The sequence below is a fragment of the Neopsephotus bourkii genome, unplaced genomic scaffold (assembly GCF_033783945.1).
Source record: "Neopsephotus bourkii isolate Nb327-2 ecotype Australia unplaced genomic scaffold, CSIRO-AGI_Nbou_v1 NB_196, whole genome shotgun sequence".
Classification (NCBI taxonomy): Eukaryota; Metazoa; Chordata; class Aves; order Psittaciformes; family Psittacidae; genus Neopsephotus; species Neopsephotus bourkii.
In genome coordinates, this window is record NW_026900709.1 from 862,439 (window position 1) to 995,467 (window position 133,029).

Sequence of the window (133,029 nt, forward strand, 5' to 3'; positions counted from 1 at the left end):
AAAGTGTTCTTTATCCATGGAGTGTATTACACAATACTACTGACAAATCTTCTTTGTACCTACAGGGGTGAATCCGTGCGACTACATTTTCAAGTCAGTACCCTAATACTGCTCTTATTTTGTGACAGTGAAGGAAATTACTGATTTCAAATTTTCGGAACGTTTATCTGTCTTTAACACTAACATTTTGGTAGCTCCTATTAAAGAGGTATACCACTTACCCTAATGCTACAAGGTCTGATACATGCAACAAAGCTCATCGTTTCAACTTGCCACATTTCAATTTCCACACAGGAATAAGTAATTATTAATAATAATAATTCCAATTCCCATAGGGGGATATCATGGTAATAATGTAACTGGGCACAACCAATAGAGGCATTTTTCTAGGAAAACCTCTAGTTCAAAGAGGAATCAGGGAAAATCCTTGTGAATGAGCACAGCATCCTTCCAAAGATGGATTATCACACAAGCACATCCTAAATACATATAACAAGAAGCAATGTTGTATAAAATACTCAACTGTTGTACTTTTCAAGACTAAAACCAGATTATTATGCCTAATGTTTTCACCTAAAGGTTGCTGCTACAGAAGGCAGTCATCTCCAATTCAGTATGGCAAAAGATGACTGGGAAGGTAAATCATTTGCTTTCCATTGCTCAGCAAGTCAATACACAAAACTGCTGCATCACCAGTGGTAGTCCTGAGTTGTAAGAGCACAACTTCACTTTCAGCTGTTGTGCCTTAAGTTATATCTGTGACTGGTAAATTAAAAATCAGTTCAATAAAGACAGGGCTATATGGTCACAGAAAGGCTTTACTATACTTGTTGCTTGATTTCTCCTCAATATTATTTGTGCTTCATGACTGTTTCCATCCCATCACTATGGAAAACCTTCATCTACCAGATCCATGCTAAATATTGCATAGCAAGATACCCAGAAACTCAGTAAACAGAACAAATCATTTTTTATGTAAATTTATTCATCAGCTTTAACAATAGTAATACATAAATCAATGCTATGTCCAGCATAAGGTTGTATAATAAAATACGCTATTTTGTAAGATTGATTTCTAGTGCGTACATTTTAAGGGCAGTTTTCATCCAAATTGGACACATTTAAAAAAAATAAATAAATACAAGGCCAAAAATGCTTCCTCAGTGAAAGTCCTGCTAAGTAAGAATTCAGGCTCCACATTGTTTCGAAGTACTGATCAGTACAGGTGTCTGTGTACATCACATTTACACAAATGGGGTGGGCTCAAGCAGCAAACATTTTTTGACATCTGACTCAGACCAATAGATTCAAGATTTCAATTTAGACCTTATTATTCCTCTAAAAGCTAGCATCCACCTTCTTTCTCTTTTAGGATTATCTTGCCTTCCAGGTGTGTACATGAATCCTAGCAACATCATGTGTGCAAAATACAAAGGTCCAGTCCCCTCCCAATACTACTTTTCTTGGCTTGAGATCCAGACTGCACTACCTAGTGGAACTATTCATGAAACAAACTGCTACACAACTCAAATAAGACTACATTGCTCTCGGTGGGAAAAAAAAAAAAAGAAAAAAGAAAAAAAAAGGACAAACTTTGGAAACAGATGGGAACACAGTATGCTCCCAGCTCTATTTGTTATGTTTTTGGAGCTCTACAGACTTCAGAAATACATTCTCTCTGGATGCCTGGTGCTCAGTGATTGCTACAGCATAAAACTTTAGGCATACTGGGTTCTGTAGGTTATAAACAGCCCACAAGAAGCTGCATTTTCAGGTTTGTTTCCCTGATGGCCAGTGAGTCTAACAAGTACAATGGCATTCGGATATTCAAAGTGCAGTATGGAGGCATTCACTGACATTTGGGCTACCTTTATTTATATTCAGCAATACTAAAATCTGGTCCCAGTTCAAATTAGATACATGTGAGAAAACATATTTGGCAAATCAGAGGTATTTTATTTACTTGTGTTCCCTTTTCCTTAAGAACTTACACTCAGGACTGAGTCACAAGTGTTTACAACTATTCTAATTTACATATTTTACTTTATTAAAAACCTAAAGCGTGGTCAAAGTATAAACACTCATAAAGCTAGTGAAAACATCCCTGAGACACTTCCAGTAACATAGTGGTAACAGGTAGCTTTGGTCCATTAGAGGAGAACTGTTACATCCAGTTATTGAATACTGAGGGCTACAAGTACATTTGCTGTACATTCACTTCCACTCCTCTTACAAACTACTGTATCCAAAAGAAAACCCACATTCTGTTTAGTTTGATACATAATGTAATCATTAAAAATTTTATGATGAATGGCCTAGATTCAGCCCTGGTGTAACGCCTTTAATGTCAATGGAGCTCACACACATTCCAGGGTTGAAGTCTGGCAACAGAGATGACTGTGAAGGCCAGTACCTAAAATACAAAATGGCTTAAGAGTTGCAGAGCACACCCTTCACAAGTTGCTGGTGTATGTTTTTGCATACCAATTATTTTGCAAACATACATTTTTACAAAGATTTAAGTTTAGAAGTCATACTGTCATGCCATAGGAAAATTCAGATCACCACCCGGTTCAACTCTACTGTGAGAGCAAAGTGTGTAGTTTCCACAAAAGTGCACATACGGTTACTGACTATGGAAGTACTGTGTTAGTAGACATGCAGGGTAAAAAAAAAAATAAAAATGCAAGAACTTCCTGAAAAATCAGAGGGATATATCACTCTTCATTGCTCCGAAATTGCTTTAGAGGGCCACAGAGTCCAACATCTCACTGTCTTAGCGGTATTTCAGACCAAAATGAGTCAAAATTCACATACACGTAAAACAGGTACACGCAAGTAATCCACTTTTTGACTTCTTTTGCCTGGAATACTAATAATATACCAATACATCAGACTTTAGTAGGGTTTCTGAAAACAACAGCAAAAATAACTAAAGCTGCTTGCAAAAACTAAGTTAGCCCTAGACGTTATCTTCCTGTACCTTAGCACTTTCTGCTACATTAAACCTGAGCAGACCTGTCATTTGCAATTAAAAAAAGCCATGCTTTCTAATGTTACATCAACAGCTTCTGCTAAGATGAGGCTATGTTTTACTTTATCAAGTGCAACAAAAGTGTAATACAATATCTTTTACCTAGCACTCATCTAATTTGTACGAAAACATGCAAAAAAACCTACAAAGGTGTTTCTGTAAAGTTAAACCAAAACAGCATAATAAAAATGTATTTTGGTAAAACATCGGAACTCAAGAGTCCACTTCAGGAATCCAAGAATGATGCTTACACCATTGCTCATGGTAAGGTGGAAAACCGAGGAAAAACTCCACAAAAATCAAATACTATAGATCAAGTTATTCTGAAGCAACTAAAAAAAACCCACCTTGTTTTGCTCAATAGACACAAAAATTGTTCAGACTTCATGAACAAATTGAGCTAGTATAACCACTAAAAAGTATCACTGTAGGGGGGTCAGCAACAGGAAGTCAACATAACTTTTGAGATCAAGTACTAGATGTAGGGATCCTTTGAAACACCAGCTGTCAAGATCCAATTAGGTTGTCCTCTACCAAACATGAAACACTTTCACAGGGTCACTGTAAGATGACTTTTAGCTCTCTTTGAACAGCTTCCTCAAACAGCTAAGTTATGCTGTTCGACTCTAGAGAAACACCTTAGGGTCACAAAAAGCAGTATATGTGTTTAACCACTATATTTGTGTAGCAAGCTAGTAAGAGAAGTGGATCCTCTCAGACAGTAGATGTGTTACCAGTTGGTGAACTGTCAGACACTTTGGGATCAGGAGTGCGGCATGAAAAAAGTTGTTTTCCCAAGGTTTTCTGCGCAAATCTGAAGTACATTATGTGGCCCATGGCAACAAAAGACACAGAAATAAGCACCAATAAGCCAAAAGCTTCAGGATTTGGGGCCAAGATGACCATGATGAAGTGCAGCAAATCAAGAAGATAATTCATGGAGTTTTGGACACCATTTATGATGCCTCTTTCAGATTCTACCACATTTTCTTGGAGCAATTGTGTGACAGTCAAATCAAAGGACCAAAGGCCTATGGAGAGAAAACACAGTTATCAGTACAACTGGACTTCTTATGGTGAACTTTCATTGCTAGCAAAATTCAATTCATGCTTTCAAATTTTCCACTTTTGCCAAAAATGCACAGGACAAGGCTAGCTTCCTGTCAACCTGGAATGGATTTCACACTGACAGTCAAGGAATTTACTTACCCTTTACTAATATATCCTGAAATAATACATACAGCTTGACATATGAACTTGTCTGTAACATCTTGCTTCAACAAATCTACCAAGTTAACAATGTTTTGTTCATCTGCTCCCTATTTAAACAGCTGGTTTACAGCTATTTACAGTGTATTCACACTAGCTACAATTGCTAAGTTTTGCATTAAATGTTTGCAATGAAAAAAAAATCAAGTACATTTTAAACTATGCAGAATACATAATTTACACCTAGTCTTCCATACTATTTTAGTCCATTAATGGTTCAGTTTTAAGTTTATCTTGCAAACAAACTTAATACACGTGAATCAATTATTTTATTCCTCAGAATTCTACAGATGAAAATTGCTGTTCATTACATTTATGCATTTGATTGCCTCTTCTTTTGGCAGATACTAATACAACACTAACCAGCAATGCCTCAATAAATTAAGTATCACACAAATAAAAGTTTGTTCTAAAGCTTCTTTGCTGGTCAAAAGTTTAAAGGGTAGACAATTTATTTAATGAATGGATTAATTTACTGAACTCCTAAGTTCGAAGGTTTTCTTAGCAGATGTGTTTTGTATTGTTTCCAGTTAATGAACGGTTCTATATGGTAGTGAAGGAAGATATCTAGAAATGAGCAAAGAAACAAGTCACATTCACCTCCAAATGCTGTAACTTCTCTGCTACTAGTGACATATGATATGCAAGAAATTAGTATTGCAGTCTCTGCACTGGCAATACTATTGCAAGCTGATTTCACTTTTATGCAAATTGTAATGAGTTAGCCTTAAAAATATGATACAATGCTTCAAATGTAGCCTATAGGTATAAACTCAAATCTGTATTTAGTTGATAGGCACTGTACTTTTATAATTAAAAGCAGTCAATAGACCACATTTTAATAGAAATATAATACTTACCAACTCTAGCAGCAATGACTCCTGCAAACAGGAGACTAACAGAGAGCAAAGGCACAGGCTCAGGACTCATCTCTGGGTCGCTGTTAGCCGGAGTAGTAGACCCATTTAACAAGTTGGACATTTCAGTTGCAAAAACCACTTGAGGCTTATCTTCTGGAGATGCTATAGCAGGTAATGGTTCACTTTCAAACAGCCTAGCACTGATGTCAGCAAATGGGGAGACAGTCAAATCCATAGGACTTCCAGGCATAAACACAGAGACAGCACATAAGACCAGGCAAGCAAATTGAGCAACTCCAGAAATGAGGCCCGTGCGAACCAGGCCACATTTGCGACGAAGCCAAGTGAAAGCTACTGTTCCCATGATTCCAGTGACTGCTGAGGCACCCATCAGGAGACTTAGCACTGAGCCACTCAAACCCTGAGTGTAGGCATAGCCTGTAGTAATACAATCAAAGCCCAGAACAGTCATATACAGAAAGGCAAGACCCATGCCTGCAAGAAACACTGGCTGGTTGTAGTACGCAACCCATCCATCACGGAATGTGATGAAAGGCTCAGCAATCCGGGCACCGCAGCTCATCTCCTTCTCCTGTTGGGGCTCAAAGCCAGTTACATCTTTTTCAACAATTAACTGCACTCCTTCAGCAGGTTTCACATCACTCTCTGTAAACAGAAATGTAACTGTTAGATATATTCTTGCCTGGAATGTGCAGAGTGCAAACTAAGACAATTGTTTGTACTTAGGAAGTTCACTGCTGCAGAAATGCATCAGTTAAATTTTGCAATCAACCTCTGATTATTTAACTGTTTTAAAGTGTCCTTAAATCCCATCTGTCTAGTACGATCAAGTAAAGCTTATCCCTATCAACTTAAACTCCTACTTATTTAATTAAATTGTGGTAGGAGAAAGCATGGCTTGCATCTTCTCAGTAGACTTGACATTGTATGTTCTATTTCCATGAAGAAATCATTCGCTTAATGAATGCTAATGTTAGTTGGCATTTTAGCATAACTTTCTGTTTAGATGCACTAACCACAGAGAGAAGGAAATACGTAAACATCTGTCAATATCTCATGATATGGTAGAAGAACCAAGACAAAAATCCTTGCTGAAGCCTACCAAAGCCAAGAGCTTTCAAAACCTGCCTTAAAAAAAAAAAACAAAAAAAAAACAACCTAAATCTCAGATCGTGCTTTTCCACAATTCCATTTTAACTCCAATACAGAAGAATGGCACACTGATGACAAACAATAATAAAAAAAACCCACAGCAGTTTTTAGATTAGCAGAGTAGATAAAAATGATATAAATGTTCAGATGCCTGAGCAGTGTTTTTACACTGTCAAGTTTGAAACAAACTCCACATACAGCAAGTGAGACATGAAGCTTTTTGGCAGCTTTTAAAAATGCAAGTCCTCTGGTGAAATCAGAAATACTGCAATGGCAGCCTTTTTGTTACATACTGACATCAGCTAAATGCTTCATTTTTCAGGAGCCAGCTTCAAATCTATAGAGCCTTCTATGCTCTTTATCTTGCTTCCCTATCCCAGGCCGAGATCAGCCTAGTCCAATAGTTCACTGGACCAGCTATTACCACAGTGGATCTGCTGGTTATACTGGGCAAAGAACAGATTGCTTACTAGCTCTTAAAAAAAAAAGTGAAAAATTCTTCATATTTGTTTTAAAAAAATAAAGCCCACAGCATGCTGTAGTTGGGAGCCCATAGCATGAGCTTTCAGCAGTATTCATGTACTGCTACCTTAAAAATGGGAAAATGCTTGTTTTGTATTCCAGTACCTGATGTTTCCAATACTTCATAATAAACAGTCTGCTTCTAAAGCAATTTTAATTTGCAACATGAAAACTATCTAAAGAAATGTTAATACCAATTTTAAGGTTGCTTACAGTCATAGCCATATAAATTGCAGATCACAGTTGCTCATGTTGGCCAAGGAAGCATAGTGAAAGGCTCAAGTACATTATTTTTTTTCTCCACCATCTCTTGCAGCATGTGGAACTCACTGAAGCATGCTAGACTAGAAATATTACTACCTACTCCATAACCTCCTGAATGCTTGTTAGTACTGAGTTAGCAAGAAAGAGCCCTACCTACACAGGCTACAGGCACTGCAGAGCAAAGGGTCCAGTTTATTAGTTATGGTATAGATGGATAAAAGCATTTCTTGCAATCAGCCCTAAGTAACAGAGCAGACTTACACTAAAAAATTAATTTAGAAAGGACAGAATTCATTGTTTGGCTGCATTTTAAGGAATTCCTCAAATGGTTGTAAATGTACTGCTACTTAAGAGTCTCTGTATCCACAGCCTGAAAACTCCAAGCTATGAGTAAAAAGCTGTACAGGCCTCAAGGCAGTGTCTGAAGAAGACAAGAGTCAACGCTTTAAGATCGACTGATTCAGTGAGTATACTGTGAATTTGAACAGTTACTTTTGTGCTTTCAGTACCTTTCTTTACATTCAGATCGACTGATTCAGTGAGTATACTGTGAGTTTGAACAGTTACTTCTGTGCTTTCAGTACCTTTCTTTACATTCAGCTGTTTCAGTTCTGATTCTTCAACTTTTGCAGATTTGAGAGCCAGAGTAGGGGTTTTCTGATAAACCTTCCAGAGCAGCAGATATTCCACACACATCGACATCAGGTTCCAACCAGAAATGAATCCACAGCCAATCATTGGGGAGCCAAATGTCATTATCTGACCAACTGCCACTGGAGCCAAGATATTGGTCAACTGATCAATTCTTCTTATTGTGGCATTCATATCTGTCAAAAATCAGTTAATGATATGAAGCAATTGCTGAACACTTACAATGAAATACTGACAAATGTAATTGAGGATTGCACATGTATACACATCACACTAAGAAGTCTTACCCCAAGAAAAGTAAGTGGTTTCAGCAGGAGTTAGACTGCTGACCAGAGATACCTTTAAAGTATATTAATGTTTAATTTTACTGCAACCAACCTGTTTGTAAGCCAAAACCCTCTTCCCACCAGTTTTGCCTGTGTGAGGTCTACCAGGTTTAGCATGCTGGATTCACAGTGGAAGTATACTACTGCAGGTAAAACTGTTAGTGATGGGATAAGATTACTCTTACGTCCTAGTGACATTATGGACACTTAAGCCTATTTCTGTAACATTCAAACCCTGCATGTACAACTCCGGACATTAAAAGGTACCTCATATGGCAGAATTCTTTCCTATAAAGATTATTTTAGCAACTACTATCTCCCAATATTGGACCATATATTTCTTAATCTCCTCCATTCACTTTTAATAAATGGTGACCACAGTTCCCACCACGATAGCAGCAGACCTTTGAAATGGCTTTAAATTTCCTTATCGAGTCACACTGGTTGATGGAAGTTGTAGGTATTTTCAGAACTTAGTGAGCAAAGTCCTCACTCCTTTCTGTTCTGCACTTTGATGTTTACAGTCAAAACAAGCAGTCCATTCTTAGCATGAATGCATCTTCCATTTGCTGGTAGGGGATGTCTCACCCTCCCCAATCTTATCCACTGGAGTGGCATTACACCCTCTGGGCTCCTGTAAGCTTCCAATTAGTGGTGCCATCATTCTATACCTAGAAGTTGCCAGATGCTCAGTGGTTCTGCACATCATGGCTTCAGGCTGCTTAGAAGTACATCTCAAACCCATTTTAGAATCCTATTATGAAATTGGAGATTTTGAAAGGCAAGTGAAATTGTAAGTATGAAGCTGCTTTTCTGAATCTACAGAGAATTAATCCTTGCCATTTAAAGAAATGTTTAGATTATTCTATTTAGAATTCAAAGCTAATTCAATGTTAATTATTTGACCGATGGTTAACTGAGTAAGCTAAATACTTGCATAACGTTTGGCTTTAGAAATTTCAAGAACTAAGCTTTGGGTTCTGAGTTATTTGAGGAAAGCTAATATTTCCAGAAAGGAAAGAAACAAAGTAAGAGTCAATGGAAAAATTAAATCAAGGACAAAAAGAAGGGCAACTGTTTATTTCCCTAGTCCACTAAGCTACCTTTCCTCAAAGAGGAGCCTTAGTTAACAGTGCAAAGAGGTACAACAGTATTTGCAAACATGTCAATACTGGCGTTTGGTTTTTTATGTTAAGAAATTTCAACAGTCTCCAAATTACATTACGATTAAACACATAACAACCCTATTCAGACTGGAAAAGATCCTTTAGATAGATTAATTGAACTCAGGTGCTTGGTTCAAGGGATTTTCTTGTTTTTAAATTAAGTTGCATGAGCATTTAGAGTAACCTTTTGCCTGATTTTTCAGTACAGAGTGTAAGTGGTCATAGAATTCTGTCTGACATGAAGTAGCACAGAGGCAGGACTGCCTCCCATGCAGGTGTGGTCTGTACTTTATCTCATGTGTAGTAAGTAGTACAGGGACTGGGGAGACAATTTGCTGAATAAGATCTGACACAAGAAGAAAGGTTAATGAGAACCACTAGGACTTTAAGGCTTTTATGGAGAGATAACTTTTCTACTCATGATTCACATGCATAAAGAAGTTAACCTGCACCACTGCTCTACAAAAGGAATAACCTAGAAAGGCACTGCAAGGTCAAAAATAAAAGGCTATGGCCAAATAAGTGTATACTGGGAAACAAAAGCAAGACACTGCATGCATCTAATTGAAAACTAGCCTCTCCTGGATGAGATGTGCAAGTAAGATTCCTTCACTGGAGATAAACATCAAGAATAAATCTACAATATAGAATTCAAACCCCTAAAAGGACTCTGGCATATAAACCGAACTCTGGGCAATTTAGGCAACTTCAAACAAACTTAAAGAGTCCAGAAACTGAAATGCTGTCTAGTCCTGGAGGTATCTAAACTCTGCTTAAAGTTTTAAGTCAGGCTTAAAACTTCAGTCACAGAGTTACTTTAATGAGCTATTAATGACTTGGCAATTTAGGCTGTTCTGTGCCTTGTTTGCACTTCCTCTTTCTGGGGAGGCTTAAGTTCCCTTATAGGAATGATTCAGAGCCCTAACCCCTAACCTGCCCAAGTTCATTGCAAAACAAACAAACAAACAAACAAAAAAAACGCTGCTTCTCATACACTGTTACAATCAAAGCAGCAGCACAGCTAAGATCAATCATACATCCTTGGTTTGAATGGCCTTGGGACCAGCAAAAGTGAGTCAGGTTTAACACTTCCTTGGAGAGGACCCGAAACAGTCTCATTCAAACAGTGTCATAATGTCAAGCTGCAGTAAAATTTGAATGGAAACTCACTCTCTCTCCCAAAAAGAGAAAAGAAAGGGGGGAAAGGAGGAAAAATATTTGCTAGGCAAAAAATAAGATGAAGTCTGTAGTCTAATACCAAAGGTATCAGATGTCAGAGGAACACAGAGCTTTCAGCTCCAACTGAAGAAGAGCGTTCACAGCTCTGAGTTAAGACCTCTAATGCTACAGAAGTGCAAGATTTTAAATAGATCTGCATGAACAGCATTTCCTACTGACAGTTTCCTGATCTGTCTCCTTTACTGTTCTGGACTTCATTCTCATGTACCTCTTTCTTTGATCCCTGTGTGAGGAACCCAGTTACGCAACAGTTTTGTGTTTCATTCCACAGTCCTAAAAATAAAGTGTTGCAACACTTGGCTTTAAACGCCTGAAGTTAAATAGCTTTTCTATTAAACACTGGTTATTTGATTTAAGTATGGTGTGTGTTTATTTGTCTGGCAAGAATAAAGTTCTCCTGACAAAGCTGCAGTAGGACTAAAAGGAGGACAAAACATGTTTAGGGATGCCTAACTGAATTATGGTCACAACAGTAATTTCCAATCTCAGCAAATGTAATCCAAAGCAGGAAAGAGGAAAATAAATGCTGCCCTTTTTACCTGCTGTTTTCTCATAATATAGGGAACGCAAAGATGTGCTGACCTCTGTAAAACTCCAGTCCAAAAAACAGGCTTGGAAAGTAACACATTGAAGGCATTAAAAAGGCAACGTATTTCACCTGCCAGTTTGCTTCTGTCTTCCCCTGCAATCACAACAATCCAGTCCCTCTGAATTGTGATTGCTGTGGCAGTGCTGGCCAAATTGGCAATATTTGCTATTGTGATAACCAGGATATAGCACATCGTCTAGAGAAATGAGGGAGAAAGAGTTAAAATGTGAGAAAATTGATGGAGATCTCCACTCGTACCCTGTAAAACCAGAAAAGACACTTTTGCAGTTGAATTCATACATTTCAGTGTTATTCTTCAGACAGAATAAGACCAAGTCTACTTTACAATTCCTGAAAGAAAACCACCACCTCTGTTTACTCAACCAGCTCAAAGTTCCCTTTTCCAGCTTTAGCTCCCAGGAATGTCTGTCAGAGTAGAGGAAAAAAAAAAAAAAAAAATCATGTCTCCCATGCTCCCCTAAATTTATTTGTAAGTTAATTCCTTATTAACAAGTTCAAGCACTCACAAGAAGCCATCCATGGTATAAAGTCAAAAGCTGTGTCTTAAACAAGAAGATAATCATCAGGATAATACCACACAGGATGACGGATGCATTCTGTACAACCAGGGATGTCTGGGCCACTGTTTTAAATCAAAGCAGAAAGCAACAGTTATGATCAGAAGAATGAGCTTACTATAAGTAACATGCACAGATTCTTTAAAACTTTTTATTTTCCCATTTCCCCCCTAAAATATAAGTGGTAAAACTGTACTTTGTTTCAAATGTTGAATCTTCCACTGTGTTAGAGAAACAAGTATCTGTCATAACTTCACAGCTCTGAACAATTCATTGCTCTTAATTTCCAGTCCAAGTAGTTATTTTCTCAATCAGAATCCAAACTGCACCTATTTAAATGCTGACACTATTTTTAAGTGGGTAAAAACAAAACTCGATGCTCTAAAATTCTTCTTCAGCGTACCACGGAACGATAAGATGAACTTTTGGAAAATAAATATGTGTAAGAAAAACTTGATGCCATGTTATTAATAAATGACTACAGACTACACCAACAAGTAATTCAAGTGTATGTTAGTATTAGATGGTAAAGGATTTGCTCTGTAGCCCTTGCAGTTTTGTGCTTTTCACCTTTTGCATTTCTGTGCATCTCTGTTTAGCCTGAGTAGCAGACCTAGCACGATGTAAACTGTTTTGCTCCTGTCCTTAACACTACCTCTGTAACCATTACCACTCTGAAAAACTACCCTTCTGAAAAAGAAACCTGTGCAAGCCCCACTCTCATATTTGACTCGAAGAGTTAACTCTATTAGCCTTATCTTTTACCATTAATTTGATAACCTGCTCTGGGCATCTAACCTTTGAGCCTGGAGTTCTTGTCCACCCAGTCTCCAATAATGGCTCCCAGGAGAAGAACTGATCCCGCCACAACCAGTCCATAGACTGCAGTCAGGAGTAAGCTGTTTCCATAAAGTTCAACCAGGAATACAGACACAGCAAAATGCCACATACGATCTCCCTTTAAGAGTAACAGAGAGTACATACACAGCATTACAATTTGTACTTTCCAAGCACATGGGTTGACTATTTTATTAATGCCCTGATGAAAATCTGTATGAAAATAAAGGTTTGCTACACATCCACTGGTGTGCGGGGGGGGAGGGGGGGGGGTGTTTGTTGGGGGAGATGGGTTTTTTGGTTGGATTTTTTTTGATGACTGCATCCCACCACCATTGTTTTTATCCCACTATCATCTGTTCTAATCAAGTGCAACATAACCACTTGCAACACCACATTAAAAACCCCAGCTATTTTCCATTATAATATTAAAGGACAAAGTCTGTTAGCAGCCACATGCAACAAATCCCAGAAAGCTTACATAGATTCTTCAGCACAGATCAAGTATTACCAAAAAGATTTATTGATTACTGTTATTACTTATATAACTTTTCAAGATTGCAGCTTGATCTCAGATGATCGAAACTTAAAATGCTGCTTTAAAACATAAGAGCACCACAAGCCAAAGCTTGCTTATAATTCAGGATAGCCATGGTAAATCAAGAAAGGTGTTGTCCTAAATGTTAGCTAAAGTTTCTGAAGTCAATGGCTTAAGCTCTTTTTAATAATGTTAATAGGATACTACCAAGAGACAGAATTTAATCTATGCAAACTCATTGCTAGTTCAACCTACTTAGCCTATTGCTGTTTACCTACAAGATTTTCATGTTGTGATACCACTTACTACAGATAAAAAAAGAAGCCCAAAATCCTGAACATATTTAAGCAATTTTCATACTATACACAATATTTTTAGGTTTGCTACCTAAAGTCCTGTATCTTCCTAATGTAGACATCAAGGTTTTTCTGCTGTCACATGATGGGAGTCACATCTCATTTTGCTTTTAAACATACTGCAAGAAATGCCCTACAGAAAATGCTTTATCTAATCAATAACAAAAGCAGATTAATAGAAACAACTCGTACTATTCTAGGGCACAGAGTATGTTTACTAAGGGTCCCTAATGTTAGTCTTTTATAAACCAGTCATTCTTCTGCTGCCTTAAATAAGCAATTGCTATGTGATACAGCACCAGTATATTTCGTAGGACCTCCAGTATTCTACAGGACTGGGGGAGGTGTAACATAAAAGCACTTCTAAAAAGCAAAGTCTGCCAAATCTAACATACCATGCAACACAGCAATCGAGATACATAAAAAGCATACTATTTGGAGGGTCAAAGTTATTGTGAAGTTTGATTAAAGTCTTCAGTGTAGCATAAACAAAGAGAATTTGCCTTTTAATGTTACTGAAGTTGTCTAAACGAGGTTTCTTCAAACACTGTAATGTGTAAGCATTCATATTTGCTTCCTTAACCACTGGCAGAAAAAAATTTACAACCCAATCATGTGGGAAAAATAAATTTACCTGTTCAAGGAAAAACTCTGGGGGTTTTCTGTAATTTTATTTTTTATTTAGATTGATTAAAAAAAAGGCAAATATAAGCATACCCAGAATATTTTGAACAGGCCAATCCACACAGATAATTCTGAGGTAACTGAAGCTGTACCAATGTGGAAGAATGAGTTTCTTTCAAGAATTCAAAATAAAAGCAAACAAACCAAACAAAACCAAAACATAAAGAGAGAGCAGAGATAAGTTAGTGTTACAGAAGAATAATATTAGCAAATTGCAGGGGTTTGAAGCAGTATGTAATTTCAAGCTAGGATCTACTGAAATTTAAATAATAAATACTGCCTTAAGAAATCGGCAAACCATTGATTACATATCCTTAATCCCACTTTAAGATGTCTCAAATGTGGATATTTCAACACTTCAAAATAAATAACTACAGCTGTTTAGCCTTACCAGCCTTTTAAAGATGGTTCCTTCTCTTCTGTCATTATAATTACCCTTATAATCATCTCAGACTGAATGTATACACTGTACACTGAGGCCAACATGTGAAGCAGCACAAGCTACTACCCACTGACAGGCCTCCCAAGGCCGGAGCAGCAGAGATAAGGCTGGGAAGTTGCACCTCACTTCCTGGAAATCATTAGGTCTGGTACCAGCAAGGCAAAACCAGTTTCATTCTGTTCTTTCCTTACTGACGAGTGATAGACAGCAGTGAACTAAAAACATACAGGCAACAGCGTCAGGTCTGAGACTGCAGTTCAGCAGCACAGTCCAGCCTATTAAGATCAAGACCAAGGACACATTCAAATGCTTTACTGAACAAGAGCCTAAGACATAGTCTAGGCTTTGTTAAAGTCTGAACACATGTGGAGATGTGACATGTGTAATGATTTACAGCTCTTGGTATTTGGGAATGGCTTAGTAGCACAGAAACAAAATTAGCTCTCAATTCCAGCAAAACCATATTTATAGTCGGTTTTGTAATGCAGATATGGCCATTTTAGAACAAGATGATCCATTTCTTAGAGTTCTGAAGATTCAGGTGCTTGTTTATTACTCCTGTTAGCAAAACCACTCAGACTACAGGACCATGACAGCTTAGGAAATATAAAAGTTGCAGTGCTGTGCCCAGTTTTGTGAAAGTAAGTTGTATTTCTGTTGCTTCAGCAGGTTTGGTTGATTTGAGTCAAGATATCCAGCACAAAAGAAAGCACGCTGGAACAAGGAGTACACTATTAATACAGCTAAGCAGCTGAACTGACATCTTGCAGCCTAATGTTTGTTATGGTGTGTGACACTGTTTTCAAACTCTGCTTTGTCAGCTTTACTCATGAGCTCAGAGAGGAGTAAGCAGGGCTGGCCAAATTGCCAGGTACAGGCACTGTGGGCATGGATGACAAACTGCTGCAGGGAACAACCTGGCCTCCGAACAGCAGCGAGACAAACATCACCTCTCAGCTACCATTAATAATAGATAAAACATTGCACTTGTTTAAACAAGTCTGATACCACCCTAAGCCTCCTTCCATTAACAGAAACATCAATATGACCTTTCAGGTTAGTGAAAGTGAGGAGCTGCCAGAGTTCGCAGTGCAATGTTGTAACAACTGTACCAGCCATTTGTTCAATGCTATACAAAGCACACATTAAACCAATCCAGATCCAGGACTATAGACAAAATAGGGACTTATCAGGGAGAAAACTTTCCACTTCTTTTGAATCAAGACATTGGATGGAGACTTGAGATTGTATTACAAGATACCAATATTCTTCATTGTATTATATGGAATAGAAGCATGTAATCTATTTTTAGTGCACATTTTTAAGATTGTTAGTATCTTTCAAGTGAGTAAAAACTGGTGCAGCAAGTTACTTTAGTAAAGAAGGAAGGCGTTCCAGAAGACAAGCATTTTGCCAGAGAAAGAGATGACATCTGGCACTCTCAACAGATTTGCTAATGACTAGCTAATGGGTCCATCCAAAACACTGTATTTCCAACTAGTAAGTGCGCGTAAGCATACAGGTCCTTCAGATACATGTTGCCATGGACCATCTTTCATTCTGCTATAGACTACGCTTAATCTCTTTCACTTAGAACTTTATAAAGAATCTCACGGGTTCTGTAGTTACATAAAACCATAAAAAGGTACAGAACCAGGCCTTCAGGAAACCTGAGTACTGCACTACTGAAAACTGGATCTAGTGCAGCATCATATGATGCAAAGATGATGAAGGTCTTTAACAGCTAGGTGTTGTACCAAGAACTCTGTCTCCGTGGTAGTGCCCTATTTTATGAATATCTATTTTGAAAGTACCAATAATGTCCACTGGTAGATTAACAAAATCCTACTTCCACCAGGCCAGTATTTTACTTACCCAAGTGGACAGTGCATGCCCAAGGTAAAGGAGAAACTTTGCCGAAGTAAAATAGGCAACCACAGATCCTAAACGAGAAACGAGAAACAAGAAACAAATGCTAACGGCGATTCGGGCACACGCGCCGAACCGCTGGAGGAACCCAACGCCGCCTTCAGCGCCCAGCCGCCTGCGTCGGAGCCCCCCGTGCCGGCCCCACCACCGCCGCCCGACGAGCGGCCCCGGCCGCCGCCTCCCCGGCCGCGCACTGACCGCAGCGCCGCCGCTCGCCCGCCGGCTCCGCTCCCCGCGCCATGCTGGCCCGCTCAGCCGTCAAGAGGCGGGGGGACGCGCGGCTTCGCTCCGTGTTGCCTTCCCCGACTTAGCTAGCACTGTAGCTGAAGTCGGAAAGCCTTTGCCTTATGCGGCGCCGGCGGCCGGGGACGCTCCGCCGCGGAGGGGCCGAGCGCCGTGGGACGCTCGGCGCGGCTCTAACTACCACACCTTCCCGACGCGCAGGCCCTCCGACTTGTAAAGGGGGCCGCCGCGCACCGCCCTTTGTAGGCCGCGGAGGGACCGCCCCACACGGACCGCCCCAGGGGCGGCCCCGGCCCTCCATCAGCCCTGCTCCGGCACGCCGGAGGGAGGATACGACGACCGGGAACCGTCGGGGGTAACCCGGCCGTGTTTGCGTGCCCGGCGGCTTCCTCTGCGATGGACCCCGAGACCAGCTCCAAAAGTGTCACAGTGTGCTTTCTGAAAGCACGGGAGGGCCGCCAGTGCTCTTTGCTGGGGTTTGCCCTTTCTTGCTGGCTTTCTCTTTTCTGACATTTTAAAACCTGTGAAATTCTTGACTATTCAAATGCATCTAGAAGCTGGGTTGTAAGACAGGTGTCAAATATCACAAGGCTGCAGCTGAAACACCTGGAAATGACAGCTCTCCCAGTTCATACCTTTCAAAAGAACCCCCAACAAACTAACAAGGTACCAAAATTTAAGCTGTTTAACTGAAATAACCTGTTCTCGAGAAGATGATGCAGAATTCACTCATTTGATTCTGGCTCAGAGTCTGCTTCAGATGAAGTATCCTGGTTCCTACCATAAACACTGTGGGTTTTTTTTGCGTGACCTACTTTTGGTACGGACCACCAACCAGCAAAACCTGCATCTCCACAGAAAGTACAAACTCAAAATGTTCAGCAGGCTAGGTTTTTTTCCAGATACTATAAAAACAACTAAGAACTATGTCCTCATGCTTCAGAAAACATGATTGCTCCTGACTGCCAGAGCTCACTTTTTTTCACTGTGTAAGACTGCAAAGATCCCTCCTATATGTGTAAACTTGCTTTTGGTTTGGTTTGTTTTCTGGTGGTTTAGTTTTTTTCCCCGAAGAATATAGGCCATCCCAGAAGCAAATGTCTGATGTAACAGACCAATAAGATGTTCCAGTTTTGCCACTCCTGTGATCTTGTTCAAAGTATTTCTTGTATTAATTAGATGGCTTTCTATGCATGAATCACAGTTTACCCTTTGCATACAGAGAACTATACATGGGGAGAAATGATACAGAAATAAAAATCCATATAAACATAGGAAGCCTGAAATTACTATTTGGTTATCCTTAGAAAATGCACAAAATCTTTTTCCCAGATTGGAATCAAAAGTAGGGGAAATTTTCTTGATGGCTCATCTTATAAAGCCTCACTGCTTAAACTGTGTTCTTCTTTCCTAACAGACTAAAAGAGAATGATTTTTCCTAAAGCTGAACATTTTTAGTATTATTAGCCTGTATTAAATAAATGACCTACAGTTTAGGTTTGGATGGACAAGGAGCTGTTGAGCAAACTCAGAATGAAAAAATATGCTGACAAAAGGTGGAAGCAACGGCAGATGGCCTGGGGGGAATATAAGGACATTGTCTGGGAAGCTAAGAGAAAAGCTAAGGCCTAGCTAGAATTCAGTCTAGCCAGAGATGTCAAGGATAACAAGAAGGGCTTCTATAGGTATGTTGCCAGCAAAAGAAGCACTAAGGATAGTGTGGGCCCTTTCCAAAAGGAAACAGGAAAACTGACTACCTTGGATTTGGAAAAGGCTGAGGTTCTCAATGACTTCTTTGCCTCAGTCTTCACTGGCAAATGCTCTGACTGTGCAGCTCAAGTAATGAAAGACATATGCAGGGACTACAAGAATGAAAACCTTTTAAGCACACTGTAGGAGAGGATCAGGTTCAAGATCATCTTAGGAACCTGAACATGCACAAACCCATGAAACCTGAAGGAGCTGGCAAATGAAGTTGCTAAGCCACTGTCCATCATATTTGAAAAATCACGGCAGTCAGGTGAAGTTCCTGACGACTGGAAAAAGGGAAATAGAACCCCCATTTTCAAGAAGGGGAAAATGGATGACCCAGGGAATTACAGACCAGTCAGTCTCACCTCTGTGCCTGGCAAAATCTTGGAGCAGATTCTCCTGGAAAGCATGCTAAGGCAAAACTGAGCTGAGGTGACAGCCAGCACAGCTTCACTAACGGCAAATCCTGCCTGACCAATTTGGTGGCCTTCTATGATGGGGCTACAGAACTGATGGACAGGGATAGAGCAGTTGATGTCATCTACCTGGACTCGTGCAAAGTGTTCAACACTGTCCCACACGACATCCTTGTCTCTAAATTGGAGAGACATCAATTTGATGGATGGACCATTCGGTAGATAAAGAACTGTCTGGATGGCCGCACACAAAGAGTTGTGGTCAATGGCTCAATGTCCAGCTGTTGACCAGTAACGAGTGGTGTCCTTCAGGGATCGGTGTTGGGACCGGTCTTGTTCAACATCTTCGTCGCTGACATGGACAGTGGGATTGAGTGTGCCCTCAGCAAGTTTGCCGATGACACCAAGCTGTGTGGTTTGGTCTATACACCTGGGGAAAGTGATGCCATCCAGAAGGATCTTGACACACTTGTGAGGTGGGCTGATGCCAACCTCATGAAGTGCACGGTCCTGCACCTGGGTCAGGGCAATCCCAGGCACAGCTACAGGTTGGGCAGTGAAGTGATTCAGAGCACCCTTGTGGAGAAGGACTTAGGGGTGTTAGTCAATGAGAAACTGAACATGAGCCACTTTCAGTGCACACTTGCAGCCTAGAAAGCCAAACATATCCTGAGCTGCACCAAAAGGAGTGTGACCAGCAGGTCGAAGGAGGTGATCCTGCCACTTTACTCTGCTCTCGTGAGACCTCACTTGGAGTATTGTGTGCAGTTCTGGTGTCCTCAACATAAAAAGGACATGGAACTGTTGGAACAAGTCCAGAGGAGGGCCACGAGGATGATCAGGGGACTGGAGCACCTCCTGTATGAAGATAGGCTGAGAAAGTTGGGGCTGTTCAGCCTGGAGAAGAGAAGGCTGCGTGGAGACCTCATTAATATCTGAAGGGGGTCTACAAGGATGCCAGAGAGCAACTTTTCATCAGAGACTGTAGTGACAGGACAAGGGGCAAGGCTTGATATAAGGAAGAAGTTCTTTATTGAGAGGGCGGTGAGGCACTGGAATGGGTTGCCCAAAGAAGTTGTGAGCGTTCCATTCCTGGCAGTATGCAAGGCCAGGTTGGACAGAGCCTTGGGTGACATGGTTTAGTGTGAGGTGTCCCTGCCCATGGCAGGGGGGTTGGAACTAGATGATCTTAAGGTCCTTTCCAACCCTGACTATTCTATGATTCTGTATCACAATCAACTTAAGCTTGATTGGTTGAAAATCTATTAACTATCAGTGCTTTCACCTTTACTGATAATCTTGCTGTAGTCCAAAAGTACTAAATTAACTCAGGTTTCTTTTGAAATGAGGCCCTGATTGGTGTCTGAGTTACCAGTACCTTAGGCACGAAGGCAACACACAACCTGGAGGAACACTGTGGGATACCTGTGGTGGGCCCTACAGACCAATACGTTTGACCTGTGTCTTTTCAAACCCTGTCTCTGCTGGTACTTCAGGCCACTGGCACATTTGATTACTGGACTAGATGGATCCAGTGCCTGATCTGGTCTGTCAGGTACTACATGCAATATAGCAGCAGAACTGGATCCTAAAGAGATAGATTCTCCATACAGTAAGACTAGGTATTTTTTGTTACTAGAGAACAATTTGGATGAATTAAGAGTTTAAATAAACATTTCTCATTGAATGCTCATTGTACTTTATATATGTTCATTGGATTATATAGGTGAAATCATAGAATCATAGAATAGTTAGGGTTGGAAAGGACCCTAAAGCTCATCTAGCTCCAACCCCCCTGCCATGGGCAGGGACACCTTCCACGAGACCAGGTTGCTCAAGGCTCCATCCAGCCTGACCTTGAACACTGCCAGGGATGGAGCATTCACAACTTCCTTGGACAACCCATTCCAGTGTCTCACCACCCTTACAGTAAAGAACTTCCTCCTTACATCCAATCTAAACTTCCCCTGTTTAAGTTTGAGCCCATTACCCCTTGTCTTATCATTATCATCTTCATTATATTTTCCTACTGGGTAAAGTATCTTTTCTTTTTTCTTTTTTCTTTCTTTTGTGGTACTTAATGCATGAGAAAAGGCCGAGAAAACACAACTACCGTCCTTTTATGCCTCATCCCTGGCAGTGTTAAAAGCCAGGCTGGATGGAGCCTTGAGCAACCTGGTCTCGTGGAAGGTGTCCCTGCCCATGGCAGGGGGGTTGGAGCTAGATGAGCTTTAGGGTCCTTTCCAACCCAAACCATTCTGTGATTCTATAATCCTTTGCAATTTAAAAAGGATTGGCTCCTATACCTCTCTGTGATTTCTCGTGCAGAAGTATGTATAGTCTGTCCAGTATGTACCCACTGAATCCACTGTGACTATGAAATACTGACTGTACTGGATGTTGGTGAAAATTTGTATTCTTCCTTGCATCCAAGCAACCTAGAGTTGGTCCGCACACAGTGAAGTCAGTCTGTCCACAGTGTACAATGTGTGATGTATAGATTTACATAGTGCAAACAAACAGTGCAGTTCACACAGAGGTCACACATGTCCCAGACACATCAGAGTCACTGCACATGGGACACAGGGTACCTACCGCCAATAGGTCTCCTAGGTATCATCCATAATTTGTTGCAACTGAAGGCAGTAACAGCACCTTTTATAACAATTTGCCTGTCCAGAGGTCCTAGACACATAATACAGCTAAAAGGCCATAGCTGCTTTATGAAGCATGTGTCTGCTTTCAAAAGCAGTGGAGCTGGCAGGTAGGGGAAATCCATCGTTTTCTCCTGAATTTGCCACCACTTTGCTGCATGATCTTTCGTCAGATGCTTACTGAAAGAAGTCTGTGGTTAGGTTTCTTTCCCTGTCAAACAGGGAATAACAGAACATCCCTTACAAGATTGATGTTAATCCTAACACAGCTTGAGCACTCTGATTTTTAAATCTAAGATGCTGCTAGGAAATTCCCAAATATTCTTCTTAATACTCCAGTAAATCCAGATTTTATGAGATTGCTTTGTGAAGCCCTTCTGAATATTTTTAAAGCTGCAACTCTTGTTTCAGGTTGGCTGCTCACCGGAGTCTTTTCACCACAATATGTACAGATTCCTGATGTACTTAGGGAGGTGTTTAATAGCTGGAAGCCGTACGAGAGGAGTTACCAGTTTTACTTGGTATAGACCTGACCCAGCAGTCTTACAGCAATTATTTACCTAATGAGACAACATGCCAGCTGGGGATTTGATCCCAGGTCTGACTAATTGTTACTGGCAGAGTGGAAGTGGATAGAAAAAAGTGTGATTTTGGAGACACAAGGTATTTCTTTTGTCTGAACACAGGCGCGAGAAGATGTCTTTAGAGATTCCTTTACAATAAGGGCAATCAGTGTGTCAGAAGCCTTGGATTATGTTAGCAAGAGTTGAGCAAAACAGTAAGACAACCTTGCTATGCAGATAATCCTGGCTTTCCACCACTCTTTTGAATATACATGGTTGTGGGCAGTCCTATGGCCCCTTCTATTGCAAGGCAAGAACTGGCATTCAACTAGTGGTGTTTCCTATTTGTACCTACATCTCTGCTGTTCCTATAGAAAGGCTTAATAGTTTCTTTCATTACTACTTTTCCAGATTATTAGATAGCACAGTTTATCTTTGTTTTGTTTATTTTCACATGAGGAAAACCTTTTCAGACTGTATATTTACTGCTTTTTGTAGCTGTCACAAAAGCATTTTTTTCCCAATAATCTCTTAATCCTTTACAGCCCATCACTAGAGATGCACAGGAATTAACAAAACATGTATTTATGTTACCATCTTCCTAGCTAAAGTTTTTCAGTGGATTAATTACTTATGCCTTAAGAAAAATGTATGACTGACGTCATTTCTCTAGTTAATGAGTGAAGAGATGTAACTAGTAGATTAAATTTTAGTACTTGTTTCATATTAGTATATAAAAGTAATTTAATTCAAAAGCCAGAAACGTTCTTCCAGCTGTTTCTAATGAGACAACAGATGAGAATGGAGAAAAGTTACAGTGTCTTTAACTTGTCTGGCAACAATACAACTAAAAGATGTAAACAACTTAGAATGTTTTCGTTATTGGTAAGCACATAACTATGATGCCAAGAATATTCAAAGATACACTTTCAAGAAAGACGTGTCCTGAAAAATAAGAGAGGATACATTTTGGCTTTAAACAACTGCCCACATCAGTGGCGGCTTCTTTATGCACTGTGCTTGTAATACAGCTCCTGAATCTAGAGCAGTAGCAATTTTGCTAAATAATACCCACAAATGTCATCATGGTTTCACCAAAGAGGCATGAATAATAGTGAGAGACCTCATGTATACTCAGATCTTACACTTAGCTGAGAGGTTTCATGATGTTTAATTATCATGACCTTACCATCCTTCATTAAGCTGCCCCTCTTGGTGTGCAAAGTATTTTTTTACTCATTTAGCTTACACAAGGCCCAGCAAAACTTTAAAATACATATGCAAGCTGTGTCTTTTGAAGGTGAAGTGCAGAAGCCTTTACTGAACTGGCCACTGCTGTGATTTAGGCATGGAAAGCTGTGGCTCTTTTGCTTATAACCCCACATATCCAACCTCAAAAAAACTGTTTTTCACTGAGTTTGTAATGCACTTGCAGAAGGAAACACAGAAACACAGCTTTTTCAGGATTCCAGCTTCCATTCAAAAGAGATACTTTTTACTCCAAAACTGTGAATTTCACTTACATGTAAAGTAATCTGAATATCTATACTTATTAATCTTTATTAAGTAAATGTCCACTCCTTTCCACTTCCTCTGAGATCCAGAGTGTGATGCTTCTCTTGGATTTGTTTTTCTCAGACTTCAAAGTGGTAGCTCCTGTCTGTTAGGGCTAGGTGACAGACCACCTTCATTTTAACCCAAAACAATCATCATTTCCATGACCAGAGGTAGACTCCTGTGACAAACTGTTGTGGAAAAACCATCCAGAAGCTCTAGCAAATTCATGATTTAGAAGCTGATTTGGAGAGGCTAGAACTAATCTAGCTTATAGAAAACTCCAGCTCAGAGACTTGAACCATCTCAGTGCCCACATGCTCAAACTAAGATGCTTGTGATTGAAAAGTGATAATCTAACTTGTAATCAAAAGAACTTCCTTAAAATCCTACATTATATGTAATAAATTGTTTCAGTAAGACTTCTTTTGCCCAATCCTTCAGTCATGAGAAAACACTCTACACAAAATACAAAAAAAGAACACAGCTTGTACTGAATGAGAAAAAAGTAATTAAAAGAAAGGAAGACACCACATCTATGAGGAATAAGTGGATGTTTCACATCTAAATGTCAGTAGCAGCATTTTTGCAGCCCCCCAATATCATACTGAAGATTCACTCTCAAGGGTTGGAATTAGTGACTTGAATTGGAACACTGTGTTCAGGAAGAGACTGAAATGAGTCTGGAGGGGAAGATAACAACCTATCGGTGAGTTAAGCTCATTTTGTTTGTTTCTTCATTAGAACTTACTGCAGTTTGTCTCCTACAGGGTGTCATTGTTCTGTTACTAGACAATACAACAACACTTCATAAGCACTATTTTGTTTCCTGTTTGTGTTTTAGAATGCTATATGAAAATATTGGGATTTGTTATTTTCCCCACAGCCTTCTAATACCTATGATTTTTGCCTTTATTTATTAATTCAGTGTTCCAGAGTTTTGATACATACAATAAAATCAAATGTGAAAGCAAGTCACACAGGATTTATATCCCTTATAAAATGAAACCCTGTTATAAGTAGAGAGCTTACATCTCTTGAACAACTCCCATTGAAGATTATGGTTGACCTCTTTAAGACAGATTTTGACATCCCTGCTCACCTTTCTGCAATATTTTATTCTGATTCTATGCCAAGAAAATATGACACATTTTTACCTTCAGGCACATGTTTAGTTTCCATGGATTTCAATAAAATTAAAAAAAAATAATAATCATAAATGTAAGACTTTTAGGAAAAGAAGTGAACCAGGAAACTTTCTTGTGATCTGCCATTAGTTTGAGCTTAACAATCTGTAGCATCAGTGATCCCACAGCAGGAAAAAGGAGATCCCTCAGAAGAGCTTCAGTTGCATTATCAGCTTCTCTTCCTGGGTGTCTCCCAGAACCGTCTTTATGAAAACGTTTGTCTTTGGAGACCAGTATTACCTTATGTTCAAATTAGCCACAATTTAAAAGTAAATTTTTGGAAGGTAAAGCATGAAGTAGAAGTGCTTAGAATTACATAACTAAGTAACTATGTATCAGCAAATAAAATCATTAATTTAACTGTTCTGCAATTATACAAATAACATCCTCCTCACATCAGTTTTGCAGGTGAGTGAATATGCGTGGAGCCTTTTGCCCATATATGGCACCTTATGTGACCAGGGCTTTGCACTGGGGCATAAGACTTTGCCAGATAAATCTTTAGCAAAACCTGCACAGATCAGTCTGGCATGCATTTATAGGAATGAGAAGAACCTCATGCTACCATCTGACTGTACCTGATGCTAGACAGTGATTAAGTTGCCATATCTTACTAACAATTGATAAGATAGTCTTTTCCCCTTTTGCAACACCATTAATATAATCCTTTGGTGTTCACGCTGTATTGATTATTCATAATAACCCATGTAGTAATTAGCCATCATTCTACAATTACTTACCCTTCAATTCTCATAAATTCTAGCTTTAGCTTTCAAAGTTTACCCATCAGTCCCGACCTGATACCTTCTTGTCACTGGTGTATGACTTCACTAACACTAGTAAACATCAACTAACTCCTGGTTCAGTCAGGTAAAGCTGTTCCCATAGAAAGTTTTGTCCACCTTCAGGCTTTTTTCTTAAAAGGTCTTCAGCATTAATAAATGATTAAAAAATCAAAAAGAAAAACTGAAAAAATAACTTTCCTCTAAAATTTCTTTTAAAGTAGCTTTAACAAGAGTATTCATATTGTTACTTTCATTTTCTATTTATCTGAAGTGAAAGTTAATGTAATACCAAGGGAAGGACTCCTATCTGTTCCATTAATGATACCTGTGTCCTGACTCATACTGCAGAGGTACTGCTGGGTAGACCCCCACCCCAATATCCAGTATGATATGTCGAATCTGCTGGCATCAGTATATTTATGTAGCTGTGCTCAGGAACAATATACAAACCCCTCTCCCTCAGAGTGTTTTTGAAAGAGATAGTCTTTGGCCACAATGGTGGTCTTAGCCCTCACTTTCAGCTTTGTGCAAGCATTGCCCTATCAGAGCTGAAAATGTGGCTTACAGTATCTGCAGAGCGCTTTTTTTTTTTCAGTATCTTAAGCACAAATCTACTTCTTAGCTTAAACGAAGCTAACAAGAAAGAACAAATATGACTGATAGCTTGCTGTTATCTTGCTATAATACTTCTCCACCCTATTATTATGGCTAGCACTCCCAAGTGGATGGAAGGACGTGTTATTCTCACCCAGATAACTGGCTAAAGTACAATTTTTCATGGAACATTTATGCCCAATAGCCCAAACTGTGATACATTTAAATAAGGGAAATAAAATCTCTAAATGAATGCTCATTGAAAATTTGAAAAACAAGTGTGGTCAACATTTCAATAGAAGGTTCATCAGAAGCAAATGCAAGGTCTTATACCTGGGATGAAATAACTCCATTCAAGAGTACAGGCCAGGGAACAACTGTATAAGAAGCAGCTTTGAAGAAATGGATGGGGGAGGCCTGGTGGATAAGTGGAACATGAATTGGCTGAACATGAAGCAGTGTGTCCTTTCAGCAAAGAAAGAAGACCAACTGTATTTTGAGCTGGTTTGACAACAGTGTAGTCAGCAGGAGCAGGGAATTCATCCTTTCCCCTGTTTGGCACTTGTCAGGCTGCATCTGGAGCACTGCAACCAGTTTTTGGTTCCTCTGGACAATAAGGACATTGACATATCGGGGTGAGTTCAGCAAGAACTGGAGCACACCACATAAGAGCAGAGGCTGAGGGAGTAGAGTCCGTCACAGTAGAGAAGACTGAAGGCACATCTATGGTCAGAAGATACAGAGAAGATGGAGCCAGACTCATCTCCAAGGTGCACAGTAATAGTACAAAAGGCAACAGATACAAGTTGGAACATGAGGAATTCCAACGGCTACAATAATATTTTTTTACTGCAGAAGTGGTCAGATACTGGAATGGAGTACCCAGAAAGGCTAGGGAATTCCCATCCTGGGGGTGTCCAGAACACAAGTGAACAAGTCCCTGAGTAATATGCTCTGGGACCTACTATGAACAGGGTATTGGCCTAGAATTCCAGAGGTTGCTTCCAATCTAAATGATTCTATGACCATGGCAACTTTAGCACCTTCAGGACTCAACTTCTCAAACTGTGGGCTGTGGAACTCTCTTTTAGAGGAACTGTAAATAAAGCCCATTACAGATCCACCAAGTAGTCAGTGTATGTGAAGAAGAAATAATCCAAACCTGAGTCAATTCAATTTAAATCAATTATTTAAATTAATATAAGAAACACAGTCATCATCATCATCATGGCTTGACTTCGCGAACGAAGATTTGGGAAGGGCTTTTACCCACGCTTACTACAAGCGCGCTGATGACTAAGAAGGCCAATGTGGGATAGGCAAATCCGGCTACAACAAGCACAGCAGAAGGTCTCCTTGGGTGGAACAGGTGGGGCGCGATTCTTCCTGCGTTGTCTTTTCTCCTCGAGACTAGTTCTTCGTGAACTCTCAAAGGAGTCAGCGGCATTATGTATGGTGTGCCTCCAAGTCTCCCGATTGGAGGCCAAGGTGGACCACTGATGGTAGTCAGTATGGCCAAGGCTAAGGTATTGTTTCAGGGAGTCCTTATATCTCTTCTTTGGGGCACCTCTCTTGCGGCTACCGGTGGCAAGTTCACCATAAAACACAATCTTGGGGAGGCGGTGATCCTTCATTCTAGAGACATGCCCTGCCCAGCGCAGCTGCAATTTCAGCAATATGGCCTCGATGCTGGTGACCCCTGCCTGTTCAAGGACAGTGACATTAGACACATAGTCAGTCCAATGGATGTTTAGAATTGTACGGAGGCAGCGCTGATGAAAGCGTTCCAGGAGTCACAGGTGATGACGGTAGATGACCCATGATTCAGACCCATATAAAAGAGTAGACAATACAATGGCTCTGTAGACACTGACCTCTGTACTTTTCTTCAGGTGTTTATTACACCAGACTCTTTTATGGAGTTTTCCAAAGGCTCTGTATGCCTTTGCTATTCTGTTGTCTATCTCTTTGTCGATCATGGCATCCAAGGAAATGATGCTTCCCAGATAGCTGAACTGCTGAACTGTCTTAAGGTCTGACTCGCCGATGCTAATATGGGGATGGTGATGATCTTCTTGGGGTGCAGGTTGGTAGAGGACTACTGTCTTATTCAAGCTGACTTCCAGCCCAAAAACCTCAGCCGCCTCCGCAAAGCAAGATGTTAAACGCTGCAGAGCTGCTTCTGTGTGGGCAACAAGGGCGGCATCATCAGCAAAGAGCAGTTCATGGACAAGATGGTTTAGGGTCTTAGTGTGGGCCTTCAGTCGCCTTAGATTCAATAGGCTACCATCGGTATGATATCGAATATAAATGCCGTCTTGTTCGTCGAGGTCTGCCGTAGCCCTTTGGAGCATCATGCTAAAGAAGATTGTGAATAAGGTCGGTGCGAGAACGCAACCCTCTTTCACACTATTGGTTATTGAGAAAGGCTCAGAGAGTGCATCGCCATATCTGACTTGGCCTTGCTGATCCTCATGTAACAGAATAATCATTTTGAGGAACTTGGGGGGACAACCTAATCGTTCTAAGATCAGCCACAAGCCTTTCCTGCTCACAGTGTCAAAAGCTTTGGTGAGGTCAACGAAAGTTATGTATAACCCCTTATTCTGTTCTCTACACTTTTCTTGCAGTTGTCTGAGAACAAATACCATGTCTGTGGTACTTCTATTAGCCCTGAAACCACACTGACTTTCAGGTAGAAGTTCTTCTGCGATAGCAGGTACTAGTCTGTTCAATAGTATTCTTGCAAGAATTTTACCAGCAATGGAGAGCAGAGTTATACCATGGTAGCTTGAGCAGTCTGACTTGGCACCTTTTTTCTTGTACAGAGTGATGATGATTGCGTCACGAAAGTCTGACGGTATTTTGCCTTGTTCCCAACAGCACACAACTAGGTCATGAAATTTAGCGTGAAGTGCTTGGCCTCCATGCTTCCAGATTTCAGGTGGGACTCCGTCAACCCCAGCTGCCTTGCCAGTTTTCACCTGCTGTATGGCCTTAAGAGTCTCTCCCATGGTAGGGGCTAAATCCAATTCATTTTTCACTGGATGTTGCAGAATGTGCTGGATTCCTTCGCCTTGGACTACACGATTTGCACTAAAGAGGGTTTGAAAATGTTCAGACCAACGATTCAGGATGGAGATTTTATCTGTAAGAAGCGTTTGGCCATCTGCACCAAGTAAGGGGCTTTGAACCTGGAATGTGGGTCCATACACTGCCTTCAGAGCCTCATAGAATCCTCTGTGGTCACCCAAATCTGCACATAGTTGAGTCTTTTCTGCTAGGTTGAGCCACCACTTGTTCTGGATGTCTCTAAGTTTCTGTTGGAGTTTGCTACATGCAAGACGAAAGGCTGCTTTTCTTACATGGCAGAGTGGCTGAGCGAGGTGTGCTTGATGAGCAGATCTCTTTTTTGTCAGCAATTCCTGGACCTCCTGGTTGCTATCGTCAAACCAGTCTTTCTTTTTCTTTGAGGAGAACCCAATGGATTCTACGGAGGACTGCAGGATGCTGTTTTTGATATGTTGCCAAAGCGCTTCAGGAGAAGAATCTATACGTTGGTCTTCAAGCCTAGTTTGAAGGTTAGCCTGAAAGCTGTCCCTCACTGCAGCTATTTGAAGATTATCAACATTGAGCCTCCTCCTTGGAATGCCGCCCCTCTTAGGTTTGGGCTTGAAGTGGAAATTAAGTTTGCAACGCACAAGGCGGTGGTCTGTTTGGCATTCTGCACTAGGCATCACTCTGGTCTGGCAGACATCATGAATATCTCTCTGGCGCACTAAAACATACTCAATAAGGTGCCAATGTTTAGATCGAGGATGCATCCAGGTTGTCTTCCAGCTGTCTTTCTGCTGGAAGATAGTGTTGGTGATGGTAAGCTGTTGCTCTGCACAGAACTCTAGTAAGAGATGACCGATATCATTGCAGCTGCCAACACCGTGCTTGCCTCCTTTCCTTTTTTGCTTGTACTCCTTTCCAGGCTTCAAAGTTCTTTCCTACTCAGGCGTTGAAATCACCAAGGATTATGATCTTATCTTCTATGGGAACTTTCTGAGTGAGGTGACGCAGGTCGGAGTAGAATTTTTCTTTTTCTGCAGGGTCAGCTTGCAGATTTGGAGCATACATGCTGAAAAGAACAGCGTGTTGCTTATTGTGTAGTGGAAGACGTAAGGAGATAATATGGTCGGAATGACCTATCGGCAAATTTTCAAGTTTAGAGATGATGGAGTTTTTAATCATGAAGCCGACTCCAGAAAGATGACTTTCAGTTTTGGGTTTGCCTGACCAGTAGAGTGTATAGCCAGCACCATGTTCTTTAAGGCTACCTTCCTCATGAAGGCGAACTTCACTGAGTGCAGCGATATCGATGTTAAGTCGTGACAATTCATGGGCAATTAGCGCAGAACGGCGCTCAGGACGCCCACTGTTCACTGTATCAAGCATGGTTCTGATGTTCCAACATGCGAGTGTCAATCTGGACACACCTTTGGAGGCAGGTGTATGCCTTTGTCTCTTTGTCTTTAATTGACTGCAATAGAAGACGCCCGTTGGCCGCGGCTAGCCAACCAGGTGGAGGGGGAGATGAGCTTTGGTTAGGCCACCTTTTCTAGGCCTCTCTCCATATGGAGCAAGCAGTGCTGTCCTTGAAAAAGGCTGCTTGGTCATTCAGGATGCTGCTGAACAAGACTGTCATCTCCTGGGTCAGACTTGAGCGACCAATGTCCTGAACCGCCTGCATGCAGGGTTGGGTCTGCGACTTCCAGTGCACCTTATCACCTGCCGTTTCGTCCCTCGCCTGTCGCTGCAGGGCTTTGCAAGTGTGGGTAAACCCTTTGGGCCTGCGCAGTGGATTTATTTTAGGTGAGGCACAGCGTACGCAGAACTGGCCTCACCCTTTACACCTGAGGTTTATCTGCCAGGGCCTAGCGAGCTTGGACGGTGACAGCAAAGTCCTCAGGTCGTAGGTTTAATTAGAGTATCCTTCTCTTAGATGGATGGCCTTACAGGGCTACACGAGCTCCATCTGCCCGGGTTTGAAGTTGGAGTTGTCCTTCTCCTAGGATGGTTGCCTGAAGGCTAGTGAGCCCATCCTGCCCATGGACACACTTTGTCTGACCCTTCATTTGAGAGCTGACTGGCATGGGAGACCCTACCAGAAGCATAAGCCACCACCACCATAACTCCCAACTTCACAAGGGCACGCAAGCTCTTTCCCCACGACAAGGGGGTGTCCGTGAAAGAAACACAATCAGATGTTTGAGATTTTGCACATCTAACAACCATTATCAAACATTAATAAATGGAAAGTTACCAATATCATGGGGGTACTGATCATACGAAACCTAGCATGTAAGTCAAACAAGAGTTAGCAAGAATCCTTTCCTGCCGTATCAGTGTCAGGAAAAAGAGCAAATATTTTCAAACTGTGACAGAAGAAAAAAAATCTAACCAAGTGTATTACTGGTACTGCGAAGAACAGAGGTATGTTAGCTATATTCTCAAACTACATTGAATGGGTTCACACATGGAAAAAGTAAAGATAGCAGATTGTCTCTCAATACAGTATATTGCTATTTTTTCCCTGGCCTCAACCTGGGCTGAGGCAGAGCTCTTGCTTCACTGCAAAGGAGATTGACTTAAGTTGCTTTTCAAGGTAAGTTTCAAGTAAGTAACTTTTAAATCTATGAGCTGCTCACTAATTATGTCTTCAGTCCTATAAAAACACATAATTGCTCATTAAAGTATTCAGTAGAAATGGCCAGATATTTATTATGCACATGCTTCCAGGTGTTTTCAGGATGAGAGTCCATGCCGAAGTCAATTAAGTACAGGGTCCCAAAGTGGTTGGGAAATTATGTAGGATAAACAGGCAGAGGATATTTCTTAAGTGAAGGTGCAATTGATTGTCTGGATGTCAGACATGGTCAGTGTCCTGCATTGTTGTGATGCACTTAACCTTGCAAACAAACAGAAGAGTTGTTGTAACATACAATTATTAAAGAAAACATTGACACGATTAAATCTCCAACTAATGCCTATTTACACAGTATTCCATCCTGAGAAGCATGGGTTTTTCATCTGTGAATTCCTTTATTCTAGTCTTTCTGTTTTGACCACATCCTTATTGTCAGCAATTGACTTTGTACTTCCCATTGCAAAACAGGTATTTTGTTTATGTTGTTGTGCATAACAAGTTTCAAAGGAGTCATTAATTTAGCTGAAAAACTGCACTGTGACCACCTGCTACATAGGGCTAAAATAATCTGCCTAAACATGAGCATCTTGCTTGAGAGACCCCTGTGTATCGGAAACACACAAACAGCAAATACAACATAGGTCCTGCAAGATTGCTGTGCTCTCCTGGTGTATTAACTGAGTGGCAGACAGGAAGGACTCTGTCATCTCAGATGATAATAGGTGTCTAAATTCAGAAAACTAGATCAAATTCTTACTCTCTAAAAACCTTACTGAGGCCGCTGGAGAAACACCATATCTTTAGGACAGCATGTGTTTATTAATATGGCAAGTTTTAGGTTTCTATGTTATACTCGGAGTACTTTGTCAATATTTCTATGTTGAGACACAGCCAGCAGTTCTGCACTAGGTATTACAACTACATTGCAGAAGAACTGAGGTTCAGGGAGATGAAGAGCCACATTCTGTTTTCTCAAATTGTCCAGCATTTTCTGCTGGAAAAGCCTATAGCCAATCATCTGAAACACAATCACTTAGCTGCAATTTGGATGGCATGAGTTGGGCATTACTTAACTTCCTTCAGAATGATCTCTTGGAGCCATCAGAAACCTTGAATGGAATCTTAAGGGGGGACTTGTCCTAACTGATGTTTAGAACACAGCCTGAAAGGAGAAAATGAGGACTGTACCCGAGCTTCTGTTGTTGGGTGGAACAGTAGGTTGTAGTAACTGAGGAAGGTAGTCACTAAGAATGTGGGAATCATTCCGTATTGTCTGGGGAAACATGTCTGTCTTCACATTTATTATTTCTTAGGTAACTAAATACCCGGAAATTGTCTGTGGGCATCACTGTTCAGAATAAATTGGTTCACTTCCTTAACACTTTGTATAGATGTCTAGACTTGGAGATTTAAAGGAAGCTCTCAAAAGAATAGTAGAATTGTAGAATAGTAAGGAAGTATTTCATTAACTAATTCAAGACATGAGATTTATTCTTATGATTCAGCTTTGTTACATACAGCTGTTTAATTGGTAAAAATAATTAATAATGCACTGATACATTGAATTAACAATGCAAGATACATTCAATTCAAGGTTTATTACTTTCTCTAAAATGTACAGGCCAAAGATGGGACCTAAGAGAACAAAAAGGCTGAACATTTACTTAAGTAGGAAGGAGTAGGGGAAGAAAGAAAATTCAGAACTACCTGCCAGCATGGACATGATCTGATCTCCAATGGGGCCTGTGGGAAGTAGAAGGCAAATGGGAAGAAAGCAAGGAAATTTAAAAAAAAAAAAACAGCTTTGGCACACGGGAAAACACACAACTGAAAAAGAGACTAAATCCAGTAACTGACCAACAGGCACTTCTGGATTCTGATCTTAGATTCATTGCTGACTCACCATGTGGCCACAAATTACTCCACCTTTATGTTTCAGTTTTCCATAAGCAGGGTGATATTTATCTACTACTCTCATGGAATGTTGTAAAGATAATTAATAAATGGAAAGTACTTTGAAGATGAAAGGCCAAATTCACAGTAATGGAGTAATGGCTAGGAGGGCATAAAACTGACTTACTAATTTCTTTTCCACAAAAACTGTCTATACATACAGAAAGCACGCAAAAAATCACCAACATGATTTCTCACTGCTGTCTACTCTCTCCCCTATTTTCACCTCTGCTTGCACTCAGTATTTAGCTAATCTTTGATTCAAGCAAATCATATAGATTGTAGAGCTATTCATCAGCTCATCATGTGCCTAACTGATAGTCAGATTAGATTCCAGGATTAAATGGTGTGTAGAGGGCTGTCTTATATATCTACAGAAACAGCTGATAAACACTTTTTCAAATACAGCTAATCATAGCTGGTAAGTTATAAAAGGGTGACAAATACATTTAGGATTGGTCATCAGCTCTATGAAGTCAGGACCATTTTTTGTGCACTAGCATTGAAGTATACTATTGATGGCAGGTTTTGATTAGAATTTTATATTATTAAAATATATTTTAAAAAATCACCACACACTATAGGGTACATTTATTATTTCATGTAATGTGAAAAGCTTACTACATCTTAGGCAGCACTGTATTTGTCTGGTCACAATCAGACCAGAAGCAGACTGGCATTCTGGACTGGTAGAATTCTGGTTACTTAACGATTCCTTGGCTCAAGGCTGAGGTCTTCCAGAGAGGCAAAACAGCCTTAGCTGTTATGCCATTAGTGTCTTATGGGTGCCTCAAGTCAACTGTAATTTCTACCCAACTTAATATGCCTGACTTTCCTATGAATCTATTTAAGGTTTTGTGTGTCAGGCTTTATACATGCAACTATCTACGAACTCACAACAACTTGACCTAATTTGGTAATGTTGAGAAAGTTCACTAGCCAGCCCTAAGTAAAGTTTGTTTATAAACTATTCAAATAAGTATAATTAAATATTTTTAAATGAGATATATAGGTTTTTGCCAATTATGATTTGCTGTGCTTGGGACAGGTACTATGGCTGACTTAAGTAAATTATCATGATCTAATATGGCAATAGAAAAGACCGCTATCCAGTGTGAAATAGTACATGAAATACTAGACATGATATAGAATCAAGTGGTTAGTCCACTTCTGCTTCTCCTGTACCTAACCAGTGAGTAAGCCAATCTTCTTGTTCAATCCAAGAAGAACAAGAAAACCTGCTGAAAGATTGAAGTATTATTAAATGCTGAGTCAAAACTTCCTTTATTGCCTAATGCATTTTTAGTTTTGGGCAACCCAATGAAAAATAATGTATCTTGTCTGCAATATAGGGGGTCTGTACTTTATTTGACAAACAAAAAGAAAACTGGGTTGTTTAGCCCATTCTTAAATGTGAACATAATCAAGCACAAACATAGGTTTTGTAAAAAAAGATAGCAAGTTGTAATTATTTAGCAAACAAATCAGTTAAAAAAAACCCACACGCTATATCTCCAAACCATAGCACACAATCACTAGTTTTCAAGAATACCACATAAAACATCACTTGAGAAGTTGCAGAAAGTGACATTACACCTAAATAGCCACATCTGAATATGAAAGAAAAACAGTATTTTTGTGGCTTAAGTGACTTAACTGACAATTGGGTGGAACTCCTGATAACTCACTGCTTGCTTTTTCCCTACTGATACAAAAACAAAATTGTATGGCAGCTTGCTAATCAGTAATCTTGGATTCATTGTGTCTTGGGCTTTGTCACTGATGCAGGGTGCAGTCTCTAATACCAATCTAGTTATGGCAGCACTAAGCTGAGCAGAGGATACTTGGTCTGTCTAGGTTATGGGGTATGTGCTCAGACAGTCCATGTCAAGCTTTATGCTGCATACCTATTGGTCCTGATACCGAACTAATACCACACATGTACTAACTCCAGGAAAAACATATCAATAGTGCGTCACAATTTCCTTTATGCTTTATTAGCAGCTTGATAGCAGTAGAGAGACAGTCTAGCCTAGATGGGGGTCAGAGTCTAATTTGGTTCTGTCACAGCTCTTTTATGTATTCCTAAACAAGTGCATAATTTTAGTTTCCTGTTCTTAAAAAGAGATATTTTCTAAAGTCTTTCTTTTAAAATTTGTGGATGAATAGTGCCCTGCAGAGTAAATTCAGAGTGCTGTCATATGCAGTCATGTCTAGTTTTATATCCTTCAATTCTCTCACCTATAGAATGAGGATTATTTTGTGTGTTATAATTACTAAGAGGTCAAATTCATGTATGTCAGTCAAGCATTGTGAAAACCTGCAAACGGAAGCAGCATTCAAAGAATATTATTATTAGTTTCACCACATGCATATTACATAAAGCTCTGCAGAGAGGCCAGGGAGCGAGAGACAGGGAACAGCGATGTTACTGTGCCCAGACTGATATTAGAACAATGACCACTATAAGCTGATGATACTTTATCAACCAAATAGAACAATGGCCAAGGCTTAGCACCTAGTACTCTATTAGTTGTGACATTATAAATCAGAGAGATGACAAAAACGAGGTCAGTTCTCTGGGCTAATTGTGTTTGGCTATTTGTTGAGAACTGTTTGTATAGGAAAAAATGTGTACTTAAATTTACATACCTACTGTACCGAAAAAATAGGAAACTCAAAAGAGCTAAAACTCAGCTGAGCTCCTCCCCTGGTGGTACCATTCAGGCTCCTGTGTGGCAAAGATGCCAGTGACTTTAAAAAAATCCCAGTGGAATGTGTGTAGTTTGCAGGATTCACAGGTCTTGATTTGTTCTTTGTGAGGAAAAGTCACATTGTTAACGCCTAAAACATATGTTTATACACTGCCTACAGTACTGGTGTTCCTCAGGGAACAAAGCAGCTGGAAAAAGCTAAGTGTTGGGGCTACCACTATATTTTTCCTCACTCAGTTGGTTACTAGATACTTATATATCTAATACACTATGTTTGGTTAATTAAGGTTGGACCAGATGATCCTTGAGAGACAGATGATCCAACCTGTATCCTATGATTCTATGAATTTGACCACCGCTATTTGTATAAATATAGCTAACGGCACTGGCCTTGTTACACTGAAAACTACTGACCAGCTAATACCCAGTATATCTAACCTTACAGTTCTCCCAAGGAAATAAAATCCTTACGTAGTCAGTGAAGAGGTACCGAAGTTCAGACAGATATCACCTTCCTTGAAGGTCTTCAGAGCACTCTTACCACTGCATGCCTTCGCACTGTTTCCCATGTGCTTTCTGATATGAAACAGCTTTTTGGTGACCTGCATAGGAATTGTGGGATGAAGTACAACCATTACAACAGTAACTGTACAGCAGCACAGCAAGGAATGTAGCTGTGGGAGGAAAAAATGCTTATCTGTTGAACAGAGGGGACAAGAGGGGGTGTGGAATAAGTAAAGGTCAAATCTGAAATGCAAGATGGGGTTCATTTTTTTAGGTGTTACAAAAACTATGGGAATTAGAGAACAACTGGAAAAAAAGGATGAAAGTGGCTTGACTTGTCAGGTCAAAGCTTTTATTTTACTGCAACCAGTGTGATAAAAGCATGAAAGGTAGGAAAACCAGGAAAATTGTTCATATACAGTACTATTATTGGCATGAAAGCTGTAAGGAATGAACCTCAGTAATTGAGTACCCAAAAGAAAATAAGACTTCCTGCAAATATAATTAATTTAGTACATACTGTTCCTGTCCTCCCCTCTCTCCAGTACAATTTCATGGAAGTTAAACTGAAATTTTGTTGCAGCCTTGGGAACAGCTGATTAGTACAATCCTTGCACCGGAGTCTGAGACACATCAGTGGATATGGGAAATGAGGCATAGGGAGCAGTAGGAGAAGCAAACAGCTTCACTGGAAAGAAGGGGAATCAATTAAAGCAGGATGTCGCAGGTAAACATCAAGCCAGACTGTGGCAGGTTTTATAGTCCTTGTGAGATGCTGGACACCTTTAAGATTTTCTTGATCTCAAAGACTTGAATAATAACATAGTTCAGGGTGGAAAGGACCTCAGAATGGTTCTAATCTGATCTCTGGTTCCAAGAAAGGTCAGATACGAGATCAGGTTACTCAAAGCTTTATCTAGTTTGGTCTTGAAAACCTCCAAGTCTGGGGACTGAAAAACCTCCCTGGACAACTTGTTCCACTGCTTCACTGTCCTCATCTGCACCTTTTATCTCATCTGAGAAATTAATTAATGCTTCCAGCTGCCAAGTATCTCCTGTATCTGTTCGTGCTTCATCCTCATTGACATTGGCACCCTGGAAGTGCTCTTATTCTGCTATAGGGGCCTAACTACCTAAATTTATGTTCTTATTTTTTACAGAGTTCATATTGTATGAGCTGTGGGTATGTGATGAGAATAAAATAGAAGGGAGATGGTGCTGTGCTATAAACTTAAAACCTTTGTCAGGCTATTTTAAAGCATTAACAGAGGGCACTGCGAGTTATGAACAGTCTCACAGCTGGTCTAAATTCTGTAAGTTAAAATGCTCTAGTGTAGAGATTTTAGGAGCTCAGTATGAGCTGAAACATTCTCAACAGTCACGAGAACAAGCATTTAAGTCCCCACGGATGTCTTATGAAAGAAGAGAAGCAGCTGTGCAAGCATTCTGGCCAAAATTATCAACAAAACAGTAACTGACAGTAACTGGAGTAAGTGGCTGTATATTTTGCACCCCAAGAACTGCAGGGAGTAAAAGTGAGAGCAACAGCTGTGAAAGTAATAGTTAGGGAAATAGAAAAGGGCAGCAAGATATTCCAAAATACAGGGCTTTATTCATTCCGAGGTATGCATTTGTGCCTTCTGAGATAGGGGCCAGGGTGCTCACCACCTCAGAAAATTAAAAATCAGCAATGTCATTTGTGTCCCAGACAAAGCAATGATAAATGTTTTTCCCACACCTATGTACAGAGGTGTGGCACTTTGGTCTTTCATCAGATCTCTGCTTGCAGGAAAGCAGCTTGCTAGATAAAGCTCCTGCATAGTAAGAGGCTTTCATAATGCACATGCTAAACACGGCTGGTTTCCCCAGGAGATTTCCTCCAATTAATAATCCTTCCTGTTTGAAGATGGCTTTTCTGGATAAATCTGTAGAGACCACAGTGTGCTCAAGGGCAGAGTGTTGGCACAATCACACCACCCAATAACCCCCCGACAGAATGCAGGACTTTGAGTCAGGATGTTGCAGCTGTTTCAGCACAGAGGTGCTATGCAATGATCTCGGCCAGGAAACGGAGATTGCTTCATCCTAATGCAGAGCTGGGGATGATTTTCAAAAGTACTCAGAGGTGAAGTTTTATTTCACAATAAAACAATAAGTAAATAAACAGATGAAGCAATGGCACCAAAATCAAGCAGGAAGCCTGCTTAATAACTTTTGAGTATAAAGGACTAAAAGTACAGTAAAATAAAATGACGGTAACACATGGAATGAATAAAAATATCCTCAACCTCATCACCTCAACTGCTGAGTTTACCAAAAATATTGAGCCTGCTATTGGATCATGCAGAATGAGGCTGCTCCATAGGCAGTAAGAACTATTTGATCCAAGCACACACTACACTGATGAGAAACAAATAATTAAGAATTAAATAATTAAATGCTGCTAAATCATTTTTCTATATGTGAGGTCATTATTACTTGAAAAAAACCAACCATCTATTCTGCTAATCAGAAACTGACAGAATCTGATAAACCCTTACAAAAAGACCTTCTTACTCCCTAAAGCTATATTATAGACTTACTTTTAAAAATGAATTAGAACAATAATTAAAAGTTAATCATTTTAATGCCTAAGCAGATTCCCCAGAATTTCTCAGTAAAAGCCATTGCAGAAGCAGACTTAAAAGCTTAAACCAATTCCTTTCTGACACCTGCTTATATACACTGAAGCATGAGATTTGGTTCTCCTTGCTCTACCGTACACTATGACTAAAAATATCATTAGTTCCAATAAAATTAATCTACTTAAAACAAAAAGCATTTTAAACTAGGAATTTCTGTGTCATTACCTTTTACTGACAATCTGTGTGCAACATGAGTATTTTCAGTTCCAAATATATTACAACCCCACCACCCATCAGGGCTTGTCTGTTGTAAAATTAAGTTAAAAAGAGGCAACAATCCCTACTATTTGGATACATAATTCAACCATTTATCCACTTCTACCTAATACAATTGTAAATAAATTCTCTCACATGTCAACCATATAGTACCAGTGAAATGTCAGATCATAAAGAGAGTTAATGTCACCACTATTAGCAATCATGCTGCCAATCATCTAGCAAGTATTTCCTGCAGGGCCAGGTACGTAGGCAGAATAGATGGCACAACCTCTCTTTGGACGCTCTACTGGGAAGAAGCTGAATACTACAATGCTTCTCTTTCACCACATCCCCAAATCACTTCCTCATCTACATATTAGAACAGAAAATCTTTACCATCAATATCCTCAGCTTTGACCTCAGCATCAGAATGAGACACACAATTTTGCAATGGCTAGAAACTGATTTGTCTGGTAACCAGAGTCAAATCTTCAGCTTTCTTCATCAACCCTGTGTATGATGCAGCCTTGTCTAGCAAAAATACCTTCAGTTTTGAAAATCTAAAAGCAGCTTGAATAAGAATAAATATCTTTTCAAGATAAAGTGTTGAGGTATATATATTGAAACCCAAATATGTTTATCAAAGTAAATACTAAAACATTCTGTATAGTTTTGGAAGACAGCAGTGTCTGAAAGAAAATAGTAAACTGCAGTGATCTTAGATACATATTTAGGTATGATTCATTACGTGGTTTTTATGTCTGATTCATTACATGCTCCCTTTGCTGCATTTTAATTCACCTGAGTTTAGGTTTTAATGACTTCTCTAAACTCAAGAAAAATATTAGTTGAGTTACCCATGATGATTTATGAATCATTTTCAAAACAGCATCTGGCACTCTTCATCAGGGACTGTAGCGATAGGACAAGGGGCAATGGATTTAAACTTACACAGGGAAGGTTCAGTTTAGGTACAAGGAAGAAGTTCTTTACAGTGAGAGTAGCGAGGCACTGGAAAAGGTTACCCAGAGAAGTGGTAAACGTTCCATCCCCGGCAATGTTCAAGGCCAGATTGGACAGAGCCTTGGGCAACATTGCCTAGTGTGAAGCTCCCAGCCCATGGCAGGGAGGTGGAACCAGATGGTCTTAAGGCCCTTTCCAATGCAAACCATCCTATGATTCTCAGAGGTCATCAAGCCTACAAAAAAAAATTTTATTGGTAGACTGCTATTCTTGTCCTTTAAGGGTGAGTTTATGCCCTAGGATAAGTCTGGCCTTGACCACTACATAGAGCACCAATGATTCTCACATATTCCAGTATCCATAAAACATTTTCCAAATAGTTTCTAGTAGTTTGGCTTTTTATACGTAACGTAGCAACAGAATCTGATCAAATTCAAACTTAATTCAGAACTAGCACAGGTTTCAAAACAAGAGCTTGTTGAAACTTGTGGGCACTTTTCTACAGATTCCTTGTGATTTATATCTGGACTTAATTGAAAATTCACAAAAGCCTAGAACTATTTAAGTAGGGAAGCTTGGTTTACAAACCAAATCAGCATTTTATTGCACCATCATCTCTGCTTTGCTACCTAAAGAGTCTCATCGTCTCTTCTTAGTGTACATTTTAATGCACAGTTCTCAACTTCCAAACTCTTTTCTCCAAGATGCTTCAGCCCTTGCCAATTTTTCCACATTCTTATTTTCTGATTTTCACTAACAATTTCTTAAGCTTTTCTGTCTAAACTTCCAATGACACTAACTTGGAATTTTATTTTTTTTAGAGTTTATCTACAAACTCCTTGTTTCATACCATGCATACATATGAATCACAGATTTCTGAAATTTAAAGAAATGCTACTAACAACATATATTAAATTAAAACATATAGGAAGAATATTTAATACAGCATGCTTATGTACATATACATAAACTTGCACACACTTAAATTTATACAAATGAGACATGAAGTTCCATTAAAGCTAATGAAAACCCTCCAGCAGCATTTTCAAGACCGTGTTGCTTTACTTTCCCTACGGAAAGAATGCAGTCACCCAGATAGTTCTTTATCAGCTAAATCTTGTTCATCTTGCTTTGTAATCAACATTCATTCAATTCAAATTACCTAAAAGAGGAAGGCAGCAGACTTTGGCTTTGCAGGCTGCTATTCATTCACACAAGTAAGATGAAGATCCCAAGTTCATGTTCTTATATATAATGAGATAATGACTTTTACTTCAGTTAAAAATAGCAAGTGTGATTGCAAACTAAAAATAATCAATTTTCTAATTATTACTTAGAACAAGAGATGCTTTTTATTTCCCAGTATCATGTATGAACAAAATTTTCCAATTTTTCAGTCATACAAACATGTATTTTATTCTCCAAGTTGTTAGCTGTTAGCTCCTTTATGAAAAAAATACGGGTACAGCACTAAAGGAGGTAGATTACAGTCTGCAGAAGTCTATTTTAGTGCATGATTGAAAATAAGCATGGCAAAGTCTCCTGGCAACACTTTGTGTAAAGACACAGTAAGCAACCAAGTCTAAGTTACATGCACAGTAACTGAATGCTCAGGCTTTCATTTCTTAACCAACAGTATTTTCCATGGTGCTATGTACTCTTAAGGAGCTGTTGCACTCATTTCAGTAGCAGATAATCCATGTAAGACTGTAATTAGTGAATTTATTTAATAGAAGATTAGAAGTCATTTAAATACTTCAGATAAAAAGTAAAATGCAAAAAGAAGGACTAATGATCATATTCCAGTCATCTTCCTCTGATCTTTGAAAAGATCATGACCTCCTAGTTAATATAATTTTTAGTCAGAGATCTTAACGTCATTTCTGCAGTAGCTGTTTAACTAATAAAGTAAACCTGATAGTTGCAAGGACTGGCTATGAGCAGGTATTTGGCAAATCTGTCTCTACGGCTTTGATTGTGCTGAAAACTGTATAAATACAGTTGTGACAAACTGATCACTTATTCAACAGAGGATTATCACAAAGTTACCACAAACTCTGCTCACCAATAAACCAGGCACAGCCCATGACACTACTGCTCAGGAGCTTGGGAGTGGGTTTATTTTTCCCCACTGTGACAGACACCTCAAGAAGCCTTGCAGTCCAACTGTCAGCATCCTAACTATACTCTTTATGCCTAAGGATTGCTTTAAATTTTGAATTGCCTTCTGAGTTTTGAACACCATTCATAAGAGGATTTTGACCACAGTTACAGACCACAAAATATGAAGTCTGAACACTTCCTCAAGAAGAAGCAGCAGTCTTGTGCATTCTACATACCAATAAACCAGGGACTAAATTATAATCCTGACATTGACATAAACAGCAAGAACTGAGCAGATCGATTTACCACTGTCCCCTATTTAACCTATGTATGGTTCCAACAGCCAGTTTGGGGATTAATTATATGCTATATAATTAATATAATAATTATAACGTGCTATAAACACACGTTATTACTGTAATGTAACTTCTTTTGGAGATTGTTACTGAAAGAAAATGTGGCTTGCTTTTCCTTCTTACCGTGCAGTTGTGCTAGAAAACTCTAGCTCTCCTAGTCTAGTAAGTGAAAAAGCAAAGAAACAATTCCACCTCTAACAACTGAGAAACAAGTTCCAAAGAGATATTGTTACACACTGCACTTTCTCTACTCTAAGGGGGTACACACCCAACTCCTTGACCAGCAAACAATAAGAGACCAATCCAGCTCATTGTGTTAAATACATTGAGCATGATTTCATACGAACAAAAGAAATTCTTCCACATACCTTTCTTAATGTAATAAGCATTTGAAACAAACTGTTTTTTCTTGTTTCTGCTTCTTTGCATGTTCTTTCCTGTGCTTTATTTATCAAATATAGATGGAGATAGCTCCTAGAGCTAGAGGGACCTTTGATCTGACTTCATGCAGCCACTTGTGTTATTTTATATTCTAACCTACTTTTTACACACACACACACACACACACACACACACACGCACACACAGAGTGCCATGTATCAGAACAGAATATTCATTGTACCAATTTGGTCCTGTAATTCAGATATAAGTATACTGACACAGTTTTGTAACTGAGATAACATTATTGACCATTTTTGGTGCACTACAAGGAAAAGCCATATCCATATACACATAGACCACACTAGAAAAATCTACCATATTCCTCAAGTACATATTCTCAGCTTCCATACCAATGACTGAAATTCATCATCTCCCTGATAATCACTTTTCAACTTTTCTTTGAGGATGGAAATCAGCTAAGAAGTCTAAGATGACACAAAAAGTGGAAAAACAGTTGCCAGAGAGAACTTTCATCCTTTTGGACTAGAACAATTCTAGATTTGTATGTTCCTTCATTACAATTCATTGTCATGCCTCTTTTTTCATTCTGCGCTGGATACAATCAAATGTAGTCACATCTTGCTCACATTACTTTCAATTCTACAAGAAAGTAGCTCCACAGTTTAATTTCCTATGCTACTACTGCTAGGCCACTATAAATTTTCCTCCTTTATGCCCATGTAAACTGATATCGATATCACTGTCACCTTCTACCTACTGAGACTGTAAGCAAAATTTGGCAAAGATACATTCTAAATTCACTATGCTTATTTCTGACTCCCCACTGCTAACCAAGATTACTACTACTTCCATCTGCCAAGTTCCACTGATACTTTCTTAGAGTTTTTAAAAGACTTTAAATAAGATGACATCCATAGTCATGCACAGGATGCAACAACTTGCAACTAACAAATTTTGTCTTTCTTCAGGTGTTATGTCAAAATGACAAATGGGAGATGCTTTTGTCCTGTGATATTCCAAAACATACATGTCAGGAGATCTATTCTGCTGCCCTATGTGAATTTGATCAGAGTATTTTCCTTTCAGTTACTGAGATGAAGTGTCTTACCTGCCAAGCAAGCATGATGGTTTAAAAGTTAACATAAAAACTGTGAAAAAAATAAAATAGATAAAAATTCACCATTCAATGAAGGAATTTATTTTTTTTATACAGACTAGTTTTCTGACTGTGACTTCATAAAGCAAAAATAGCTTTATTTTAAATACGGAAATAGTCATTTAAACATGGAAGTAGCAATGCTCATGGGTAGAACACATGAAGAAAAACCAGGACCTCAAAGTTCTGTTCATCACTCTGCCAACTCACACAATTTTGACTTAAATATTCTCTCTGTATTTACCCATCCGCGTAAGGTATTTTGACTTCTACAGACCCTTAAAGCATTCAGAGCATTCAGTATCATAGTCATCATAAAATGATGGTGAACAAGTACACTTCAAGACTGAAAGCTCTAGTAATTTTTCAGTTATTTTGGTCCCAGGTTGTTTTGCAGTGTGTGCAGAGCTTCTAGCAGAGAGGAAAAAAGAAGAGGGAACAAAAAAAAAAAAAGCTAGAGACAATGGATAAATGGGAAGCCCTTAGTATAGCCTAAGATAAAAAAGAGCAAGTATAAAAATATGTGAAGCTAAGCAAACTGTGATAACATGGCCTCTGGCACAGTACAATTTGAAAACTTCTCATGCAACTCAAAACTTGGAAAACCTGTATTTTCTCTCCTCACTGTCCCAGCAGCTAAATTTGCCCACTAGTAAGCAGTAATCCCAAATATCTGTAACAGTGAGAAAGAAGGGACAAAAAGCACTTGAGAGCAACACTCTTACAAAACAATTTAGGTAAGATCCTAATCCAGCTGGGCATCTTAGGACAAACAGCCTTACCTTTACTCTTGCCTCAGAATACTCCAAAGGCTTCAGGCATTTCCCCCTTTCTCCAACCTACTCAGACATGTTCTGGCCTGCACAAGCTCACACTTGGGCAGGTCCATTTTGTGCTGATGGGAAGATGCTTTATGGGACTGTAACCTATCTCAGCTGAAATGACCAAGTCCCTGATTCTAGGAGACTTGTATTAGAGTAACACAAGCAGGCTGCTACTTCCATATCTGCAGCCCATCCTGCTCAGGCCTGCCTAATCCTTCAAAGCAATCTGATCTCTGTGTTTTATCTCCAAGAAAATATTAGTTGTATATAATCTTAAACACAGTACTTACTGTCAGAGGTACTCCCAATAAGAAATAGAAGCAAGCACCTAATTATCCTTCTACCCTTCTCCAGGCTTCCCAGCTTAGCTCACAAAAAGCAGCCTTGCTGGGTAGGCTGACTTCAAATGTACTTGGTGCAGTTCTCTTCTACTTTTCTCACCAAACAGAAATATTAGCACTGATTTTGCATCAAGATGCCCTGATCCAAGGTAACACAAATAAGGCATAGGTGCTTCTGTGTTCACAAGCAGTTCTAAGCCATGCATAGTTCGGCTCCTTAGCAGCATCAATGGAAGAGCTTCCAGTATCTGGCCACCAGGCTTCAGCTTCATACTACAAAACAAAATATTTGTGGCTGTAAGACAAAGCACTTGATTTTTAAGATCCCTGAATATTCACTGCTGAAAATGTATATCTGGAAATCTGATCCCCTATTCAAATTAGACTGTTACTATAGTAAACCTGTGTGTTGGTTACTCAAAGCATATAAGGAACTGTTGTGCCTAGCTATGAACTCTCTGTAAGAAACTACATAAACAAGAGACAAAACCAAATATTTTAGTTCTAGCTTTCTAAGTCAAACTGCCACTCACATGAACTTCTCAACTCTCTTTAAACTCCAGCAAAGTGCGTAACAAGGTATTCTGCATGAAGAAGGAAAGATTATGAGAATTAAAGGTCAGAATGTGTAACAGCCTGGAGAAACAGGCTGTCGCAACAGAACACCTGGAGAAAGGACCTTGTATTCATTACTTTAGTTTTACACTAAAGAGCACAGGTTGGACTTGTAAAAGTCAATTTTAGATCCTTTTTTTATTTAAATCATCAGACGAAAGAGTACACTGGGTGTATTTTACAAACAAGCTGCTTAGTCCAGCACTTTTAGCTTTCAGGAATGCACTCAGATTGTAAAAACTAATGATAGACTGATGCAATGGACATTTTCAGCTATTTATTTTCATAACAGCCTTAAAATCTGAAAATGATGAAACTGTTTTTAATTAGAAAATTAAGATTTTTATGCATCTGACCTATGCAGAAGTTTTGTACAAAGGAGTTCTCAGATTGCTTTACCAGTTTATCAAAGGTAAATACTGAAAAAAATGACTGTCCTTCAAGTCTATAAAGGTACTCACAGACTTCTTGTTTTGTTTGTAGTAATGGGACGTTTAAAGTAGAATGATTAGAGGGTTTTCAAGGTTTCTTGTGCAATTGATAATCTAGATACTTAACCTAAGAAAACAAACCATTACTTTACCTAGATTCTGGTACATAGATCCAGATCCCCGGTTGTGTAAACTCGCTTTACTTCTTTCAAATCCTAATGTCTCAATCAAATTGCAGAAGAATTACCATTGAAAAAAACAAACAACCAACCAAACAAACAAAAAAAAACCTAAAACCAACAAAAAAACCCCACTAACTTCAACAACTCAAATTTTCTTAGACCAGTATAAGTCACTAAAATAAAGGTTCAACTGAGGAGTTAATGTAGAGATTGTTACACCTCAGAATTTACTCACATGGATTCTGATGTTATATCCGAATACAAAATAATTCAGAATCAGAACTGAAAATGTTCCAAAAAAGCCCCACCAAAACCAAAAAGCCTTTGACCATGTTCTCCCCTTCTAGAGACCTCATCTACCTGTCTTATACCCCAGGCTCCACTTTAACTAGCTCTGAATTTACCTAACAGCACAGTTTCAGCTTGCTCTCTTGTGGCCAACATGAGAGCTACAATTCTCCCAGCACTGATGTTCCATGGACCATCATGAGTGGTTCTTCTAAAGCATTAGAAGCTTCCTCAGCTAACAGACACAGCTGAACCTACTAAATGACTCAAGTTTCAACTCATAATCAAGTTATTGTGGCTTACCAACGACGACGTTACCAAGCATCAGCTTAGCTACAGAACTGAGGACATGCAGATTTCTAGCCCCCAGCAAAGCATGGTAACTTGGCACATTTGGGCCATAAACACATTATCAATATACTTCTCACATCTGTAAAATGACACATTTTACAAATGTAAAATGTACTGCCAACATCTTGAAAAGAGGTTTTCAGAAGGACGGCCTAACATTTCCAGCATGCTTTTCTTTCTGTCAGATCTTGGGCTTGGTTATTGAGGATATTGGTTTGGTCTTGTGTCTGCAAACAGCTGATGGCAACTTCAAATATTTTCCAGCATCAATATCTACTTGCCCGGTTTGTAACTGTTCACATTGTTTGTTGGATATTGTGTTATTTTGTGTATTTTTAAAGACCACAGATGCTGAAATATTCTTTGCTACTTTATTAACATTGTGTCAGGCATTATTAACCTCCCATAGCGTTACCCTAGAAACAGTTCAGGTTGACCAGAGATGTATCACTAAACTACATCGCCCACTCAGTGCCAGATGAGCTCCTGAGTCACCTCACCACTTCTCATGAAGAACAGTGCAAGCACATGGCAAACAACAGAACTACAGAAGCCCTGAAATAAGGTTGAATTAAGATGCCACAGCTCTGCACAGGCAGATAAACGGTGTGGGCCTTTTCCTTTGTAGAGTTTTAAACACAGGAATGACTATAATTTCAGCAGTAATCACATTGCAGGAATCCATTCATTTTAATATGACTTATCAAAAAGCACATTACATATCAGTAGAAGAATCAGCAATTCACGGTAAGACTAGAAGCTGAACACATTCCACATTTGCTACTATGCCTCAAGACCATTATTATAACTCTTATGAATCAACAGATGAAACATTCTCAGGAGCAGGGTGATGAATTAAACATTAACTGCATTTATTACTGAACATGGAAAGGATCATCAGTAAAGAAATTATTCTCTGAGTACTGGGTTACTCTATCTGCAACCTTTGTAACATAGCGGCAGCAGATAAAACACCCAGGCAGCAGAAGGTTGGAAGGTACTCAGATTAGATAAATTACTCTGCAGAACAAGAGTGTGAAACTAGAAAGCACCCTGAGCAGTAGCATCAGAACTCTTGTATGTAATGCTGGCATGTCTATTTCTAACAGAATTGGAAGACAAGTTCCAGAGCCTTTCCAACCCCTACAGTTGATCAACTTCAGCTGATCTGCTTTGGGACTGCCAGAAGCACATCTGGAAGTGAAGCACACTGGTATACTGGAGAAAGCTGGGTCAACCACCTAACCAGTTCCACCACACAATTCCACAGGCAGCCAAGGCAATGCAAGGGTGGAAGCAGCAGCGTGTGGTCAAAGGTGGAGGGAAGAACAAGACTGACCTTTTATGAAACTGGAGCCTCAGTTTCTCTTTGTTTTATCTTCTAAAGGCAAAGAAGCATAATATCTGCAGGTTATCTGTATTATTAAATATCCTTATAGCCAAATTGTCTTTTTTTTTTTTTTTAATGTTTCTACTAGGAGCCAAATCCCTCATCCTCCCTATACCCTGTGCCAAAAATTCCAATTAACAACATGGACATTCCAATCAAGCTCATGTATTCCACAAAAACAAGGTGTAACCTTACTCACAAGCTCTGTGTACCTAACACATATGATGATGGGAGCCACAAATCACAAAGCATCAAAGGACAACACACCCACTTCACTTATTAAAGCAGCAAATACTTGAAACAATTCATGAAGATTTGCACAATATTTGCAGTGAAGTCAGTAGCACACGGACCTGTAGCATTTTGAAATTTTTATCCCAACTGAGCTACTGGTAGCAGCCTGTAAGTTTGGAATGACTCTTGAGTCTTTAAAGTATTACATAATATTTAAAAACCTCACTTGGAGTATTGTATGCAGTTCTGGTGTCCTCAACATAAAAAGGACATGGAACTGTTGGAACAAGTCCAGAGGAGGGCCACGAGGATGATCAGGAGACTAAGGCACCTCCCACATGAAGACAGGCAGAGAAAGTTGGGGCTGTTCAGCCTGGAGAAGAGAAGGCTGTGTGGAGACCTCATAGCAGCCTTCCAGTATCTGAAGGGGGGCTACAGGGATGCTGGGGAGGGACTCTTCATTAGGGACTGCAGTGACAGGACAAGGGGTAACAGGTTAAAACTTAAACAGGGGAAGTTTAGATTGGATATAAGGAAGAAATTCTTTACCGTGAGGGTGGTGAGACACTGGAATGGGTTGCCCAGGGAAGCTGTGAATGCTCCATCCCCGGTGGTGGTCAGGGCCAGGTTGGACAGAGCCTTGGGTGACACGGCTTAGTGTGAGGTGTCCCTGCCCATGGCAGGGGGGTTGGAACTTGATGATCTTAAGGTCCTTTCCAACCCTAAATATTCTACAATTCTAAGAGGGATTCCTACATCAGTCTTAATGAAACTCCCCACTCATACTCACTAATAAATACGTGGTATCTTCTCCATTAGTATCAGCAAGCTTTCAGAGGTAGACTGTACATTCACCCATTAACTCAGTGATCAGAAAATGCAACTGCTTTCATAACTAAATCAAACTCTTAATATTTTGTTCTTCATTGGTGCTACTGGGAAGCATCTTCAAAACCTAAATATCACAGTACCTGGCTCTAGCATTTATCAGCCTAAATTTATGTATGATACCAAATGAGGGTAATGTCATTTGTCCTTCTGCTATCATCACCCTCCTGACACTTAGCCAACTTCTTCGTTATGTATTTATGAAGGCAGGTGCATTGCTGCAATTACCTATAGTAGAACGAAAGAGATGGCAATATTAAGACCATCCTATGAAAGAGGAAAACTTATCATCTGTAAATATATACCTTGTATCTCCTCCAGATTACCACTAAGGATACTGCTTAGACCTATTTCAGAACAAGCGGACTCTAGTCCATTGTCTCCCCCACACCAAGCAACTCCAAAGCAAAACCCTTCCTTTTTCCTTTACATTTTTCCTCGTCACGCCCTACAGGGCCCAGTCTCCAGCCCTCATTCCGAACAGCTTTTTCACCTTGGCCTTGCCAAGGCCCCCTCACAGGCTATGCGACAGCTCGCTGTGTGCGTTCGGCTTCCCGAAAACCCTTTGATGGGACCAGATCGGCAGCTACCACCCGTGCGGACAACAGCCATGGGCCAACAGGACGGCACTCTCAGGCCTTACCACCACAACACCCACTGGGGGGGGGAAGGGGGGGACACGGATAACCCCGCCCCCCCCAGCGCATGCGTGCTGAGTAGCGCCCACTGATTGGCTCTCCTCCTGGGACGGCCGTACGCATGCGCGCCGCTGTCTGCGCATGCTCTGTGGGTGGTGGGAGGTGGGGTGGTTCCGGAGGCCGTCTGTGTATGTGAGGGTTGTGGCGGTCCGCGAGATGCGGTGCGAGGAGAGAGAGGAGGGCGCGAGGCTGCGCCACAAAGAGGAGCTGAGCCGGAAGGTGAGCAGGGGCGGCGGGTGTAGGCCGCGGCCCCTCGTCTTCCCCGCGGTGCTCTCGGGGCTAAGGCACGTCCAGGGCTGTGCTGCCGCGGGAACCCAGTGAAGCCTGTAACTTAAGGCGGGATCAGTGAAGATGAGGGCGAGTGCTGTGAGGAATCGGGGGTCCTGTGGCACTGAGTTTTCATTGTAGGGCTCCTTGTTCTTGTCGGCGTCGCTGTTGGCTCTCTGGGCAGATTTGGAGATCTTTTGTTTATTACCGCTCCAAGTGGAGCTTGAGATGTCAGTAAGGCTTTTCTTTGCAGCATCTAATTGAGCTGTATCTACTCAAAAAGTGCCAGGGGTTTTTCTGTTACAGAGGGTGGCACTCATAAATCTGCTCTTATTTCCCGTGGTACCAATACGTTTGTTTAGTATGAAATCTGTGAAGTCCTACTGAACTGCTTTGTTGCATAAAGTCAGTGGGCGTTTTGATTGGCTGGGAGGCTGTAAAGCTACGGCATGTATTTCATGTTGTCATTCCTCCTATGCTTAAGTGGCTGGTTTAGCCTGTAGCAAAAGATGACACTGTCCATTGGAATTACAAGATACTGATACAGCTGCTGGAAAATTTGTCTTTTCTGTATGCCATGGTCAGTTTGGCTAACCTAGCAGTTTTCTGCGTTGCACCCATTCCAGGAGACACAAAGGAAGAACAAATTAAAACATGTTGCTTGTTTCTAGTGAAAAAAAAAAGGCATTAAGTGCTCTCCAACAAGATCCTGTAATTTTTATGGCTTTATGACAGTTCTCCTGATTGCTCTTTACCTTTCACAGATGTTATTGTAAAAGAAAATGGGAATACCTGCCACCTCTGCCAGTGCAGTTGAACTGAGTGGTAAATCCTTCTAAGGAAATTCGTGCAAAACTCCAGAAGCAAAGCCTTCTGTTGCTATTAATAACATTTTAAGAGTTTTGACTGTTTGCTGGTTTCATTTTTAATCTGGAGGATACCTGTGATTATAGAGCATAATGTAGATACTATGCTAAATTTTGGGTTAAAATTGTTTGATGTTTAATTAGTTGTTTGCATGTTTTCTTTACTTCTGAGGGAAAAGAAATAGCTAGAGGTCCTCTGGCTTCTGAATAGTGATTGCTTTTGAGAGTAGGAGAAATATTAATCCCTGCAAGATAACCTGTTTGTACACTTTTTGTATCTACTACTCTGTCTTCAGTGGTCCATTTGGAGAACAGCAACTATATATGCATGTAGCTGTCTTAAAAGAAATCAGTAAGTGTATTCACTAGCAGGATTATAATACAGTGGTTTACGGTTTACTTTTAATAATTAAATCAAAGTGCATCTTTTGCCTTTCAGATTAAAGAGCAGAAGGTTGTAGTTGATGAGCTGTCAAATTTGAAGAAGAACCGGGTAAGTATTTACAAATTCGCTTTTGACTGTTTCATTTTAGCATCAGATAAATAAATATAGAGACAAGAGGGGAAACAAAATTGGAGCACACTGTCTTTAATTTGTTTTAATACAGATTTTAATGCAGATGTGGTCTGATGTTGGCAGAATAATTTGTCCTTCACTTGTACCATAACACAGTATGTTGTTGGATTTTTTGTCTGTCTTATCTGAGTTCTTTAATTAAGATGTTTGAGTTGATCAGAAAACTTCATGAAGTATTTTTACTTCTCATGTGCATGTGTTTTAAAATAAAATGGTAGCCCTCATGTATGAGGAAAAGCAAAATGCTGACTAGTCATAGATAGATCATGAAATGTTTTTGATGATATAACATTAGAACGCTGGCATTCTCAGGGCAGAAATTGTCCTTCTGGGATAAAAATGAAGGGGTATATAAGTGGATCTGCATCAGTTTCTCTTGCAGGATGGTTGCCAGAGTTTCTTGCTCTGATCTAATGCAGTGTTAGTTTTGTTTTACAGAAAGTTTATAAGCAGCAACCCAATAGCAACATATTCTTCCTTGTAGACAGAACAGAAACGCTATCTCAATGCAAAAGTAAGTTTGCATTCTAAATGTTGTTCAAATAGTTAACTATTTAAAAGCTGTATTTATGCTGTTAATGATTGCAAAAGTGTGTTAAAATGAAAAGCTGGCAACTGTGTATCAAATACAGAGTAGACTTAAGACATGCTTGTTTTTCTGGATTGGATAAATGTGAAAGTGTTGTTATGTAGGAAGAGGAAGAATGTCTATCCCACAGAGGAACTGCTACTCTCAGTGCCCTTTGGGAAGCTGTATACTGGTTTGTCCCTTAAATAAAAATAAAAAAGCCTAAAAATTGCATGGAATGAGTAGGAAGAAAATAATATTAGTTTAACTGGAGGTTAAGTTAGAAATCTTCAGGTATTTGAAAGAACAGATCTGTGAAATTATGAAGATAGTAGATGGATGATAAAGAGAATTGATGGTTGAACAAATGTTAGAAATATGTAACTTTAGATGTATGAATTTGTTTTCTGGAATGCACAGTTTCTACTTCAGTTTTCTTTCCCTGTCAATTCACTACTTATCAGTTTATGAAACTGATTATTCATGTATTTCTTACACAGATACATTAGATGAATTAAAGAAGGCACATCAGGAGATGGAAAATTCAGAAAAGACTAAAATCAAGAAATAGCTCATCTGAATTCGAAGTCACCATGTGTGGTATTTGTTGCATTGTTACCTTGTGTAGGCAGCATGCTATTCATGATTTCTTTAACAAAGACATACTCTGCCATCTTAGAAGAAGAGGACCAGATAGTAGCCAGCAGTTGATAAAAACTGTGCCTGATCTCCCTTACGAGTGCCTGTTTTCTGGTCACGTACTTCACTTGAGAGGACTGTTGACTCCTCAGCCTCTGCAGAATGCCAATAGCGATATTTTCCTTTGGAATGGAGAAATTTTCAATGGAGTGCATGTAGGAGATCTAGAGAATGACACTGAAGTTATGTTTCATCATCTTGCATTATGCAGTAGTGAAGAGGACATGTTATCACTATTTTCATCAGTTCGGGGCCCATGGTCTTTTATTTATTATCAAGCATCTAGACACACTTTATGGTTTGGTAGAGATTATTTTGGTCGCCGTAGTTTGCTTTGGCAGTGCAGTAATGAGGTCGACAGCGCTTTCTGTCTTACATCTGTAAGTGCTTATTCTGAATCAGGACACCAATGGCAAGAAGTCCCAGCATCTGGAATTTTCAAAATCGATCTCAAAGCTTGCACAGCAACTAAATCTTGGTCTTTAACATTGTTTCCATGGAAGTACAGCTGCACAGAGAAAGCAGTAGAAGAAATATTCATTAATGTTCTGGACCAAGTTTCAAAAGACTTACCAAACCACATGCGTGTTGTGATGAATGAATCAAAACTGTGTCTCAGAGCACCAGTTATACCCTTAAATAAAACAATTTCTGAAGCTTCAGGTCAATGTCCAAGCACTAATATTAGCAACATTACTCATACAGTTTCTGTAGAAACCCTTCAAGGATTTCTTGCAGAGGAGCACAAGAAAAAGTTAATTTGTCAGTTTATTGATGTTTTAAATGAAGCCATAAAGAGACGGGTTTTATCTCTCCTTAGAGCTGAAGATCAGGAAACAAGAGAAGTTCCAAGCATGTCTAACAGGAAAGCACATACTGCAGTGCTCTTTTCTGGTGGCATTGATTCCATGGTTATTGCAGCCCTTGCTGATAAACATGTACCTTTGGAGGAACCAATAGATCTTCTCAATGTAGCTTTCATGCTGAAAGAACAAGCTAAGCAAAGGGGTACCTCTAAAAACCATACCAACGGGGAGGTACAGCTTGATCTGCCGTGTCCTCAAGACAGTTGTCAAGACTGTGATGCTAAAACTCGTGCTTGTTTCTCTTGCTTTGATGTTCCTGACAGAATCACTGGTAGGGCAGGACTGAAAGAATTAGAAGCCATTAACCCTTCAAGAACCTGGAACTTTGTGGAGATCAATGTTACACCAGAAGAGTTGAAAAAAATGCGACAACAACGCATTAATCACTTAATTTATCCATTGAATACAGTCTTGGATGACAGCATTGGCTGTGCGATTTGGTTTGCTTCCAGAGGGGAGGGTTTTATTAGTAACCAAGGACAGCTGAAACCATATAGAAGTCCTGCAAAGGTACTGATTTTTTTGTTGTTTTCTGCCTTGTGCTTGACCTGTGAATGTAAAACTAGTTCTGTTGTTTCACAAGTCAGCAAGTGTCTTTAATATTCACAAGGCTTCTGAAATTCAGTGGCAGAATGTACAGTAGTTCAGTAATGACAATCTCTAATTCTGGAGTTAAAAACTACATTCAGTTATTTTATGATGTAATGTGAATGGCTTTTAATTGAGCTTGAATAAGCAGCAGTGTGATTAGGAAAATAACCATCATCTGTCATCTTTGGTGTTTCAGCCCCAGTAGTGGGTAAGAGTTGTTCAGTCCAAATTGAGCAGTTGAACAAATTCAGAGTTATATGTTAATGAATTATTAAATAATTGTGTTTTGTGCCAGCATTCCAGCCCTTGTAAAATCATTACCTTCTTTAGGTGTGCTATTTTTGTGACAAAATAGCAAAGAGTAGTGGCAGAAAAGATCACTATTTGGAAGTGTTTGTAATTAGTGTCTGATCGAATGGCAGAACTACAAAAAAGTAGCTCTTTCCCTTTTGTAACTTATTTTCATGTGGTTAGTATTAAGTATGTTTGCATAGGGAAGAATAAAGTGATTAATTTCAGGAATTTGCAGTCCACTGCTGAGACTCCTGTTACTTTCCTACTAATTGCTAGACTCTAAAACCACAAACCCCCCCCCAACCAACAGCATTCAGTCCCCCAACAAATGCAGTAGTTTGCTTAAAAACTACTACAGAACACAGCTGATTTAGTTCACTGATCTACTTCATGATATGTGTTCATCTCAGATTTGCAAAACATACAAATTCATCTTATGTTTTATTAACTCATGACCTATTTCAACATATCCTAAACCTAAAGCGAAAATGTCATTTTCCCCATCAGTTACCTACTGCTACATACAGGTAAAAAAGCAGTTGACCACTGGCTGGTGTCAGATGAGTAAAACACACTTGATGTCCACTGTCATAGTTAAGTGCTGTTGAAGGCGTAGCAGTGGATCAGCTATAGTAGTTTTTTTTCCCTTCATAACATTTTATGTAGTTGCTGAGTAGACAACGATTGTAAGACATTTTTACATTGTGTAATGCAGTTACTAACCCGGTATTGCAAATATTAATCTGGGTGTAACTACTTAGAACATATGATATACTACATAATCTCCAGCAGCATTCTTTTTTATAAAGGCTGGTGTTTCGCAAATGCTCTTCGTTGTAATAGAAAATAACAAAGGCATTTTTCAAAGATAACTGGTGTATTTGTGATGGATAGAACATTATTTTGTGTGTTTTTCCTTGCATCAGTAGAAATATGTTTGTGTACTTTTAGACCTGATTGTGAACCTATTTCAAGTTCCAGTGAATTTGTTTGGAACTTTTTCACGCTCTGTAAATGTGCAAAGCACGTCCCATCAGGATATGTGATATTTAGAATCATAGAGTAGTTAGGGTTGGAAAGGACCTTAAGATCATAAAGTCCAACCCCCCTGCCATGGGCAGGGACACCTCGCACTAAACTATGTCACCCAAGGCCTCGTCCAACATGGCCTTGAACACTGCGAGGGATGGAGCATTCACAACCTCCCTGGGCAACCTATTCCAGTGCCTCACCACTCTAACAGTAAAGAATTTCCTCCTTATATCCAATCTAAACTTCCCCTGTTTTAAGTTTTAACCCATTACCCCTTGTCCTATCACTACAGTCCCTAATGAAGAGTCCATCCCCAGCATCCCTATAGGCCCCCTTCAGATACTGGAAGGCTGCTATGAGGTCTCCAGGCAGCCTTCTCCCGGCTGAACAGTCCCAACTTTCTCAGCCTATCTTCATATGGGACATGCTCCAGTCCCCTGATCATCCTCATGACCCTCCTCTGGACTTGTTCCAACAGTTCCATGTCCTTTTTATGTTGGACTCCAGAACTGCACACAATACTCCAAGTGAGGTCTCACAAGAGCAGAATAAAGGAGCAGGATCACCTCCTTCAACCTGCTGGTCACACTCCTTTTGATGCAGCCCAGGATACGGTTGGCTTTCTGGGCTGCAAGCACACACTGCAGCCGGATCATGTTCATTTTCTCATCGACCAGCACCCCCAAGTCCTTCTCTGCAGGGCTGCTCTGAATCTCTTCTCTGCCCAGCCTGTAGCTGTGCCTGGAATTGCTCCAACCCAGGTGTAGGACCTTGCACTTGGCTTGGTTAAACTTAATGAGGTTGGCATCAGCCCACCTCACAAGCGTGTCAAGGTCCCTTGTATATTGAAGTTACTCTCTTTAAGATATAGTTCAACATTTAAGATGTTACATATTATTTACCTGCATAGATACTAAGAAATATTTATTTTATTCTGGTTACTTAGGTTGTGCTTACAGGCATTGGAGCAGATGAACAGCTTGCTGGCTATTCTCGACACCGTGTTTGCTTCAAAAAGTATGGCTTCAAGGGTCTGAATGAAGAAGTGGAAATGGAGTTAGGTCGCATTTCTTCCAGAAATCTTGGTAGAGATGACAGGATTATTGGTGACCACGGAAAAGAAGCCAGGTATTACTGTTGTAACTTGAAGCAAAACTGGTTTTGCTGGTTAGATTCTGCTTTAACACTAGCAGCAGAGAGTTTAATTGAAACTTCTCTACATTTTGTTGTCTCAAATTTGTTGCAGTTTTGTTAATGTATTGTGTTGTGGGTGTTTGTTTTTGTTTTTTAAAAGAAGTGATCTCTAGTACTATCAAAGAGTTACCTAAGGAAATGCAGCAATGTGGGTTTCCATCTAGAACTTTTAAAAAGCACCAACACATGCTGAAATAGGCAAAATGAAGTTGATTTTATTGTTTTCGGATAAACAGTCTTTCTGCATACCTTTGAAGCGTCCTGGGGTGGTCATCTGGGGACTCTGAGACTCTGGAGACTGACAACATAATGTAGAAGCCACATATTCCTGTCCATGCAGTAAAGGCATCATCAGTATCTATTGTATTTCCTGGTTGCTAAGTCAGAATAGTTAAAACAGCATTTTTTTTTTTTTTGGTTACTTCCTTCATGGTACCACTTGCTACTTGCAAAAAATTCCTTGGGTATAGCCCAGTAGCATAGGCCATTCAGGTGCATGAAAGGTCTTTTTGCATGATCTCTGTGCCAGTGTTTTTCCAAATCAGTTCTTGGTTGCACATTTTCAGCTTAGCAAAACAAAACCATTGGAGTGGAGAACAGGCAGTGCTGTTAATCATGCATGTGGCTAGATCTGAATGCCTGGAGTTCAGGATGTTGTCAGAATTTGTTGTGTAAATATTTTTGTGTCAAAGTTAAGTCTCGCTTCCTACAACATATGGTAATACTTAGAAATGACCTTGAAGTGTTACATTTATATTTGTCTTGCTCTGCCAATGTTTTTTTTTCTGATTTTCTCTATAGTTTTTGTTTTGTATAAACCCAGTATTTCTGATGCTTGTTTTTTCTTTGCTTCACTTTTGAAAACTTCCAGACTTCTGAATTTAAACATGATAAATATTACATGTGCTTTCTCCAAGACAGTGTAACTGTTTTGGTCATGTGCCTCATTACTGGGACACTAACATTAATGGTACATCTATAGTTAAGAATTGACACAGATTCTGAAGTCTTTGCATGTGGTAAAGGGGAAAACCAAAACTGTTACACATGGGGAAAAACCTTTTAAGTATGTCTTATCTTTCCTTCAGGTTTCCTTTTCTTGATGAAGATGTTGTTTCATTCCTCAATTCTCTGCCCATCTTGGAAAAAGCTGACTTGACTTTACCTCGAGGAATTGGTGAGAAGTTGCTTCTTCGTCTTGCAGCCAAGGAGTTTGGCCTCACAGCCTCAGCCATTTTGCCAAAAAGAGCTGTACAGTTTGGATCTCGGATTGCAAAGCTAGAAAGCAACAGTGAGAAAGCATCTGACACATGCAGCAGACTGAAGTAATTTTAAGTAGATGAACTATAAAGCTACATCTTGAGACGTTGCATTTATTCTGTATGCAATTTCAGTAAATCTTCTGGAGGTTTCTTAAAATGTTTGGTCTATTTTTTTACATACTTAGGCATTATTATTAAGCATCAAAGTAATGCACATAGATGTGAACTAGAGACTTACTGTGAACGCATTCACGGAGGGGAAGAGAGGATAGCCAGAGGCTGGCTTTCCCACCCTTCCTAACTGATGTCAGTGGTGCAAAAAGCATGGATCTCTCTGGTCTGTCATATATACTGAATTCAGTAAGGGACATCTTCTGTTGTAGAACAGGGCTGGTCCTGCAGCTGTGCTTTAGGAGGGGGTTTAGGCTGTAGTTTTAGAAGGGAAGGTGCAGTAAGGAGCTGGCCTGAGATGCCAGAGCCAAAAAGAGCTGAGTGTCTTAAGCCTTGTTGCCTCTTAGGAGATCTGTGCTTTAAGCATCATGCTTGGAACATACCCCCCTGGGTGCTTTGGGGCATCCTGTGCAGCTCTGCAGTCCTTGGCCAGTTCTGCAGGGCTGCCTTGGTTGGTAGTCCACAGGGGTCCCTCTGCTCTTGGAGAAACTGGGAAGTTCCCTCCAAACTGTTCATTGTCCCTCCTTGGCTCCCTAGCTTGCTACCTGTTCAGTCAACTTTAGCTTGGCTACTTGTAAAGTTGCAAAGCATCCATTGTGTACTTCAATCAATATATTAATGGGCTTCCTCTGAAGAAAAGCATGAGTTAGCTTGTCTTCCTAAATGTGTGTGGAAGGATTGCAAAGCTAATATAAGAAAGACTGGATATGGGCTCTCCAGTGGTTTTTTTAAGTTTGGAGTTTATTACTTAACATGCTGCCTTACAGTTCTAGTTTTTGTGTTTGTCCAAGCAAACAGAGAAAGGAACTATACCAGGAAAAAAAAAAAAGGCTGGGATCGTTACTTGTAAAACATACAGATTATTGGCTCTCATGCAAAATTGTAAGATGACAGGAAATACTGTAGATGAACGCATTTCCAAAAGAGCTCATCTTCCACTGTGGTATTGAAGTGGTGGGTCAGATTTTCAAAAGTCCACTGTACTTGTAAGCTCCCTCTAAAGATAACAAGAGCTGCATTGTTTTAGCCAACCTCTTCCTGCAGCAAAGAAACCCAACCCCATTTCTTTTTTCTTATGTGTTATGCCTGTAATAAAGACCAAATGTAGGCCTCTCTTACGTTATTGATTCTTATTAGATTTGATTCCATTACAGTTGTACAAATCTACCTCATTGAGTACAGATTTTCGGACTGATCTGTTTCCTTTGATGTAATGAGGTAGGCCAGGAAATTGGTATGACAGAATTTCTAAGTCCTTGGTACAAGACATCTCCTAGATTTAAAGAAGTCTTTGACATAATTACTTGGGGCATTGTTCCCATGTATGTGTTTCGGAACAGCTTTAAGTATTTTTCTAATTAAGAAAATAGTTATTGCTGTGTAAACTCTTAGTTGAGATACATGTAACAGTGATCCATTAACTGTATTTACAGTATCACACAAGAAAGTGTGGTGTTAGAATCAAGCTCTGGTTCCAACAACAGTAGTTTTGGTAGGCTTGAGACACACTGGAATCACTCCATCTCCAGAAGGCTGCGTCCTTCATGGGAAATCTGAATTGCATTTTATCAGTATTTATTGTCTCACAAAACAGCTTTTTAGGGATTTCTTCTTCCTCATTGTTCAGAAATTTTGGAATCAGGGAGACTTCTGAGCAGCAAGACTGAATGGCTTGTTGAGCCCAAGGAAGGTACAACCAGCACGAAAAGCTGGGCCGAGAGATTATGTGTAATATGGAGAGGAAAAGGGTTTGCTCACTGATTGTTTCAGTGTCATCTATGTTGAAATCAGTGAGCCACATGTATAAACATACTGCTGGACAGGGCCTATGAAATGTGGCAGTGTTGAAGGCCAGGTTGGACAGAGTCTTGGGTGACATGGTTTAATGTGTGGTCTCCCTGCCCATGGCAGGGGATTGGAGCTAGATGATCTTAAGGTCCTTTCCAACTCTACCTATTCTGTGAGTCTATGATTAAATGATGTATTGCTATGCCAAGAAGATAAACTACTTAACACTACAGATAAAAAACTTTACCAAAAGGTAAATTACTTGTAGTTGAATCCCATGAAAACACCACTCCAGAAATGCTACATAACAAAATGTAGATACTACGTACTCTTCCAATGCTTTTTTTCTCCCAGAAATTAAGTATTGGAGAAAAAATAATGCATGTTCTTGATTTGTTACATCTTGCCTTCAAATTAAATATAATAATAAAAAAAAATAAAAATACAAAACCCAGGCAAGTCTGGCTGTTCATAACTGTCCCACAAATCCCAGTTACTTGTCTGTATTTAAATAAAGGCAGTTTTCAACAAAAGCATTATCAATTAGGAAACTCTTAATGAAGAGGTACTTACTTAAAGTATTTATTCCAGTAAATACCACTGCCATGAATAAATCTCATGATTATCAAAAGGCAAGGTCAAATAACCTGTTACTCACATCAGAACTGAGAACTTGCATCTTAACAGCTGACCTACACTGTGATCAGCTTTACTGAGCAATTTATAAAAAAAGGAGAAAATTAGAAGGCACAGATCCCATACCCCCAAAGGATTATTTTGTATAAACAAAAACAGGCTTCTCACATGACCAACAGAAAATGAGGTATTGCTGAAACTCAGTTGTACTGGCACAGCTAGTACACACTGAGATCTTCAAAATCTGTGCTCTCTCACGTTGACTTTTTGTAACTTTTCAGTTGTAGAAGGTATGATTTTTTAATACGTAGTGTAAATTACAAACCTTACATAAACTATGTATCATATTGTTAAATTACAAACCTCACATTAATTATATATTGCATTGTTAAATTTTAGAATATAGTAGGTATTATATAAAGCTTAATAAGTTACAAAGTGTAAACAATGGAGATTTTTTCATTTGTGTAAGTTTATATTTATTAAAAAGTACACTTAATTTTTAGTTGTGTTAATCTCTAGAACTCTTAGACATCTATGGAACAGTAACTGGAATCACTTTGGTGACACCACACAGCATTTATTTCTCTGACAGGTGATTTTCAACATTTGTAAACCAACTGCTGTCAGTAAATGTAACATCATTGAAAAAGTTTTTAGTGAACAATTTATAGTTGCATTTACTTTACCAAGCTACTTTTTAAGATGCCAGCTGTAGTATCTCTTTTAGTCTTGGCACCTTGATGGAATCTTCTGCAACTCTTTTTGAAATATCAATTCCAAGGGGAGCTCTGGAAAACAACAGAATTACTGCTAAAAATAAATAACATTATTGCTGCATCGCACAGATGTGCACAGTCACAGACTTTTATACGAGCACAGGAATCACAGTATTTTTGCAGACTGCCTTCACTGTAAGACTGTGTGACCATTAATATGGTCAATCTGAAGCTGCACCTAGAAACATCTTTACATTAAGGACACGTTTGCATCTGTAGTCATTCCAGACTCAGGAGAAGAGACAGTTGTGATTTCAAAGCTGTTTTGGGGGATGACTTTTTTAGACTCTGATTTTAATTGATAATTCAGTTTGCATCTCACTGATGAATGCAAGATACACTAGACGTTCACAAGTATCTTCTGTTATAATCTTAAACAACATATACAGCAAATAAAACTTAGTAATTTATTCACTGAGATAGATAAAACGAATTATTTTTCAGGAAGAGTATTTTACCAATTTTTCATCTGAAAATTACAAAACAAGGGATTTTTTTTTTTTTGTTAAACAGATCCAAGGTTGTTTTCCTGGAAATGAAAGGAGTAAAAAAAAAATAATTCAAATTTAAGGCCAGCTGGTACTTTGAAATACTAGTGTTTTGTTTGGCCTTAAGCCTAGATCTACTTCAATCCATAGAACAAGCCTTAACTAACAAGTTAGCAAAATAATCAGTATTATCAGCTAAAAAAAAAAAAAAGTATGATCAGATGCTGTATGCTATTTTTTTTAATTGATTCATCATTATAAATACCGAGTTTGACTTGGAGCACCTTGATTTATGTCTACAGTGACTGAAAAGCTTAACTTGCTCCAGTTTTCCCAGCCCACAATAGTAATGGGAAGACACATGGAACTGATACAATGGTAACTGACATTTCTGAGCCAAAACACACAAATGCCAGACACCATCATTTTCATTTCATATATTGAAAAGGGAGTGCTGGTAACTTTTAAAGCTTACCTGCACTGCAAAGACACTTCTCATCAACCTCTGCTACTCTTTATAGTCTCCACCTCCTTCCACTTTCATTGGCCATAGTAAGCGAAGAAACAGGCTGTTGAACAAATTGAGTCACTTACTTTGGTTCATAGCGGATGCCTTCAGTACTGTGTAAAACACCGAGTCCTGCACGTAACCTTTCAATGCCATTCCTAAGCAAGAAAACAATTACGTAAAAATGTTATGTCATAAATATACATACATTGTTCAGTCACCATGAACACAAGTTCTTGCCTCTGTCAGCTTTTAAAGAGCATTAGAGAAATACACATAAAGAGAAACAACTCTTACCATGCAATCATAACACCGTTATCAGTGCACAGCCTTGGAGGAGGACACAGAAAAGCAAAACCATTTACATGTGCCAAAGTCCGTAGACCTTTTCGGATATACTGGTTACTTGCAACTCCTCCTGATACAACCTGAGAGCAGTTGCAAAAAGAAAGAAGTCATTAACTCAAAAGTACTGATTGGTCACTCTCAACATCCTATTTAAATAAATTGTTATCAGATGAAGTTCTGAAGACAGCAATAAATGTTTGAAGATTAAAACGCATCTTTGGAAATGAAAACATATCAGAAAGGGTATGATAACTGAGCTTTACTATACTAAGATTAACAGAATCACAGAATAGTCAGGGTTGGAAAGGACCTTAACATCATCTAGTTCCAACCCCCACTGCCTTGGGCAGGGACACTAGACCACGTCACCCAAGGCTCTGTCCAACCTGGCCTTGAACACTGCCAGGGATGGAGCATTTATCACTTCCTTGGGCAACCTGTGCCAGTGCCTCACCACCCTCACAGTAAAAAGCTTCTTCCTTATATTTAACTTTCCCCTGTCTAAGTTTGAAACCATTACATCTTGTCCTATTACTACAATAATATGAATAACATGAATAAATGAATAAAACCGTAAGTAGAACAGCTATCAAGTACTGGAGAAGACTAGGTCAAATTACATAACCTAAATTATTATGAAAGGTCAAATCAGAGATTTTTTTTTACTGTCTATCTCAAAACCAAACCATGGAAGACTTTACTGTAAATATTTATATGACTGTTACTTTAACCCTGGTATTTTGTCAGTACATACTGACACCTTCCTCACTTGTCAAGGGAGAAAGTACAGCAATGCATGTCCATCTTCAAATGATGTTATACAGCCACATATAAAAAGGGGGGGGGGGGGGGGAATGTATACCCACCAAAGTTGCATTTTTTGATGACAATATGCTATTTTTCATGCAGAACAGCATGGCTCGGTATGTCCGCTGCATAATATGCACAGCCACTGTGTGCTGCACAGCAGCAGCAATATCCTTGACACAGGAAAGGATCTCACCTTCTTGAATACCTACGGAAATGCATGATCAAATGGGTTTTCCTGAGTATGTATCATCAAAAACATGGTTTACATCTGACTTTGTTTAAAAATACCTTCTTCTTTTTCTTTTTGTGTAATGGTGTTATTGACAATGTTCTGAAGTCCAGAGAAGGAAAAGTCACAGTTACGATACTGTTGCATGGGAAGTCTTAACATGATCTGCTGCTGGTTTCCAGTCTGAGCCAAGTGCTCTATTGCCTTGCCCCCAGCCATGCTGTGGCACTCAGGGTGCTTTTTTAGGGAGAGTCTTCTAGCTACCTAGGGAGATAATAAACAACAGACTTGGAACAGAGCAGTACATCAACTCCTCCTGTAACTGCATCACTGTATTGTAGTGTGTGGGATAAAATTTGCAACCACAAAACCAATCAGCATGCAATTACAAACAGGGTGTGATAAGGATGAGGCATACACCAGCTGGATTTTAATTAGAAATGCAATTCTAGAACAATTTGGGCAGACATGAGGTCAACAAATTTTGCAGGAAACATTAATTACCTAATTTTTATGCTACAGGAAACACACATGGACTGTCATATTGTGTTACCAGATAAACAGGAACAAAGTTGGTTTCAACCTTCAACAACCCCCTCTCTGATCTACTTGCTCCCTCACTTTTTCAATTAATACAGACAACTACTGTTTAGCAACTCTGCTTCTGTTGGGTCACTTTTAGGTTTGTTCTCAATTTTACAGATGGTACCCAAGACCCAGCAACCTTTGATACTGAAAGCCAAAACAGGCTTTTCAAACTGTACAAGAAACCCAGTAAGAATTGTTTAATATGTATTGCTTTCCACCTGACAGCATTCTTTAAAACACCTCTATCCATCTTCTCAAATTCATAATAATCCTTTGTATAATGGGTGTCCATGAAGCTTCCAACACCAGTTTTGGTGACGTTGTCTATTTGCTAAAAATCAATTTGCATATGTTACAATTGATGTTGTATGTAGATTTTTAAGAGCTTGTTGTGTATTAAATGTATGGCATTTCAAAATAGGAAAAAAAAACAAAACCAAAAACCTTATACTGCACTGTATTTCTGTGCATGCGCTGATGACAGTATTACTATATTCTAGTGTAAAGGCAATTAAAAAAAAAAGCTAGATTTGCTTACGTAAAGAAGTACTACCTTATCCAGCATGTCCCCTGGTGCTATATCTATGGACTGTCCGAGCAGAAGGAAATCTGAAACTCCCTGTGCTACTGCCAAGAGACAGTGGCCTCCGGAGAGCAAAAGCACCAGGAAGGGAAACTCCAGGTGACAGGTCAGCCTGACGGTCAGGGCGTGAGCCTCCATGTGATGGATGGGTATGAACGGCTTCTGGTACTTGTTCACTAAGCCCAGGCTGTACTGCAGCCCCACACCAAGGCTCAGCGCAAGTCCTGGCTTGACTGTGGTGGCGACAGCGGTGAGGTCAGGTATGGAAACGCCACTGGTACCAAGCGCCTCTTTTACCACTCGCTCAATGTTTTCTCTGTGAAGCTGCTGTGCCACCACAGGAATTATTCCACCTGTTCTGGTAAAAACAAAGAACTACCATATATTTGTATTTCCTAACAGACAGGATGGCACAAAACCAGATTTCAAACACCTCTAAACCTCACCAAACCTTGCCTGTCTCCTCAGTACATTCTCAATTGCCTTGTTTAGTGTCAAGGGCATCTCTGCACTGAAGAGAACGTAGTTATCTCTGGGAGATCAGAAAAGTCTGTAACTTGCCCTTTTTGGGCACACATAACTCTTAAGCAGATCTCAGTACTGTTCCAAAACAATGTCTGCTCAATATTCACAGCCCCTCACTTGTCAGTCCAAGTACTTAGCCACCAATGCCTATATTGGATTCATTTTCCCTTTAGAAAATTGAGACATTTGGTGGTTTTACCAGTAATAATGATTTTGCCTTCGATTCAAGCTATATCAGTCTCTTTTTGAAAGAAAATACTGGAGTAAACTTGTTAAATGCACTGCATTTCTTTCCTTACCCACAGCAGTATCTCTGCCAGGATGTGTTTTGGCCCAAGGTAGTCTTTACACCTACTCATTTACTGGGTTTTCTGCAGAAGACTTTTATAAGGAAGATACTGGAAGTAAGAATGACAACAAAATCATTAATAAGGGGAAAGCCCCAAGAGAAGTATGTTCTTACTGTAAGTGGACTTCCTTCTGGCAGTGCAGCGCCTCCCCCAGAACGCAGCCGGCATCGTCCACCACTGCAGCGCCGGTGTCATCGCAACTCGTCTCGATTCCCAGAACCAGCTTCCGAGGATGCCGTTTTCCAGAGGGATCAGATCTGCTTCTCAACCACGCAGCTCGGCCGTGTTTAGCCGACTTCAGAAGGCTTTTGGCAATGCTGTTCATTGGTGGTGGTTATGTCTAAAAAGGAACTGAGCAGTTTATTATCGCTGGAGGGTTTTCAAGCATGTGCTCCAATTTCCTGAAGAGGTGGTACTGCTTTTCACGTTCTGAACGATCGCACACGATATTTAAGACCCCACAAAAAGTTCTGCGCTACCGTCTTTATCTCAACCACGCTTCAGGAGGAGCTCTTCGCCCACATCTGCAGTGCACGGTGCTCCTGCAGCCCTGAGGCAGGGCACCAACCACAGCGTTAACCCCAGCCCCCCGCAGTCCTCGATGCCCAGCTCTCTGCAAATTGACCTCCAAGGCTCCTCTTTCCTGCCCCACCTTCAAGCACTCATTTCCACCCGCAGCGGGCCGGCGGCACAGGTAGCGGGTACAGGCGGCAGGTGCGGTCCTGCTCTGCCCGCCGTTCCGCCAGGGCAACGCATCCCTCCTGCCCCACCGCGCACCCACTCCGTACCCTTCTGTCGCGATAAACCTCCACCTCGAGCCCTCCCTCTTCCCAGCGGCACGCTTCCGGTGCACCGCCAGGTCACGGGGCGGTGCCCGTGGCGCTGCCGCCTCCCACGGGGCCGAGCGGCACGGCAGCCGGCGCGGCCGGGCGCGTCAGCTCCGCACGTCGAGAGCCTCCTACAGCCTCGAAACGGCAGGGCCGTGCCCCATACCGGGGCCCCATAGCCGCTCAACGCCCGTCATCACCGCCCGGTGGCGGCAAACCTCCGTCAGTGCTTCAGAGCCCCGGCACTGACACACTGAACAGGGACTGTCAAAGGGCTGACACTGCCTCTCCAGGGTCAGTATGCACGAATTAGACAGGTATCACTGTACATACAACCACCACACAGAATTAATTACTTCCAAATCATCACCTTTTTTTTTTAACAGCATCTTTATCAAGAAAGTAAATAGCCAGCAAATTATCCTTGCAAGAACAGAAGTATGCCACTGTGGGCTTTATTTTAACTTTTTTCCAGCTCACTGGCTTTATTTTAACTTTTTTCCAGCTGTCACTGCAACCCAAATGTAAATGAAGTCTTAAATAGAGCCCTCTGTCAAACCTGAGCTGGTTTTGGTTGGCAGATTTCAATATTCATCCTTTTCCAAGACAGAGAAATTAAATGCTCAGAGCTCTACACGTACCTCCTTTCACTCTAATTCCAGAGTTGATTAAACACAAGATTACTCCATACCCTAACACAGCGTCCCCCACATTTCTAAGACATGCAAATTATCTATAACTTTTTCTGCAAAATCATAGTTAGTCCATGTGATTTGCCTATTCACCTACTTCAAGTTTGGCTTCTATTCTAACTCAGGACCTACAATGTTTCTCTTCTGTGTTCCAACTTGGTTGCTCTATAATGGAGCAGCTTCTCCTCCACCAGCAGCAGCAACCACCCTTTCCCCCACCATCATACATCTCTCAGCTACTGAAAAATAACTGATCAGTCAGAAAACAGTCAAAAATTCACACCATGAAAGAAAATTCAGCGTCTCAGAATGTGCCACTTAAGTCAGTATCCTGGCAAGCAAATGAGATCAACGCAACAGTGTCAGCTTCTAAAAGCATACATAAACTGAGCTATTGAGTTGATGTAGAAGTCCCCCGAGCTGACATTTAAGGACTTTTTTTGGTCACTGTGACAAAAGAATAATCACAAGAACAGGTAAGGCATGACTGATCCCATCAGCTTATGCTGGCTGTCACAGTACGTACTGCAAGACAAACCTTTACAATGCAGGAACAAGTACAACCACCTACAATCCACACAGCAGAAACTAGGTACTCTCACTCAACCTAAGACTACAGCCTCACTAGTCTGTGTGTGGAGAATCCTGGATTTACATGTAAAGTTACCATCTGCATTATTGTTGACTGGGTATTTGCGAAACACTGCTCTCTACTTCCAGATAATACTCGCTGTTACTTCCTTACAGGTCACTTGCATCATGCAGGCATACATAGTCTCAGTGGGTTTTCACTTTAGAGCTGGGCCTGCCCAGCTCTTCATGGAAATCTTTCTTCTAAACGTTTACCAATTCACGTGTAGGTGTTTGAAGGCATCTTCTTACAAACTCAACTTTCATCCCAGACAAAGTTGCAGGATGCAGGAACTGTATCTCAGCTGTAAAAGCATCTTTCATTGAATACAATTAGACACTAGGCATAGCAGACTACTCGATTCCTTCCCCTGGGGAGCAGCATCAGCCATGTCAGGGGCGGTCAGTGTCAAACCTTCTGCTTAGTATTTATTGATGCCAAAGATTCGAACGCCATGCAACTGTGGCAGCTTGGGGATGAGCACGGTCAGGAGGGAGGTCGTGTTGAGAATAAAGTGTGTTGAATCATACTTTGTGTAGAAACTCGCCAGGAAGTACCTGTGGTAGAAAAGGGAGCAAACTTAGCTGATGACACCCTTTTCTGAAAAACAAACAAACAAAATTAAGTAGAAGAAAGTGCTTTAGTAATCAGTACTAATTTACTGGTTAATTGCCTTTCTATTCCTATACTCAGTATCTCACCAGGGGCTCTAGAATATCCACAGCACAATTATGGACCTCTTCTTCCTACCCTTCTCACAGCAGTGAAAAGCAACTCCCAGGTGGTGTCTTCCTCCAGCACTTCTTCCCACCCCTCAAGCTGGAATCTGACTTCTACAGCTACAAGCCTCATTTATGATATGGGTTTTAAGCACTTACACCAAAATCATTGCAGTTCTGCTACCCTACCAAGCTGAGCGAGGAAACATTTGACATTTTTCAGTGCAAAAATCTGTTATACTGAGCACATCTGTGATAGGTATGACTTTAAAATGATACTGTGATCTGGTGGATGTTTCCAGAACTATTTTTAAGCTAGTCCACAACCTGTTCAACTGCAAGAATAAGAAAATGTGCCTCAGCAAATCAAATTCACTACCAACTTCTTTACACTTTGAGCTAATAATTCCATCTCGCTCTTTGCAAAAACTAGTCACAGAAATAAGGCTATCACATTGTTGGGGTACGCTGATTCAGCTACTTATGCATTATTACTGCACAAAGAGAACCATACACAAGTGTTACAAATACAAAAACAACTTCCTAAACATGATGCAGGATCTTCCCCCCTGCCTCCCCACCATGCAAGTGGACAACTTCCTTCAAGGAAAAGCAGAAAGACTTTTTAAAGTTGGATACTAAATAGGTGGTGTTACACACCATGCCTTTGTCAACAGAGACAGGCAGGGTAGCATTTCTCATCTATTTACACAACTAATTTAAACACAAGGCAATCTGTACAAAGCAGAACTGACATGCAAAATCCTGGACCCTACTCAGTGAAGGCTGCCATACTCCCTAGTACTCACAAGTCACTAAAGTGTTAATAAATGCTGTCACTTGCCAAAGGAGTGAACTGGAGTGTCAAAAGCTGCAGGAAGAAAGACTGTTGGTAACCTGTAAACATGTGCTCCCTATCCCTGTGATGCAGAAACACACAAACAAGTGGGGGGAAAAAAAATGCTTTTACAATGTAAATTGCAACCCATTTGCAGCTTTTGAAACCATGATTTTATAATTCAGTTAATCCAGAATACAGTTTTGAACTCACAGAATTATAGGAGAGATTGTGAAGAATTTTCTTGAAGATGTAAATTGTACTCCATAATCCAGTTGTTCCCAGTGTGTTAGTAGCCTAGCTTTCCCCTGATCCGGTGTTTCAAAAGGAGTTCCCTTTACTGCATGCAAAAACACATACATTCCCTGGGGAAAATGAAAAGGGAACACAGTGGCACTTTTAGCTATGGGTTTTGTTTTTTTTAGTAATTTCTACATTGTTCAATGCATTGTAAAAACAGAGTAAAAGCAGCCTGGTCTCAGCATTCTCAAAAGCTGCTGGTCTGTAATGACAAATTATCACAGAGGAGGGAAGAGAGAAGATGTGATTTGCCCCAGATTGTGCAGTCAGTGGCACAGTCAGAATTAAAGCCAAAGTCTGTGTGACATCCAATCCACTGCCTTGTCTTTGACATGAGATGACAAAAAAATTGCATGAAATAAAGACAATTTTAACCAGTACTGCCACAAGCTCAGGGCTGCTGCAGTGTATTACCACTTACCTAACACAGTGTTAACTGAGTAAGGAGGTAGAGTCTGCACAAGGCAAAATCTAGCTACGAATAATGCCAACATTACAAGAATTTTAAAGCTTTCTTAGCCTCACACCAGCTTCAAACACTTGTAAGCTGACTACCAGCAAGCTGTTAAGTCTTATCTGTCCATCTCTTTGCTGCTTCTTCTTTACCACATTGGACTTCACTTGTGATTGTTTCTCTCTGATGGGAACATGCCATGCGTGCCCTGTTCCAAGAGATCAATGTGGGCCTACTGATTTCAGACAGGGGAATCTATCCTCTTCCAGATTTAATAAACATTTGTTTCCTATCAAAGCAGGCACATCAACTCCAAGCAAGAGTCTCTATCAGAAAGTATCAAAGACTTCCTTGTCTTTCTTTCAGGTCCTTTCTTATGCACATACAGAAATCATTATAGAAAGCTTTATATATATATATATATATATACATATATATATATATATATATATAAAAAAAGAAGTTTCTTTTGAATTCATATAAATGAAGTGAAATCTGAGCAAGTCACTTCAAATTATTTTCCCTTTTTCTATTTTGGACCCGCCTGCAGTTAACCTAAGAAAATTCATTAATTTGCTTAATGATGTTTGCAGCATCTCATTTTTAATACCTAAACCAAGAAGGCACTTTTAGAACAGACCCATATGCTTACTTGATATTTTGTTTTGCACTGGTAGTTGCAGAAAGGAGCACCAGAAATGCTTTCAACATCAGCTAAGAGTTTTCCAGTAGTGGAAATCCAAGATTTTGTTGTTTGCCAAACCATTCAAAGATTTGTTTCCCAAAAAGTACAATTTAAATACTGAAATACGCAAAAGTGCAGTTTATACTTATCTTCTAGGGTTCCACTAGTACTTGCCAGTGCATGCTCTCATCCCTGTTGTCATTATAGCTACTTGTTATGATGAATTCGGTAAGGCATTTGGGAAATATTTAGTAATATTCGTCTCTGCCAAGCATCACCTTCCCAAGACAGGTATGTCTGATGCTGACAACAATACCGTACACAATGCTCTACTGATGCTTACAATTAGTTTTAAATGTATCTACAAAAATAAAAAGCTTGAATAAAAATCATTTTATTTTTCACAGGATTCAAGAGGATACTATTCCACCTCAGCCTTTAAAGTGAATGATCATCTTCCTAAATACAGAAGAAGCTATCATTTTGTTAAGGCTTCTTTGCTGTTAATCTTAGAAAGCTGTATTAGCAAACCTCAAGTATGACATAAAATGCTGGATTATGCCCCTCTTTTCATACATCACTTGTCCTCCCCAAAACAGCCAGCTCATTTGTGGATAAGCCAAGCAGAGATGGGATTTCATTATCCATACAACTTGGCTATTTTTCTCCTGCCACTAAAAATAAGTATGCACGAACAACTTCTCAAACTCTGTTACAAGAGAGGGTACTTACCAGGTTGTGAATCACATTTGTTAAAGTCCAGGCGACAGGCACACTAAAGAAAGGAATGCTGAGCAAGACAATGTGCAGCAGGCCAACTCCGAGGGCATACGTCAGCCACATTCCACGACTGTTCATCACCCGTGTGTTTGGATTTACCTCGCTGTGGGCAACGCCTACATTCATTTTTACCCTATAGAACAAATCTGTCTGAAGACTGAGATTACTGTTATAGACAGTACTTAACATGTACAGGTTTCAGATTGGATAATGGCTGTTTTACATCAGCAGGTGTAGCAGCAAAACAGTGCATAAGCCAAGATGTACCTCAAAATCTTCAAAGTATTGTTTATAGAGAAGTTATAACAAAAAGGGCTGTTAGGAACAGTTTGTTTAAAAAAAGCCCAAACAAATAAACCCCACAATCTTGCTACAGAAGGGACATTTCAAAAAGAATAGCAAGCTGTGCTCGTTACCTAAAGTTGCAAACCTTTAAGAAATCCAGCTTTGTAACTCTTGCCCTCTAAATTCTTCTCTCCATCCACAACGATATCTGCAGTCCTTACCCACCTCTCATATCAATTTTCCTCCTGTTTCTTGCTCACATAATGGCTAGTGAAGAATTCTGTGTATATCAACTGCCCTGCCACCTACTGCTATAAAGAACAAGGGCTGATTGATGCTTTTCTTGCAGAAGAGTGCAGATTTCCTCCTCTCCCCACCTGCTAGTTTTCAGACAGGCATTTCCATCTTTCAAATCTGGATGAAATCAGCCAATGGGTTTTCTAAGTGATAGCCATACACAGAGATATAACGAACAATTTCATAACACTGATTTCACCAGGAGATAGACAACTTACAGTGAATAACACTGTATTAAAATCTGTACTGATAATTATAAAAAAAAAAATGCATATTTCATACTCACGTGATCTGTGAGACTATTTATATTGTTATGGGCCTGGGATGGAGACTTTTTAACTTCCTTCTAAGTCAATCTACTAAGCACTGGCTAAACAACAAAAATAGCTTGCTTTTGATAAGTTTGTTTCTTACACTGGCTCAGTGCCACAAAGTGCTGGTAGTACAGCAGTATTTTGCAATATTAACTGTGGACTGTAAAAATAGATGTGATGAACCTGAAAATGAACCGTGACAGTGCTGACTTTAATCAATACTTAATCGCAAAGTATTTCAAGCCGTGCACTCACAGGGAACACATTACCTGAGATGTGTGAAGTGAGGTTGTTCCTCCCTCCCTAGGATACCCCTAGGATACAGCACCGCCGCTGCGCGAGTACCTGTACCTGCACACACACTTTCACGTTACCTTCCACCTTGCCCTAACTTTCCTCTTACTTAACCACACGGACCCGCCGCCAGACCCGTGCTGTCCCTCACAGCGGCACGGAAAAAGCAAGACCCCTCGCCTCCCCGCACAGACACCTCCCTTCCGGCCACGCACCGGGCGGACTCCCCGCAACCCATCCGCCCGCCGCCTCAGCCCACCGGGCCCGGCTGCAGCCGCCGAGCGCCCCGGGGCCTGCTCGTAAGCACAAGTAGCGACCCTGCCTATCTTCCCGCCCTCCGCCTCTCGACCGCAGCCCCACCTTTCCGGGCACCCCCGGGCCGCGCTCTGACCGCAGCCACCGAGGAGCAAGAACGGAACGCTAGCCGCGGGCCGCAGGTAGAACCCGCCGGCGGCCCCGTGGGCAGGGCTGCCGCGGAGGGGAGGGGCCCGGCCAACCGTCCGCACCGCCCATCGGGTGGTGGCGTGCGTCGGCGGCAGCAGCGGCGGCAGCAGCGGCTAGCAGGGAGTGGGGCGGCACGGTGCGGCGGTAGCGCAGCCGCGGAGCCTGCTGGGGGGCGGGCGCCTGGGAAAGGCTGAAGGGCGTGGGGCTGCTGCCTTCCCTAGGGTCTTGGTTGGGCGAGGACACTTTTTGCCTCTGGCAGCTGGCTTCACCTTAGCGGGAACCGCTGCCGCCCAGGGACGGGCTAGGGCCTAGGGTTAGGCCTGGGCCTGGCTGGGTGCGGCGTCCCGCTCCCCTCTGCGTGCGGGACTAGGCCCCGTGAGGACCGAAGTCGCCACGCCGGGCTCTCCCCTCAACTCCCTTCATCTCCCCTCATCTCGTCGCTGGGCGGCGATGTGAGCTTAGTCCCCCGTGCTTTTTGTAATGAAAAGCGGAACCGGGAACAGGGGACTGTTGGTGTGGTTTTAGGTAAACTCAAGTGTGACCGCCGCGGGTTTTATCTGCACCTTTTGTCCCTTTCGTTTCCACCGAGCCGGTGGACTCCTGAGGAAGGTGGCTGTGGGAGGGGGGGTTGGGGAGTTGCCCTACAAATCTGTGAGGCTGCGACTGTGAAGTTTATGGAGGTTTCGGCTGCAGTTTTATCTGCTGTTGTGTAGTATTATAGCTGTCCAGAGAGCCCCTGTTGCAGGGGTGTCTCACGTTGCTTAGAGGGGTAAACGGATTGCATTCAGTTATGATGGTCAAGGACAGAAACCACTGCCTTCCCAACGAGCACAGATTATAGTATGTCTGCCTAGTGAGGAGTTATAATAGTAACATGGCTTGAGCTGAAATATGTATCTTTAATATTAGCTATAAGGCAGAAGTTCTTCCCTGCGAGGGTGCTGAGGTGCTGGCACAGGGTGCCCAGAGAAGCTGTGGCTGCCCCATCCCTGGCAGTGTTCAAGGCCAGGCTGGACACAGAGCAATCTGCTCTAGTGAAAGGTGTCCCTTTGGAACTGGATGAGCTTTAAGGCCTCTTCTAACTCAAACCATTCTGTGTTCTTTTAGCTGAAAGTAATCAAGGGTTGGATGTATTTACATAGGTAGCAAGTACCAGCAGGTGCCCCTGAAATGTGGCCAGCATGGCTTTGTCCTCCCTTTGCCATCCAGTGAACAGTCGGTGCAGGACCCTGCGTGGGGTGTTTCGGGTCCAGGGGAGGGGAGGGCAGTCCAGGAGCTGGTTTCTTTCCCAAACCATCTGCATCAGTAACACCTCATAGACAGTTAATGTTTCTGTCTTAACACCCTCCATTGTCTTAGTGTCTTTTGATCCAGCTCCGATCTGGTACTTGTCATTACTAAATCATGAAGCACTTGACATGGGAGCCCTGTATAATGTGTGACTGTGTGGGGAAACCTGCCTCACTGAACGTGTGTACATGATTTAATATTGGTCTGTGTTCAGTAGCCCTATTCTGTGCTCCTTTTCCAGTTTGTTTGCTGGAACAAATGATTTGTCAGATGTTTTTACCACATGAAAGGCAAACTCCCTTTGGAATATAAATAACAAGTATAAAGAGAAAATATCTTTGTAGTTCTTAAAAAACTTTAACGCTGCTTCCTCTTCAAAACACTGTACCATTTTTTTGCCAGGTAACCATGTTTTTGCTTTTGTCTTTTATGTTTAAAGAGTGGCAGCCCTTAGAAGGACATCAAGGCAGAGAGAAGTGTCCTGTAATTGTTGTATCAGCTGCATACACCCTGCAGGATAGTGGTGCTCTGGGGAGTTGGTTGCAGGCCCCCACTGTAACCTGATTGTATTGGGAGGAAATCTGGGTTTGTTCCATTCCTCCACACATGCTCATATCCTTGGGATGGGTGCTGAGTGCGCTATGCTGTCCAGCAGATAGCTTGGACTGAATGAATGGGAAAGCCAGGACTGCTGGGGTTCTTTACCCCTTAATGTAAATAACACAACCTAGTAAAGAGCAGTGCTGTGGAGAGAAGAAACCCAGATCTGAAGTGTTTTTGGGGTGCAAAGAGCTGTCTTAGCAATGCTGTTTATCCCCTGTTCGTCACACACACGAAGAACTGTGGTTGAGTTCTTTGTGTCAGTCTAGAAAGGTTACCAATGATTTTTCTTGTGTCTACTTGGGTACTTAAACAGAAATGCATGCAAAAATTTGCAGATCCATGTACAATCTTTTCATAGTAGAGTATCTGTGTAATAATGCAGGAATTTTACGAACCTTTGGAAGTGTTTTCAATGGTAAAAAACAGGTATTTCCACTGGCTTTTGATACAAGGCATCTTCAAGTAAAAGATACAGAGGCACAGAAATACACTGACTTGTCTCGGGATGCAGAGTAAGTCATATCAGAAAGGCAAGGTTATAATTCAGAAGGTTTTTTTGTTCCTTTTTTCATATTGCTAGTAGATCTCATTGCCACTGAATATGACTTCTGTATCAGCATCACTGTGCTTCCTTCCTGCTTCTTTCCCAACTCTAAAATGGTTACCTTCAGGTCATATTTCTTCCGTGATTTTTTATATACGGGGAATTTTATTTATCAGTGCTGAAATCAGACCTGGTGCTGGGTAAATATCCTAGCTGAAGACATTTCTTACTAGCACTTTGCTTACCATCTGGTCTGTCTACTTTTGGAATTGCAGGATCCCAGCCATGTTACAGTAGTTTAGCAGAGATGAGTACATAAGCGAGAGATAATACACTGTTTTGCTCAGTATTTCTCTGAATTCTTAGAAGTTTTTCATTAGAAGTTTACTTAAAATAGTGGTTTTTAGTCTAGACCTGTGTTCTGTTTCTTCTACAAGTCAAACTTTTATTGGCTGCTTCTGCTGCTGCTGCTGTATATTAAAAATTGTACTCTTCAGCTGTTTACGCTTCACCCACATTTAAAAGATGCTGTGAAACAATTAATTAGAAGTGTGTATTTGTAATGTGGCTCATATTTTCTTACCTTTGTACACAGTGTCTCTCAATCTTATTCCACGATGAAACAGCTTTCAGCAGAGACAGTTCGTCTACTCTCAAGTTCTCAGGTGATTACATCAGTTGTCAGCGTGGTGAAGGAGCTGATAGAAAATTCCTTGGATGCTGGTGCCACAAATATTGATATTAAACTGGTAAGTCCCCTTTCTTTCTCTAACAAAGAATTGAATGTAAAAATAAGAGGCAAGGGAAGTTGTTCCACTGCAAATGTATTTTTTAGGCTATGAAGGTTTGGGGAATGGAAGGGTATTAATAGTATTTATACATATATATTTTAATCTCAACTACAAATGGTCCAAACCCAGTTTCCGTTAATGTTTTTGAGGCCCCATCGAAACGGTAAGGCATATTTGTACTCCTGAGTATATCTTGGGGTAAACCCAGAAACTTCTTTAGTATTTCTTTTTCTACTTGCAAATTACCTTTCCTGACTAATAGTTTGTTCTAAAAGGTGTTGGGCTTAAGTTTCACTGCTAGATTGATATGTTCAATGCTCACTACAAAATATTGTCAGGAAGATGAAAATGGAAACAATAGAAAATGTTGATGGCCATGTTACATATTGTTATAATATAAATTACCACATGGTGAACTCTGGCTACTGCTAACGCCTTAATTTTACAAGATGTTAAAAAAAGTTGGCATATTACTCAAGGATAATTTGGGGTGGGGGGTGGAGGGGGAATATTGCTTGTAATAAAGAACTTGTGCTTTTTTTCCCCAGATTGGATTAAATGGCAAACTGATTAGTTACTCTTGCTGTCATGAGTATTTCTGGTTTTGCGGTGTTTTGTCAACAGCTGCTTAGTATGAGCATCTCCTGCTTTGTAAGAAAGTGTGTTGTTACAATCTGTATAAATGGATGTATCCAGAATTGCATCCAGTTTCCTTTCCTGCAAATAACAGTGAATGTATAAGCTATTCTTGAATTAAGTGTTAGACAAACGCTCTTAATTAGGAGGGAAATCAATTTTCTGCTTGTTTCTCTGTCCATGTCACTGCTTTCTTTTCTGAATGAGTCTCAAGTGCTTTCCATCTGAGTCTCCTGCAGATGTTAAAGAACATGCTTATTTGTCCTTTGCCTTAAGTGAGTTGAAGGAACTTCTGTGATCTATGATGACCTCTATCATCTCAATATGTAGGCTGAATAGTATCTTGTTTCATGAGTAACTCCAAAGTGAGCAGTTTGTGCACAGTTCTGGGGATATTAGAGTCAGATCCTGTAAGCTGATCAGTAGCTGCAGAAAGTCAACAGAAGGTTTTAGAGCCTTCAAAAATTGTTACAACAAACCTTGTCTCTTTTACGGGAGTGCCAGTAGAAAGCCATGCAGATAGTGGGGGAAAAAGCCCTCTAGTTGCTGTGGGTTTCATGCTGCAATAACCAGTTGTTTTCATCATGAGAAGTCCCAAACCAATTAAAAGGAGTATTTTCAACCATTTCTAGTGCATGAGTCATTTCCACTACTCTTAGATTCTTTGTCAGTCCAGGCTAATCCAAATCACTGTATTTCTAGACCAAACAAACCTGGCTTTACAGAGGTTGTCAGTTTTCAGGGAGTAAACAAGATTTGCTGATCGTTCTTCTGTGGGTTCTAGGCGAGAAGAAGAAACCTGTGCTTTGCACAACTATAGAACAGTAATATTGAAAAATAGTGGATTTTTTTTTTTTCTGGGACTTTTAGTAATAATATTTTTATATCAAAGTGCCATTTTAATTGCATGAAATTTAAATAAAGTCAACCACAAAATGACACCCACTCAGTGACCACCTAACTCTGGATTAGTTCAAAAGCATCAGGGAGAATGGAAACTTTGAAATTTAATTTTACAGCTTGATCTTTTTTTTTTTTTTTTTTTTTCCTGAAACTTGCAGAATATTTTCATTGTTTTAACCTCTTCTAGGTGGGTTAGGAAGGCTAGCTGATTTGTGCAAACTGATTCCATTTGTCTGAACAAAGACAGGAATAGCTTTTTTGGAGACAGACAAGAGTTAGCCTGCAGGTGGAATGGTTCTCAGGTAGAAACCATGGAATAATATGTTGTGGTGGGAAGCTTTGGCTAGTGCTTTATTTTTGTTAACTTGTTTGACCAAACTGCAATAGGTGATGTTACTGAGCATCTTTGCACTGTGTATCAATCAGCTTTTACACAATGCTGGGAAAACATCAGCTTGGGTTGTAGTTTTAGATATGTGAGATGTATTATGTTTAGCTGAGTTGTGACGGCTTTAGGTTCTGTTTTGCTTACCAGTGGGAGGATTGTTTTTCACCTGGAGGTAGCTTTAGCATCATTCATTAATGTGGAAAGTGAAAGGTACACACTTTTTTATTTTGTATCAATTAAATATATATATAGTTTTATGCCTCCCTTAGATAACTGTGATGTTTCCTGATGCAGATCATGTTTGCACACAGGTGATGTCTTTAGATAACTTCCTTTTGGTTTTGTGTTATTTTTTTACTTCAAGAAATAACCCTGGGAGCGCACTATATTTTTTCATAACTGTTTTCAGTATATGTCCAAATGGGTCAACAAGGTTAGTTGTGTTTAATCAGTCAGCTTTCTGTGAGCAGCCATCATGTGTTCTGCACAGCATCAGTGGTGGTAGCCACTCATGCAAGATATTTTTTCTAAGCAAAACCAGTCTTAGGGTTGTCTGGATGTATTACGCACTACAGCACATTTTTCTGTATGTCGCATCATAATCTTTCAAAGAGCTAGGCATGCTTCTGTGAAAGAAGTTTAGTGATCCTGCAGCTCTAATTACTTTCTCTTTCTGGCCTGTGGTTCTTTCGGGTGTGATTTACACGTGTAAGTTATAATACAGCTGGAAGGAAGCATTTGTTTGCTGCATCTTTTTGAGATGTTATAGAACCTGGATTCCATCTTCCATTTAGCTCTCCTCATTATCTGGCTTTTCAGAGGTTGGCCCTATTTATGCTGGTACTTATGAAATGACTCATTTAAATTAGAGTTCAGGAAAATATGTATTACATATATGTAAAGGTAAATCACAAAGACTGAACTTTGCTTCCTCAAAAGCTGTTTTTAAAACAGCCTCTAGGAACCTTTACTTCTTTCTGTAATGTATTATACCTCTTCACAAGTTTTTGTTTATGCCCCCATTAGAATTTCAGCTTCTGTATACTGAGACATGATAGAGAGACCAGAAAACTGCTGAAGTCACATAAATCAACACTGAAATTCAAAACAGTTACGAGGGCCCACTGGTGGATGTGGGTCTGTTTGTGGTGATTTAAAAACAAAAAAGGTACCAAGTAGGTAAGAGAGGTGAAAAGAGGTCAAAAAGTCCTAAGCTTTCTGGCTATAGATCTCTTTCTGAGCTTAGGGTTTGCAGATATCATCGGAGTATTTTATTTTTTTTTTATTACTCAATTTCTGTTTTGATTTTAGTGTATGTATATTAGTGTGGTGTTTCCAAACTGTAGGGTATGAATGGCATGGATTAGAGAAACCATAAAAAGGGGAAGTTCAGGTTAGATATAAGGAAGATGTTCTTTACTGTGAGGGTGGTAAAAGAAGTGGTAAATGCTCCATCCCTGGCAGTGTTCAAGGCCAGGCTGGCCAGAACCTTGGGCAGCGTGGTCTGGTGTTAGATATCCCTGCCTATGGCAGGGGATTGGAACTAGGTGATCTTAAGGTCCTTTCCAACCCTAACTATTATATGATTCCATGGTCAAAACACATAGTAGGTTGGTTTTTAACATTTATTTATTCATTCACTCATTTATTTATTTTTAAGCTGAGACATTTAACAGTTGCTCAGTTTCTACAAATAAAGCAAGCTAGAAGCTGTAACCTTAACTGCTTCAGACTTGTCTTTCTACTCATTCAGTTGTTCTAATGCTCAGTTATGCTTTGTTCTTTTTCTAGGAGAATTATGGGTTTAACAAAATAGAAGTAAGAGACAATGGCAATGGAATCAAGGTTGCTGATGTTCCAGTTATGGCAATTAAACACTACACCTCAAAAATAAGCTCTTCTGAGGATCTTGAAAGATTGACAACATACGGTTTCCGTGGGGAAGCTTTGGGATCAATTTGCAGTATATCAGAGGTAAGCAGTTGCTATAAATGTGTTGAGTCTCTTGTTAAATGATTAATTTTTTGTGTGTGTGTGATTGTTAAAATATCTGTGCAAAGACTTTAAATTTGTTCCAGCAGCCTGTCAGTGGTATGTTTTATGAATAGTTTGGCTTGTGTATGCTGTATTTTCCCTGCTCATGGAAGTCGTGTCATACAGTTAAGAAGCAGTATGCATTTCTTGTTGGTGTCAGTCCTGCCTTTCTGTCATACTCCAGCACTCCATTTATTCTCCTCAATCCGAAAATGCTGGAGATAGTTTTCTTAGTGTTTTTCAGGGTAGAGATAATGATTCCTTATATATACACATACATGATTCCTTAAAACACTGGCTTAACCTTCTTAGTGTTTAGTAGCAAATATTAATGTCAAAGGGGTATGGCGGAGTTTGCTCCCTGAATTAAGGTAAATCAAAATGAGGTGGTGGCCAGGAGAAACAATTTTAGAAAACCGATAGCTTACATAGCTACCACTCCAGTAATGATTTCACCTGATGTTATCTAGGTGATTGGCAGTCATGGGACGTTGACGGGCTCCATATTGCACTTTGACATGTGTATGAATGCAGTTGCACAAACTTTGTTGTCTGTATGAGTAAACAGGAACCTGTACCCTGACCTGAGTCTGATCCATATGTTTATGTTAAGAGGACTGACAGTGTACTGCCTGGCTAAATAGGGAATTGCTGGGTATGCTGAAGTGGAAGAGAAGAGTTTACAGGTCATGGAAGGAAGGGCTGGTCACTTGGGAGGAATACAAGGCTGCTGCTAGAGGATGTAGGAAAGCAGCTAGGATGACTAAGGCCTCCTTGGAATTAAAGCTGGCAAGAGGGGTCAAGGACAGCAGAAAGAGCTTTTTCAAATACATGGCAGATAAAACTAACACCAGAGGCAATGTAGGCCCGCTGATGAACGGGATGGGTGCCCTGGTGACAGAAGATACAGAGATGGCAGAGTTACTTAATGCCTTCTTTGTCTCTGTCTACTCTGCCGGAGGCAGTCCTGAAGAGCCCAGTACCGCTGAGACCTCAGATGAAGATAGGTCAACAGAGCGGTTTGCCTTAGTCAATGAGGAATGGGTTAAAGACCAGTTGAGCAATCTGGACATCCATAAATCCATGGGTCCAGATGGGATGCACCCGCAGGTGCTGAGGGAAGTGGCGGAGGTCATTGCTAGACCGCTCTCCATCATCTTTACCAAGTCTTGGGAAATGGGAGAGGTGCCTGAGAACTGGAGGAAAGCAAATGTCACTCCCGTCTTCAGAAATGGCAAGAAGGAGGACCCGGGTAACTGTAGACCGGTCAGCCTCACCTCCATTCCTGGGAAAGTGATGGAACACCTTATCCTTGGTGCCATCCTAAGGCGTATCAAGGATAAGAGGGTTATGAGGGGCAGTCAACATGGCTTCACCAAGGGGAAGTCATGCTTGACTAATCTCTTAGCGTTTTATGAAGAAATAACACGGTGGATGGATGATGGCAGAGCGGTGGATGTGGTCTACCTTGACTTCAGCAAAGCGTTTGACAGTCTCCCACAGCATCCTCGCAGCTAAATTGAGGAAGTGTGGTCTGGATGATCGGGTAGTGAGGTGGACTGTGAACTGGCTGAAGGGGAGAAGCCAGAGAGTTGTAGTCAATGGCATCCTGGGGTGTATTAGAAGGGGGGTGGTTAGTAGGTCGAGAGAGGTCCTCCTTCCCCTCTACTCTGCCCTGGTGAGACCTCATCTGAAATATTGTGTGCAGTTCTGGGCCCCTCAGTTTAAGAAGGACAGGGACCTGCTGGAGAGAGTCCAGCGCAGGGCAACTAAGATGATTAAGGGAGTGGAGCATCTCCCTCATGAGGAAAGACTGAGGGAGCTGGGTCTCTATAGTTTGCAGAAGAGGAGATTGAGGGGTGACCTTATTAGTGTATATAAATATGTAAAAGGGGAGTGTCACAAGGATGGAGCCAGGCTCTTCTCAGTGGCAAACAATGATAGGACAAGGGGCAATGGGTGCAAACTGGAACACAAGAGGTTCCACTTAAACTTGAGAAGAAACTTCTTCTCAGTGAGGGTGACAGAACACTGGAACAGGCTGCCCAGGGAGGTTGTGGAGTCTCCTTCTCTGGAGACATTCAAAACCGGCCTGGACACGTTCCTGTGTAACCTTATCTAGGTGTTCCTGCTCCGGCAGGGGGATTGGACTAGATGATCTTTTGAGATCCCTTCCAATCTCTAACATACTGTGATACTGTGATTTGGGATTTAACTTGTTGGCTGAAAGTAAGCACGTTTGTTCAAAACCATCTGAAAAATGTTCAGTGTTAAGGGCACAGCATCTACCTGTTCCATTGTGCTCTGCCTTTCTGTATTAATGTTGTGCAAAGGTCAAGATTCACATTCTTCTGTCTGCCAAGCATTAGATCCTGTATGACAATACTGATAACCGTGTCCAATTAGAACCACCAGCTGTCAAGGTCAGGAGAGATGTTACAGCTTGACTCCTCGCTACCTTGGGCTGTATTCATTCTGCAGTAAGCAGAAGTGGGTTGTGTTTTGGATGGAGATTTCCAAAGGTGCTTTCAAAAGTGTTGGTGTTTTGACAAATGGTGATGAACCTCAATCACTGGCTCATTCTAATGAGTCCGCAGAGCAGAATGCCATCTGTTCTGTCTTTATAATCAGCTCTATAGTACATTTCATAAGAGATGGGAGGCAGCCTGAGTGTATCAATTACTTTAATAGGTATTACTTTAAACTTTGAATTAGTAATTATATTTATTAAATGCTCCTGGCATTAATTGAATTCTGCCTACCCAAACTGCCCCCTGAAGTTTCAGTTAAGAGGTAATTTGCTATTGGCCCTTAAGTAGGTCTGTAATACTGTCAGTTCCATGTAATCAAGCACTGTTTTTTCTCTCTCTAAGAGGCATGGCTTAACTCTGAATGATTCATAGGAGGCACTAAAATAAACCATTATATCCTGAAGCTCTGTGTGCGTGATAACCTTTACGTCTTTCAGGTGGTTAAAGTGCGCTGATTCTGTTGTTCAAAATGTTGATACCTCAACTCCGGGAACTGTAGCTTTATTTAACTTCTGTTTTATGACTGGCCTTGCTAAAGCTGATCTGTTTATTATCTTAATAGCTTACAAAACATGCTACCACTGATTGCTAGATATGTTTGGGTGCAGAAAGATAATGCACTGTTTATTTGATAGTAGCTGTGTTTGTGAAACCTCACGTGAATTTAAGAAGCTGTCATAGTGTGCCTTCTCTCATAAATGATGAAAAGGCAAAGTTATCAATAGATTTAGTTGTTTGTTTAACCTGTCTTAGAATAGAAGATATAGTGTGTTGTAGGTAGCAGGAATTGCTATGTGTGGTAGAAATGCATGGCTTTTACTTAAATGGATGGGAAAATGAGTAATAGTGCAAGATATGACTGAGAAACACCCATAGAAAAAATTTATAAAGTAATTAAATGTAACTGCAGTGACTAAACTAATGTAATGATAAATGTGGCAGTAAAGCTTATCTGAGCTCCTGCTGAACTTTGTGAATTCTTCATTAACATTTTTCTTAAAATCACTCTTTTCAGGTTTTGATCACAACAAAGACAGATGCTGATGATATCAGCACTCAGTATGCTTTGGATAGCAATGGGCATGTAGCTTCTAAAAAGCCTTCTCACCTTGGACAAGGTAGGATGTTCTGATAACTGCACTGTGACATAAATATTTTGTGTTTCTCTGAGGCTCTATTCAATGTTGGAATACCTGTTCTGCACTTGAAAGCTGAGTATGAAATCTTTGCAGCTGCAAACGTGTCTTGCCTTATGTCTGTCAACTGAGGATGTGTTATTGTAAGAAATAATATTTCTTGTAAGTTGTTTTAGATAGTAATTATAAGCTAGCCTCTCCTTCTCTGACTCACTTCAAGTTGTCAGCAGAAATAAAAGCTGTAAAAATTCAATGCCCCAGGTCCAGGCATACTTACTATGTAAGTATATGACAGATTTGCTCAGGACTAAAATAACGTTTCTGTATTTAGCAAAATCCTTGCTCTAAAGGAGGAAGAGTTGCCCTGCTGCTGTGTGAACGAGTTGCAGGAAGCAGCATGGCTACAGGACTAGGCAAACTCCCAGTTCTTTCTAACCTGCAGGATGTGTATGGTGCTCGCAATCTTCCTGCATGTTTGTGTGAAAGATTAAACTTTCACTTTTCACTGACCTCAGAGGCGGCCTTGGTGGTTCAGGCAGCATGTCCTCTACCTTGTGTTCTGCTCAGCCGCTTGTTGCTGAGTGAGTACTGTTAAGGTCACGCTGTGTCCTCACATTCACAGTGTGTATTCATAGAAGAGGTGTGCACCTTTCTTGTGACAAGCGTGTGCTCCTTGGGAAGCACTTGCAGCTTTTCCCAGCTGAGCTGCAGTGGCTGCTTGTCAGTATCGTGCCCACAACCTGCCCCCCCAGCTGCTTGCAGTGCTCGAACCCCAACAAGGTCCTGACTACAGTCTGGCATCTCTCAGCACCAACTGGCCACAGGGGGCCATTAAGTGAGAAGATGCTGCTGAGGTCCAGTACATGGGCAAATACTGAAGAAAGCTGAGAGCTCTAATTTTAGCTAGTATCAGTCATTTTTAGGATTTAGACTAGTATTTTCCATGGCTGGAAAGCCTATGGGTTGCATTGCTGTGTCTTTGTCAAAATTGTTGAAGGATTAGCTGAATTTTGTGACATATTTAATACTTTGAAATATCGTTACGGGCAAGGATTTGTGATAGTGTTGGTAGATGACTATTCCACCCCTTACTGTGAGTGTTGAGCAGAGGTATCTGGCTCTTCAGGTACTACCTTAAAGCAAATCCTTGCAAAAGGCCTTAATAGAGCACTGTTCCTTTGCCTTCAGTTATGTCTGATTAGATTCTAGTGTGTTAACCGTTTTACTAATGAAAGTTAACTTACTATGCACTGAAAGTGTCTTCAGCTTTATTTAGTGCTGATTCTCACCATTGTCAGTGTGTATGAAAGAAAGATTAATGCTGCAGTCATAACTCTGAATAAAGGAGGGGAGTCACAGCACTTGAAGTGCTTTTTGGGGGAGGATGACTGCTAATTTGGTATATTTCTTCTCATGCTAGTGTACTCTAATTTAGTGTTACTAGGGTTTATTTTGTATGCAGCAGCATACAGATAGATCTCTGCAATACCGAGTTGTTGGTATCCTTTCATAGTTATTTCTACTTTTTTTGGTCACCTGCTTGCAGGTACTACAGTTACAGTTCTAAAGTTGTTTAAGAATCTTCCTGTAAGAAAGCAGCTTTATTCAACAAATAGAAAATGTAAGGAAGAACTGAAGAAAGTCCAAGATCTATTGACAGCATATGGTATCATAAAACCAGACCTGAGGATAACCTTAACACATAATAAGGTAATATTTTTCTGTCAGCTGTCTTAAGGATCAGTTTCTGATGACTTTATGCAGTTCATCTAATACTTGCATAAAATCTTTCCTCCTTAGGAATTTTCTTTCATCATAGGTTTGTTTCACTTTTTTCCCTTCAGAGAGGTGTATTTATGATGGTTACAGGTTTAGATTATAAACTTCTAAAACTCAGGTTCAGATGGTTTTGGTCTCCTCCAACAGGTACCTGGTTAGATATATATAAAAATTATTTTACATGCTAGTAGTATAAGAATGACTTTACATGTTAGTGGTTAGTAACAGTGGTGGTAGTGGTGGTCTGCAGAACACAGAAGTGAGACCTTACTAGGCCATGGGGCCTGATCAAGTGTTAACCTAAGCCAACTGAAAAAACTCTCAAAACTGAATTGGTCAGGGTTGTCTTGCTGTGTAGTGAGTCATAAAAGCTCAACACATAATGGTGGTTCTATTTTAAGAAGTTGAAAAATTCAAAACAATTTTCTACATGGGTGTAAGGAAGTTTTATAACAACAGACTTTTGTTGGGATAGTTGTTCTTTGTTTATAGACTTGGAACAGATTCAGAGGCTACTTGGAGGCTACTTTGTCTTCACAGCATATTGAACATAGCTGATTTTATTGTCTGTGCTCCTGCTTGTTTTCCTTTTTTGAGGAAACCTGCTAATGAATTTCCAAGTTGCCACAAAATGGAGAGCGACATCTTGTGGCAAGATCCCTCAGCAGTTCTTTTTCTGTTCTAAAATAATTTTGTTTGCTTGATCTTGCTACTGGGCCTGTTCATTGAGCAATTTTGATCAGTTACTCTTATGAACCAAACATTCACATTTCAGTTCCTTTTCAGTGGGAGTGACGAATGACACTGCTTTCTTGAAATGGCAACAGATTGCCCATCCTTTTCTGGAGTTATAAAACATGCTCTGACTATATTTATGTATGTATTTCTAAAGAGCAAAGAGTAGAAACTGTGAAAAACAAAAGCCATCCTTGTTGCTATAGAATTAGTATTGCAAAGCTGAGAGTGTAGCTACTTTCAGTCTTCCTTCATTAGGACTGCAGAAGCTTCAAAACCAGAGGTTCCAGGGGTGTGCACTTCTTAAGTTGTGTTAAGCTCCTTGATATACTTAGCAGTGGTTCACAGTACTTATCTTAAATGTTGGTTAATAAAACTAGTTTTGTCTTTTATTGGTGTTTTTTTTTTTTTGCTCTCTCTGAAAAGTTGCAATTTTTTTATTATGATATTTTGATTTCATCCCCTTTGATTAGACTGTTACATATCTTGGTTTTCCTTGTTTTCTCTGCTTAGCTTAGTACAGTAATATGTAATAAGTTGATCACATCTCTTTGTCACAATACTTACTGCAAAAATGGTGTGGAGAGCAGCACAATAGCCATCACACATTGGTTTTGACAAACTGCCCTATTAGCTTCAGAGATAAATTCTTCAGTACACTTTGATTAGGTAAAAGAATTCAGTACAAATGCTATCTGCAGGCAGTATCATTCATTGTTATGACAGCGATGATGCTGAGTTTTTGGGCTCTTCATTTTGCACTGCCGGCCTTAGATTTGTGTTGATTTGTTTAGGAAAAGAAGCAAGCAAGAAACTGCTCAGACGTTTTAACACAAGAGGTCGCTCGATAGCTATTGCTGAGGAGGGAAAATGAAATCATACAAAAAGTGTAGCCAGTCTCTCTGCATGTGTAAATTCTTTACAACAGTTTGAAAATGCTAATCTTTGAATGCAGATTCCTGTCTTTCTACTGCTGTTATTCCTTGTGAAATAAATGTCACCTACTCTGCATCATGCCTTTCAAGACATTTGAAATTGTTAAATTATACTGAATTGGCTTCTCTGAGTTTGGGGTTCTTTTTGCTGGGGGTTAGGGTCGAGGGGTTGGGAGTTGGTTTTGTTCTTGGTTTGTGGGGGTTTTGTGGTGGTGGCTGTTACTTCTGTTTGAAATGCATTCAGAGAAAGAATCAACTTACTAGAACGGCTTTATCTTTCACGTAGCTCATAGATTATGTATTAGTTTAAGGAAAATGTATATGCATTTATTCAGAGGGATTCCTAGAATCCCAAATTCTTGAGGCTGAGCCAATACTTTCTGTTGCAATGGAAGAAGATACATGTCAGGAGTAAGATCAGGTTCCGAGTTTGAAAATAGTATGAAGATAGCAGACATGAGGTATTACAGAAGAGGAGGAAAGATGGGTTGAAAGAGAAGAGGTAGTAAGTGAAAAAAGTGTAAATGAAAGTGTATTTCAGAGAAATCTTCAAAATAAATGACAACACCAGGACATAAAAAAACCCAACAATTGAACAGACTTTGAAGTTCTGTATTTTGTAAGAAACTAAGGGGGGATGGAAGAAAGCATAGCCCTTGCTTTACAAAGGAAGAATGTAATGAGGCTGAAGCTTTCATAGAGGTGTTTGAAGCTGGGCATCTGTAATGGCTGCCTAATAGATTCTAGCAGAAACTTGTTTTAGTAAGTCAAGCACTTATGGAGCTGTTGAATATATATATATATTATATATATATATATATATACATGTTTTTAGGATGCACAATATGTTGCATGTTTTATTTCCACTATGTTTTTTATGTAAAGGTGTGCCTTCTGCTTCTGAAAGAGATTTCCAGCATTTTTTTCTTCTTGTTGTGCCACATTTTATCTCTGTATTGGTTAGGAAAATATCACCATTAAGTGTCTGATCTCTTTTCTGTGACGAACCATAATGCTTTTTCTGCCTTTGGGTGTTGTTTTTTTTTTAATTAGAAAAAAATAGGTATCCCTTTGTTAGTCATTCAAAGGTTCATTTATTGTGTATTCTCTGTCAGTGGATTTTCAAGATCGAAAATACTTGATTCCTCTTTCTGCTCAGAATGTTTTGTTTACATTAGCAATAAATAATGAATCACTTTGCAGATCAACCTTTGAAGTACTATTGCTATTTTGACAACTTGGATTAGCTAGTGCTCCTTCTTTTTATGAAGGTTTATCCTGCCAAGACATTCTTTGGATACTGATAATGTTGATCCTCTTGCCAGTATGGTTATGTTAGAAAGAGGTATTTTTCTTCTTTCATCACCATGTTCCTTGAAAGCATATTGAATAATGAGACAGCCAAATGGAAATAATTTACATGAGTATTCGGCAAGTATATTTAAAGTTAATGTTATCTGAAGGCATGATAAGAACATTACAAAGTCAGCTGCCGCTTAAACTGTATCAAACTCTTCAGCCCCAAATGCTATGTTCTGGCCACCTATGGGCTCTGGCTATAATTTACCCAAGCTGGTGGAGGGTTCTTCCCCTTAACTCAGTCTTGTAAGCCACTTGCAAGTTCAGGAAATGCCTTGTGTGTTGAAAGGCTGATAAGATGGAATACTTTAATTCTGGTCTAGTTACCTATATTTCACAAATGCTGAAATAAGAGAGGACACCCAATAACTATACCTGATTTAACGATTTCAGATATGATAGGGCTGAACAAATTATGGCAACAGGTGGTTGAGATGGTGCCTATCAGCAGGTCATACCATATGCAAGTGGTCCCATGTCTTGTGCAAAGCACAGGTGGGCCATAAGGAGACTAAATAAATTTTACAGCTCCTGTTGAGGAAAAACATGCATAAGGCAGTATTTTTTATCTGGTGTTTTTCATGCATAATATTTTGAAGCCTTGCTCACACACAGTTCTGCTTCTAACTAGGTCTTGTTTGTTTCTTAAGAGAATCATGGGTCAGAACTTCTGGATGCAAGAGGTCCATTTTGAATCTGTTATAATAACTGTGGATTTTATTTTTCCCAAAACCCCTTTTGTGGTTGCTGTTGACCTAAAGGGTACCATCTTTTCTGTGTCTGAGTTCTCTGTAGTAAGTGTGGAGGTTTTGAAACAGAGTAAGTGCATTAGGATAAATTTACCTTTTTTAATAATGCCATCGTACTTTGCATTCATTCATTTGTGCTTCCAAACTCTACTGTAGCTGTATGTTGAAAAGAAATCTGCATTGAGCAGAAACAGCAGCATGTAAGCTCTTTTGCAAGTTGGAAAGGCCACTCTGTTTAATGTAATAATGATAAATTAAGTCCATCCCTAATCTGTGTGTCTTAAAATTTAAAGAGGAATTATGATTAAGAATCTGCAGTGCCGTGCTTTCATGCGGACCTGGAATACAGCTCAGTCTTTACTCCCATTCATTGTTCAGTGGCTTTGCTGAGAAAGCCAAACAGAGAGTTAATTATGATGTTTTTTGTGCTGAGGACACCTGTCCACTAGGAAATGCTCTGAGACCCCCAACTCGATTTACATCAGGCAGAGAACAGCTGCCAGATGGTAACTACTTTGGTCACCACCAACCTGGTTGAATTTGAACTGGTGACCCAGAGGTGAAATGCTTTATATCCTATTACTAATTCCTTGAGGTTTCCAGTTTCTCATCCATCACTTTTTTCAAATGACAGCACAGTATATGTCTGAAATGTCAAAACAATTACTGTTTCACATATGTGGGGATTGTTGCAAAATCTGAGAGGTGCCCTTAGTTCTTGCAAGACTTTCACACTCACTTTGTAACTTAGAAAAGGTTAGCAGAAAAAGGATGTTTCAAAGCTTCCTGGGGGTTTTCCATCTTCCTTATCAACATACATTTATTTTTAACTGCTATTTTACAAAAGGCTTTTAAACCTCCCTTTATTTAATGGATTTTACTGTGATGATGTACGTCCTCTGAATGACAGTTTAGGATTAGGAACTGTGGTTTTTTGACAGTAGTTTAATTGTGGGGTTTTACTTTTTTTTCTTTTTTTTTCCCTTCTGCTATGGAATTCAATTTCTGTAAACACTCATAGCTGAACACGTGTGGTTAAAGCAGCCAAAAAACTTACAGCTCTCTATAGTCTTTGTAATTCTTGAAAGCCTCTGAAGACGTGTTACCAGATAAGGGTCTTGGTTCCTTGTAATAATGTTAACTCCTCTCCTAACTTATCTCCCAGCTCCCAAATCCAAGCATTTCTCCACTGCATGATGCTCTAGAAAGCCATTTCATTGAGCAATATCACAAAAGGGAAATCTAGGCAGGAAACACATGGGAATTTGTAGGATTAATGGTGCTGTGGAACATTACTGTCTTTCAACAAGTCTCCTTGATAGCTGTAATGCTGATGCCCATGGGATAATGAGGTATGTCAGCTGCATCTGATGAGGGGAAAAATGGTGCCTTGAGTTTCTCTTGCATACCTTTACTGGTAGTTGTCCCACCATCAATTCTGAAATGGGTGGGACACCTGCTTCCTCACGGCAAGTATAAAATATACTGGGAAAATAATTATGATTGTGTGAAGAGTTGTGTTACTTTTCTTTAAGCTAAATTGAAATGCTGCTGTGATCTCTGTGTTCAAGGAAAGATCACACAAGAGCTCTCTTTTAGTCAGATAATTTACCATTGGTTTTAAAAGAAGACATCAGTTATGGCATGGAGCTGATAAACAACATCAATGCTGTTCAAAGCTGGGATTTTAAAGAATGTGGTTAGAACTTTATACTGATCTTTTCTTGATTTTAGCTGATAGGCTTTCTTCCACTGCTGAGAATGTGCCAGCCCTTGCAGCTAGAGATGTAAGGTGATGTCTTGTTCTGGATATTGCTGCCTGGCTTTGTTCCTGTTTATAAAAACAGATAGGCAGTGTTTTCAGTTATGTTGGAGCCTAAACTATCGGGTTTTAAATCAGGAAAGCTAAGGACAGGATTTTAAAGCAAGTAAAAGAATGTTAGACTGTGAAATACAGTTCTCTTTTACAGAGCTAACTCATGTTACCAACCTACTGTTCATGTACCATGAACATAGAGGTACATAGAGTTACTGTTCATGTAACCATGAACAGTACCTCTACTAGATTTTTACACCCTTGAGCATTATTACAGAATAAATAACACAAGGATCATCACAAAACAAACGGAGAAATTACTGGGTTTCTGGGCAGTAAAAGTCCATTTCATTATGTTACTGTCATTATGTAGCAATAACTTGTAGCATCATGGTTGCACTGAAGTAGTCACAGCCAGCAGTAGCATCCAGTCCCCAGCTCTGATTAAGGTTTTTCTTTTGTCTGTGATTGCAGATCATTGTGGCTGCTGATAGAAGTTCTGAAATGTAAAGGATAGTTAAGGATGAGGAGTGGCCACATTTTTTCCTCTGTCCTTCCTTGGTATCTGAGGAGGCAAATGTGAGCAGCTCTTACCTACTGGCATATCCCAGGGACCCCAGTGGAAGGAGTTTGCATACTGTTTTTCCACTCTTTATCAAGAAATCCTTTCGGGCTACATCTGTGTGTCCCTAAGTAAGAGATGTCTTCATGTGTGCATGTGTATTGTCATCCTCCACAAAAGTATGCATGTATCCTAGGGCTGGATGGAGTGGAGAAATACATTACATACGCATACATGCACATACTTATCTTCTGTATATGTGCAATAGATTTCACATTCGTTATGACATTTTGAGGACCTAGATCAGGTAATCCCTCTCAATGAAGCAAGGAGGGAGGTATTTGGCTAGCTCTAGCAAAACCTAAGACGGGCCATATGTAATAATATATCTTTGAGTAGGCTGTTTCTGCAGTGTCATCATACTGACTAGAGTCAAATTCTTCCTTGGCTCATACTGGACACCCGCTTTATATGACCTAGAAAAAAAATATAGAGGGGAGTGTGGGGGTGTATTTTTAGCTAAACTAAAGGGTATCAGCAAGGTTAAAAAAATAGGGTATTGCAGGAACCTCATGGAAACAGGCATTTGCTAAAATAAATTAAAAGAATGGCCATTGTTTCTTTGTGGATTTGCTAATGCCTGTTGATACGTCTGGAGAATGTAGACAGACAATTTTCTTTAAATTATTAGCTATTTCTGTGTTACTGCTTCATAACGTGCAGTCAGGGCTAAAAATTAACATACCATCTAATTGCGCTTGCAGTATAGTAGTATATAAATTTATATATATAAAATACTACTATACATATGTATAGTAGTATAGAAATTTAGTTGTCTGGCCTTTTTAGTAAGTAGGCTTTAATTTCATTTGCAGCTGCAACCAGTTCCCAAAACTTTGTCTGTAGTTCTGAGCATTAGTATCTGATAAATATATGAATAGTTAAAAAATACCCCTTGAACTTATTAACAGTATCTACTTCTAGCAAGTTTGCATTTAATAAGTTCTTGCTCTCCAGAGCTTTCTTACAACCACCTTACTGAAGTGTTCTTTTCACAGTCCTGAGTATCAGCCATTCAACAGGTCAAGCAGTGTAATAACCTTGCATTAATCAGCAGCTAACATTTATATCTGTACCTGCCACATCACACTAGTATAACCTAAAATAAACAGCATGATGTTTATATTAGTCATGTAACCAGTGTCTTTCTCAATTTGGTCACATACATTTCATTTAAAGTATATCCAGTAAAGAAAAAAAAGGCTTGGCACTCTGTGTTTCCATTTTAAGTAATCAATTTTAAAATAGAAGTGGTACAGGATATGTTTTATAAGAGGAGCTCTAAAGAAGAGGACAAATTCTTTCATCACTCCAAAATGTCTTTGAGGAGATTTAAAGCAGGTGTTAAGGAGAGAGGCTGAGAGGCAGCATGCTGTGGGCAGCCCTGGGCTGTCCTTAGCTGCTGCCTGCTGCAGCAGCACGGCAGGGACTCCCTGCCAGAGCTGTGTATACCTGGCCCATGGCTGTGCCTGCTTGCTTCAGTTTCTCCTCTGCCCTCCCTGAAGTAAATTGTACTTTATATTTGAGGGGTTCATGCTCCCTGTGGGATGGCTGAGCAGTGATCCACCATGTGACAGGCTTGTGTCTAGGAGGTTTGTTAGATTCAGGCAGACTGAAAAGCCCCACTTTGCAAATGCTGCAGAATGTAAGTAGAAATGGAAAATTAAAGATTTGGGGAATAGTTTTAGGATCAACAGTCTCAAAGCTTTACAATTCCACCTGTCCTGTAGGAAGGGAATATCGTTTTACAGGAGCACTGTGTGCTTCTGTGGAATTCACCCCTGAAGGGCAGCAAATATCCCACTGGACAGGTGGAATTTTAAGGCTGTGTATTGCATTTCTTGAGATGGGTGCATGTGTATTCTTTGCTCACTCACCGTGCTTTCACATAACATCCTATACCAATATACTGTGAACTCATTTTGAATTCGGTGGACACCTAGCACCTAGTGAAAGCATCCGTTTTAAACAGCACTAATAATTACTAAACAGTAATATGAGGCTTAAATTGCAACTTGCTGCAGTTTTTTTCTTTTGTGTTTTAATGTTGCAAATTGAAATACACTCGGTCAGCTAATAGTGGCAGACATAAGTGGATCTGAATTGAGCAGTGTCAGTTGCCTAGAAGCAGAAAGGCAACTAAGAAATTTTTCTTAATAGTTGATACCAATAAGAGTCAGTGGATTTGGAGTTAAATTCATGGCTATTTAGTATAGGACTTCTCATTAGTGAGAGACAACATTTCAAGCCCCAAAGTAGCTCATATTTACTGTATATGTAAGAGGACCTGACATGTAACTTCTGATGCAAATTGCAGTTCATACTGCCTTACTGTATTTAGTAAATCTTTGCGATAGTATTGCAACATGTGTAGCTAATAGAGGAGATATCCTTTTATCCTTTTAATATTTATAAAATTTTCTTTAGACAACCACTTTCTTTATGCTTCCTTAGGTACTGCCTCCCTTTCTAAATAGCAGGTTTGTCATAGACTTGGACTATCCAGATAAGAGAATGGGCATCCCAGTAGCCAGATTTCTAACAAACAGCCTATATCTTGAGTATAGGTACCATAAACATTTCAGTCACCTTCAAATGCTGACCACTGTGCCAGAGACATGTCATAAACTCTCAATATATGTATGCTTGGTGAAAACACAAAGCCTACTGCTGTACATCTAAGAGAAGTAATATTTTTATTGATTTGTTCTAATAATTGTTTCCTGTGCAGAAGACCAGATAAGCCATGTAGCATCCAAAAATACAAGCTTGCTTAATTTTTCAATCACTATGAGTCTAAAGAAGTAATACAATATGAGAAGACATGACAAAAAGTACCATACCGTGTGTTATCACTGAAAGCTGTGATTGTAAGGGGGTCAAAGTACAGAATGTTACATATACAGTATGTGTGCAGTTGCATATGCATGTTCATAGACATGACTTGAGTTCAACAAATATAATGTCAAAAATTTGACTCTGTGCCATTTGCTTCAGGCAGTTATTTGGCAGAAGACCAGGGTGTCAGATCACAAAATGGCCTGTATGTCAGTTCTGGGAACAGCCGTTATGGGCAGTATGGTACCTTTTCAACACTGCTGTGAAGATCCTGAGGTGAGTTTAAACTTCCTTATCCCAAACCCACTTAAAGCCTCAATAAAGACACCTCAATCAGTATTCAAAAAGAAGGAAACTTTGAAAAAGAGTGTTATCTTCAGATTGACACATGATTAGTGCATTTGATTTTATTGCTGTCCTCTCTGTAAAATTTATTGGTTTGGTGATTGAAAATCCACTCCCAAGAATTATCTAGTCAGGACTCATGTGGTACTGATCAAATGGCAGTGCAAACAGTTGCGATGACAAATGCAGAATTGCTGTTTGCTCAGAGATGTCTAAGTGGGTGCATTCAGCATGTTAAGTTGTATTTAATGGGATTATTCAGACTTTAATATACCTAAGTATTGCAATTTAATGGTATTATTTAGACTTAAGTATTGAGTTTGTCAGAATGCTTGTAGTATACGTATACAGGGTAATGAGGGAAAAAAAGTAAAGTTGCTTCTTGTAGTTTAGAGTGTTTTAGTTGTTCATGCCTGAGCAGAACATCCAGAGTCATTCTTACCTAAATGCAGGTTGGATGTGTCCCACAGGGCAAGTGCAGGGAGTTCCAAAGGGAAGACATGGGGGTATTTAGAAGGGCTTGAAGGAGTCACTCAGATTCTCACATTACCTCTCTGCTATATCATGAGGCATCCATATTCCTTGAATAGAAGTGGGGGAACATTCCATCTCTCCCTCTCTCTCTCTAAATAGTGTGTAGAATACCATGTGCATCATTTATAGGTATATAAGTGATCCATGCATATTACTTATGCACTAATCTACATTCAGAAACCATGGGCATTTCTAAATTAAGCATCCAAACACTGTGAAATAACAGAATTAAGGTTGCCTGCATAACTCTTTCTTTCTCTGCTGTGTGCAGGTATTGGGATAGGGATTTAATGACAAGGCATGTGCTGCTTTTTTCCTTCCCATGCCTCATTCAGTACACAAACCAGAGAGCAGCTTTTTTCTTTTTTTTTCCTTTCCTACTTATTCATTGTATAGTTTCATACTCCTTTGCTGCAAAATTTACTCCAAAGACAAAATTAATCTTGCTATAAACAACTTCCTGTAAGCTGTACCTTACTAACTGCAGAGTTAAAACTTCTGTGATCGTGGGGTTTCAAAGACTGGCCTTCTTCAAAACATCTCCATGAAACAAGAACACATTTCAAGCTGATTCCAAAGCATGCACATGAAAACGTGGGAGCTACTTGTAAAATAAAGTAAACTAAGCAAATAAAAAATTGACACAATTTTTTACGTGTATAAAACAGCATTATGCCTTTCACATCCCCAGCCTTGTAAATGGATGGATCTGTTTTGTCTGAAAACTCACACAGGAAATTTTCCATGTCCCTCCTTCTGTGGAGGTTAAGTTTAGCAGGTAGAAGTGAAACTGGGACAAAGACAAGTACTTAAGAAAGACAGTGTATTGTCAACACAGATATATTTAATATTTGGATAAATTGATTTTTATTAAAGTTATTAATTTTGAAAAGTTAAAAGCAAAAATTCTGTAATACATTCCAGTTTGTGATTTTTTGTCTCTATGCTTCGTGTGTTTTTAATGTGAAAATTCTAATAATTAAGCATTAGTTGTAGAAATTGTTGCTGACTTCAGTGAGCACACTGATATTCTGTGTGGCTGTAAATAGTAACAGCACTCAGCCACTTCTAAATCTGTCAACTTCTTAAATGGAGTTATTTAGAGACTTTCAGTTTTGCTTTAATGCTGTCTGTATATAAAAAATGTTGTTTGGGGTGAAAGACTTTTTGCACAAATATTTGGGAATTGGAAAAGGAGCTTGAAGCATAGAGGAGGAACATTCAGGGAGGATGTGATAAAGTTGCAGAATAAAGTCTAGAAGTGCTGCATGTTGTTTTCTGATAATCATCCAACAGATATTTGACACCTCTTTAACTTGACCAGTGGTGTTTGGTTATGTGCGAGGTTGCTGACCAGAACACTCCAGCTTTAGCACAGAATGCTTATTACAAGGTCAAGAGGGAATAGGGGAGTACATGAGCAGATAGCTGGTGTGACGTAGATGAATGGGAAGACTAGGCCAAATCCCAGGGATTTTAAATTCCATTTCAAATGTATGATAATTTGGATTTTAGTAAATACAAGTGGCTCTGCCAAAAGCAAAGCTAACAAGGTCTGATTTCTGTGTTCAGTGATCCACCCTGCTACTAGAACATTCTACAGTCTTTCCCATATCTCCAAAATCTCCATCCTTACCATGCCCCAGTGTTCCTTCACCTATTAGTTGGTGCCAGTAGCAGTGGGGTGATGCATGGGGCAATACGTGGGTTGACTGAAACATCAGTTCTTACATGCTAATGGGTCCTGGCTTTTGGAAAGTTACAATTGCCTTTCCCTCAGTAAGGTCATTATCTTAAGGCTGTCCTCTCCAAGCAGCTGCCAGTTATCACAGAAATTGTGGAAATCTAATATCTTTGGGATTTCTGCTTCTTCATCAGATTGAACTGAAATCGATCCAGCAGTTTCAAAGTTGCTTGGTAGGGGAGAGGGGGAGGTGATGGGACAGGCAGCAGAAGTCATCGGCTTCATTTTGACCTGAAAAAAGTAAGCTGAAGAATCTCAACAAAAAAAATCTTAAAACTTGAAGTTTGTTAGGGACTCAAATCATGTGAGTTTTTGAGGCTCCTTGGCAGTGCTGTGTGCTCACAGGTTCTGGTGGGGTCATGGGTGCTCAGCACCCTCAAGAGTCAGCTGATTTGGATACAGGTGGCGTAGGTAAATTTAGGTGCCCTGAATAAATGCCCTGTGACAGGCTATTTAAAGTGCCCTGCATGTAGAAAGGAAAGGACTGTGTGTTTTGGGCTTTCCCCACAGGAGTAATTCACTTACTGCCTTCACCAGGTTGGGCAGCAGTGCATGCCTTTAGCTTGTACAGGGGTTAAGTTGGAAATCCCACAGTCAGCAAGCCTAAAGCTGGCCAGTGTTCTCTGCAGTCTTCGGCTGCAGACAGCAACATGATGCAAGTGGTAGCCCAAATGGGGAAATTTCTCAATAATTTCATCAAGAAAAATAGATACAAAACCATCCTTCTCAACCTCTTTTTTTTTTTTTAATTGCTTTTACTTTTTTTTATCGTAACTTTCAAGAAGCAGTGCATGCGTTTGACTTGGACTCCTGTACAATTTCATCTTAATATCTCACCTCTAGAAAGAACTCCAAAACTGTTTAAAATAATTTTTTTGCTGTATTTGTTTTATCATTGCAGATAAATCTCTCTGGATTTCTCCCAAAAGCTGAGTCAGACAGTTCTTTGACAAGCCTTTCAAGTTCAGAAAGGAGTTTTGTTTTTATAAATAATCGTCCAGTTCATCAGAAGGAAATACTGAAGGTAATATCCTATAGCTTTTTATTCAAGGAATAGAAACATTACTTGTTTGAGGACAGAGACACCTATGTAATCTATAACCTTTTTCCCTACATAATATAACTAGAGTATTAGAGGCAAAGATACTAGCATTGTAGTTTCTTGTAAGAGAATTCTTCTAAAACTAGTTCTGATTTTGTCTGCTTCTTGCTGTGGGCTTGTCAAGCAAATACACATACTTTCCCTTTAAATTCCTGTATGCATTGGATAAAAATGAAAGTGATAGTGCAGCAGCATTGGCTGCAGCTAGGCATTGTACAGGCAGAATTTGATACTCTTGGGTTTCTCACACTACTGAACCTTACAACACCTCATTTGGAGCAGCCTTTCTGGCCTAATCCTTGCCCTCCCCAGAAAGGAAAATCATATTCATGCCAAAGTGTACGTGTAAAAAACAGTAGAGTCAGTGAAGAGTTTTCAGCTGCAGGCAAAGCTTTATAGATGTAAACCCTGAGCCTATGTTGGTATGTTAAGTGCTAAATAATGCTAATCCATCTCCATGCAGTATTTGATGTGCCCACTTCTTCTGGGAGTTTAAAGCTCAGCTTGAGTCCTGCAATAGAATCAACTGTTAACCACAACACAGAAGCCTAGATTCAAAGTGAGGTTGTTCTTGTAGCAGTGCAAATAGTAGTGTTCCACTGACTCTTTGTGTGTGTGTCAAGATTTTTAATCATTTGCTTTTTTTGGAGGAGGGCGGTTGGGGTTTTACTGAGCCAGGTGAGGTTAAGTACACATCTGTAAGAACACGTTTTGGTGGGTTTGGAAAACAAGCTATAGATCACTTTTATCTCTGTGAAGTGTATGGGGAAGAAGTGCTGGGGGACCTTTTATTACTACAGTTCAGTGCCAGCTGAGAACAGACTGTGGGAAGATTAAGGTTAAAATAACTTGAAAATATTCGAAGAATTTTAATGTAATTTAAAAAATATTTAAGAAATAAAAAACTCCCAAACAATTAAAAAAAATTAATCTGCTGTGGCTCTTAGGTTTTTACAATCAATTTATGATTTTTTTGTCTTGTTAATGAATTCTTTTCTCCAGGATGTATGTCTGTGGAAGGATCCCTGATACTAGAAGGAAATTCAGGGATCTTTATTTGACCCTTCTAGTTAACAAGACCAAAATTCTGAAACAACTCAATAAATCTGTAGCCTTTTGGAGGAGTTTTGGGGGGCATTATAGAGAAAATAGTAAGGGCAAATAGAGCTTGAGGAAAGCTGTAAATATATAATTGGGTTAAAAAGAAAGGACAAAATCCTGTTCTGGAAAAAGGGCAGATGTGTAGTGCAAGTGGTACCTTGTCAAACAGAATTAGGTCTGGATGAAAGAGACAGCAGTGAAGTTACATGCTGTATGGGTAGATTTTCTTTAAAAGCCAGCCATTCTAACAAGTGTTTGTGTTGATGAGGAAGTAACTGGAGTTGCAGTCCAATCTGGGCATACCATCTTTTCTTCAAAGTGTGATCAGTACATTCATTCAGAAAGTCGAAATAGCAACCATTAGTATCTTGAAATTGGTTCCAACCAAAACTCCAACACATCTTTTGTGCTTTTATAATGTCAAATTTTGGTTTTGTGCCTTTGTGTCTATTTTATTGCCTTTACTGACATCTCTTTATTAAATCGATCTGTAGTTAATTCGACAGTACTACAGTCTGGTGACACACAAGGACTGTACTCGTTTATATCCTGTCTTCTTTCTGAATATTACTGTACCTGCCTCTACTGTGGATGTGAATTTAACACCTGATAAAACTCAAGTTTTACTGCATTATAAGGTAATTAAGGTTTTAATCTGGTTTTAAGTTGTCAGCCTTTTACTTATATAAGCAGAACAAGGGCTCCTGGGATTATGGAAATGTTTGAATATAGGCAGTGCCACTTTTTTGTTGTTGTTGTTGTTTTTGGTGTTTTTTTGTTTGCTTTAGTTACGTGATAGCTTGCCTTTATCACCGGACTGTTTTGTTTGAGAAGTATTGAATAGTTTGAGTATTATTCCAAAATCATTTCCCGTTTGATGTCAGGGAGTTTTACATTGTCAGGTATATGCATGTATCACTTGGTTTTCAGGTGGCTTTATAGTGGGAAAAGCTAAATAGGACTACAGTGTGTCCCTACATAAAACTCATGCTTAACTTGATACCTGCACAAAGTAATCACTTCTTAAACACCACATATGTGAAGGGAGAATGTGGGGGTGAATTGATTTCTGGTCAAAGCAGTATTTTGCCATTATGTGTATAAATTGTTGACATCACTGAAGTTTCAGGACATCCTTTTCATGCTATCAAGACCTGAAATTTAGACCATATGTACCTTTGTTTTAGAAGCTGTGATAAATGTCCATAAAGTTGCTTTTACTTATGAGCACTTCATATGAAAAACAGTGCCATAGAAATTAAGAAGGCAAATAGGTAAGGACATTCAAAGTAAATACAGATAGTCACACCAGTATGTTGATGATCTTCTTCACTGAAAGCTTTTGTATTTGTGTTAATCTTGTAAAAGTACTACCTGTCAAATGTCACTTATATGAAAATTAACGCAGCATTCTTGCATTTGATCCAGCTAAAAATCTTTCCTTTGGTGTTAGAAAAATGGTTGGGTTTTTTTTTTTGGTTTGGGGTTCTTTCTTTTTCATTTCAATCATTTGTTGCAAAGCTGTCTTGGAAGCAGGCACCATAATAAAGCGCCTACACAAACATGCTTGCATGAAAAGAGTTGGTGCATCTGTCTTGACTGTAAGTTTCTAACTCCATGTTAGGTGGGAATAGCTTTATGTGATACTGGTTTAAGCAGTCAGTACCGCAGTTAATTGTTTTTGTGATGTGCTAGGTATGCTGCGTCACTGGTTTACTCTGACAAAATATTTGAGGTATCCAGTTCAAAGTCTTTTTGAGCATATGTGAACAACTGCACTGCAATAATCTGTCCAGATTTCCTTGAAAAAATATTCTGGATAAGACTACTTTGCTTATTCTTCTATATCCTTAATATCTGTCAGTTAGATTTTCAGGTGTGCTTGTGTGTGTGGCTTTTCTGGGTTTTTTTTAATTTTTTTTTTTTTTTTTTTCCCCAGGAATCTGTCTTACTTGCTGTTGAAAATGTGTTGAAATCACTGTATGGGCCACTACCTGCTACAGTCCCTGGTGAAATTGATAAAACAGATGTTAACTCAGAAGACATGTTTGTTCATAGAACAGAACAAACAGATGTGGTTGTTAGTGAGATGGGACCATCTGGAAACGATGATCAACATGCTCATACTTCATTCCTTTCATTCAGCAGTGATGTGCAAAACTGTCAAGCAGGAAAAAACATGGAGATCTGCTTAAATCATCAGACGCTTTGTGGTGATGATGTACATAGTTGCCTGGACAAAAAAGAGGTTTCTAAGAGTGACGCCTTTCCAGACAGTTCCTTAAATTTATTGTGTGAGGATGAACAGAATAGACAGACTGATATTCGAAGTAGCAGTGTTCCTGTGGACCCCAGGTCTAAAAAAGCTGATGGGTGTCTTTTGAGTTCTGGTAATATTGATGAAATAGAAAAAAATGGGGAAGCTTTAGTCTCTAAAGACTTACCTGAAATCTCTGCTGATAGTTGGAGTATGGGAAGTGGATTTAAAAACTTTCTAGGAGACAACCTGGAGCCTGTTAAGATTTTGATTCCTGAAGTTGGAGGAACAATTAATAAGCAAAATGGACATCCTAGTGAGCAAAGCAGTGATCCACAAATCTCAAATCAAAGCATAGAGAAAAGAAATCTGATAAGTGATAAGTTTGGACATGTGACAGCTTATGACTTAATTAGTAGTAGAATAATAAAGAAACCAAAGTCTGCTATTGGATTTTTCACTCAAGAATGTCGTCCAAAATTGATAACTGATAACCCAAAGACCAGCATGGAGGATATTCTGCAGCAAATTGAAGAGCAGTGGGATAATTTGAATGAAGAGGAAAAAAAGAAGTAAGTTTTCAGGCTTTGACTTGCTTCTGTAGCTGGTAGTTACCAGTAAGTCACAAGTAGTGAATTAACAAAAAAATAAAATAACTTCCTAGTTATTTTATAAAAAAATAGAACAAAAAAATGGGGTTTGACTTTTTAAGATCAGTGTCAGTATTGTGAGTTGTCACATTTTGCTCTGTGAGAATGTGCACTGCTGATGTGAGTTACTCGTTTTGCCACTGTGTCATGCAGCAGTTAGGTAGGGATGGTTTTGCTGAATTGTTATTTACAGATAACAGGCAAGTAAATGTACTGTTTGAATCCTGGAAAATTCTGTTAAATAAGGGCTGCCTGTATGTTGTCACTCCCGATGCACTGTCAGTGAAAACCAGTCGGGTGATGGATGAGCTGTATAGTTCATCCAGAGTTTTTCCAATGCACAGTTCTTTTTTATTGTTATGAAGTGAGGATTCTTTTTCAGGATCTTTAGTACTTGAACATTTGATAAATTCCTTTCCTATAAATTCAGGAAGTGTCCCAACCCAGGGTACCTCAGAATTATATATGTAAAACCCAATCAGATGACACAAGGAATTTCTTTTTTCTCTAAACTGCTATTCCAGTGCCATTCACGCTATACTACAATTTGAATTTTAATCTCTTTCAGTCTGAACCAAATCTCTTCTTAGATTACAGTCTAAAACAAATTGTCACTGTTGTGTGTTGGTTTTTTTTTTTAATCCATCTGCAAGTAAGGGAAATATTTTAGCCTAATTTGGGGTGGAGGTTTAATCAGTTAAAATATTAGGTATATTTTGTACTTTATGTAGAACTTCTAATAAAAGGTGAATTAGAATAACAAATTTTGAGACATTCTAAGACTAGGTAAAAGAAAAGAAACGAAACACCAAACCTTTAACATCTTATTTGTAATTTTATAAAATGTAAACACTGTAGGGCATCACACAGATGATGAAAATAGTTCTTTAGTAGTTTTACATGTGATGATTTGAATGCAGATTGTGATTCGTAGCAGAAAGATTGGGAAATGAAATTTGGGTTGTGAAAAACAAAACTCGTTGGAAGTGTTATGAAAATCTGTTTTCTTAATGTGATGGAAGCTAGGAGATGCAATTAAGAAAGACCACTGAAGAGGAAATTATACTGGCAGTGTAATTTTAACGCTAATAAAAGAGAAGATTAGCAGTGTGATAAGAAAGAGAAACCACACCTATTGAATTATTGTTAATATATGTGTTTTCCTTGACGTTTTACTTTGTTTGAAAACATCTGCCTTGTTCTGAATATCAGCTATATCAGAGTTAAGTAAAACCTTTTTTATCTAGGCTCCGATTTACCTCATGCTAAGCAAGCAACATGCTATGATCACAAAACCATACATGTGAGAAAGTGTTTTGTCCATCTCTGTATTAGCAGAAATATTAATGTAATAGTAGAAATCTACTCCAATTATATTCACGCTTTTAATGAAATGAAACAAAAGGTTCTGCCAGCTGTTTCAGAAAATTTTAATTTGCTCTGCTTTAGCTTTTCAGATTTCATGGTTGCTTTCCTGGTACAACTGTTATGTTAAAGAGTGTGCCCACAGATTAACTTTGTATTAGTTCAGGAAGAAGACCTCTCTGGTAATTAAATTTTCCTTATATGTAGGGTTGAATGCAGTGTATTATATATACTATATGCATTTTCTATATACATAGGATTGAATCAAATGCATGCTGAAATGAACCACTAGTTTTATCCATACAGCTTCAGTGTACCTCTTTTCTGCTTTAAATCTCATAAAATTGCCTCAGAAAATAACAAACATGAAGAGATGCACGGACATCTTTCCCTCCAGTGCAGCAATGCACAAGAACTGTGGTTCATCTGGCAAAGAACATAATCTTGCCTATCAGATACTCTGGATAAATTGGGCCACCTAGAGGTAACAACAAATATGTATGCAACAGGGCAGCCAAAGTGCCACAGTTCTACTGAACACACTATACCCCCAGCTTCATGGCAAGCCTTGCTGGAAATACATGACTTTTCCTAGTTCTCCATCCTTCTCTGATAAGGTCACACGTTTATTACAATGGGTGCTCTTGGCTTCAGCATCTTTGTTTCTCTCTGTCGTTCCATCATCAGGTCTAAATGAGTTTAAATCCCTTTTTGGAGCAGTAAAACCAACAGATGTCTCGTAGTGACATAGGATGGCCTTTTCAAAACAGGCCAGCATTTATTACTCAACCGGAATGTAAAATGTTACGGTCTTTAGGTTATAATAGAAGAGGAAAGCTTCCATGCATGTCTCTGTTGGCAGCATCACATATCCCCCTGCTTTGCAAAGCCAGGATTTAATTTATTGCACTCACTCTGCTCTTACTTAATACAGCTTGCATATGTTTCTGGCCTTAACATTTCTTGCATATCGGGCTCAGGTAGGAGTGGGAAAAATCCCTGCAAGTGCCATGGCAGTGGCAGCAGTAGTTATCCTGAAGACATAGGAAAGGTTCAGAACTACATGCACATTATCATGGGACTAACAAATGTACCTTGTCAGCACTCTAAGGTTATTCTTCATGAGTATATTTGTGGCTTGGGAGAAACGTCGTTTCAGGTAGTATGATGGCCTTTGTTATCTGTTGACAGGTAAGAGCATGCATGTAGTCACTAGTGGCTATCGTGTGATAGATTTTTATTGCCTGAAAACTTTCCACGCACCACATAGTGTGTGTATATATGCATTGTTTGCAGCTGTTTCACACTGGGGTAAATACACTTGCTTAGGAATTCCAGAAAAATTATTTATTTACTGCATTTTAACCTTTTAGTTAACATATTCTCTTTCCTTCGGATGGAGATCATTTTGTGGTACCATCTAGTCATTGGGCATCCATTGTATCTCTAGCCATCTGCATTTATATACTGCCAGATATTAATAGCAAATAATGGTATTAGTAATTGCTGTCAGGCCTTCCACACTGTTGCCTGTCCCCAGCATCTGTTAGTCATAATAGTAGGTTCATGTTGTCCACTCCTAAAAAACAGCGCTAGTCCCCTGAAATCTGTGCATTTGAGAAACGAACTGAGAAGCTTATATGGGCAATTAAAAGCTTCTGGTTTATTATTCTTTTATTTGCCTCTTCACAAAGCAAGGAAGAACAGAAGCTGAATATTGTACTTGTGGTGACAGCTTGAATTGTTTGGGTTCATTATGTGAAGAGGCTGATGCTGAGATGTGTTACATTCTGCATGGGATACTTCTTTATTCTGAGCACATACGAATCTACACAAGGGGCTCTTTCTAGTCAGAGTTTACTCCAAATAGTCAAATTCAGATTATTTGGCTTACAAGGTCTTTATATTAAAAGGTTTATGTTATATGCTAAATATTCAATTTTGGTTTAAAATGCAAGGGGAAAATAATAAATTGTGGATCCATTTTTCTAGTTAAACCAAAGCTGCATTAGAAACTAGACTTCATTCTAGTTTTCCACTCCCTCCTTACACCCAGTTTTGAAATTCCCTTGTCTTTAGCTTTCAAAGCTTCAGGAAAGGATCCTGAATTTAGTGTCTTGATTCACCAAGCGGAGAAGAAACTGGTCTTGTAGCACTTGTTGGTTATGCTTGTCCCTGTGAAAGGATTTTTTGAAAGACAAAGGTGTTCCCTTGTAGTTTGTACACCTGCTGTTTTCTTTGATGCTGAGCAAATCACTTATCATGATGTATATGAATTTGCAAAACTGGCAAGAAAAGCTTGTAAGGCTAGAATTTTTCTGGTGGTAGTCTTAAGATGTCAGGCAAGTTGGACTTTCTTTGGGGGTGCTTTTGTTTGCGTTATTGGTGTCACTCAAAGCTCAGTTCTCATATAGTTTTCTCCTGCGTTACAATTGATTCTATTCAGAATGAAGTATTTCTTGATCTGGTCGAAGCTACAAATGTATTTGGGTAGAAAAAAAACAACCCTGTTCAAGTGGTTTCATCCATTCATTTTAAAGGGAGCAGATGTTTTTTATCTTAACGTTCACACCATATTTTCTAGGACATGATTTATTGCAAGAAACTATTTAAGCTGACTTTTTTAGTTAACTAAATATTGGTACCATATGTGAATGCTAGCACATCATAATTAATTGCAAATGGTGACCCTTTTGTTGACCTTAATTTTCCAGCATGCATACACAGAATTGAATCAAACTGTTCCAGCAAGTAGCAATAAATAAATATGACCAGCTAAAATACTTATTTCTAATACTTACGTATGATAGTACTGCTTTTTTTTCTAATTATTATTGAAGTTTGGACTTGTTTGAATTACCTACTAGAATTCAGAATATCAAATAAAAGCAAAAAGAGGGAGTTCAGGAAATCATCTTTTTGGTCTTCAAAAAAGAAAGATTCATATGCAGTAGGCAATCATAAACCTGGCATCTATAAAAGTTTAGCTCTCTTTCTGACATTTGTAAACTCATTAAGAATCCATTCAGGTTGCAGAAATGTAGCATGTAGTAATGTTTTAACCATTTAGATAGAATTTAGGAGTAGTTTATTCTTGAGTACTTTTTGAAAAATCTGTTACTTACAGAATTCTGTGGCAGTCGTATCCTGTATTCTCAACTTTTTATTTCTGTGCGTAATCTTAGGCCATTTGAAATCAGATGTGTTTCTTCGTATTAAGTAAAGCCTGAGGCTTATGAAGTTAGGCTTCGGACTCCTACCTAACCACACGGACTCCCCGTGAAGTCTGTAGAGCTCTAGAAGCTTACATGACTTTGTGACAAAACTACCTCCAAAACTATTTGTATGGGTGTGAATTAAGGTTGAACAGAGTCTTTGGGACTGAGGTCAAAAGTAACTTGCTGTAGCTCTTTATATGAGGCAGTCTGCTCCTTCCCTTTCTGTAATTCAGGTTTTGCTGGCTGTCACGATGAAGGAAAATTTCCAACTCATCATCTTCAGAAGGTAATGTAATATGGGCAAAGTCCCTGCTGTCCTCTTCCATCATAGTGGAAAGCATATTGATGTGCCTACTTGAATGAGCCATGGACATTATTTTTGTCTGTTGAAATAGTTACCTTGCCTTTTGTTTTAGTTTGTTAGGAGTTGGGGTTTGGGATTTTTAACCTGATTATGCTACTGGTTTGTTTTCTCTTTTAAGTTATGAAGTAAAAGCTGATAAAGACCTGGAACGGTACAGCAGAGAGGTCAAGAAAGCTATGGGACAGAAAGTACATCGGCCAACAAAGGAGACAGGAAAACAGAAACCCAAGCTGAAGGCTTCCCTCTCTGACCAGCAGAAGCTTGACAAGATATTTCATGCTCAAATTGAAAAGAAGCGGCAAACTGAACAGTCTATGAAAATTCTGACAGTGCCATTTTCTTTGAGTTCCTGTAGACATCAGCATCAGAGACATGAGAAAAATTATTCAGATCAACATGAGCTTTTCCTGATCCGTCACCAAAGTTTTCCTGATGTCTGGATATTTGCTGCTGAAAAAAAGCTGAGGTTACTCAATCCGTACAGATTGGAAGAAGCCCTGCTATGTAAAAGATTACTTATGAATCATAAGCTTCCAGTAGAGAAACTGGACAAGCCAATTATGTTAACAGACAGGTATAGTACAACTGAGCAAAAATTTGCATTTTATTTCGCGTTTTGTTTGGTAATTATTTACAGTAAATTCTGGTAAGGTCCTTTTTGCTAATTCTGTGATTATTTGTACATTCCTTTATCTGTAAGAACAGACTTTTATGCTTTGTATAGTTTTACCTTAGTAGTGAGCATGCCTGGTCATACTCCAGTTGAAATAAGTTTTGACCAGTTTATCAGTAATGCAGCGAAGACAAATTTCTTCCCCCAGAGAAAAATTAAACATTCCACATTTTAATGACTTCAGTGTCACTAACTTTCCCTCATGGATTAGGAAATAACTGATGTAATTATTATTATATGCCTAAACTTGGTCACTCTTTAAGATACTTGAATACTTGTGATTTTGTTCATTTAAACAAATTGCTTTCTCAGAATGCTTTGAAAAGTCTTGATCCCTCCTCACCACTTACTACTTTTTTTTCTGTTTTTTTTTTTCTCACAGTTTTAATTTTCGTATTTTAGTTTGTAACACTTTGGGGATGTTTGGTTTTTTTTTTTTCCCTAGTCTGATTGGTGGATCTCAGTATATGGCTGCTCTTTATAAAATGCAGAAGGATTACCCCAATTTCAATGGACCAGGTTATTTGACAGATCCAAGGCTTGTAGCAAATGGATTTCAGATAAAAGTGATAGAAGGTATGATGCTTTTAAAATCTTTCAATTATATTGGGGCTTGTTTCTTCTGATTTAAGGATTCAAATTATTGTTAAATGTATATCGTGTTATTCTACATCACCTTATCATTTGAAGCACTAACATCCTGCTTTTATTAACATTAAGATTTTATTACTTGCCAAATAATGTCAACTTCTTTGTAGAACATTGAGTAATGAAAACTGATAACTGAACAAAAAATTTCAGTGGTATTTCAAACAATACTCCATGTATTTCAAAGAAATACACGTTTTCTTTTATGTTTTCTTTTCTCAAAATGCTGGGTGCTGATATCCCTAATTGCCATTTTCACAGAATTTAGATTAAACTGATGAGAATTCTTTAGTCTTGGCAGCTGCTTCCAAGGTGATACTCACAGGTGCTTCTGCAAGTATGTGCTTTATGTGACAACTACTCTGCTTTGAGCAGTTGAGAAGGTCTGGTAAGGACTTGGATCTGGTTATTGACTTACTTTCATACCAGACATGAAATCCAGAGCCCAGAAGAGCTGGTAAAGACAAGATCACCACTCCTTTTGTTAGGGTTCAACTTGAACTTTGAGACAGCCTTTTTCTCAGTGCCTCTACATTCATCACAAAATAAATGTTTCATATACCTTTAGCAAGAGAGAGCAAATGTGTATACATTTTCCTGAAGAATGGTTCATAGGGATGCTGTTGGAAACCCAGGGGCAACCTACCCAGTGTCAGTTCTGTAGATAAGGATTTCTCTAGCAGAATTTCAAGAAAAGCAAAAGTCTTTGGGGATAGTACCTAGCTGACAGCTCAGAGGAAAGATTCACTATAAGAGCTGTTAGAAATGCTATAGCTTCATGCGTTACAGATCCCCACATATGTACAGTGATGACAGATGTACTGTAACATATGGGATCTTTTAAGGGTAGGTACAAAAATGGGATGTAGAGCAACTTCTTCACTTGGTGGCTGGCTCTTGGGAAGAACAGCCTAAGCTGTTTTCTTTGCTAATCATGCACAGAAAAAAAAAAAATCAACTTTTTTCTGACTGGCTAAATCAGCACATAAATAACAGACTTTGTAGGAGAGGTGTTCATGGTAAGCTTGGATTAAATGATTAGAGGACTAAAACATGTATTACAAGAGGCAGCTCTTGAAAGTTTTATTCAGCCTAGCAAATCAAAAGCTGAGGAGGTCTGTGGTACATCTCTAGGCCAAACATGGGAGAACAGAATTGTTGCTTAGCCTTTTTGCTCACATACTGGGTTTTTCCCACCTCCCGATCTTGTAAGTTTGCTCAAAATCTAATTAGTGTAAACTGGTTATGAATAAATTGAACATGAAAATTTGAAGAGAGTTTCTAGGCAACAATGGAGGAGAGTTGTTGATTGATCTTGTGGTACTGGAGATGTGTTGTGGTTTAACCCCAGCCAGCAACTAAGTTCCGCACAGCAGCTCACTCTTTTCCCTTTGGGTGGGATGGGGCAGAGGATATGAAGAGTAAAAGTGAGAAAACTCATGGGTCGAGGTAAAGACAAATTAATATGTAAAACAAGAGCCATGCTCACAAACAAAGCAGAACAAGGTATTCATTCACCACTTCCCATGGTCAGGAAGGTGTTCAGCCATCCCCAGGCAAACGGAGCTCCATCATGTGTGATGGTTACTTCGGAAGGCAAATGCCATCAGTCTGAACATCACCCCCTTCCTTCTTCCCACAGCTCTATAGGCTGAGCATGACCTCATATGCTCTGGAACATCCCTTTGGTCAGTTGGGGTCAGGTGTGCTGCCTGTGTCCCCTCCCAGCACCTTGTGCCACCCATCCTGCTCACTGCTGGGGTGGGGTGAGGAGCAGAAAATGCCTTGACTCTGTGTAAGCTCTGCTCAACATCTGTGTTATCAGCACTGTTTCCAGCACAAACCTAAAGCACAGCCCCATTCTAGCTACTACGAAGAAAATTATTTCAGCCAAAACCAGCACAAGATGGGGAAATGAGTTTTAAGATAGCGTGATTAGTTCAATAGCTATATTATACAATGTAACAGCAAGAGACTCAATAAGTAGCTGGGAATTATAACCATCTTCCAAACCTGTGTTCCTAAGTACGTAAAGTTAGGGAAATGAAATCTTATGAGGAAAGTGTTCTTATTTGGTTTACAATTAGTGGAAATTAAAGTGCTTTATATCACTATACAGTTCGACAACCATGGTCATGGACTTGATCCGTACAGATAACTCAGATGAAGAATGGGAATCTAATTCAGTTCTTTGTCCCAGTCTCATATTTTACCTACTTGAATGAAACGTTATAACATCTGAGACTTGTCAGTCATGTTTATAAGCTTCTGCTGATGACATTATAGGAGTTACAGCCTCTCTTATTAAAAGAGCATACCATCACAGATGAAACTAGAAATACCAGCAAACAAATGGAATTTCTCACAGCCTTTTTTCCAGCTGACCCAAGGATTTTTACTCAATACTTCATCAGTCCCTCTTTCTCTTTTTTTTTCCCTTAAACTCATCCCTGAAATATACTGTCTTTTACAGATATGCTACTGCCTGTCACAAATACTTATTAAAACTGAGTTTTAGAAGCACAGGTATTAATTACAAACACTTGTTACGTGTTCTTCTGTGGGAATTTTACTGTGCAGTCAAGTACTTTGTAGATTCTTGTTATATAATATCTATGTAAAGTGGCCAGGAGTGATTTGTCCCACTTAGACTGAAGTATTCGTTAGGATTACTCAACTTTGAGAGAACAGGTTTGTCTCATAAAACATTTTTCACCATCCTTATAGAAACGTTTTGTTGTTGTTTGCTGTCTGAATTCAGTGTCTATTTTTGTGGCTTACTTGAAACTCAGGCAAAGCCCAAAAGGGAGGCATTCCAATGTTGAGCTAGAGATTGCCTCAGAAAAGTTTTGTTTCTTCAGGAATATTGTTAACTTGGGGACAGTGGTTGCCACTTTGCATGGCTTGCTGCAGGGAGGTTTCAAGAATGCAGACGTGCATTTAACACATGGTAGCTGGAGAGTTTCACCTTGGCAGCATTCATAGGAGCATACCTGAACCCTATTCTCTGTGCATGTACCTTTATAAGTCATCTTTCCCATTTTTGGGTGTGAATTGGATCAGTCCTAGTATTTGCTGTTCCTCAATTGAACTATCAATTCTTTTTTGCTGTTAGGTTCCACTGTAGAATATTTAAAGGTCTGTACTTTCCTTTGGGACTTCAGCCTTGACGTGATCGTATTAGATGTCCCTTTCTGACTGCTGGTTGATTAATAGCTGCTAGTGCATGGCTTCCTCTTTCATCCTGGGTTAAGAGTTCTACTTTCTGTAGTAGTAGAACATTTCTCTTTCATGTCACAAGCAAAAGTTCCATTTCTTTAGCTTTGAATTTGAATGTGAAAGTGTTATTTTAGTAATTTCTTACTGCAAATCTGTCAATTGATCCATGTGGATAAGTCTATTACGACATCAGTGGCTCTAAGATACCTTCCAAAACAAGAACAAAAGAAATTTAGCTGCTCTAGTTTGATATTTAGCAGCTTTGGCTGCAGAATAAAGGGCTTTCCTTGACCCATAGTGATCTCTGAAGAGGACTGTCAGTCTACTCGGTTGCATTGTTTAAGTCTCAAAACGTATTCTGCCAAAAAGAAGGACCCTGAGTTTTCCTGCCCATTAACATGTATTGAGTCTCAAATATTAATTTGGAATGCAAGACCTCTTGCTTTGGTATTGAGCACCTCCTAGGGCTGTTTCCTAGATAAGTGTAACAAGTATAGGACTCTAGATTCATTCCTTACTTCCTCTTGGTTTGGGGAATGTTTTACAGGACTGACTTTAATTAATAACAAGAAGATTTGAACAGCTGCCTTAATTTGGAAGGTGTCTTTGGTAATTCCCTTGTTGCATTGGGCTTGCACCTCAACTGGTCTTTTTGTGAAATATGTTTCTTCTTAGGTTAAATCCCTACCTTTTGGCAACTTACGGCACAGAGGATTCTGATTCTTATTCTTTCTCAATTAAAAAAAAAAACAACTAAAATCAACCATCACATAAACTGTTTTTTCCTTATTGGGATGACTTGTCTGTAAGGCACAACTTCTATCGTAGGATTAAAAAAAAAATAATTAGTCTTGCACTAAATTTGGCACAACTTGGGGTTAATACTTGGAAATTGAATCTTACTCCTTCGCAGTGCTTGGCATTTGTAGAAGTACTCTTTAATGGCAAAGACCTTTTAGCTAGTGGAGTGGTTCTGACCTTTAGTCACTCTAATAACCTATTAGGTACATTTCTCACAGGCACAGCACGGAACATGCCTCACTCTGAACAGCATGGTACCATGTGACACCAGATACACTACTCCTAGTAGGCTTCTGAAAGGTCTAATTAGATCTTCCTGACAGGGACTCGATTCCAAATGGAGTTTTGTTCTTGTTCTGTCATTTAGTGGAAAAACTTTAAACTTCTGGCAGTGTTTTCCTTTTTCACAAATAACCTTGGATAGTTACTTCTTATTGTTTTGCTTGAGGAAAAGTCCATCCTTTGAATGCTCTCTCGTAAGATGGGAGTGTAGTTCACCTTTGCTCCATACTGTTTAAAGACTCTGTATGACTGCAGCCAAAGCTGTTTCAGTTCATCCTGGATCTTGGGTGTGCCCTATCTTCTTGTTTTGGTAGACTAAGGTCTTTTGTAATGTCTCCTTTTTTCTCCTTGTATTGATTCCTCAGCAGTCTAAGGAGTTTTCAGCTAGATATTTCTCTGGATAGCTGACAGTGAAAAACATGTTGTGAAACAGCTCAGAAAGTGCTTCTTACTGTAAGTATGTCTGGCAAAATCAATGGTTTCTTTGTGGAGCGTGCCAGTTGTTGTGATTTGCAAAGCTGTGACGCTGAGCTCCAATCTGTCTTTGCTGCCCTCCCACCCCTCATGTTCTGGCATTACTGAGTCTTCAAGTGATGCTACCTTTGGGAAAGCAATCTGTTTGCTTTTACTTAACTCAGTGTTCTTCGATCTGCCAGGCATTTTTTTGCTGGGTATAGCTTGCAATGACCCCTATGTACAAAGAGTGTTTCAAGAAGTAAAATGGGTTACTTTCTGTCCAGTTCTTCTTAAGATGTGTTTATTATATGAACCTTCACTGCACATCTGTTTGCCTTTGTGGAAGTCCTAGAGAGAGATGTGAATTCTTGGCTGGAAAAGAACTGAGAGCAAGGAACACATCTTACCTGATTTTGTAACAGTGGTGGGCCTTGGGCCATACTCCAAGGCGGACCTTTAGGGTAGAATTGTCTACCTGATAAAATACATGTATTCAACATATGTATATGCAAAGAATGTGCGTAGGCCTTAAAGAGCTGTAATAGGTAAATAACCCATCTTCCTTGGTAGTGTAATTTGCTTTGGCTCTTGTAACCGACAGTGGAAAATCATGCTGCTACTTAATTTCAGTTTAATTTTGACTGTAGACTGGAAGGTAGTCTTATAATGTCGCCTAATCTAGGTGGCAGCTGGAAGAGAACAGTTTTTCCTGGCCATCAAGAAGGAATTATCCAAAGATGATTGCGAATGCTTTGTTTGGAAAGAGAAAGGGGAAATTTGTAGCAATGAGAAATCCACATTTTTAGTCGATTGAAAGTTTATTTGTTCATAGAGATATTTTCCTTGGAAGTTGCAAAGCATTTCATAGACACTACCATGGAAACAGCTTGAATACTGCTGTTTGAATACTCAAAAATCTTAAAGTATATTTTATCAAAACTTTACAAGTACACTGAGGCTTGGACATCTGCTTATTTCATCAAATGGTGCCAATATCAGAATTCCTGCAAAGACTTGCAGAGATAAATATATGTTCATCAGCATTCAATGGGCTAATTTGCGGTCGAAAAAAATCTAAGCAGAAAAGGAGGAGTACACACAAACAGAAATACCAAAGAAGAAAACTTCCCTTAGCCAGGATTTTTATGATTTGTTCTTAGATTAGACTCTGTAAGTCTTTCAAATTAATGGTGAAGTCAAATCTGGTTGTCAAAATTTGCAGACAGGAGAATTGCTATGGGTAAAACTGAAGAGTATCAAGCAGTAAACATCTTGGTAGCAAGCTGTACCCAGGTATGACTGGTTTACTGAATTGGGGGGGGGGGGGGGGGGAAGTTTTGCAAAACCAAGGGGAAGTTTTGCAAATCCAGAATCTCACTGTCATGAAATTTTCATAGGATGCACTGGAAATACAAGTTTTTAAACTCAAAATCTTAGTACTTGAAACTTAACAAAATTTTGTTTTCCATCTTTGCTAGCACACAGAGAGGTAATTATTGAAAGCTTGTCAAATAGAGGTAATTATTGAAAGCTTGTCAAATAGAGTTCTCATTTTAGAGAGAAGGCAGCATAATCAACTGCCCCAGAATTGTTATGCAAATCTATTAAAGCAAAATTGGGATAAGATTAAAACCAGACTTTATCTTTTGCTCCTGTCTCTTTACTGGCAGCCTTTCCCATGGGGAAATATTGGCATAGCTCATCATCTTATCTCACCTTTAATAACTGGCAAACTTTCACATAGTTTAACATTTCCCTTTAAGCTGAATCTGATCACAGGCTTACAGCAGTACATAAAAATTGTCTGGGTTTGCTGGCCACGATTAGGGAAAGACAGCTTGAAAAAGAGAACGAAGACAATGCTGGGTGAAAAGGAAATAAAGTTTCACATCTAAAGCAGTGTTATATACATAACTGGAAGGAGGTTATGTGATTTGGGGGTGGGGGTGTTCTCTATATCAAATTCCTACTCTGCTCAAAGTATTTCTTGCCATGAAGCGTAAAAGGGCCCAGGAGTGTTATTTACCTGGTGACACCCCCATATTTAGAAAAATTTGCAATCTGCACCATATTTGTAACATTTATTTAATGACTGTCAAATAAGCAGTGCCTGGTCATGGATAACAACCTCCTTCTACTGGCTAATGAAAGTACATTGTGGTGACTTACACTGCATATGTTATTTCTCTCACTTCTGAAATCCATCACTTTTTTTGGATTAGAAACCTGAATGATCCCTTATCAACAGTTTCTTAGTTTAATCCACTTTGTAGCCATCTATTTGTCTCCAGCTCTTTTGACTATGCCAAAACCATTCATGACTCAGGCTGAATGTAATTTATCCTACCTGGAACCATTAAACAAGAGTAGATTTGTTTGTGTTATGAATGCATTCTTCCATGCTCACCTTATGAAGCTGTTCTTGGACTTGTGTTGGAAGAAAAGGGAAGTTGGCTATGTGGGTTGGGTTGAGGTTTCTGTGCACCCAGCATGAATGAGAGCAGCAGCTCTGAAGGACTGTACAAGAATATGTGAGCCTGACCCCTACAGAAATTGCTTCTGAGTGGGAGTGGAAGGAAAACCAACTGTAGAGTAGCAACTATATTCAAAATCTGTGTGAATAAGAACTGAAATCTCTTACACCTCAAAGATTTAACAGATACTTTGTTGAGAAGGTTGTTTAAATGTTTTATTCATCATTTGTATTCAGATTGATACCTGCTGCAGCAGACATCATATGAATGATAATACGAACCCTGTCACAGAGCCTCTAGTTATATGGCTTGTAATCTTCCATTGCTATGGTAGGAGAAAAAATGCTTTTTGTTTCACTGGAAGCTGAATTTGTTATTGTAACATTTGAACTCTACAGATGTTAAAACCAATTACATAGGAAATAGTGCCAACACTTTTTTTTTTTCAAATTAAATTGTATTTTACTACTAGCTTCTGCTTCAATTTCGTAAGTTTCCTAATTGCATTTGATTTGTGAGAATAATTTAGTAAGTGATTTTACATCGTTTAGTTTTCTCTGAATTACTCCAGAATAGAAATGAAAGCAGCGCATAAATTACTGTTTTGTGTTTTCAGGTGCTTCAGTTACAGAAAGTCACCTGGAAATAGAAGGGATGGCAAATTGTCTGCCATATTATGGTATTTCTGATTTAAAAGAAATTCTGAATGCAATAGTTAATGGAAATGCAAAGGAAGTGTATGAATGTAGACCCCTCAAAGTGATGAATTACTTGGAGGTAAGACAGAATTTTGCTTCTAAATACTGGCCAACTAATAATAAGTCATTAAGCAGCCTGAAAATCTTTCTGCAGCTTTCTGTTTTAATTAGTGTAGTTCTGTTCTAAACAGAAGTTACTTCTGAAAAGGAGAATATCCTATCCTCTCTGAGGTGTATGGGTTCTGCACTGCTTACCAGAATACTTCCATAACACACATCTAGAAGCAGTTGTGCAATGTGATACAATATATGCTGGAAGTTCATGTTCACAAAGTGTTTCTACATAGCCAGTTTTCAGACTAGAAAGACATTTCTCATGTTAGAATACAGAACTACCATAAAATTGCTTTGCAAAGTCTAGAAGGTAGTTGAATCCAGAACAGCCATAAAGATTTAATGCCTTTGTAAGTAAATCTATGAAGAAGTTACAGGTAATTTAAAGTAATAGTTTGAAAAGTAGGTGCAAATTGAAGCTTAATTTTCATGTAAACCTCAATGAGATGCACATCATGAAAATCACAGACACAGTTTTCACTTAAAGAAGAAAAATTCCTGATTCTTTCAAGGAAATGGAAACTTTTTTTTTTTACTTTTTTTTTTTTTGCTAGTAAAGCAAGCTATCACTTGGGGGTAAGACATTGAACTAAAAGTGAAGTCTCACAAATCATGAAGCTGATATGCCTCTGCATATGCTTGTGTTCAGTCAACACCAATAACTTCTGCAGTTAAAGGAAGCAACCAGCTGACAGCCAACAATTTTGTTAAGTCCACTCTCTTTGATGCAGTAGTGACTAAGTTCTGCAGTGCACTGACAGAGAGGACGCAGTGTGTTTGTTCTTTACAAGCAGCTAGCATTATTAGTTACCAGAAATACAGTGCTTGAGTAAAAGAATCTTTAATCTGTTTTCTTGCAGAAGTTACTATGCAACAGTTGGAACTGGAATGACTTTTATTAATATTTGATATGCAAACAGATAAAATCACCCATCCAGAGACAATAGTGAACATGAAGTTTCAGAAAACTAATATATGTGGTACTGGTTAACACTGGAGTAACTAACAGTAGTAGTTTTTTATCACTTCTTGTCTAGATGCTATCTTTAATCCCCGTTTCTAAGATCTCAGTTCAAAAATGTTACCAAAATATATCTTAAGTATCTTACACATTTGCTGACATGCTTTCCTTCAAAATGGGGACTAGGCATTTACACAAAATGTGTTTTATCTTTTAAATATGTATTACAGAAATCTTTCCCTGTCTTTTGGGGTCAGTAAGTTTACAGCTGCTTTTGGAGCAAGTGATTCTGTTGTGTACTACTGAACCATTCCTGTGCATTCATGAAAGAAGCTTGAGGAAGGGATAAGTGTTGAGACAGGAATGGTTTGTAACTCAGTGATCAACTTACAAACTTGGTTATAAACCTGGAAAATCGCAGACAAACAAGATTCAGGTTAAAATGTTATGAACACTGCTTCAGGTTTGTACCACATGAGGCGAGATTGTATGTCACATCCATTTCTGTCTAGGCAACATTACTAAAGTACAGAAGAGAGGGCAATAGCAGGAAGGCCTATCTTGGAGAAGGAAACCAAAAAACCTGACAACTTCTTTTTGAAGTTGCTAGATTCTTTGAGGATGGATACTTCACTAATTGTGTTTAGCAGTCACTTCTGCTTTCTGGTATTGAGAGATAGCTGGATGCAATAAACTGTAGTCTGTTAATACAACATTAATCTACAATTTCACTGTAGTGTTTTTAAAACTTTATTTAGCTGGCTGACTTCATGTTAGTTCTAAAATGTGGCTTGTGAACTGGTAAACACTTCAGCTGATACTGGTACCAACAGGAAGTAAGATACTCAGAAACACAAAGTATCTTGCTAAAGCGGACTGTAAATGAAAGAGTGCAGGCATGACCAGGAGGCTGACTGCGTGTGACTCCATTGTGGAACTGCCATGAAATGACCGATAAGATATGTTGGGAGTTACATTTGGGTTGCTGGGATTTAAAATATTTATCAGCAGAAAAGCGTGACCTTTAACAGTGAGTGATTAATTCTTGCTTTCTGGTAGCTCCAGGTTAATGTGTTAAAAAGCAGTACTTCAAAACCATTGGGGTTTTGTTTTTGTTTTTCCTTTCCACAGGGAGAAGCAGTACGCTTAGCTCGGCAGCTGCCCTTACATTTGTCAAAAGAAGATGTACAAAACACAATTTACAGGATGAAGCAACAGCTTGGAAAGGAAAATAAAGGCTGTGTTCATGGTCGTCCTTTCTTTCATCACTTAACAGATATTCCAGAAGTCGACAAGCACAGCTCCACGGAAATTGTTCAGTAAATGGAAAATTTTGTTTGGGATCATAGTTCTCTTGCTTAATCTTCATCATTACTCTCTAATTTCATCATGTTTTGTGCAAGGCTTTTGTATAATGACTTTTCATTATCATATGTTCCTCTTCTAGAGACTTACTTAAATTCAAATGCTACTTGAAAACTGGAAATAAAGACTGTAGATAAACAACTTATCACTGTTTCTAAAAAGAATTTATTGAAGTATTCTAAAATGGTTTGATACTTATCTTTTTGCTGCAGGTTTACAAAATGCCAGTATGTCACAATTTTTTAGATGTGAAGTGGTTAGAAATTGCTTTCGACAGCACCTGGCAAAGTTCATCGTACTGAGGACATGAGATGTTAATTTTCAAAGGAATGCCAGTTAGCTGTAGGTAATGTGACAGGACAAGGGGGAATGGCTTTAAACTGAAAGAGAGGGTAGATTTAGTTCAGATAATTGAGAAGTTGTTCTTCCCCGTGCACTTCCCTGTGGTGAGGCACTGGCACAGGTTACTCAGAGAAGCTGTGGCTGCCTTGTCACTGGCAGTGTTCAAGGCCAGGTTGGAAGGGGCTTGGAGCAGCTTAGTCTAGTGGAAAGTGTCCCTGCCTGTGAAAGGGAGTTGGAACTGGGTGAGCTTTGAGGTCTCTTCCAACCCAAATCATTCTAGGGTTCTATGATTTAAATGTAGCATTGCAATATGCAGTTATTATAGTTAAGGCTTCTGTGGTGGTGTACTTCTATTTGGAAACTGTTAGCATGTATAAATGAGCATTGAAGTCCTAGTGTCCAATCTCTAGAAACTTCTTCTACACATGAAAGTGTTATTCTTAATAGTACCCTCTTAAAATTGTTGATCAACAAAAACTGGCCAATGTCTTGAAAGGTGAAAGAATCAGAGCCACTGGAGCACAGGTCAGCACTGGAAGCAAGTACCTATGTGTTGGTGCAGTGCTACACACAAACTGTCTGAGGGGTGGAAAACATAACCTGCCCTCACTCAAGGAGAATATGACATAACTAGAGCAAGGTCTGCTATATAGAGAGCAACTTACTCTGGTAGACTTATTCACTCTGTTTCTACCAGAATGGAATGTTTATTCCTCAAATAGTAACCTACTTCCATAAAACTACCAAATTGTGCCTTCTTTGCATAGCAGATGTCTCTGGAAGAATATGTTTTAAAAATTTCAAGAAAGATCACATGGAAGATCCTGTCCATCCCTAGCATATCCTGGCACTATGAAAATGTGGTGGTAAGACCTACATTTGTAGTGTTGCTGCAGCTGTTACGTAAATGGTTGAAGATTGCTGGAAGACCTAAAGTGCAAGCTAGTTTGTGGACAGGAGTATTTGACCAGAAAAGCAGATGTTCAGTCTGAAAATGTAAATTGCTGATCTATTGCTCTGTATCATTGCTGAGCTGGTGAACTAAGTTAAGAAACCACATCACAGCAATACATGACAACATCTACATTCTAAACAGAAAAGTTTTATGCTGTTAAAGTACATTTATCCTTTTCATAAGAAGCAGGGATGATCAGAGGACATAAGCAGGATGTCTTTCCAAACTTAACCAGTGAGCAGGGCACAAGATGAGAATGTCACAGCAAAACTGGACGCTTGTTGACTGTAAATGTCACTTGGTGCAGAAGATGTGAATTTTTAGAATGGAAGTGAGAAGGTGGATGAAGACACAGGAAGGAGATTTGGCTCTTGGCTCTGAGGAGGAAATAGGATCCCAGCCTTGTGGTGGATGCAGAAGGTTATAGTTTGTTTATTTTTATTCTTGTTTGGATACAAACTGTGAGAGTTTAGAGAGTAGCCATTGCAGTGAGAAAAACCAAATGCAAGCTGGAGAATGGAAATCTATCTCCAAACTAAGTTTGTTGGAACTTAGATGAATATGTGCACCAATTTCAGTCAGTTGGGAATATAATATGTAGGGCTTAATGAGATTAATAATTGCTAGGGTTTTTTTGAAAAGGTAAAATAGCTGTATCCCCATTATACTGGAGCAAATATTGATATGTTTGCTAAGACCAGAATCATCATCAAGTGCTTAATAGGTATTCAGGCCCTAGGTTGAGGGTGAAAAGTGACGGGTAAATTGGTATTCACAGAAACCATGGAAGCAAATCAGTGTCAGGTGTTCCTGTGGGTGCAGATGTATACCAGGTTAGGCAATTTGGAGCTGGGCCTTCCCTCCTTCCCTAGTTCCTTCCTTACTTTCTGGTTGGGTTTGCCTTTACCTCAGAGGGCTGCTGTGGATTTCTTCCTTAGGTTACATGTATGTATAGTTTGTTTTCTGTTTCGGTGGGATATTGTTGGATTGTTGGGTGGCTGGGTACTGGCAAGCAGTGTAGCACAGATTCAGAGCTGTAAGTCTGGGTGTCTCCCCACTTTGTACCCATGGTTGGGGGTGAAGATTGAATCTGTAAGTTGATCTGGTATTGCGCTGATGGGAGATGGCTTCAGACAGGGTGGGTGTCCTTTATCCAGTGTGAACAGAGGGAAATGTTACTTTTTGTTTTCAGACATGCTCTTACTGATGGCTCTGTTGATGCATCCATTTTATGTTCCTTATTCAAACAACAAAAATACCCAGTTCTAGATTTACAAGTTTAAAAGAAGTAAAATGGTGTGCTTGATTTAATGGCTCTCAAAATGGGAGGCATGTCAACTTGTTGCCATTGCATTAGTACCTGGTCTTCTCAGGTGTTCCATTAAGTGATGAACACCATGATGCTCCCTGGAGTGCATGCAAAGTCTGCCTGTCCTTGCAGTCAGCCTTTCAGTCCCCAGCTGTATGGGCTGTTCGAAAAGAAAACCTGAAATGTGTAATAATGAGTAGACCAGGTGGTTGTTGTGCTTGACCTCAATACAAAACCAGGGAGGCAGGACCCGGTGGGTGCATGTCACAACAGAGAGCAGACAGGCTGCCACGTTATTGTACCTTGCACCATGGACCCATGGGAGACTTCTGGTGTTTGCAGTGCCCTCTGCTGGCATTTATTTTTGTACAATTTTGACCACTTAAAACAATGGGTAGGCAGTTTGGAGTTGACCATGAACCATCATTACTCCTTCCTTAACTTCAGGTCAAAGTGTTATTGCTTATGGTGCTTCTCATAGTGTGCATTTTTGCCTTCCCAGTGTATGCCTAGTGCAGGTAGCAGTGTTCTCTAAGTGCTAATCAGGAGCTTTACAGGTTAAAGCATGATCTCGTAATAAAATGTAGAAATCCTTTTGGATGTTTATAGCTTTGCATTTTGGAGGATCATTTGTAGGGTTGGTTTGGACACTTCAGTTCTGGTGATATATCTGTGGCTCGGGTGCCCACCTCACCGAAATTTTGAAACTTTGTGAGTTATTTTAATAGAAGACCACTGAATATCAATTTTCTGTTCAAGTACAGGAAAACCTCATTGCAAAAATAATTATTTTTCCCTGCATGTAAGTGTGGGCATAAACATAAAATGAAGGTAGCACCTTTTACATGTTTCTTTTCTGAATGTATTTAGGAATCTTAATAATGAAGTTCATGTGTCCTGTCAGTTAAGAAGTGTGTGTATGTGTGAAGGGATTTGGAGGATTTCTGGGGATTTTTTCTTCCTTTAGTATGAATAGTAGAAGTTCAGGGAATAATACCAAAACAGAGGAACGCTTCACTTATTTCAGGAGCACTTAGCGGTTACAGACAACAGTAAAATCTGGATGATGTAATTTGTGATTTCTTAAACTAAATTCTTCTTTTTCTATATTTCCCATGTTATAATATGGAGTGTTTAAAATACCCAGCAATAGAATCCGTACTCGTAAGGAGCACTCTCTTTAGTTGAACAAGCACCCATTCCTTGGTCTCTATTTATGCAAGATGGTTGGGGTTTTGGGGTTTATTTTTCCCCTCTTCTCCCCTGTGTACATATTGGTATTACCTTCATGAAACTAATAATCAGAGAGCAACTCTCTGGTCTTCAGAGCTTACCTTCTGTAAAGCAGGTCTAATTTTGGTTTGGTTGGGTATTGTTTTGCAAAATGATCTTATGATTCTAAATTAATTTTGTTGGCTGCAGTAGCAATATTAAAGGATCCTTGAATGTTTTGGTTCTTTTGTACTTTTAACAGTCAGGGTTAGAATTAGCAAGAAACTTATGGTACATCCATTTAATTTTGCAAATGGAAGGCTACCAGAAATAGCTTTTATTTTTCCCCTCACTCTCTCAAAGTATGGAGTATCGTATTTGAAATTATGGAGAAAATACATGTGGAAATATTTAATGTTTTGTTAATGGCTTCGAATTAAGCACACATTGTTGCAGATGATTTGGAGGACTTATTTAAAGTAAATATACAATTTCAAGCTCAATTATCATTCATAGTTTAGCTGAACATAGTGAGATATTAGGTCTGTGAATCTGATACAGTGTTACTTCATAATTACGATGCTATTTTACAGTAAATTTGATATAGAACATTTGCTAAAGGAAAGCTGCTGAATAGTGTGACCAACCATTTTATGGGACACATCTGGTGCATTAGTTCAGGATGTGCACTGCAGAAGAACAGAGCCTTTTGCATAAAATGAGAAGGAAGCTAACTCCACATGTATACATTTTGCGGACATGCGGAGAGGTTAAACAATTAGGAGTTAATTGTGTAAGCTAATAGGAGGGGTGTTTGTAACGTCGTTTCAAAATAGCTAAGGAGGAAATGGAGGGGAATTATTGTTTTAAAATCTCAAATGGTTTACACCTGTTAATGTTACGTTTAAAACAGCTGTTTCTTTTATTATCAGTAAACAGATGCAGAAAGTAATGGAATGTTTTAAAGCAATATGTTAATCCTGTCTTCCACTACTGAGCATTCTCACAATATCATGATATTGACTGTAATGCTGCTATCATCTGAAGTTATAGAATTCTTACTTATTTTGTTAATCACTTTTGTACCTGAAGTTTATCCAAAAGTTATTGCAGTCTTTTATCAACCCATCTTAAGACTTTTGGCACATCAGTAATTTAATCAGACAGTGATTTAATTGGGCTGAGTTACTTAGCCAAAGTAACCCTCAACTTTGCGTTCAAGGGTATTTTCTGTATTTGTGATTTCACCCTGAAATGAAACAAGCTATATTTATGACGTGAGAAAAAATTGCTCGAGGGCCTAAGCTAACCCATTTTGTATGAACTCTATATGGAGTTGGTTGGGATTATAGGTAATGTTTTGCCAGAGCATGCTCAGTGAAGTCCAGCACTGTATATCGGGATAGTACTGATCAAGTGGTGCAGGGAGAGTCTTGTTTAGAGCATGGAATTCCTTGTTGTCTCTGAAAAAAATTTTAATCCTTGTTCATTAATTTTATGTATGTCTTATAACAAATGTATTGCGCTACTAATGTTTTGAAATGAAGAATGGCTATGGTTCTGAAAGCCTCTTGGAAAAAACCACCTCAATGCTGCAGATGAAATACCATGTGTACCTAGAAAAGAAAACAAAACCCAAAGAAAAATGTAAACACAAAACCCGAGTATTTAAAGTATTAAAAAATCAGTGCCTAAACTTACCTGAAGTTTCCTAGTACCTGATATTCAGATGCTCAAAGATGGCAGTAGTGGTTCTTCAACTGGAAAACATATCAGTCTTAATTTTAGAACTATAGTAGCTGTAAATGTTCCAAAAAATGTAGCATTTGAATGAAATAACGTGTGATTGTGGAGCATTACTAACGCAGCACTCCAAGAACGGAAGCACAGAAGAAGTTACTGTGTAACTTGTTTGGCAGATTAGTTTTCAGGAAATGTAGAGACCAATGAATATGGCAGCTGCATTATGAAAATACTGTATTCAAGCCCAGCTCAAAATTGTTCATTCATGCATGGAGTAACTCAGCGTTAATTGAATCAATACATTTTTTAGATGTTTTAGATCACTGATATTTTTTGCTTCAGCACTTGAAATGCCTGTTTAAATTACAATATTCACAAGGAGCAAGCATTCTGAGTGCTGTATAGAGCATTTATATGTGAGTGTTTGCTTGTCAGGTCACTGCAGTAATAAGGTTGTGTTGGTAGAACTAAAGTTCTGCCTTATTTCTAATATCAGAACAGCCTATTTTCGGAGGATCTTAAAGATGCTTAGTCAGGCAAAATTATCTAAGTGGATATAAAATAAACCTTTCCCTGTGCTTGTTAGCCTGGTACTATTTATGCTAGATAAATTAGAGTGTTCCTGATGAAAGTTAGACGAATTTATTTTCTCAATTAAAAAGATAAAGTGGGAGGGGAGGGAGAAAACTTGTAGTATTCTTTAAATAGCTTTTAAAGAGTCCTGTCATCTCACTTGGAGAGAATGGAAAGGAAAATTTGGAATAATTTGAGTTTATTTCATATAAATAGTTATTGAAAAGCAAATGCTCTGAGGAGCAAATTTAGGTGTTATTCATGTCAGACTTGGCCAATACTGACTAATAGTAAATAGATCCAACATCACTTTGCTTTGAATGAATTTCTGTTCTTCACCTAAGTAGGCAGAGTTTGATTATTCAACATTCATTCATTGACGTTCTCTGACAGCTTAGGTGCACACAGTTAAGAACAAAATCCTGTTAATAGTTACTAGCATGTGAAACTATGTATGTGTAGTTCTAGAGGAATGTTCCCTCATCAGAGGAATTCATACAGTTGCTTCTTCCACAAGGTAGCCTCTATTACAGAATATTTCCTTAATTGCTGCACTTAGTTTCACATTCAGCTTCAAAACCCCCTTTTCCAAAACTGCTTGCCCAAGATCCCATTGCCATTTAGAAGAGCCATACCTTCTATGCTTTATTTACAATTACCTTTGAGCAACTGAAAATGCTGCCAACTCCTTTAAGAACTGTGGATCTGAAATTCAGTTTTGGTCTATGTCTGCAAAGAAGTGAGGCCTTGGGTGACATGGTTTAGTGTGAGGTGTTCCTGCCCATGGCAGGGGGGTTGGAACTTGATGATCTTAAGGTGCTTTCCAACCCCAACTATTCTATGATTCTATGATTATGTGTCAACTGTAACAGCAATAAAATAGATACTGGTCTTTCAGAGTAGTTACACTATTAGTGAGCTTCACTGTAGAAGCTTAAAGTACTTCATAGTGCACCAACCACCTGTAGATTATGGAAGCTGAAGAAACAGCTAAATCAGTCGGGGTGGGGGGGGGGGAATCCCCAAACTCTGTAATTCAGCCTTCACTGTTGCATTTTACTATGATGAGCATGAACCTAATGGTTACTGGGTAGGTACAGTTTAGTCCGGAGGACTTGTGGAGTCCTCAGGGCTGTATAATTCCTGATTCTTTACTACTCCGAGTCATCAAAAGTTATGCATTTTTTCATTACTGCACTGTGATTCTTCTGAATTATTTGGATGCTATATAGCAACAGTGTTGTGCTGAATTCTATAATCATGTGAAATAATGAGGGTTTCAAGCACCACTACAATTTTTTTTTCTTTAAACCCTGTGTGGATGCATCCTTACTAAGACTAAAATCAAGTCAATCTAAGGAAAGGTTTAAGTGATAGAATGCATCGCCATAATTACTGTCTTGCCAGTTTTCATCTGGTTGTCAGTCTAAGTCTTTTTAACTGTAGCTCAAAAATCTGGAGCAAGTATTCTGGAATAGCACAGTTTGTTGTAAGGAAGATTTAATAGCTTGTTATGTCCTATTGCTATAAACAGAAGTCATTTAGAGTTCAGCAGATATATTTAGAATCAGCATTTGTGCTGGTAGTTACAAGCTGAATAAAATAATCTTTGAAAAGCTCAATATACATATGGGAATATGCAGGTTCAGATCTGCTTCATAACCAATTTTCTTTCAAGAGACTTAGGCATATTCACAAATACTCACCTACAAAAATGCGAATTACATTTATTATTTTATTTACAAATCTTTTTAATAATGGGTTGAACTGTTGTGTGGGAAGTTTAATAGTTGATTACTGCTGTACAAGAGGTCTGCTCCTGCACTCTTTACCCTAACAAACATCTTCATAGAGGAGGATTCCTCTGTCTCAACAAGTGCAGTGCCCATTAAAATGAACAGCTGTGAAAGCTATAGAGAAGTCCATATTCTGGGCTGGTTTGAGTCAAAATATTAATAGGAATTTACATTGAGTGACTTGTAATCTAACCTGTGATTTGTTGACTTCAGGGTATGCATAATGCCTGAAAAACTTATGTGAAGTCAGTTTAAGATATGAGTTTTATAGCAAATAGTAAATTAAAACCATAGTGACCTTTTGGTCTCGCTGATCATGTTCATAAAGATATTCATCTATTGGTCTGTGCTAATCACAGTAACAGAGCTCTTGCTCAGGGAATAGCAGGAATTGCTTGAGTAATACTCTTGTATATTTCTTCCTCTACTGTGGTTTTTATTAAGAAAATTTTGTGATTAAAATCTTTATAATCACATCTTGATGCAATTTTTATATTGGAAAATATAAGTAGATTTTTCTGATGAAAATGGGTTTGCTTAGTGGTGCAAATAGACATCAGTGCTCTATTTTAAATGTCAGTTGACATTTTTGTCCTGATTACTGGCTCTGGCCACACTGGTGTAAGGTCTAATAATTTCTGTTATATAATGTCTGGTACAAAGCTTGATAAACACTCAGGAGTTTGAAGACTACTAATTAAAAGAATATTAAAGGTTGCACTTAAATATCTTCTCCTTCTTGTGTTTTAACACATTAATTACCATTGTCTTTTCTTTTATATTAGGTGTCCATGCTTTCAGCATCATGAAAAGTGCCACCCCATGTGATCGCCTCATCATTAAAAAGTTACCTTGCAGGACTGTTTTGCAAATAATTGAAACCTTCATTTTATATTCTCATCTCTAAACAGGACATTTTTCAGTTTTTACCATGTTCGTATTTTTATTTTTAGTGAGGATCAAAGGAATTTTCATGTAGTCGTTTTCTTTTTTCAATGTCATTACTGAAGAGAAAAAACTTGAATGCTACTTTTTCTTTTTCCTCGTGTTACTTACAGAGATTATAAAGTGATACTTTAGAGTATTCATTGCTCTTCATTCAAGTATCAGAAACATAAAGTTGTATACACAAATGAGAGTCATGCACTTATTAAACTGGCATGTTGAAAAGAGGACTGGACACATACTGGCTATTGGCAAACCTGGGAACAGAGCCTAACATGCTGATTGTGTTTCCCCACTTTAACTACATTGGAAGCCTACTTGTTGGGGAAAATGATATGCTGGTACCAAATGATATATATGATGTGCAACACAAAAGAGTTCCTGTTTTCAGTTTCTATGACATGACCTGTGGGCTAACTGAAGAAAACATCACTGAGAAAATGCTATATCTACAAGTGTTCCTATTGATACGTTATTTTTCTAAGATTTTGCTGAGTAAAGCTATTTCCATACATAAGCGTTTTGGCCATCTGCAACTGCTTGTCAGTGAGCCTGGTTTGAGAACACTGGTCGTAATTGTAACCTCAGGAATGTGTGACCAGCTCGCAGCCAGCTGTGCCTGCCCTGACTTTTCCCAGGTGTTAAGATACATGGCCACTTTTGTTCACTTTAACCAATGGGGCAAAATACAGTCCTTGTTTTTCCTTACCTTGCATTAGGTTTTCCTTGCATTAAACCTAAAAACTGCTGGGTTTTATTACTTTTTAATTTGTCATTGCAAGGAACTGAAGTTGTCCGTGTTGTTTCATTATTGTGCATGTGACACTGTATGCTGCATTTGTGTGATAGCATGCATTTAGAGAAATACAAAAAGGGCTCTCAGTGTGCCATGGTCTTCTTATAAGTTTACAGTGCTGTCCCTAAAAATCATAGAAATGCTCTTTTTTGTTTGCTTGTTCAAAAAAGATTTTACTTATTTTACAATAGAATAGATATTTCTGCAGTTTAAGCCTCTTCAACTTGAGTATCAGTGTGTTTTGGGTACATTTTCTAATCAGTTTATTTTCATGATCATAGGAACACTAAATAGCTGTCTTCTGCATGGGAGCCAAATTGGAACTCCTCCTAAATCCAACCTGGAGTTGTCTGCATAGGGTGGTTTGTGTTTTGTCTTTACTTGTGAGCACTTTCCTTACTTGTGCAGCGTTTTCCATATTCAAGGTGAGGCATGACTTGCTTGAAAGCAATACATATGAGCACAGGTCTCCTCCTTACAGGTAGTGTAGGGAGAAAGAACTTCTAGTAACCATCAGGAGAAAATTTGCTCCATGAGCTGTGGCACTGTTTAGTCAAGTATAAAAGTGAAAGCATGAGATGAACTTATAGACATGTGATTGTTATGAAGGAACAAGTCCACTTCTCAAGTCACAGCTGCTGTCTCTTATTTGCCAACAAGCTGACATGATCTCCCCATAGTTGATACAGACAAGAAACGAGTTTGTAACTTAGACCAATTCTTTATAGGGGTCAAAAGACATTTTATCCTTAGAAGTAACCTACCTATTTGGATCAGTTTTCATGGAATGAACTCAGATCTTCAAGCAGAGCAGGTCTGTGTGTTCTGCAACAAGTTCTAAGTACATGAAGCATCAATTTCTGCCTTTTATGGCCTTTCAAAGGCTGTTGGTTTTGATCAAATTTGAATATAGTGAGGACACACAGATTCTAACCCAGTGCTGGGATTTTCCTAAATGTTTAGAAGTGAGTGAGAGATGAGCACATGTGAAAAACTTGTATGTGCCTAAATGCTTTTCAAAATCTAGTTCTTAGAGACTCAGAAAAGCTTATTTAGTCTTGGAAGTCAGTGAAAAAATAGGCTCCTAAACAGTTGTTTAGTCCTTGAAAAACATTATCAGAACTATTTGGGGAGGAGGAGAGGATCACAACAATCTGGGACTGAGATCTGCTTAAACATAAACTTGTGTTCTTACAAATTCTCCCTTACAGCTGCAGTGATATGGAGCACTCTTGCATGATAGTCTTCCATAAAAGTCTGACTGGAACTACATGATCTTAAGGTCCTTGCCAACCCTAACTGTTCTATGGTTCTATGTGCATTTTCAAGGGTGGGTTTTTTTTTAGTTAAAGTACTGGTTTTTGAATTCTCTTTAAAAATCAGGGACTATCAGTTTTTCACCAGAGCATACAGAGGAGCTGCTAAGACCCAGGATAAAGTTGCATGGTACAAATCACTTGTGATTGGGCCTCTGACTGACATCTCTCCAGTGAAGACACACAAATATGTCCCAGTGTTGTGAGATTCCTGTAACTACTGGTCTTCGGTATTTCCTCTGAAACTTAAACCTAATGTTCAAAATCTGCATCAGCACTGAACTATTCTGTCCTTTGTTTTCTGTTCATCAAGGTGGCTTTTCTCATTAGCATAAATGACAACGCTCCTGCAGCAGTAGTGTTGTCCACATGATATACAGCATCTCTGCTGCGGCCAGGGAATATTTACAACCCAAAATGCTTCGCTTTGCTTGATTTGGAGAAGCCTTTCATCGTTTTCTTCTTTCACAGTTTCTTGCATCCTAATGAGTAATTCTGGTTATAAGAGGGAACAAATAAGAATCTTTAAGGAAAACCATACAGAATACTATGATACTTGCATTATTATTATGCATGTCTGATGTGAACAAAACATATCAGCCAAAGGCAAATAAAATGCACCCCTCAGGACAGACGGAAGTTTAAAAACAACAGAACAGAAATATCTGTGGTGCATTTCATTAGACTAAGGTAAAGAAGTTAAACGGTTCAAGCTTTTGTGTAACCAAGTAGAAGAAATAACATACATATGTTGAGTATGGATACACAATGTAAACAGTTCCAAAGAGTGTTTGGCAGTCTTTTGGAATTTCCTCCAAATGCTTTTGGTTCAATACGAGTGAAAAGTTACGTTCCACTATAGCCTAAATGGATATTTTATTTTGGAGGAAGGAAACTTGGAAGCAAGTCTACTTTTTTTTTTTTTTATTGCTTAAAGGTGACAGTAGAAAAAATTAAGATGAGCTGCATGCTTGTATTTCTTCCTACCTAGTCATCTTTCTTACTTTCGTTGTTGCTGCCTTTAACTTTCAGTCTTATTTAAACAAAAGGAATTAAAATGCACACACATAAGATATATTAATAAGAGTCACTGGTGACAACTGCTTACTTCACATGTGAAAGAAACTGATCTGTACACATGTTTTAGTTTCCTGCCCTTTCTCAGAGGTTGCTCTTTGAAAGGGAATAGGTATTTCTGGTGCTATCTTCCTATCTGTGTACCTTTATA

The 133,029-nt window shown here is 39.3% G+C and overlaps 6 protein-coding genes across 18 annotated transcripts; 3 read left to right on the forward strand and 3 right to left on the reverse strand.

Annotated features, from left to right (window-relative positions):
• Positions 1–2,029: 2,029 nt before the first annotated feature.
• SLC40A1 (solute carrier family 40 member 1) lies at positions 2,030–16,903 on the reverse strand. The gene is made up of 8 exons (XM_061376136.1): positions 16,656–16,903; positions 16,404–16,471; positions 12,470–12,629; positions 11,621–11,736; positions 11,163–11,289; positions 7,707–7,949; positions 5,164–5,829; positions 2,030–4,065 (listed from the first exon to the last, which is right to left on the reverse strand). Exons 1-8 carry the CDS (start codon positions 16,696–16,698, stop codon positions 3,749–3,751), a joined length of 1,740 nt encoding a protein of 579 aa, XP_061232120.1. The 5' UTR covers positions 16,699–16,903; the 3' UTR covers positions 2,030–3,748.
• Positions 16,904–51,256: 34,353 nt separating this feature from the next.
• Positions 51,257–54,093, forward strand: ASDURF (ASNSD1 upstream open reading frame). Its single transcript, XM_061344256.1, has 4 exons — positions 51,257–51,394; positions 52,748–52,801; positions 53,324–53,399; positions 53,954–54,093. The coding sequence occupies exons 1-4, from the start codon at positions 51,257–51,259 to the stop codon at positions 54,022–54,024; spliced, it is 339 nt and encodes a 112-aa protein (XP_061200240.1). The 3' UTR covers positions 54,025–54,093.
• ASNSD1 (asparagine synthetase domain containing 1) lies at positions 54,047–59,548 on the forward strand. Its single transcript, XM_061376376.1, has 3 exons — positions 54,047–55,528; positions 57,882–58,063; positions 59,218–59,548. Exons 1-3 carry the CDS (start codon positions 54,047–54,049, stop codon positions 59,456–59,458), a joined length of 1,905 nt encoding a protein of 634 aa, XP_061232360.1. The 3' UTR covers positions 59,459–59,548.
• Positions 59,273–67,921, reverse strand: OSGEPL1 (O-sialoglycoprotein endopeptidase like 1). 6 transcript variants are annotated; one of them, XM_061376441.1, is made up of 9 exons: positions 67,820–67,921; positions 67,308–67,534; positions 66,275–66,677; positions 65,208–65,412; positions 64,976–65,124; positions 64,059–64,189; positions 63,848–63,919; positions 62,671–62,777; positions 59,273–59,407 (listed from the first exon to the last, which is right to left on the reverse strand). In XM_061376441.1, the coding sequence occupies exons 2-8, from the start codon at positions 67,517–67,519 to the stop codon at positions 62,687–62,689; spliced, it is 1,263 nt and encodes a 420-aa protein (XP_061232425.1). In that variant the 5' UTR covers positions 67,520–67,534; positions 67,820–67,921; the 3' UTR covers positions 59,273–59,407; positions 62,671–62,686. The 6 variants fall into 6 exon arrangements, with proteins under 6 accessions (XP_061232425.1, XP_061232433.1, XP_061232441.1 ...); XM_061376449.1 differs by having other exon boundaries at positions 59,304–59,407; positions 62,676–62,777; XM_061376457.1 differs by lacking the exon at positions 59,273–59,407 and having other exon boundaries at positions 62,441–62,777; positions 66,290–66,677.
• A 1,159-nt stretch (positions 67,922–69,080) lies between these two features.
• Positions 69,081–74,308, reverse strand: ORMDL1 (ORMDL sphingolipid biosynthesis regulator 1). Of its 2 annotated transcripts, XM_061376498.1 has the most exons (4): positions 74,286–74,308; positions 73,073–73,266; positions 71,115–71,266; positions 69,081–69,901 (listed from the first exon to the last, which is right to left on the reverse strand). In XM_061376498.1, exons 2-4 carry the CDS (start codon positions 73,244–73,246, stop codon positions 69,766–69,768), a joined length of 462 nt encoding a protein of 153 aa, XP_061232482.1. In that variant the 5' UTR covers positions 73,247–73,266; positions 74,286–74,308; the 3' UTR covers positions 69,081–69,765. The 2 variants fall into 2 exon arrangements, with proteins under 2 accessions (XP_061232482.1, XP_061232476.1); XM_061376492.1 differs by lacking the exon at positions 74,286–74,308 and having other exon boundaries at positions 73,073–74,180.
• A 327-nt stretch (positions 74,309–74,635) lies between these two features.
• Positions 74,636–120,957, forward strand: PMS1 (PMS1 homolog 1, mismatch repair system component). Of its 7 annotated transcripts, none has more exons than XM_061376227.1 (13): positions 74,636–74,747; positions 77,787–77,940; positions 81,701–81,883; positions 85,490–85,592; positions 87,157–87,320; positions 96,603–96,719; positions 99,968–100,090; positions 101,764–101,907; positions 103,209–104,098; positions 109,242–109,697; positions 110,242–110,372; positions 118,293–118,453; positions 120,581–120,957. In XM_061376227.1, the coding sequence occupies exons 2-13, from the start codon at positions 77,809–77,811 to the stop codon at positions 120,770–120,772; spliced, it is 2,796 nt and encodes a 931-aa protein (XP_061232211.1). In that variant the 5' UTR covers positions 74,636–74,747; positions 77,787–77,808; the 3' UTR covers positions 120,773–120,957. The 7 variants fall into 7 exon arrangements, 6 of the variants coding, with proteins under 6 accessions (XP_061232211.1, XP_061232221.1, XP_061232200.1 ...); XM_061376237.1 differs by lacking the exon at positions 74,636–74,747 and adding an exon at positions 75,259–75,279; XR_009728915.1 differs by lacking the exons at positions 74,636–74,747; positions 120,581–120,957 and adding exons at positions 76,919–77,159; positions 115,112–115,199 and having other exon boundaries at positions 118,293–118,434.
• Positions 120,958–133,029: the final 12,072 nt, after the last annotated feature.

Bases quoted from the DNA above. Each gene is read 5' to 3' on its own strand.
- SLC40A1 (XM_061376136.1), bottom strand. From the start codon at position 16,698: ATGGCGCGGGGAGCGGAGCCGGCGGGCGAGCGGCGGCGCTGCG. The intron at 11,737-12,469 runs GTTAGATGCCCA...GATTTAAAACAG, and splicing joins CAAGAACTCCAGGCTCAAAG to TGGCCCAGACATCCCTGGTT. The intron at 7,950-11,162 runs GTGAAATACGTT...GATTTTTGACAG, and splicing joins AGACAGAAGCAAACTGGCAG to ATATGAATGCCACAATAAGA.
- ASDURF (XM_061344256.1), top strand. From the start codon at position 51,257: ATGCTCTGTGGGTGGTGGGAGGTGGGGTGGTTCCGGAGGCCGTCTGTG. The intron at 52,802-53,323 runs GTAAGTATTTAC...TTTGTTTTACAG, and splicing joins CAAATTTGAAGAAGAACCGG to AAAGTTTATAAGCAGCAACC. The intron at 53,400-53,953 runs GTAAGTTTGCAT...TTTCTTACACAG, and splicing joins AACGCTATCTCAATGCAAAA to ATACATTAGATGAATTAAAG.
- ASNSD1 (XM_061376376.1), top strand. From the start codon at position 54,047: ATGTGTGGTATTTGTTGCATTGTTACCTTGTGTAGGCAGCATGCTATT. The intron at 55,529-57,881 runs GTACTGATTTTT...CTGGTTACTTAG, and splicing joins CATATAGAAGTCCTGCAAAG to GTTGTGCTTACAGGCATTGG. The intron at 58,064-59,217 runs GTATTACTGTTG...TCTTTCCTTCAG, and splicing joins GACCACGGAAAAGAAGCCAG to GTTTCCTTTTCTTGATGAAG.
- OSGEPL1 (XM_061376441.1), bottom strand. From the start codon at position 67,519: ATGAACAGCATTGCCAAAAGCCTTCTGAAGTCGGCTAAACACGGCCGA. The intron at 65,125-65,207 runs GTATTTTTAAAC...GCATTTCCGTAG, and splicing joins ACAAAAAGAAAAAGAAGAAG to GTATTCAAGAAGGTGAGATC. The intron at 63,920-64,058 runs GTAAGAGTTGTT...TTTCTTGCTTAG, and splicing joins AACGGTGTTATGATTGCATG to GAATGGCATTGAAAGGTTAC.
- ORMDL1 (XM_061376492.1), bottom strand. From the start codon at position 73,309: ATGTTAAGTACTGTCTATAACAGTAATCTCAGTCTTCAGACAGATTTG. The intron at 71,267-73,072 runs GTAAGTACCCTC...CATTTTCCCCAG, and splicing joins CAAATGTGATTCACAACCTG to GGAATGTATGTGTTTTTGCA. The intron at 69,902-71,114 runs GTGAGTTCAAAA...TTTCTACCACAG, and splicing joins ACAATCTCTCCTATAATTCT to GTACTTCCTGGCGAGTTTCT.
- PMS1 (XM_061376209.1), top strand. From the start codon at position 76,963: ATGCATGCAAAAATTTGCAGATCCATGTACAATCTTTTCATAGTAGAG. The intron at 77,160-77,786 runs GTAAGTCATATC...CTTTGTACACAG, and splicing joins GACTTGTCTCGGGATGCAGA to TGTCTCTCAATCTTATTCCA. The intron at 100,091-101,763 runs GTAATATCCTAT...ATCGATCTGTAG, and splicing joins ATCAGAAGGAAATACTGAAG to TTAATTCGACAGTACTACAG.